Genomic DNA, 119,656 nt, shown 5'->3' on the forward strand with positions numbered 1-119,656 from the left:
AATAATTATTTTTGTTACTATTTAAAAAATACATTCTCAAACGTACTTATAGTCCTAACATGTGAAATCAGTTACTGCAGAATATTTCCTGTACAAATGTTTTTCAACTATATATTTATATAAAATATTTGTTCTCATCTGTTTATTTGTGGGAATAGAAGGTATACAGTTTATTTCACTGCTGTACTTAGATTCGCAAATTAATTTCAAATATGTGTATCTATCATATAAGCATGTAGCTCATTAGATTAGAACATAATTACATACTTACATAATAATCTGTCCATGCAATAACAAAACAGTAACTTTGTTAAAAGCTAAATTTCTTTTAATAAGTGTTGTTTCCCTTTACTGTCATAAGCCTTTTGTCATTAATGCAAAAAGTGAAAGGATGCTGTATCGAACCCAGATGGACCGAGGAAGACGAGCAAAAGAGAAGGGGGGAAGGAAGAGGAAGCTACTGACTGATTACTTCTCAGGGTTATTTTTGCTATGATTTGTCACAATATTCTGACACTAATCCAACTATAAATCAAATTCTTTGTGTGCGTTTTTGTGCGTGGATTTGTTTGTACTTCGCTCACCCGCCACTGGTGTGCGCTGTTTCACCCCGAGCCTTCAACAGAGTATCGAACAGGGAAAGAGTAACAGCTGTGACTTCACGAAGGGTGTTACACAGAATACAAATACACCTCAAACTTTGTGGTTAGTAACTTGACAGGTTTGTATTGAGTGTGAGCTCATGATGCAAATACGTTCTTTTCACTCTAGGTTCTGTTTTTCCTACTTAATCAAGATGTAGCAAATTATAAAGTACTGCTTACATATCAAAGTCTATGCTGTAGTTGACAAAAGAATATTATTACAATATTTTTTGGGATTAAACTATAGAAACATGTATCTAATTAAAGTCTCTATTTTAGAAATGTTCTATAATCTAAAATATGATGTATTGTCAACAACTATTATTGCAGTATTTAATTAGTAGTAGTAGTAATATCAGCAGCAGGAGTAGATTTAATTGTTATTATTTAACAATTTCATGTACGTCACAAATCAGTACACAACATATTCACATCTGTAAAATCAACCACAAAGTAAGTGAGCATTCTCATAATTAGATCCATTTACAGACTGACGGAGGCTACAGCCACACAGCCAAGGCCTTACTGACTCACCTTTTCAAATATGCTCATTCGCTCTCCGTTGCTGCATCATTATATTAGAGAGATTTTGAATGCTGAGAATATCTGCCCACACTTCCCTGATAATATTCCAGAACTGGTTTGGTGAATGAAATGCCAGAAATAGGTGTTTAGGGCTTTTTGCACACTTCCTCACATGCCAGGAGTGCAAAGATGCTTAGGAAATGTGATGCAGCATTAGGGGGAGAATAATAAGGATGTTTTTATAAGATGGTGTGAAAGTAATCAAGCTGGGCTACATGTGATGGATGGCTTAATGCTGAAAAGATGATGAGATGGAGAGCACCATTTAAAATCACAGGCTACTTAACACTAACAATCCAGAGATAAACATGATATTAGCGCTGTGTGTGTTTGTGTGTGTTCATATTGTTTATCTCGCTACCGCCTTCAGCTTCCATAAAATTACCCACCAGTTGGACCTATTATCGTGTGTGTGTCTGTGGGTCTGTGTGCCTGTGGTGTGTATGTGTGCACATGCTCATGATCATGTGGATTTCCAGGAACCGTGAAGCTGTGAACTGCGTCCAATCAAAGCTGTCAGTGTGGACAGTAATAAATTCTCCTGCTGACGGAGCAGTGAGAGAATGTGTTTATAATTTATTGTCAGCTGACGATGCCGGAGCACACAGTGAACAGGGGACACTGGATCTAAATCAAGACAAATATTAAAATGTGTGTGGGTGTGTGTGTGTGTGCATGCGTACTGGTTGCTTTCAGTTACTATATGTGTGTGTTTAGTTTCTGTGCTGATGTAAACATTTCAGAATGAAACTGAAAATACTATTGTATTTGCTTTTTTGCGTTGTGATTGGTCTCTAGGTTCCAGATAAGTCCAAGTGGAATATAAAATCTCTTCCTCAATGACAATTTGTGTATCTATTTTCTTTTTATAGAAGGCATAATGCATGCAGATCACCATGTCACCTTCTCTTCCTTATTGTGTGGGAAGAATGAGTATCATACACACACCACATACATCACATGTTACAGTGTATGCATTCTGCTCAACCTTATTCAATATAAAATGTCTTGAAAAGAGACACTTTTGCGTTGCCAGGTTGCGAAAACTCTATCTACCGTTACAGATGTTGGTAAGTTACTAATACAATAATGAAGTCTCTAGTTTTTAATGAATTTTGTTCCGTTTCTCAATAACATATGGTGGAGCTGTCCATTAAGCAGTTCAAGAATTAAAGAGCTATACACAAACCTAAATAGGTTTCTGATAGGTCAGCATTAATTAAAGCTTAAGTTAGAAGTTACTAACCGGCACTCCCCCTGTGCCAAACGAGAAAGAAGCAGACAGGACTTCCTGTGATTGATAATGACCTAATTGTTTCCAACACAATGCAAATGAGCAACAAAGTTAACAACATTTGTTTGTTTTGTAAATGAGCGGCAAGCTGACAATGCTAAAGTGACCGGTGTGTGCAGAGCGCTGCTGGCAGCTCTCTAATGAGCACAGAAGAAGAATTGATCAACATTTAATGACCAGATGTGGAGAGGGACATCGCTGATAATGATCGAGGAGGGGTTGCCCTTTCTATGCCATTAATCATTCACTGTCTCTCTGTGTGTATGTGTATGTGTGTGGTGCCTGCGTTTGACTGCTGAAGTGTTTCCCCCCTTCTGTTCTGAGATGATTTGGCCAGTAGGGGGCGATGTAAGCTGAGGAGCTGTAAACTGAGGCAAGAGGTAGATGAAGTTGGATAATTTCCCACGGCACACCTGATGATATCTCACACACTCCGGTTTTAAAACACTGAGATAGATAGATAGATAGCTTTTGTTATAATGGCTTATTGAGGGGTTTCTTGATATCCAAGTCGTTTCCATGGTCAAATGAATGGATCCTAGATGGAATGTCGTCAGTGAATTATTCACTCAGGTAACAAGACCCTGACGGCTCACACAGCACATCGGTGAGGGGCCGGTGTGGTAGGTCAATGGTCACCTTGCACAGGTAATTTGCCGGAGCACTTAACATGCTGTGAGGATTTGTCTTTCATGCCGAGTTGTCACATTACCACAGCAGCCGGTTTGTTTCGGTTAAAACTTTCTATTCAGAGTTTGTTTCGATTTGCTGCTTTGGATGTATACATGGACGAAATTAATAGGAAGTATTCAATATACTTTTATGGGTGAAATAAACTTAGCCTTGAGCACAAACAGGGTTCAGGGATCATTTCCCTCTGACCTTCATGCAGCGGTCGGCTGCAGGTTGCTTTGGGTAAGGAGCACTTATGTTCCACCATCGTATTTCACAGGCCTGCACACAAAGCTTCAGATGGACGACCTGTGGCCCCTCAAGGTCGTTCCCTGAGGAGCTTTGTAACACCAAGTGAATCCAATCTGACTGTGCGGCATCATTGCCGTCACTGAGAGGGAAATTCTAGCACGGTCCAAATTCAAGTCTCTTATCCTGAGCTTTAGTGTGACGCACACAGATACAGATTACAATACACACATTGCACGCACTCACACATGCTGAAAAGGCTTTATTCAGTGTAACATTGATTTCCCCACAGTCAGAACAAAGGGAAATAGACACAATAAGGCGATACAGAGACAGAAAGCAGAGCGACACGGAGGAGAAAAGGGCGGCGAAGAGAGAGAGCTGTTTCTACAGATGTCTGGGAGAGTGAAGGAATGCTGAGAGGGTGATAAAGGATTGAGAAGACAGTGGATAGCGGGTGGCATCAGAGAGTTAAAACTGTTACAGAGGAGACCCACAAACACAAACATGCACAAACACACAGGCGCCACAGGACAGAGAGCAAAAGCAACAGCTGCTCCCTCTGCTATTAAATTAGGATGAGCAAACTTGAGCCTGTGCGCCTCACGGTCAGCTTCTCCACCTGTAACCTGCTCAGATGATTGGATGAAGGCTGTCAAAGAAGAAGTAGCAGTGCAAACATGGTAACAAAACACTATCTATCTATCTATCTATCTATCTATCTATCTATCTATCTATCTATCTATCTATCTATCTATCTATCTATCTATCTATCTATCTATCTATCTATCTATCTATCTATCTATCTATCTATCTATCTATCTATCTATCTATCTATCTATCTATCTATCTATCTATCTATCTATCTATCGCCTTGTCAGCCCTCTGCTCCCTGGCACTACATGACAGGAAGTACAATCCCATCAACATTCAGCCCTTTGAAGAGCCGACAAACGACGATTGAAAGTGTCTCCTGGGTCCTTCTGCTCACTTTCATTAATAGCTTCCGCTGTTTGTGTGTCCTTCTCTTTGTGCAGTCATTCAAGAAATAAAGTTTACGCCGTGGCTGTGCCCAGAACCTTTCCCTGGAATAGAATTTATAGTGTGTGTGTGAAAGTCATCTGAAGAGAATCAATAAAGGCCTCTTGGGTGTTTGTGTATATCTGAATTTTGACCTTTCAACAGAGCAAACATGCGCAAACTGTAACTGTGAAACACAAAGCCCTGCATGCCTCTATACGTGCACCTAAAGCTCAAGTTTGTACACACACACCCTTTACATGCTGCGCAAGGCTGACGTGCTGTGATATGACAGCGTTTTCCTTAAAGGCTCCTTATAGGCTCCGATAATGTCTCAAATACGACAAAGGTTTATCCTCTCATTGCACTGCTCAAACACTTCTATGTGTACTATCACCAAATGGATTGCTGCCTGTGTGTGTGTTAGTGTGTGTGTGTGCAAAATGCAGGTTTCCAAATTGTAAGGCTCAGCTGAGGTGCAAATTATGTTTCTTCCATGCAAGCTCTGAATCTCACAATGCAAGGAATGGTGTTAAGATTCCAACATGATGATGTGGTTCATGTGTGTGTGTAAATATAGTTTTTACTGTTACTAGCTGTGAGGATAAAAGCAAACAAGGGTGCATGTGCTGTGTGTGTTAAGTATTGTTAATATCTAGGCCTGTGTGTTTATGCCATTTGTAATTTGTGTTATTTTAACGCAATGTATCATCTACTACACATGCGTTGGTTGTGTGAGTGTGTGTTTGTGTGTGTTTGTGTGTGTGCATTGTTGACACCCTGGCATGTTTGGCTCCCTCCTTTTAGGCCATGGCTGGCTGTGACGAGACAAGGAAACCAGGATCCAGTTTCAGGCTGGATGAGGCTATAAGAGAACACAGTGCAGAGGTAGAAAGACAGACAGACAGACAGACAGACAGAGAGAGAGGGAGACAGGAGCAGAGACAGACAGACAGAGAGAGACAGATACACAAAAAAAAGAGATAGAACTCAGATCAAAGAGAGGCACAGAAACAGGACTTGGAAAAACATAAAAGCAGAGAGCTGTAGTTCACAGTGTGGCTGCTGCAGAGAGCTGAACACACACCATGCGTCTCCGTCTGAAGCTGGACTCATCCTGAAGAATTTGCGGGACTCTGAAACACTTGGACAACTGACTCCGCCCTCTACTTTTTCTTCTGTGAACTTTGCCCTTGAGGGAAGGGGGCCCCCTCTGGGGCCATGCTCGCCGCCCGGAGCAGTGGAGGGGGTATCGGACACCACCCTCCTGGGCACCGCAGACAATCGGTTGCCTCCATCAGTGGGTCCAGAGGCCACCGGAGCAACTCCCAGGAGTCCAAGCGCAACTCCATCGCTGCCAAGCAGACGATACAACTCAGGCAAAAGGCGGCCCTGATTAGGGAGATGGAGACCACCTGGTACCTGAAAATGTTTGGGCTGGGCAAAGAGGAAACAGTTGCACATAAGACTGGTATGCCCTACAGGTCAGTTACACCCTGTGTGTGTGTGTGTGTGTGTGTATGGAGGAAGGGGGAGAGGGAGAGAGAGCTCACCATGTGGTCATAACTTGCGAAGTGCAAACAGACTGACTCAAGCAGCCTAAGGAGCTGCTTGTTCCTCTGTATCAGTCCTTAAGCACGCGCACACACACACACACACGCACTGCACAATATGAGGCAGTTCAAAGCACAAGTTTAAGTTTCAATGGCAATGTTTGCAGCTCTCCTACACTAAAAAGGCACTTCTAATATTTTGTCACACACACACACACACACACACACACACACACACACACACACACACACACACACACACACACACACACACACACACACACACACACACAATATCATACAATATCAATGGCCATCATTAACACTATGAACCTGGTGTGCAGCTTTGCTCTTATAGTCTTGTTTTCCACAGCCTGGTATTTGTACACATGGGCGCACATGCTCGCTGATAGATTATTCAAGTATTTTTGGGATCTGGCCGCGGGTGATATCTGATGACAAGTGGTCCGCCCTCCCGTACCCCCCTGCAGTCCTACCATTTCATTTGTAGGCATTGTGTGTCGTAGGAGTCACTCTGCCCGTAAGGACCTACAGCTTAGAGTTGTGTCACCTGATCTGACCATAATGCTAATAGCCAGCATCTGTCTTACTGCATTAGACTGTGTTGACATCTTATAACACCATGGTGACAAAACATATGGAGGCCGGAGAGAGAGAGAGAGCGAGAGAGAGAGGGAGAGAGAGAGAGAGAGAGAGAGAGAGAGAGAGAGAGAGAGAGAGAGAGAGAGAGAGAGAGAGAGAGAGAGAGAGAGTTTTGATTTGCAAAGCACCCTTGGTGTTGTTGCATTGGTTGCCAGGTGGTGACAGACATCACAATTTCCAATTTTGGAGTGACACTGCAGCGAGTACAAGTGACCTTTTCTCATGGATATTTTCAGTATTGTCTCCTGTCCCCTCTGTCTCTCAGTGTCATCCCGATTCTTCCTTCCTGTCTCCAGCCTACTCTCCTTTCTTTCACTATCTTACTGCCTTATCCAGCTGTGTCCCATTCCAATCATTCAGGCGCAGAGCTACAAATCCACAGATTTGCAGTCTCTCTCCCTTTATACTCTCGTCTCCCTGTTGGCCTCAACTTTTAGAAAAACAAAACAGAGAAGAGACAGAAACAAGGTGGAATAAGAACCAACGATGCTGTGTGATGACAAAATGTTGTGCTCTGCCAAATACCATTTTCTTTGAATGAAAAACTAAATAGATGAAGAATGAATTTCAAAGAAGTTATGTGATCTATTTGTCAATATTCACAGTCAATTCAGTACAGTACAGTGTTTAAGTACACCAGTGTGTGCAGTGTATTTCCTTTTTTATATGGGCTTTTATTTGGGCTATATCCCGTAGTTTGTTTTTAATAAATGTGCACACCAGAGAGGCGTGATTTTTAAACTCACTAAGTTTTGCACGGTGAAAAAGCTGAATAAATTCATTATTATATGTAAAATTTTGCATGGAATTCGTTGCTTTTTATGAGAAACTACTGAAGGAGAAATGCAACCTGACGAAGATTTTTTACCTCAAGTGACAAATACACCTAACAGGAAAGCACAACTGGCCATGAGACAAAGCCCACGTCATTGTAAATCAGACTGTTTGTTGTTGTTATTATTATTATTTTTGACCTACTTAATGATGGCAGATATTATATACTGTAACTGTGATGTGCCGGTTATGACTTTTGTGTAGTCTCGGCTGTGGGATGGTGGGCTTGGTGTGTATGTATGTGTGTGTGTGTGTGTGTGTGTGTGTGTGTGTGTGTGTGTGTGTGTGTGCAGTGAGTGAGTCTGTCCCTTATTTAACTGCTACAGATCGGCTTAGTCTATATATGTATAAACAGAATACGTTAAATATGTGAGGAATAAAACATAATAATAATATAACAATAATGAAGTCTACAGGGTGTCTAAATAATATATTATAGTTGGGTTATTATATATAATATATTATTGTTGTTGTGCATGTATCTGCAACACTACTCTGTTCATCACTGCTGAATGAAGTTAAGACTCAACAGATTCATCGGAGCAAACTTTTTAAAAAAGAACATTCCAAACAGTGTGAAATTGATTTGTACTGTTTTTCTCAAGATGTTTTGCTGTCTGCTTGTATAATAGCTGTGATGTATGTGGCTGCTTTATGGCTTTAATGTTGGTCTGAGTTTGTTTGTTTGGTTTAATGGAGACAGTTTGGTGCTTTTCTCTCTGATTGATTCTTGAGATTGAGACTGGATAAGATGTTTGTATTTAGAATGAGTAGTTTGTTGTTTCCATCAAGTGTCCCCTTATTAGACATTGAACAAGATTTTGTTTTTGCTTGTGTAAAACCTAAAACAACAATTTTGTATTGTCATAAAATATACTAAGACACCCTGGAATAACCAGTAATAACCAATAATTTCTGACTCTGTTATGTACACTGTTGACAAATGTTTTGCTTTGAACTAAAAGTCACTCCTCAGTTTAGAATGTGAGGTTGTAGTGTGTAAACATAAGGAAGAAACAATGTGTTATACTATACTGTATGTGATCTTTAGGCAGCTCCACAGCTTACACTCTGTCCATTTAGTGGAGGATAAGTATTGCTAAGTCCATGGTTGAGGCGAACTTAGTGTAGCAGCTTAACTGTCACTATTCATACAGCACTAAGTTCTCCTGTACTGCCTGACAGATTGAGAGGTGTATGTGGACTCTGAAGAGCATTTCAAAAGTCTAGGTTTGTTTTTCAAAATGATGAGCCCACTGAACCACTAATAAAACTACCAATTAAAAGTACTACACAGTGTGAATGATGTAAGCACACCCACAGACACATAAACAACACATTCACTGCCTCACTCCTACTTGAGGACCTGGACCTTAATTACTAAAATGTGGAGTCGCTCCTTTTACTTTAGTACTCACCAATCGCTCTGACCTAGAAAAGACTTGAGCATGAGCCAAACTACTCCAGAAGTATCCCTCCTGCCAATCAGCCAACACACACACACACACACACACACACACACACACACACACACACACACACACACACACCGCTGTCTGCCAGCTCTCCACTCTGAGCCCTGACATGGATGCCAGACACCCTGCCACGGCTGGATATCCTCTCTGTCATTTAAATCAGAACAATTGCAGCTATTTGTTCACTGCAAGAAAACTAGGGCATCCCCAGCTTTTTAGAAAAGCCAGAAATAGCATTTTCTCCATATAAATGTTAAAACATTGATCTAATTCTAATTTGTTCCAAAAATACCTGATCCTTTTCATTGAATCACATTTAATTTCGGATTCATTCTGAAAGCACTGAAACCCATTTGATGCATACTGCATCACTACATCTAGGCAGCTGGAATACATTTTGTGCAAATAAAAGACAAATAACTAGTCTAGCGCTTCAGTTTGTTTGTTGATATGTGATACAGACACAAACTTTATCAGTGCTGTATCTCGAGATTACACAGCTGAGGCCAATATATCTAATATATTGCTTTTTGCTCCTTACTTTACTGGGATTTCAATGTTGTTTGTTGGATGAATGAATGCTCTGCAGACTGCAACACAGAAGAAAAACACAATCACTCTGTTGAATTAAGCAGGGTAGTTTTTAATTTCAGCCAATATGAAATCATTTATGAAAACCGCTTTGAGCTATAGACTTGTGATAATTTTATGATGGAAGGAAGAAAGCTCATAGTAGCAAACTATGTAGGGAGGATTGTCTGGACGTGTCCCAACATCGTCACAGTGGAGCTGAAAACATAGTTTTAAATTTTAAAGAGAAACACATTGTCTTAAGTACTCAATAATATGACAAAAATCCTATTAGACCTGAAAAATGTACCTACACAAATCTTAAATTCCTTGTACAAATACACAATAATGTTACTACTGGTCACTAAAAAGAGAGAAGGGGGGGCTGTATTGACTTTCTAGCTCTTCATATTTGCAATCTTCAGCACCTTTATGTTGTCACAGGAGCCAGTGTTCCTGACCATGCACAGCTCCCTCATATGGACACAGCAGAGAGCAGGTCTTTGATTTAACAGCTAAAACGTAAAAATACTTGAACAGAATCACTGATCACCAGAACACCAAACAGTCCTTTTTATTTTTTTTCATTTTTTCATTTTATTTTACATCCAAGGCAGGCCAGTACGGGGTTGTGTGTTTGCATCGTTGGGTTTGGTCTCTGGGTGGGATGTCCTCTCTTTGTTTTTTTTGTTTCTCTCCTCTCTCCTTCTCTTTACCACAGCCTATGATGCGATTTGTACTAGCCTACATTGCTGTTTGACATCATCCTGTAAGAACTGTATTTACCCTATGAGGTCATTGTAATTTCAATCTACTTGTATTCTACCTCAGGGTCTACGCATAAAGTTTTACAACAACAAAAGTAATAATAATACAACCTTTCTTCTTTCTCTCTATATCTCTCTCTCTCCTCTCTCCACTCTTTCTGTATAAAAAATATCCTACAATTGTATGCGCAATGTCATGAAAAATGTTTCAATAAAAACAAATAGCAAAGAAAAAAAAATACTTGAACAGGATTATGTGTAAATGATGTTTAAGTATGATGGTTTCTAAGCCTTGGGATGTGGGTTGTCCATATAGTTTAACACGCTGTATATACTTGTGCTGTATTATAACTTCACTCTTCTCTAATTCGTCTGCATTAAGCTGGTTTTAATAGTCAATGATAAAGAACAATGGGATTTAGTACAAAATGTAGGCCAACACACTTTTGTTGAACAGGAGCAGGACAGTCCCTGAGGGCTACAGACTGATCACCAGCATCATCATTGCTGCCATAGAATCAGAGGCAATAGACTGAACGTTCCCATTCAAGTAAACAAGGCTTAGTTGTTTTATACACTGTAGATGGTGATTAATGATCATGAATGTGTGCAACAGAAGAAGAATTGTGTTGCACAGAAATGGGATGACATGAATGTAAACATTTGGTATTGTGCTGCTCCGTGCTGCTCTACTCAGTCTAGATCTATCATGCCTGGCTCACCGGATAATTATCAGACATATGCAATCATTGCATAGGGATCCACTGGCAGGAGGGAGTGTGTGGAGGTGGTGGGGGAAGAGAAAGAGCTTAATTAGTCTGAGGGAAAATGAAGTTAATGGAAAAAGAATGGAAATTGTCTAACTACTGACAGAAGAAATGGGGAAGAAATGTGGGAAAAGGAAGCTTGTGAGCGAGAGAAGATATGTGAAGACTGAGCGACACATGTGATCTGTTCCATCCCTTTGTTGCTCACGTGGCACCAGGTTGGATTTCAGCACTTATTGAAATAACCCCCCTCAAACTCTCCTCGCCTCTCGGTTTTCCTTTGCGGCCCCCTCGTTCCCCCTCTCTTTGTGTATTCTTGTCAGCGACTCACCTGTCCAGTCACGTGCTCGACGACTCAAAGGAGAATGTGAGGCTTCAGCACGTGTTGCAGACAGAAAAGCAACACAAATCTGTAATTGATGGTGAATGTAATTGCAGTACAGGGCATTGATTATTGTGGCAGTATGATGTTATGTGCAGGCTTCATGCATACTGATGTGTGTGTGTGTGTCTGGTGTCTATAAATACACAGAAAACACACTTTGCCGTTGCATAAGCCCGGCCGACATTCCTGCTGCCAGAGAGGATCAGTTTTTCCACCCATCCTGCCGGACAATCGAAACAGCTGCCCCGCTGTCCACCTCCAACGTGTGTGTGTGTGTGTGTGTGTGTGTGTGTGTGTGTGTCTGTTTCTGCCACAGTTTCATATCAAACCTGGCACAATGTTCATGCAGTTGCCAAATCAAAGAGAAACCAAACAATATAGAGAATACGTATCAGTTCTACTACACAGCTTTGACAAAACGTTCTCTTCTCACCCCAAAAGAAAAAGAAATCCAAGTCTGACACAGGAACTCCAGCTCATAAAATAAACAGTACCACTCTCCTCAGGTGGACACTCACCTGAAACAGGCCCACGTACGCTGTGTGTGTGTGGTTTGGCCCCTCAAACACAAAGACCTGCCAAGGGTTTGGTACTTGATATCTTTGCTGAAGCGAAGACAGGAACTTGATCAAGACAAACAAAACTTTACTTGGAGGCAAACTTACTATTTTCTTATATACATTGAATTTTTCCTTTATTAATTGTGGAGACATTCATGTTGTGTTACCTGTTTACTGTGCGGTTACATTTTTTAGTTTGTACATGTGCATATGTGTGTGTGTGTGTGTGTGTGTGTGTGTGTGTGTGTGTGTGTGTGCGCGCGCGTGTGTGTGTCTGTATTTTGTCCATCCCCACGCAGATTGGAATTTGGGGATTTATGCAGCATTTGTTCAGAATGCCAAGGCAAACAAAATGGCCACCCCTGTGTATGTGTGTGTGTGTGTGTACGTTTGCGGGAAGGGTGATGATGTGTGTGTGTCTAAATTCCGCTGGGATTTCCTGATATGGGAGAGTGGCATTCCTTTAGATTCCCACAATTCACTGGAGGACCAGACGTGATGTCATGACGCACTCCCAAGAGAGGGTGAGAGATGACATGCAGTGTGTGTGTGTGTACGTGTGTGTACATATGTGCGATGGAGGGTTTGTCCAAGATTTGTGGTCCACTTCATTATGAACTCGCTGCTTTCATATTGTGGTGAACGTGCCTTTGGGTTTGTGGGTGTGTGTGTGTGTGTGTGTGTGTGTGTGTGTGTGTGTGTGTGTGTGCGTGTGTGTGTGTGCTTCAGCGGACACTGTGTTTAGTGAATGGGGGGAGAAAGGGAGGCCAGAGAGTTTAATAAAAGCCACACAAGCTAAATTTCCTAATAATGAAATATAGGGGGCTATTAGGAATGAGGATGTCAGACTTTTAGCTCTGATACACACATTCAATAGGCACTAGACTAGATGATGGTGTAATGTGTCCATGTGCTGAAGGAAGATGGAGGTTATAAAAAAGGGCTGCCAGACAAAGGAGGGTGATGGGCAGAGAGTGAGAGAGGAAGAAAAGCAGTTGCAGAGAAAACGGGTAAAAGGAGGGAGAGAGAGAAACAGACAGGCTGACAGAGAGAGTGAGAGAGGGAGAGAGGGAGAGATAGAGAGAGAGAGAGAGAGAGAGAGAGAGAGAGAGAGAGAGAGAGAGAGAGAGAGAGAGAGAGAGAGAGAGGGAGAGAGGGAGTGTGTGTGAGGGCGGGAAAAAATGTCCCAGATTCCCATGCCATTTAATAGGGAGCAAAACCAAACTGAGCTTTAAATGTAGACGAGCTGAACAGGGGGCAAAGTGACTGTGTGTGTGTGTGTGTGTGTGAGAGAGAGAGAGAGAGAGAGGGCAGCAGAGAAGGAGAGAGACAGAGAGAGAGAAGAGCATCTCTGTCTTTACATGCGTGTGCATGTGTGCACAGAGAAAGAACATATGTGGCACAGCTCATGGAGGAGAACATGTATTTCCAGTGTTGAGGCTGGAATCTAAAGCAAATCTGTTAATTTTTCTTTAAGTTTTTGCAAGTTGGATAATAATTTTTTCCTTCTTTCTCTTCTAAATTAGGTGCTATACTTTTTTATGGAGCTTTGCCAGGATGTACACTTTGATTTTCCTTCAAACTGAGGTTTAACACTCACACATACACACACTCACACCCACAGTGTCCTCTGGTTTATGCGGTGCTGTGTGGGCGCTGGGCCCACCTGGATTACAGGGAGCGTTCATGTCTGTGGGACACACACACAGAAGACTGGAGAGACTGAAGGAGACCATCAAGTGAGGAGGAGGAGGAGGAGGAGGAGGAGACGCAGAGATGTATCTGTACAAGGCCACTTGCCCGGATATCCCCAACCCCAAGCTGAAGGGGTCGGCCAGGCCGGCCGACAGGGGTCAGGGCGGGGTCCAGGCCCAGGGCCCGGGGCGGTGCGTGGGACAGGTGTCCACAGGCCCGGACGCCTATCCGCCCGTGATGCTGTGGACGGGGATCAAACCAGACAGCAGGCTGGAGCTCAAACGACTGGAGGAGTTTCTCAACTTCCACTCACTGTCTCTGCATGATGCAGTGAAGAGCCAGGCAGGCATGGTCTACAGGTAACACAACCTGTGTGTGTGTGTGTGTGAGTGTGTGAGGCTTCTAGAAGTGCCATGATACTGATAGAGACACACCTAATTAGCAGTCACGGCAGATGATGACAAGGACGGACGTTGGATGTTGAGTATTGAGCTTGAAAGCTTAGGAGGTTCTAATATTTTGTGTGTGAGTGTGTGTGTGTGTGTATGTGTGTGTGTGTGTGTGGCATTTGTAGGTGCTTTTGGATGTGATGTTTGTTCAGTGAATGTTTGAGACTTCTATGACATGGAAATGAAATCTCTCTGCTGAAGAAACCTTGAACCTATGATGTAAAGAATGGAAAACAGCTGAATTCATCAACGGACCCTTGTTATATAACCTGATGCCCAAAGGGACAGATAGGGAGTATTGATCTCCACATGTAAGTAGCCAGCTGGTCGATAGTCATTGATAGTTAGTTAGTTTAAATTCACTTTCACAATTACTTTGTACAAACGTTGTTCCTCGTGCATTGAGTCGAGATCCGTCGCTGTCACATTTGTGTACTTTGCCGTTCGTCTAGTTTGTTGTTGTCGAAGGCTTGAGTGTGATTGGGACACTGTGGATCGCCGCTCAGCCCCCCCGGGCTCAGAACACAGCTCGGAGATGCTCTGCTGTTACTTTCATTGTGGTGTCGTCTCCAGCAGTGAACAAAGGAGAAAAAAGATGCGGAACAAAAGGATTTCACTCTCTGACAGGTTGCCTTCGCTGCCTTCAGCTTGTTTTTATTCTTAAATCTATGTTTATCCAGATGTACTTGAACTTCATGAATGTTCTTTTATAGCGACCCTGTTCTTCACACTTAAACAGTAACACACAATTTATTACACAGTATGGGTTTGAATTCACGGGTCCATATGGTTTATTTACTGGGCTTGGATTTCCCATGAACTGTACTTTGTCCTCATTCCCCAAACATTCAGCCATATGGATCGACATGAACTCTTTACCCATCATGCTCTTGGTGTCCACCAATGAGAGCCAGAGATGGCAGTTTGTGCCCCCAGAGGGTTAAACCTGACTGTGGGAGCTCATATGGCTGCTATGTGCCGTCTGCATTCCACTCTGGGACATTGGCATATGTGTGTGTTCACAGGCCCGTGTGTATTTGCATACGTGTGTGTGTGAGAGTGTTTGTGTTGTTTACTATGGTAACCGAATAAAACAGCTGGCAGTCCATGTCCTTTTCCAGGTCAGTGTGTATCAATGGTCAAGGCCTCTGATGGGCACCGAACACACACACACACACACACACACACACACACACACACACACACACACTCACACACACACACACACACACACGCATGTTTACTTCTAAAATTGGGAGCTCTTTCTCTTTAACCATTTAAAGACAATAATGGCTGCATTCAAACGTAATCAATACAATATTTTGCATTGTTCATTCTAAAATTACAGCCATACAAGTCACAGCTAAAACACAGAATAGAAGCCAATAAAGTCTGACTGTCCAATTACAAGCAGACATTAGCCTCCGCTCAAGGAGTGTCTGCACATGCCCCGCAGTGCATTATTCATGTGTATGTGTGCGAGCATGGGTGTGTGTTTTCAGTTGTAAAGTAGCATCTGTGTGTGTGTCTGAGCCGAGCGCTCGACTGTGGAGCTGCTGCTGCCTTTCATGTGTCTGTGTTCAACGCTTCATCGCTTCTTGACTCTTTACCACATTGCTCATGGCGACATCCTGCATCTTCTTCTGATTTCAGACCAATGTGTTGGAGATTTGTCGGGGGATTGATGTGGAAAATGATAATTCTTTTTATCTTGCTTGGGTTCATGTGGCTTTGTGACTGTCTGGGTGACTGAGACTTTAGTGAACCATGACATTGTGCACTTGCTTATAAGACAGACAGAGTTGATCAAATCTGTTATTGCACTGTTTAAAGAGGTTATATTTTTGAAACACCTTCACAGCCATGGATAGTTTTAAAAGAGTCTCGTTTGTGCTTAGCTGAGACACTTGTGTAAGCTCCTTTGAGGTTTGGCCGCTTCCAGTTTTGCCATTTGTGTAATCAAAGGAATAGTAAGTCAAAGGGGACTATTGTGGTCAGCCAGTTTTAAATAGCAACATTCCAGTATATCCCCTTCTAACCTAAATGCCAATGTAATGTAGTCAGTAGATTCACAATTACTTCACTTTGATTACACACACACACACACACACACACACACACACACACACACACACACAGAATTAAGGCGCACATCAATTCAATCAGCCCAATGGGGGAATACATGAATCACGATCCCAATGCTATTACTCTTTAATGTATGTAGGAACGTTTAGACCTCCAGGACCAGATTATGATGCGTTCAGTACAGTTTGCTCAATGTGCTCAGAGGTGTGTTTCCACAGCCTGGATGATAATCTGATAGAGTGTGAAGGTGACAGAGCTGCATCCATTGTTTCTCTACGCCCTACCTGTTTGACCCTTTCTCTCTCTTGCCACTGTGTGACTGACTGAAAGGTGGTAACATTTGAACAGATGAATCCATCTCCGCCTCAGCTCATGATGCAGTTTTAACATTGACATTTTCTTCATCTGTGACTCATTCATGTCTCATCCTGTCCTCGCTCGACAGTCAGAGATGCCATCTTTGCTCTTCTGTGAGCTTTCATTTTCTTCTGATTTTTATGGACTGCCCACAAAATGAAAAAGTACCCTCTGTGATCTCTGTGACCTTGGTGACCTTGGTGCTAAGTCTTACCCTCACGGCTCTCAGGTCAGTGTGAGCAATCTCTGTCTTTACGTTTGATTTAATGATTACAAAGCACAACTGTGAGTAGGTCGACGCACCCGTCCTTTAAATGAGTTCCCAGTATACAACGTTGGTTCAGTCTCTGCCCATTAAGCACTGATCAATACTGGCTGATTGATTTACAACATATGGGAGTAGCTTGTTATTCCAGCGCGAACGGATCAATGTTTAGAACAACATTCACAAGGTTTTACATCATCTTATTTGACATGAATTAGGCATCACATAGGAGACCCTTGAGCTGTGGATCACTCTATGTTATTGATTTGTTTTTCAAGTTCTGAGGTCTTCATTAAAACAAGGTGAGCCAGGTTTTTCTCATAGCAGAAATACACAGGCATGGTCATCCTTCAAAATATAATATTTATAATAAACACAAAACTTACCTCTTAAATCTGATTTTGCAAATGTAAGGCTATTGTAATTATCATTGGAACAGCAATTTTAGGCAATTTTTGTCAAATGCATCTCTCCAAGGTCTTAAAATGCCACAGACATAATAAACTACACAATGTTTTCTTGTATTGTAAAGTGAAATCTTATGCATTGAACAGAATTTGTATTTACTGTTTTGCATTTTAGTGTAATGAAGATGATCTTGATGTTTGTGTCATTTGTCAGAACCCTCAGTTCCAATAGATATTTGGATAAAACATAGTCACATACTTTTTGCCTGTTTGATAGTCTGAAATTTGATCAAAGTGGCCTTAAAATGGTCTTATAAAGTCTTACATTTTACTTCATGGCAGTTTGGAATGAATACAAATACTTTGCAAGGTTTGCAGAACATTATAATAACCTGATGTAACCTCCTGGTTTGTGTTGCTCAGGCCTCTCTCTCTCTCCTCTCTCTCTCTCCTCTCTCTCTTCTTCTCAGTACTCTTCCACCGCGTGATAATCAAGTCAAGTGCCTGTTATTTACAATATTGCAGCCAACTGCCATGTGCATTTTGCTAATGTGGCCTTATTTGGTAACTCTTGACACATTGCAGAACCAGCTGCACAGACCTTTCAGACAGAGATGTTGAAGTATGCTAACCTGGATGCATTTCCCCTGTGGGTGGGTGTGTGAAGACAGATTGTTTTGGTTTGCGGAACATTCTGATGATGTGGAAGATTTGAATTGAGCTAACCAACTTGACTGCTCTATTTTCCCTCTATATTGAGTTGTACTTGCCACAGAAGTCTGGCAGCAGGAGGGGCATTAAGTAAACTTTGGTGACTAAGTAACCATGGCATTAAGTAACCTTTGTGTAAAATTAGATGAATTTCAGTCTTCTAGCATTAAACTCAAAATCAACATATGTGCTGGGAATATCAAATAACTCAATAATAATAAACACAACTATTGAATGAAACAGTTAATGGCTGAAAGGTACTGTGACTGTTATTGCGCCACCAACTGGCTGTCTGATTAGTGTGCTACATATCTAAAGTTAAGTGATTCGTCTTCCTTTGGCCTTTTCAGCTCGACATGACAAAACAAGAGAAGAGAGGAAGAGACATCAGTGTGTTTACTGACTATAGCCAATCACTGGACACTCTGTTTCTGTTGTTCTAATATGTGTATGTAAGGAGAAGCTGTCCAGCAGGCACACACATGTTTATTTATTGTTGTTTATACAGACAGACAGAGGCAGGAAGAGTGAAGGATTGTTGAGGGTGAGATGAGGATGGAGCGGGAGACAAGGAGAAAATCTATCTGTCTGCAAGTGCATGTGTGTGTGTGTGTGTGAGTGTGTGTGTGCCAGTGAGGGTTCTTAGTCAGAGCTTACTCATGCCAGAACTTAAGAAGCAGAGAGATCATAGAACTCTCACACACGCGCGTTCACTCACACACAAATGCATGCAGATAAATGCGTCAAATACTCATCCTTTATTCATCTTGGAAAACAAGTGAATATTTAACATTGGAGCTGGTATCCTCACTAAATACTTTATTGGCCCAAGCACTCACAGACGTGTGTGTGTGAGTTTGTGTGTGTTGGCGTGCTTGTGTGTGTAGATATCCTCTCAAGCCTTTTTCTGACAGACGCCCTTCAAACTGGAGCACTTTATCCAGAGTTGTTCTCTATTATTAAGCCCAGTGTTAAACTGTCATGGGCTTTACACAACAGGTATCAGATCAGCCACGACCCCTGGCATAGAATCGCTCAGGTCATAAATCACCTTTGCTGTCATGTGGACAATGAATATGATGGCACGGGGTAACAGTATGTGTCTCTGTGTGTGTGTGTGTGTGTGTGTGTGTGTGTGTGTGTGTGTGTGTGTGTGTCTCTGTGTGTGCGTGTGTGTGTGAGAGAGTGACAGAGAGTTTTGTGGGTGGTGGTGATGGATTGCAGTAGGACATCTTTTATCCCAAATGATTGTGGGTGTTACAGAAATGGGAATAACAAACCAGCAGTACAGTTCTTTATGTCACTATTCATCACTGACTGACTACAGCGGCAGACAGTTACACATTATATTGCTCTGTTGTCAGTTTCAGACACATTCAGCCAGTGATAAATACATTTTATAGCAAATTTCTTCTACTCTGAATCTTAATAATTAGCAATTACAGTCGAATCTGAGATCTATAAACACATTCAAGGACAGACAGACTGGATAGCCTAGTATGACCTCATTACTGGTTTGTCAGTCTTCAAGATAATCCATATTGACCACGTTCTCACACACACACACACACACACACACGCACGCACACACACACACACACACACACACACACACACACACACACACACACACACACACACACACACACACACACACACACACACACACACACACACACACACACACACACACACACACACACACACACACACACACACATTGTTGCCCTGTGCCATCATATTCATTGTCCACATGACAGCATTTACTTAAATTCAACGTAAGTTCTACCCTAATGTACTAATTTAACCATAGCTTAATATCACTCAACTCCCAATAAATGCAGCTGCAGTGAGAGGAGACTGCCACCCAAATGGAATGGAGACAGGATTACTGTCATTAGTTACCAGAACGGATTACCGGACAGTACAAGAGCTTTGGGTCCCGATGATGCAGCTGCTGAAGTCACATTTATTTTGAATGTTTGGACAGAGGTAGCAGAGCAGTGGTTAAGCCCAGAGACCTGTTGTCCCTGCCTGTCTCTATTCACCCGTGCTTGTCCTGCTATCACAGTCATAATGTCTCACTCTGAGAGCCGCCTGTAGGTTGTGCACGACTGACTGGGGCTCTCTGCGGCCGATTGATTGCATCTTTTTGAATGCATGCTGTGGTACTTAAGTAGCTACCTGAACACCTTAGGAACCTGAACAAGTGACAGTGAGTGACACAAAAAATGGAGGGGATGGATGGATGGAGCCCCTGCAACACCACCACCCCACTCTGCTCCCCTGCCCCCTCCAGTGCCGCCCTGACCAAACCTCTTATTGCCACGCTGTGTTAAATTGGATCAATTTTCCACTAGACACCAATTCGTCATGCTGTTACTATTCCGGCCTGAAAAAAATAGGTCCCGGCCTCAGATGTTACACGCTGTAGCATCCCCACGCGTTCAGATTACATCTCCAGTCCATTAGTCAGCTATTGAGTGAGTTAATACCCTGTTCTTAACTGGATTCTCAATAAATCAAACCCTGTCGGCTTGAAGAGACCAACGGGTCTCTGACACACATCTGCCTAACTCTTTTATCTCCGGCCCCATCCAGGCCTCTCGGCTGTGCCACAGTCACACGTGCACACACATGGACCTCTGCTGTTTCACTTGTGTAAGCACGAGTCACACAGGGTGAATCAATAGGGCATCAGTTTGCCCTATTGACGCCATCATTTCGGAGCGTGCTAGACCGGGTTTGCCGCTGTCAGCTGTCAGGGTGAGCCACGCCGACACAGAGCATCAGCCTGTGCCGCTGAATGGCCCTTTGAACCCTCGCTGCTATAAAGAATGGTCGCCTTGTTCATGGCTACACCTGTTCTTCTTTTGGTTTCCTCTGTTTTTTTCACAAGGAACATCAGAAGCGATTTCTGCTTTATTTAATCTTTGCAAGACGTCATTATCTTGGAATTTCCATTTTGGCAGATATTATAGATTAAGACTCATTAATTATGGTATGATTGTTTTTCTATCTCTACGGTAACTTGGTATATGCAACTCAAAATTGCAGCTCAACTGCATACTTGGCAAAGGCGTAAATCATAACGATTGAAGATAAATAAATAAATATAAATATTGTAAACATAGATATAGTTTGCGCCTCAATGAATCAGCATCGTCTTGGCAGAATAATGGCTATAGTTGTATGTTTCTATCTCTATTTCATTCACAGTGATGATATACTTTATATGTGTCCCTTGTCTGTTCTGTCTTTTCCAGTAAACAAACAAATATAACCTTCCTGGCTTAGATAATAGGGCAGAGGGGTGCATGAACTCAAATCACCCCTCAGCCCACTGACTGATATTGTGAGTGTGTATAATAAGACTGTATGTGCCTTAGCCTGTCATCATTTTTTATTGATATTATTATTTTTACTCTTAGCTGTGTGTGTAGGCTGTAAGATATAAAGGTAATGCATCTTCTATGGGGACATAAATAATGTATCTCAGTCTTTGGTTCTTCATCTCTCCTCCTGGTGTTTAGGTATCGCAGTCACTTCTCTCCTCTCTCTCTGTTTGTCCATAATTGATGAGGGCTGATAAGCGGTTATTTAAGAGGCAGTGATCTCCCCCTGCCTAAGTTAGGTCACTTGAGGAGAATGAGCCAGAGAAGCTTCATCTTACTCTGCAGCAATGTTTGATGTAGAATGGTGCCAGCAACCATGTGGCACTCGCGCCCGGCCTTCTATTTCAAAGCCGTCACAAAGCGTTCATGTTCGCATTCAAGTACCACAACTCACACCAACAGACTCAAAGGGGTTTGTCAGCACTCGGCACCCTCAACTCCTCCAAATCAATCAGAAATATCCATGGGGACTCGTTAAAAGTTGTGTGTGTGTGTTTGTGTGTGTGTGTGTGTGTGTGTGTGTGTGTGTGTGTGTGTGTGTAAATCAAGCTCTTGGATGCCTTTTTGGAAGTCTTCAGAGATAGTAATGCTGATGCACGGGCGCAGCAGTGTGGCCCATCTGTTAAGTTGCAGGTTTGAACCCGGCAGCAGCAGTGACTGTCCAGCAAAGTCTTTTGGTTCACCTGCTGCAAGTCATCCTGGATGAGAGGGACAAGTAAATACCCAGTCTGTAATAATCATGCGTTGCCCTGAAGTGGGGGGGGGATATGTTGTGTGTGGGTGAGTGTGGGTGAGTGTATGTGTGTGGGTTGGTGGTGGGAGTGAAGGGATTTAGGGAAAGCGGTTTGAAAATGAGTGTTTGGAGAGAGAGAGGGAGTTTGGAGTGAGTGAGTGGGTAAGAGAGCATGAGATGAGACACGTGGACTATGGTAGTTGTAGTCCTTGTTGCTTGTTTTGTGGCTGTACCACAAGGGGGCGCCGTGGACCTGCTGTCCCCATGTCTCCATGATGTGATGGTGTGAGGCAGAGACAGAGACAGAGCGAGAGAGTACACACATAAGAAGTAACTACAATACATTGCAATTTATATAACAATCTCACAACTATGACCACAACAATAACCCTACAACACAACGTCAACATTATTAGCTTCACAAAGGTTACATTTATAGCAAGGAAGCTATATTAGATCGCATTAATGTATCTAATAAAGCGGCCACCAGAGTGTAGGAGCATATTGGGTTGGTCGTGGACACACAGTATTGCATTTGTCAGCCTGCGCTGCACCATTTCTCATGTATTGATTAGAAGCCACATACAAAAGCCTGAGCAGCAGTCACAGACACACATCAGAGGGAGTAAAATCAGAACCAAACTGTCTGCGCTTGCCAAGAAAAGAGGGAATATTTGACCAAAGTGAAATGCTGTGATGCAGTGTGATCAGGAGCAGTGCAGGGAGACCTTACAGACCACAGCTGAAGTCAAATAATATAACCGTAATATAACAATACCTTCATCTGTACAGCACATTTCGGGCAAAGATGCAGCCCAAAGTGATTTAACAAAACAAGATCAATATGATGTCCTTCTGTCTTTGTCGCCCTAATATCCCCTCACGCTGTCATTAGTTTAATGTTTCTACATCTACATTTCTGCCCAGTCATGCTTTAGATGGCTCCAGTTTCTCCTCATATTTCCCCTTTATAGCTCCGGTCAGATGTGATACACTGACTCAGGCAAAGTTGGTGCTTCTTCAAATCAGCACTTTTTTGGGGTCTTTTCTCTCTCTGTGTTTCTTCCCTGAAATATAAGAAAGCTTGAGTTGTTGCCAGGTTGAGTGTCGGTGTGTTGTGTGTGTGTGCGGCTTTGTGTTTTCTGGGCATGGCGCTATCATTTGTAAGGAAACGCAATACACTGTGATCTCCCTCTAGACCTATTACAGACACAGATGCGATGAAGAGCTGGAGATAACAATGAGAGATTACCATCATAATCATAGCTTAAGTGTAGAGGCGAGACGCACACACACACTGACACACACTCGCGCGTGTTTTGTTGGGACCTCTCTGCAGTATTTGCTGCTTCAGTGAAGCGTTGCAGTACAGATGCAGCGATCCATGTCCGCCCATTGCAGTCTCGCATTCCATCATAGAATTTCTCGCCCGACCAGGAGAGCGTTCCCACATCCCCCAAATACAATTGCATGACCTTTTATTGACTAAAAAACTAATAATGACCTTCATCCAAACGTGTCCATTAGTGTGACAATTCAATAAGCATTAAGGTCAACAAATGCTTTCACCACCAATGGGAACAATCGTGCCTGTTTTAGCGGTATCGTCCCCTGTGAGTTGTATGTGCTTAGACCATAAATGACACGTGATCAATTAAAAAACCTTGTCGATACGCGTGAGTGATGGGGAATCCCTTATGTGTGAACATCATGTCACACACACACCACCCTCTTTCACATCTGTCTATGGGTAAAGGCTTTTAAGGTTAACCTTTCAAAGAACAGGCTTTTTTTTCGCACTCTAGATTTTCCAGTACTGAGGCCGATCATCAGGACATCACAATCCAAAGTTATGCACCGAGTTATTCTGCTAATGATGCTTCAAAGAGAGATTTGTTTCAGCTGTTTGGGGATCAGAGGCCGAGCTGTGCCTTCAGAGAAGAGGTGGAGGCACTCCTGATGCACATTTGCTTCTATAGCTGAAGTTATAATGTATATATATATATATATATATATATATACATATGAGACTATTCCTCCCCTTGATGTGAAACATTTGCAGTAGAGCAAAAGTAACTTTCCAGCTGAGTCAGCACATTGAGCTCAAGTACTTTACGAACTGTGAGGCAATGAGCATTTACTTTTCCTTTCAAAACTTAACTACATTTATAATGAAATGATACTAAAATTCATGCTCAAGCCGTTCCCACACAGACGTGAAAAGGTGACAGAAAGTTGATTTCCTTTGTCGGCCAGTTCAACCGTCAGCTTTTCAGAGCATGAAATGGAGGCAGAGGGAGACACTCAACGCAGGTGTTTGGACATAATCCAATTAACAAACCAATGAACTGCTCTGAGCTGCTAGACGTTTTTAGCAGCTCACTCTCTCTCTCTCTGGCAGAACGGTGATGTAATGTGCTTGACTATGCACACAAATGATGCCACAAGCCCAAACACAGACGACTAGAGCAGACAGAAACCACCTGTTGTATTTCCTTGGTGCATTAACTCAGGTGAAAGAGGAAATCATTTGCAAACAACTGAATTAATCTCTAAGAGGATCCTGTTTCGTTCCACACAGGCTTTAAACGCTCGGCCAACCAGGGCGAGCCACATCTGTTCTGGCTTGTATTGACCCTGTAAAGAGGGCCGTGACCCCACTCTTGCGCTACACTGTCGCCCTGTGACTGACTGAGCAACATGAGACCTCGACGACTTTCTTGCAGTCATGGATGGACTGCTCTCCAGCTTGGGTTGTTCACGTCGGCCCCTCCTGCCCAGGTCACGCAGCGGCCTCGGTCAGGGATCCGCTGCCACCAAGTATCAAATACCAGCCGGGTATTGTGCTGATATGATACCGTCTAGACTTCACCCCCCCTGTAAATTTCCAGCTGGTTGATCAGTGTCAGAGACCGCAGAGCCTGGGAGGTTTTTTTTATCAAACTCCTTCGATCGTTGTTGTCCTCTGAGTCTCTGAATAGTTCATATTGAAAAAGTTTTATTATAAAGCAAAAGTGCAAAAGGAAATCAGATGAAAGAAACATGACACCTAAGAGACCTCATGAGTATTTATACGGTTCTATCTGCCCTCATAGATTTTGAGATACAGGGTTTTTCAATTTCGCTACTCCGTCGAGCTTAACTCTAAACCCTTTTTTAAAAACATGAAACCCATAATTTGAAAAATACAAAAATAAGAAGAACAAGATCATATAGCATCCTTCACTCATTTTTCCGACCAAAATGCCAAATAAAATCTTATAATACTCAGGCCATGTTAGGCATGTTGGTTAAAAATGGAATTCTAATGACCCTTTAAACTCACCCTTTGACCTTTCAGTCGCCATATTTCTCACAAGATAGAAATGTCAGGCTGCATTTCAGTGTCTAAAATGTAAAAACAAACAGGCACACACACACACGTGATCCACGGCTTACACACAATTTAAGTGAGTAAACATTACAAACTTGTTTTTTTAACGAATGTGCATACATGGACTCACTTTAACACTGGGTGAAATATTTAACGTAAGGTGGAAAATGACTCCTCTCAAAGTGTAACATCTTTCGTTGCATTGTAAGTTTTTCTCCAAGGTAACCGGTGTATCTCTCATTGCTCCAGATGCTGCCTGGTTGCCATCTGGTATCTTTATTCTTGCCTGGTGTTATTTTATTGCTGCTTTTTCCCACACACATAACGCCTCCATACTGTTTCCATAGCAATGCTATTACTGCGATGACGGTTTTCTCTTGTTGTTACCGCTCTTCACCATCAAGTGTCCACGTCTGGAGACTCTCGAAAGCAGGTGGAGGCCAGGATCGATGCTCTCTGCGTCAAATCCGACGGCTAATTGTGGGTACAGGTAGCGTAGGAGAATGTTATCACGTGGTGGAAAGTTAACAGAGAATGTGATATGATTTGTATTCAAAAGATCATGAAACCATTCCATCTTAAAGGTACAAAGGCACTGTTCCTTGTTCAATGGATCACTGAAGCTGCTTACTATCATGGGCTTTACTTCATAAAGTAAAACAGGGATGAACAGAAAAGGAAGCAGTACAGTGGCCAACACACACACACACACACACCCACACACACACACACACACACACACACACACACACACACACACACACACACACACACACACCCACACACACACACACACACACCCACACACACACACACCCACACACACACACAAAAGAAAAGATTCAATATTCAATAGGAGCCAGCCCTGCTAATGCTCCACAGGGATGCGTTGGAGCGCAGTGTTCCTCATGGACACTTTATAATGACGCCCTGTGTGATTCATGCACTCAGAGCTGCTCATTTTTAAACATATGGCACTACTCGGCAAATTATAATCATATGGCTCCCTGCACAGATATTTACTATACAGACCTTTCACGTGGCAAATCAATGAAAAATGCTATAAAAATCCAAAGGGTTACAAATATTCAATATATTCAGAAGCAACTGCAACCGTTGACTACCTGGTTTTGATATTAAAGGGGATCAAGTCTTCTCTGCTTTGTGTTGTTGTCCCTCATTTTGTATAGTTTTATCAGGCCTCATGCAGCTGGTAAGTCAGAATAGCAGCAGGCTTTCAGGGAGACCATAAAGAAAGAAGCCTGTTTTCACAAACGGGGAGTGCAGAAGTGGTTCAGTGTCTTTTTGTTTGCCCATTAAAGCACCATAAAGGTTTAAAAATAGACTCTGAATTGAAAGAGAAGTAAGAACGCGGAAATCCCTGCTTAACACCGTCGCTGGTCATCTCTCTTCATCAGTGAAGATGAAGAGAGGTGGCCGATGCGGAGGGTTAAGGTGATGACACTTTGACCCTCCCTTCTTATTTTCCCCAGCTGTCTCCAGTCTAATTATGAAGCGGTAATCTATTGCTCCTGTGAGGATATTAAAAGGACACAGACTAGTTTATAACCCAGTAGCGACCTGCTGTGTGTGTGTGTGTGTGGGTTGTGAATGTATTATTGGATTCCTCATAGAACCAAATCACTCTATAATTGCTTATTTATCTTATATTTACTGACGGGGTGTCACATTGACCCAGCTGATGTCCAAATGTGTGTATCTTTATATATACACCAGAATATCCTTAAGGCAGAATTATCGTTTTTAGAAGCTCTACTAAAGCCAGAGTGAAGTTGAGGTCCTAATCAATCAACACCCTCTTAGGTTAACCTCTTCTGGCTCCTAAGGAGATGTGGTTTCACTATTGGGGCAAATGTTGTTAGCGTGAGTGGCAGTGGGAGACGGGCGGGTACAGAGAGTCTGGCATCTCTCCACCCTGACACACTTCAGCGCTCAGCTGCTGCATAATGGAAAATTTGGCTTTGATGCAAAGCTGAGTGTGGATATTTTGTGCCGAATTGTTCTGCTGCTCATTTTCCACTTGAGCGAAGTAAACCGACACAGTTCTCCCATGATAGATTGACAATGCAAAATATCAGAAAGTTCTATTAAGGGCACTGACAGGGCACAGCCTTTTGACTTTGAACCTGTTTAGCTTCACATATGCAGTGAAACTAACTTCATTTGAATACGGTTGCAACTATATGATTTGTCTCTATATATGATTGACTACGGTATATTGACTCTATATATATATATGACTCAGTAACACTCAAAAGAATGTATTATTGTATCCTTATATTGTATTTTTAATAACTGTTTCATAATAAATGTTCAGGATGTGAATGTTTCCCTTTTCTGACGTGTCTACTGTGTTCTAGCTGAAGGACAGACATTTATTGCACTAATCAAAACCAATTATTTTCAAAGGAATCTAATAATCTGGTAGATATGATGCTTGGAAGGTTATTATATATTCTTATTGCTGAATGTAACAAAGTAAGCACAAACTCTCTGCCTGAGACTGCAGGGCTGAATGACTGATGGTTGAAACACAGGGATGACCTCTAAACTCACCCTCCTCACCCTAACACGCTTATGGCTGTTGTGTTCTTAACTCACTGTTAACTCTGGTGCGATGTGTAAAGGAATATGTTTACATGCACATTACCCCAGCAGGATGGCCTGACTAGTATCTAATCATTGCACAGGATCATACAGCATTACGCTCTCATTCCCAGGTTATTCCCATATGAGCTCTCGCCATGATTATATTAAACCCCAATAACTGTGAAGTGAATACCGAGCAGAAAATGAATGTGGACTATAAATCTTACCCGGCTCAGATTTTGTAACTTTTTTGTTGTTGTAATACTTGGTAAATTCGGTTGAATAATATATGTAGGATTATTGGTATGTGGGCTATGAGCCAGCATTTACTGGAGACGTGAGTAACTCTAAAATAGATATGAGCTGTTTTCCTTAAGAGCATTTCTCATATTAAATGAAAAGCGATGCCATATATAAATAAACAAATATATATACATATACACTATATATACACCCAGCTAAATCTGTGCTTGTAAGGAAAATGTATATGTGGAACAAGTGAATGAAAATAGGACAATATGCTTGAAGCGGTGTGGGTGTGACAGCATCACTGTGTTGCAATTTTTATGGAGCCTGATCAGCACTGTGACAGAGGTGAAGTTCATAGGGCAACATAATGGATTTTAATCCTTTTGATTGACAAACGGAGCGCTCACACCCACCCCTCCGTCTTTATTGCTTCTTCGACCTGTGACCTCGGTTATGGTTGACACGGCAGGGAAAGATTTAGTGTTGATGGAAGTGTGTATGTGTGTGTGTTGGTGTGTATTTTTGTTTGTAACTAACTGGGCTGGAGAAGCAGGCGTCACATACTTCTCAGGAACATCTCAGGAACAGAAGGAGTATTATTGTTTGAGATTCCTTAATAATATCTAGAATAGAATTGGAACATTCTTCTTAACAGTTCCATAAATAGCTCCTTAAATACCTCATGGACCTGTGGGGGTTCGCAATTCGGAAGCTGAGAACCACTGCTCCAGTACTGTGCCGTACACACACGATTCTGCAGCATACACATTTATCACCCAACTCAGCTACATTTTTAGGAAAGGTGAAGTCACCTTATCTTACCAGTTGGAGCTTCGCACAACTCGTTACTTTCTGCAAATGTAAGCGAAAAACAGTTTTCCAACCCAGTTTTCCAACACCTGGAGAAGGTTATTAAAGCCCCTGGCTCTCCGTAGGGGGCCACTAAAAAAGTTTGAAGATTAAAAAAGAGCTCTCGAGGAGTAAAAATGGTAAAGAAAACCTGACCCCGATAATGATCAAAACAACTGGAATGCATTTGTTTTGTCACAAAACTTCTGTGTGCCACATACAAAGTCGAGCTGACTTTTATGAAATGTGGAGGAAAGTTAGTTTTGCTGTGTAATTGTGTCCAATGTGGAACAACTCAGGCCTTTGGCCAACAGCCGAAGGGGTTACAGGCCCAAGGAGAGATTAGTGTCCCTGTCAGCTCATGTTAAGTGAATCTCAGCAGCAGAGACACAAGGGGGCACGATCCCACCCTTGTGTGTGTGTGTGTGTATGTGTGTGTGTGTGTGTGTGTGTGTGTGACCTATAAACAGCAGTTGGTTTGGCAACAGTCGACAGCAGCAGAAACTACACATTTGAAATTTCCTCATCTACAATGTTGTCTAATATTACTTCTTCCCTGTAAAGGACAAGCTCCAGTTGGCAGTGAAGTGGAAAAATAAACAAATATGTTATATTCCTCATAACACACACGTAACATTTAAGGGCACCGCTGGTCCCCCCTTTGTTTACACCGTCGAGCAAAGTTGGAAGTCGTTCTTTGCGATGTTCTGGCACCGGCCAGTGATGATTTGTGTTATGTTGTGGTCCTGACATTGTCTGCTGGTGAATATACTTTAGTATTTAATTCTCCTAACTGACATAAATTATGCAAGTGTGTACTGAGAGCAACAGTGCTTGCCTAGCAACTGTAGGAGTTCATTCTGAGTCTCTACCTCCAAGCCAAACTCCAAATTAGCCTTCACTGTTTTCTGCATCAGCAACAAAAACACACAAACCTCAAACATTTCTTATCAGGCTGTTCGTACTTCATCCAAATTGTGCTTTATTAATCAGCTCTCCTGTTGCGATCTCTCTCTCTCTCTCTCTTCCGCTCTCTCTCTCTCTCTCTCCCTCTCTCCCTCTTTGTGTTTCCCTTTGATCAATTCTAATAGGATTAATTGAATTTGCTGTGTAATTCTGCAGGAGTTCAATGCGTCCACCAGTCCTGTCGTATTATCCAGAGCGGAGAGTGAATAAAAAGCTGCTGCAGGTAGAAGCCACATGCCGACTCTACCTGTGGCCAGCGCACGTGAAAAGTGTTTCTAATATCAAAGGAATGAATTTAAAGGGGCAATTTGTGTTCTCAAGCGTATACACTGCTCTCACACAAATGTGCCCTCCACCAAAACAATGAAATGGAAATGCACTCAGCAGAAATGTTTTCTTTCCAACAGTAATAGGTTGATATTGGAAATTTCTTTGTAATATTGTGACTGTGTAAACCAGCAGAAGTGGAACTCAGAAGAAGAAGAACTCTGAGTGCTTCCTAGTTGAACGCTCACATTGTGTCTTCTGCTTATTTACTGTGAGGGCCTATATTGTGTGTGTGTGTGTGTGTGTGTGTGTGTGTGTGTGTGTGTGTGTGTGTGTGTGTGTGTGTGTGTGTGTGTGTGTGTGTGTGTGTGGTGCACCAAGTCTCCTTTGCTCAGCAAGAAAGATTGTGGATGTACGCAGTGTGAAGATCATGTGTATTATAGCAATTACATTCACATCAATGTTGAGTTATTGAGGTCACACACACACACATACACACACACACACACACACCGGACACACACACACACACACACACACACACACACACACACACACACACACACACACACACACAGACGTAATGTATATTTGGTGTCTCCTCAGGACCTCAGTGTATAGTGTATGGGCTTATGCTGACATGGCTCATAACCCAGCAGAAAGTGGAACAAACACACACACACACACACACACACACACACACACACGCACACAGGTCAAGAAGTAGGACACCGATACCACCTTACTCTGTTGTGAATATGTCATCACTTGCTGCTTACAAGGCAGTTGATCCAATAGAAAACAAAAACACAACAGAGAACATTGTGGAAAACGCTCCCAAAATTGAGCCAACAGCAGCAGTTCATTTGTCGTAGCAGAACGCTGCCGTAAAGACTCCACATCACTTTCAGTTTGCACAGTCAGCATAAAACAAGGGTCTGATCTCAAGTGAGACAAATGGCCCGAGGAAAAAACAGCATATACACACACTTAAGCGGCACGTAACGTTGTGTGAGAAGATGCAGGGCCGCGTAGGTGCGGTGGAAGGAAAGTTAGAAGATTTACGTTTAACACTGTTTAAAAGGCTGGCGCAGATATTTTCACAGACATTAAGATTCTCCTCTGCAAATACACTTTGACAGGGTGTGTACAGGCTTCCTCCCTCTCTGTGTTACAACCATTAGCTATAAAAGCTCTAAGACCTGCATTTATCCTCACTGCATTGTAAGATCCTTTATTGTGCCACAGGGAGGGACTGAGGAAGAAACACATCTGTGCTTAAAAACAGCTTTTATAGGTAACCCATATCTGTGATGTCCAGGTGAGCAGTCATTGCCTTATTTACTGTTTTTTAGTAGAAAAAAAAGAAGGTAATTTTGTAATGGATGCCAGATATGGAATCTTGACAGAACAGAGGGAAACTTGGGAGCACATGACTTCATTTTTCAGGATCCCTGCAAGTCACACATGAACTTTAATGTATTAGACGAGACATAGTTAGTATTCATTGTTATGTTATGTTGTTGTTTGGTAATGATCATGACTTTATTACACAGGTTTCTTTGGCTAAATTTAACTTAAGCTCCACGTGAGCTAATGTGTTGGTAACTTGAGCAAACACACACGCGGACACATGATCATAGTGTGTTTACTGCACACACTTCACAGTCCTAATCATCTTCTCCTCAGCACTTTTCCACACCTCATTACAGGCTCCAGCTCTGCGTGTAGAATAGGTGGAGAATCTGCTGCCGCCTTGAGGAGTTGCGTGTTGATCGATGTGGAATGGGCAGCTGAGGAATCCATTAGGCGTGAGATTGATCTGTCCACTGAGTGAAGTGGGGGGCATTGATCACTTAAAATGAGAATGAGTATCTTATTTCCAAAACACAACAGAGCACCAAATATGCAATCCGATACCGAATATCCATAACCTTAAAAAGTCCCTGTGCATTCCTCTCTTTCCATGTTTTCATCTTTGTGCTGGAATGCTGGGGTCGGATGAGGTCGCACAGACAAGCTGATTCTGACATTACTGATGAAGGAATGAACAAGTTTCTGTTCCGATGAAATGACATCAGTATAGCTCCTATATAGCCATATGCTCCTCTCTCCACCTTGTGAATGCATGCACCGTCCCTTTCTTTACACTTAGATTAACAGAATATATATAACTCATACTACAAATGTGATTATGAATCAATATTCCGCCTTGCAGACTCTCCTTATACTCCGAGAGTGAAGGAATCCTTTTAATTCTGTCTGACTTCACATCTTACTGGCCTTTCTCCCTCTTAATTGCAGTGGGGAACATTTGAGTGTCATGTCTATTTATTAAACACAGCGACTGTCGACTTCGCTCTGTGTCACCTCTTGGTTCCGCTGCTTTCCTTTTTGTAGTTTAAGTGCTGATTTCGCAGGAGCTGAAGTTACCGTGACATTTCCATGGAAGTGACATCGCCTCAGCTTGTAGTTTGGTGGAAAGTGCAACAAAAGGTTTCGCCTGGTAACACTGTTTACAGCGGCGGCAGTCTGAATTGTTCAGGCTTACATGTCTCAGACCCTCACAGACCCTATATTCTATGACTATTTAGATTTTCGCTTTGTTTATTGAGTCTTTTCGTGGTGAAATCAGCATGTAGAGGTATTGCAGTGTTACATATACCACACACACACACACACACACACACACACACACACACACACACACACACACACACACACAACTGTCACGAGCCCCTGCAGCTCAGTGCTCCATTTACCTTTGCTTGCCCCCATAGAATTACTAGAGAGCGAGCGACACACAGTAAACACACCTTTCCCTTTCAATATACTGTACACAACTACACAAGTCCTCCACATGCAGGCGCACACTCACACGTGCTGTAGATACACTCACACACACACGTCCATGCCTTGTCCTCCCGGCTCTATTGTGCTTTTGCTCGCCCTTTTTTCCCGTCTTTTCTCCCTTCTCATTCCAGTCCCTCCACTCCTCCCTCCTCCCCTCCTCCCCTCCCCCCCTCCTCCCCTCCCCCACACCCTTTATCCATCTTCTCTCCCTCTGTTTCTCTGGGATTTGTAGCTGCCAGCCAGGGTTGAATGTGCGGCCAGTGAAGGGATTTGGAGGAAAATGATCGCTTTCTCCCTGCAAGTGTGTTTCAGACGGCTATGCCCGCTGCAAATTGTTTTGTGCATGGGTGTGTGTGTGTGTGTGTGTGTGTGTGTGTGTGTGTGTGTGTGTGTGCAAAGAAAATCACAATGTAATTACACCAAATATTTGGCGAGTTAACCTTTAAAGCAAAAGTGTGGTCCTTGTGCTTGAGTAATGGCGAAAAGTGGGACAGAAAAGAAGCCGTTGAACAGAGAAATGACACTGAAAGAACTCATAATTGTTACTTGTGCGGAATAACAAGAGGAGAGAGAGAGAAAGAACAGGGAGAGACATGCTGTCGAGACAATGGGATAAAGAAAGGAACCATTTATGTTGCGTGACAGGTGTGAAAACTGAGATCTGAGAGAGAGAGGAAGAGAGACTGGGACTGTGTGTGTGTGTGTGTGTGAGAGAGAGAGAGAGAGAGAGAATGGGACTGTGTGTGTGTGTGTGTGAGAGAGAGAGAGAGAGAGAGAGAGAGAGAGGGAGGAAGTGTCCTGTGTTGCAGCACACATCCCTCTCAGTTTCTGAAGGTGTGTCGTCAGTGAAGGAGCTCCTGCTGAGAGAAACAAAAGGAGCATTGGAGCGAAAAATCCCAGGTGTGGCGAGGAAAGGCGAGAGGAAGGGAGATCTGGGAGCAGAGGTATTAGCACACAGTTACGCCGGGCGAAGTGGAGGAGAGACGTGCAGAGCAGAGAGGGGGGGGGGGGGAAGAGAAGGAACGGGGGGAGGAGAAGAAGTGACAAGACATGAAAAAGTGCTGATGGCAGAAGTGTCACGATGCATCCAGCCAGGACCTGAGGATGTCCTCCCCCTCTCCTCCCCCTCTCCTCCTCCTCCTCCTCCTCCTCTTGCTTGTCTACTTATCCATTCTCTGACCCTGCGCCCCTCCTCCTTCACCCTCCTCTCCTCTCTCTCTCTCTCTCTCTCTCTCTCACTCACTCCCTCCCCCTCGCTCGCTCCCTCTCCCCACAGTCAGACCAGGCAGAGCACTGTGCCTGGATCGCATCTCTGTCTCTCTCGCTCTCTCTTTCTCTCTCTCTCTCCCTCCCCTCTGGACTCTCTCCAGCTCCTCTGATTGCCATTCCGCAGCCGAAGCCCAGAGTCTCGACATCCGCGGCGGGACACAGAAGAAGGGAGGACGGGCCGGAGCGGATCGGAGCGTTCTTTGTTCTTGTCAGGCTTTTGATTCTTAGCTGTTCAGATGTAATATCATCCACAAGGAGAGACTCACCATGGCACCTCTGAAGTGAGCCCACAGAGAGAAAGGAGCACGAGAGAGCATTTACTTCAAGAGCTTCACAGAACAAAGTGATGCAGATGGAGACACAGTGTGTGGAACTTGGAAACTGAAGACCTTATCCATTCCCAAGGACAGACAGACGAACTTCTTAAAGAGCAGAACTCAAACACTTGATTCTTAAGAACTCGCTCTTTGAGACTCCAGAAGTCCTTCCGCAGTTACCTTTGTCTTTGTGGGTTCTGATCCCTCAACCGAAGCCATGCAGGTGTCCATAGCCTGTACGGACCACAACCTGAAGAGGGGGAACGGGGACCACGGCAAGCAGAGCGCCACCAGTCCCAATGTGGTGAACCAAGCCCGGGCCAAGTTCCGTACGGTGGCCATCATAGCCCGCAGCTTCGGCTCCTTCACCCCACGCCACATCTCGCTCAAGGAGTCGACGGGGAAACACACGGGAATGAAATACAGGTGTGTGTGTATGTGTACAGGTGTAGGCTGAATGTGTGTTATCAGAGCATGGATGGTTGTGTAGAGTATTATATATGATTCTGTTTGTTTTGGAGTTGTTTCCCTTATTTTTGCAATTCAAGCATTTTCCCTGTCTTCATCTTCTGTTTTTCATAACAATTTGCCTCCACATTCACGAGTTAGAGTCATGGTTCCCTGCAAGGACGCACAATCTACCCAGGAAATTGTTATTTTTGATTAAAAAAGAAAAACAAAATGTGCTTCATCTCTGTCACAGTCCCTCTTCATTCGTTGCCTTCACATTGTGACACATTATAAAGCCGCTCTTGCCAAAAACAATGGGAAGCATCTTGTGCCAAAACCTGCAGTCTGTTTACAGAGACACTCTTCAGTCTGCAGACGCATCACAAAGTCTGACAGAAGCTGCTCATTCAGACCCAATGTCGGCGGCAAAACCTGACAGGATTTATGAATAAAGGCCATCTGCTGTTTGAGTCTGCTGTCTAGTCAGAGGAACTTTGCCGACGGTTCCCACAGGTTCTTTATTCTGTTTGTCTCTTCACCTCCTCTCACCTCCTACACGTCTCACTCTTAGTTCCTCTTGCTTTCTCTTTCGATATCCGTAAACTCCCATTGCACGCAAACTGCAAAACGTCCCTGTTCGTCGTCACCGCGCCAAATTTCAAAAACTTTCAAATGGCACACAGACGGAAACGGACTCCACTCCTCTCCCACACACACACACACTCACACATGCCAAAGACCTCTCTACCTTTCTCTGTTCTCTCTCTCTCTCTCTCTCTCGCTCTCCCTCTCTGTTTTTTGCACTTTGATGAGACAGCTGTGCAGTGTGGGCAGAGTGTCTGAGTCGGAGCTGACCCGCTGCTCAGCTGACTTGGTGGGGTTTGACTCTCTTCAGCCTCGGGGATGTGAATCTTACATAAATATTGAATGTTGCAGTTGCTCTCTCACCAAGGCAGCACATCACAACTCGAATTAAGCCTGAGATGTGTGTGTGTGTGTGTGTGTGTGTGTGTGTGTGTGTGTGTGTGTGTGTGTGTGTGTGTGTGTGCGCGTGCAACTGCGAGCCAAGTGAAGTTAGATCTCACTATTCCATACAGCTGCTATATTTGAAAGTGTTCTCATTCACATAAACTGCCTGCAGAGTGGAGAAATGAGGCCCATTAGACTCTTATTCACTGAGAAAGAGCCCCGACTTACTGTTACTTTGCTGCTGTGAGTAACTTCACAGACATCCGACTAATTTTAACACTTAGGACGCTTTTGGATGAAAGCAGACTGCTCTGATAGTTCATAATTTGCTGAGAGGTTTCTCTTTTACTGCATCGTGTATTACACCAAAACAGAGCAGGATACTGGTTTTATTACAAGCACTCATGCTGTAAACACAAATGTAAGTGTTGCTGAGGACTTAATAGTTGAGCAGACAGCACATGAAACAGTAAATAAATCAGGATATCAACAGCTTCATGAGAAATCGATCAATGAGTGGGAGGAGCGGCACAACTGCAAGCATAAATCTCCCCTTTCCCCCCCACCCTTCTCTCTCCCACACACACACACACACACACACACCTATCTACATAGTCTCCTCTATATGATGGCAACCCATAGGCCTGTGCAGTCCTCTGGCTGTCAGTTTTTCATTGAAAGTTTAGTAGGCAGTGGAGAGTGAAAACGACTTTTGACAATAGACAAGGATGTCTAGAGTTTCTTCTCACCGCTCTGTCGGAACAAAGGGAGAGGGGATGGAGAGAGAGAGTGAAATGGAAAGGCAGATAGAGAGATGAAGAGAAGGGATACATGTGTATGCAGATCATTCACCGCCGCATTGTCTTGTGCTGACAGTAATGCTTTCAGATGGACTTTCAGGAAGTGAACCCAGACTTGTATGCACCATCTGCTCTGGCAGTGCAGTGTAGGTGAATGCACTGTATGTCTGTGTGTGTGTGTTTGTTTGTGTGTGTGTGTGTTACTAACGTGCACACTCACATGCACAAGCTACAGATCTCACAGGAGGGATAATCCGTTTAACTATTTATCTCCTTTAAACATAAATGTGTGTGTCAGGGGTCCTGAAAATAGGTATCGCCTGCTGATGCCCCAAAACACAACATGATGCTTGCATGTGTGTGAACTTGATAAAATGCTGTGTAACTCTGCAAAGCTGTGGAGGTGTGACGGATGAGCAGTTTTTGTCAAACTACCGAATGAATCCCAACCTCTGTTCTGGTGAATATTCAGCAGAGCCGTGCGGTGATGACGGTAATTTAAACGCTCTAGTGCTCCCCATCAAATCCTCCTCACCTCCTCTTCCTCGGGGACTCACTGATTGCCTCAATACTTACTCGTCGGCTTATTGATTGATTGATGTGTGTGTGTTACTTACTGGCACAATGTGTAAGCTTGATTGAGGAAAGATCGTTTGAGGTTTAATCCGGCCCTGACCGCAGCCGAGCGTTCATCAGGAGTGTGTGTGGCGTGATTCTCTGAGAGTGCGGTGGAGGTTGAATAGAGATGCATTGCACTACGTGTGAATGCAGTGATTAGATAGTGGATAAAAGCGCTCTCACCCTTTCAACAGTCCGGCAGGGATGCAGAAGCAGAAGGTGGAGTGCTCTATTTTGGAGTCTGTTACCAGAAACACATCAGGTCTCCTACCGGTGCTGATGCGATGTGGCTAAACTTCATTCGATTGATAATGATTTCCTACACTTTACGACCTCCGCTGCAGTATTTGCATTAGACGGTCGGTCGGGGAGGTGAAAGCAGATATACAGGAGAGAGGCAAAGTTGAGAGCCGAGGCCCGGTGGAGGGATTCAACCCCCCGCCTGTGGTGTGAGTCCTGTATGCAGAGGTATGGATCGAGCCGACGGGCTGCAGCTCGCTCCCCGCGTTGCTTTTCCACATCAGCTGTGTGGCGATAACAAGCTCTGAATCAGTGTGTGTTTCGGACTCGTCCGCATGTGCATGTTTGTGTGTGTGTGTGAGAAGGAGAGAGAGAGAGAAAGGGAGAGAGAGAGAGAGGGAGAGAGAGAGAGAGAGAGAAGGAGAGAGATGTGATGGTGTGATGCAAAACAGTGGTGAAAAGACTGGAGAAGGAGAGGGAGGGAGGTATAATTGATAGGAGGAGGCATGAGGAGTGATGAGACTATACTTAATTTGATAAAGATTCTATTAATAAATCAGTGCAGTGACTGTGTGTGAGTTTGTGTGTGTGTTGTGTGTCTGTATGTGTGTGTGTCTGTACAGGCTCAACCTAGGTTCACAGCACTCACAAATGTATGCAAGAACCTATGGGTTTATTCTTCTGCTTGTCTTCTGTGTGTTGCTGTATGATCCCATGGTTGTGTGTGTGTCACACAAATGAGAGCTAAACCTGCTGACCCTCTTGGATTTTGGTGGCCGAGGGAGAGGAGAGGGAGTCGGGCGTGCGAGCATGAGAGATGGGAGCTGTAACTGGGGGTTAAAGACGAGGTCCCCGCTCTCTGAAACACAAAGTGACGAGCCAGCAAAACACAATCGCCATCACACAAAACAACTGCATGTGCCCAAATGTTTGTTTAGCTTTGTCCTCTATTTCATATTTACCAGTTTGCTGGTGAACTACATACTCATGCAGTATACTGAGTTTATTATCTGTACCCAATCTGTACTGGGCCCCCTCCTCTTCATCATCTACTTCCTTTGCCTCGGTCATATTACAAGATGTCGCAACATCAACTGCTACGCTGATGATAGCTAGCTTTACATATCCACCAAAGCTCCTACCACTTTCACTCCTCCCACCCTGCTATCCTGCCGCTCAGACAACAATTACTGGATGATGATTCCAAGCTTACTCCAACTAAACAACATCAAAGAGGATAGGATCCACAAGTCCAACAGTCCACCGTCACCACGTCACAGAATCTCCATCGACCTACTCCTGGATCCTGCCACTCAGTAAAAAACTGTTTATCTAGATGCACAACCGCTGATCTGCTCAACTGACTCGTCAAACATTAAAAGCACAGCCACAAATCACAGCTGTTAACTGTGAGCTTGTGAATGCAGCACTGCGTACTCCACATTTTGACAACTTCCAGAACTTCCAGTGCTTATATACTGTTCTAGGCTGTGACACAAGCACACTGTCTGACCTTGCTGGCTGTGGAAGCTTTGTTGAAAAATGAAAACTTCTTCTGCACAGATTTCCCAGCAGAATCACCCTGGGCTTTCAAAAAGAGAGTTTCTGTCTCTGTGACAGTCGGGAAACATTTACAACTAGACAAAGCAGTTGAACAACCACACAGATCCTCGGCTATCAAAAATGTTTAGAGAAACACTGTCAGAGACCCCCAGCATATTCCAGATGCTGTGGAAATGTCCAGAACGCTGTGAAATCGGTTCACATGCCATAAAAAGAGATGCAAAACAGCCAGGAACAATCATGCCTTACATTTGTACTGCATGCGGGGACCAGGTGGTGCCCCCCTGTTGGCTTAGAGTCTGCTGGACCTATTGATTGGTGTAAGAACCACAGTTTAAATTAGCCTGTTCACACACTGCTTATTTTGCAGAAGCATGATGCAATCCTCAGCTGTGTGGCTTGAGAGATTGCAGAGCTGAAGATGCACAGACCAGATTAAGAATTAGGGTAAAAGTGTGTATGTGGGATCCTATAGAGGTAGACGGAGTGTATGTGCGCGAGACAGATGGAGAAAGAGGTTAAGTACCTGTAATTGTTTAAGATGCAATTGGACATTTGGACAAAAGCACAGATTGTTATGAAATCTGTAATGAATAAAGGGGAAAACTCTAGATTACTTGATCACACTCCAAACCACCTCACAGCAAACACTCAGTGGCCACAACCATTGAATTATCACTTGTTGCCATGGCAATTATGTTCTTAGCTCTGTCTAGTGTCATCATTCAATTTGGTCCATTTTAAAAGCGGACACACAATCTATTGACTTTTACTTTTGGGGTAAACTAAGAATATAAATCAACTAGACAGGAGAGAGAGAGAGAGAGAGAGAGAGAGAGAGAGAGAGAGAGATGGAGAGAGGGAGAGAGCGAGAGAGTTTTGATTTGCAAAGCATCCTTGGTGTGTTGCATTGGTTGCCAGGTGGTGACAGACATCACAATTTCCACTTTGTGACACTGCAGCGAGTACAAGAGAGAGAGATGGATTTTGCGTAGTCCAACACCCGTCCTTGTTGCTGAGTCTTTCTCCGGTCTTTTTGAGTGTAGTGAGGGACTGTCGTGTTGAGATGAAAGAGGCACTTTGAGTTCTGCAGCACATACATACTTTACACAGTAGTAACGTGTGTGTGTGTGCATTTGAGTGGGTGTTCAGTCACCCTTGTTCAGTCAGCAAAATATAGAACCAACCAATTCAATGAATGAAATATGGAATTTTATTGTATCGTAGGCGAATGAGGATTTGCCAATGATAAGATCAGGATGTGGATCAGATCATTCAGATAATTCATAAATCAGCTGATTCTAATTCTAATACTATGAATCACAGGAGGAGGAAGTTTTATTAGATGAAAAACAATTGAGTGCTGTAGTGTCTTGTGGGAGTTTGACCTAAGCTGTTCAAAGCCATAAGACGTACATGAGCAGGTACTACGGTCCCTCAGAGAGATGCAGGAGAACAAGGAGCGAGAGGAAGAACAGGGGAGAGGAAGACAGCAGAATGTGTCAAATCACGAAATGATTACACAGCAGTAAATCTCTATAACTTGGGGCCTGTCACATGGAACCGTCGGTAGAATAATTAACAGCGGTTGTCCCTGGTTTACTGTCAGTCTGTAAACTGTTTCTGTGCCCTTGGTTGTCCTTAACAGTATTATTAATTATTGTGACAGCTTTGCAGAGTTCAAGCGTTTTATCTATTTGGTGACAGGAATTGATGATCCTACCTGTGCAGAGCTGAATCAAATGATTTCAGCCTGTGACAGATAAATCAGATCAGATTGATGTGACTGTCTTTTATATATATTTATCAAGAATTGAGTTGTAGTTGTGAACGCTCCTCTGATGTGATCTCCATGTGGCTGTGTCGTGTTCCTCTCCAGTGTTAAAGGTAACGGGGGTCATTCCCTCCTGGGTGTGAAGCGATCTGTAATTCAATTCTTTTTTTAAACCGTTTTAATTAAAGGAAGTGTCAGGACGGCTGGTCAGGGTTGTCCTCTGAGCAGCGTGACCTGTCAACACATCATTGCCCCCCCCTGCCCGGGAGCCGATGCGTCAGTCAAAAGCCTGAGAGTGAGAGCTTAAATTGGTCTGAGAGTCCGACGGACAAAAACCAGAGGCGAGCATGAACGCAGAGAGACAGCCTCCTTTATGCCTCTTCAATGAATAACTCTCACAGAAAACTTCAGCCTCCATGTTGACGAGCTCTGTAGAATCAAATTAAGGGATTTAGAGGAGTAATAGCATAGATTAAAGGCTCAGCGCCACATCCTGTAAACCAAACTCCAGCTAAGTTATAAAGGACCCTGTCTTATGTCTAATGAACAAATGAAGGTCATTATTGGTGTAATATGCGTTTTTGTAATGTCTTTACTATTCGTGAGCTATGTGTTGATGGTGAAATGTACATAGAACAGTGGTAGAGCAACGTGGGGGTTTCAATTCCGAACATGAATTCATATAACTCATACTTACTGATGATTCTGCACTAGCAGCACACAATAATCAATTTGTCACTTTGCATAAATAAGGATTTGAGCAATTCAAACACATTGTGTGATTCAAAAAGATCAATACATCAACTGAGAATAGACAAAATGTACATTATAGGAGGGTTTAATAGATGAAATTAATCAATAAAAACAATTAATATTCGACCATAAATCCCTTTTGTCTAGTAAGCACTTCAATTTTGATTGATGTGCTAGATGAATTAAGAATATGTTTAACGCCATTGTTACGTCAAGATGTTCCAGCTCCACCTCTAGATGCGGGTAAACCAAATTCTCCCCCCACACCACACCACCTTTGATAAAAGCACCACATATGTGTTGAGTAATGAACACACCATCGAATCAGCTGGAGCAGAAAATACATTTTGGTGACTTGAGGACCAATAATGGACCCTTCAAATTCAGTCAAATGAGTGTGTGTGTGTGTTCAGTTCAAATCTGGTGTGATACAGCAAGAGGTCTTTGTAATACAAATGAATCAGAGTATAGAAGTAAAAGCAGAGCAGGTCATTAAAGTGGACAAGACAGTGATCACATGCTGCCTTTTCAAATTATACACCAACCAGCCCATTCAGCATCTAATACACTCAATGAATACATTTAAATGAACTTCAGGGAGCAAAATAATACATCTTCAAATATGCATTACATACATAAGCATTTGAAAAACTCGTATTTCCAGTGTCGATGTTATAAATTGTACAAATGCAGTTGGTCACCTGTGAAACGTTGCTGTGCTCTGAAGATTTATGAAGAAGGAAAGGAAGTGCAGCTGTAAATAACACATCTGCTTCAACAAGCTTCTAGCAGACATGAACCATAAGGAACAATAAGTAAGAACTGTATAGCTGCACTGCGGTGGATGCTGATATAAGGGCTACACACACACGCACACACACCCCCACACACACTTCAGAGCTGCTGCTCTTAATCCTATTCTGGCCAGGTGTTTTTTGCACATCGCCGTCTCGTGTGGGTTGAACTAATGCAAGCAATTACACCCTCTTTCCTCACTGTTAGCTGTAGTCAGAGGAAGAAGTACTATGTATGTATAGAGCGCTGTCTTGTTGATTGTGAATAGGTGTCAGGAGTGTGAACTGTGAGAAATACAGGCTTCTATCAATGTTTCTAAACCCTGGCTGTGTTGTAACTTACACTCTCCAGCTTACTTCTCTGGCATATGCAACCAAAACCTTGTCACATCTTGATGAAGATTGTATTCCTGTCAACCACTGAACCCTTTCACTTCTTATTCACTTCCCTTCTCGTCTCCACATTATTATATATGAGGTTCATAATCTGCAGAAAAGAAGCTGAGTTGCTGTCAGAATGAGCAGAGGGCATGGATACGACAGGAGAGACGTGAAATGAAGATCGACGTTGTTTATATTTTGAACAAATTGTTTCACTTTCAGTGCAGGTTCACTTCCCCAAACCGCTAGATGAGAATGTCAGTGTGTGCAGAGACATTATGTGTGGGCGGCTGGATCACCATGTGGAAGTTTGTACCTGTTCCTTTGTAGGAGAACATGCTGATTTCTCCGGAATTCATTCTGAAGCTACCTGGAGGGAATAACGCTTCATTAGAAATGATCAATAGACAAAAGTCACCAATGGTTTTGTCCAGTGTGAGCATCTATACAGTATGAATGGACCAACCGCAGGCTTTGGCCGTTGAGATCAGATGATTCAAACAGGCAGCGTGAGTTAACACACACATGCGGCATGAGATATTGTAGCTTTAACGTTCGATTTGAGCCTAATGCAGTAATACAAAGCTGTGTATCAGTGTGCATCAGTGTCTACTGTCAATTAGGGGCTTTCTAGTCTTAAACTGTGTGTGTGTGTGTGTGTGTGTATAGGGATAGATTGTGTGTGTGCTTTAGTGTGAATTGCTCTTCACTTGGTTTCTATGCTGTATGAAAATGGGGGGAGGCAGTGGCTCAGTGGGTAGTGCTTCCGCTTGGGAACCGGAGGGTCGCTGGTTCGAGCCCCTGCCGAGGTGCCCCTGAGCAAGGCACCGAACCCTCAATTGCTCCCTCCTCTGCGAAGGGTGGTAATGTAATGTAAGTCGCTTTGGATAAAAGCGTCAGCCAAATGATCGTAATGTAATGTAATGTAATGAAATATAGCACAACAAACACTGGTTGATGTGGGCCTCCAGCACTGACAGTGAGAGAAGATGAATCAGTTTTGCACACACACACACCTTCACACATGCACAGGTTCCCCTCAGCTTACTTGTTCCATTCTTCCGTTCTCTTAACCTTGCCTATCTGCTGAGCTTTGTTGCTTTGATCCGTGTCAAAGAAAATCACCTAATTGTGCCCTGAGGCAGGTGCCGTGTTCTCTGCGTGGTGGATTGACACATACTTACATTATGTACCCGTACGTGCAAAGACACACACGTGCACGCAATTCACGATGGTCTAACGCCCACGTTGCACTTCAGTCACATTCTATCCACTCGGCTTCAGCATGGCACATGAAGTCGTTCTTGATTTGGCTGAGCAGCGTGTGTGTGTGTGTGTGTGTGTGTGTGTCTGTGTGTCGGGCCGGGCTGTCACACTCCACTTCTCCCCCTCCTCTTGTGTAGGTGGAACAGCTGCACTGGCAACCCTGCTGGGTCACAAATCTGCTTCAATGAAGACTTTTTAGGCATTCATATGCATTTAAAATGGATAAAACACGGCCTGTTCTCTCCTTTTCTGAAGAAATGAAAGAAACAAGCACAATGGAGAAATTCTAATTATGTGCACATATGCTGTAGCTCTTTAACAGAGATGAAGATTTATGGTTGAATTTCCCTCTCTCAACTACTGTAGGAGTATAAGTGTTATTGCTATTAAATTAAAGATTTGTTCTAATTTATTGCCACCCTCCCCCCTTCATGTGGCTCAGGTATTCCTGAGATGAAGGCCAAATACTGTAATTGACTTCTGTCTCCATGGAGATGTGAATAACTGAGCTATACACACAAGAGCCTCCACTGTGTGGGCAGGTTGTATGTCTGTGTGTGTGCGCGCGCATGTGTGTGTGCTAGTTGTCGAAGTAGAGGTTTGGTGGCTGCGTTTGAAGGTACAGTTTGGGTTAGTTGGGGCATTTCATCCCTGTTTGTCGAGCTTTTGATCTCTTCTGTGCATCAAACTATTATACCAGCACATATGTGGACAGTTAACGGATCAGCTGCTGATGAGACTGCAGCATGTCGATACCTAATGATGCACTTTATTGAGCAAATTCTTGTTCTAGTGAGGATTAAGCTACAATTAAAACTAATCTTTGATGAATTGAAGGGCTAATTAATACGTGGGGACAAAACACTTAACAAGCTTATTCACTCGCTCTCATTCATCATGTACACACAGACAACCTCAATCATAAAAGCCCTCCATCAAAACTCATACAAACACATGCAGAACCATCGCCAAAGACCTAAGCACACAAATTCCTAAATACGGGCACTCTCTTTCACGACGCAAATCAATACAGGTCAGCTTTGAAGGAGGATTGAAAGGAGGGTTTGTGCCGGAGTGTGTCTATGTGTTGAAGGGTGAAGGGTGTTAAAGGATGAAGGAACAAGGCCAGAGTGTGATGAGTGAAACAGCTCTGACAGATGTTCAATCAAACGCTGTGCAAGAAACTCCCTGCAGCTAATTATCCTTCTCCTTTTTTTTTTGGCACTTGTGTGTTGTGAAGCCAACTCAATCAAAGCTGTATATTCATCAATATAGCAGCTTCTCATCTCATTTTTATGCTCGGCTCATTTGTTACCCTACAGCAATTCCCAGAGTTTAGACCACCAAATCATTTTCCTCTGATCCAGGCCGAATTGCTCATATTGACTGGATAGTTTGTCACAGGATTTTACGCCTGATTGATTGGTGTATTATTTCTGAAGAAAGGGAAAATGACTCAGAAATCCTGGATTGTGGTCGACAATAAAATCTCCTCAAAGCAATTTTTGGAGAAATCCTGCGACTAACAATTAAAACAAACATGGAGATTCAGGTCAAAGCTCAACCTCCACTGTGGATTTGACAAGAACTGAAGCACCTGAAGTTGTGCATAATTCCATATAAAGTTGTTGACCTGCACCTGACCTGAATAAGGCTCCTGCTTACATTTGCAAAGTCTTAACCTGAGGCTGCACAGACGGATTGCCGGGCATGTTAGCTGACACATCAAGGCCGAGTACCACGTTTGCCAATGTGGCCCCAAAGGCTCTGACGTAACATTTTAGTAGACAAATGGCTGTTCAGCTGTCTGGACCCTTTGAAAATCTCTCTTACCTCCCTGGTCTATTTCCCAGGCGGCGGCTCTGCATATTGCTGGAAGTTTGCCGTCTTGATTTCCAAGTAGCTATTAGTTCCGGCCGCATCTGTATGCCAACACCCTTGCACACTTTGCTAATTGTGGCTTAAGTAAATGACCCCCCTTCGTTCCTTACCCCTTCTCCTCCTCCTCTCTGGGGGATTTCCATTGCTTTTCCAGCTGTCCATCGAAGGAGTCGTACCGTAAAAGCTTACAGCACATTTTTGGATGACAGAGGCAGAAGGTGCAGGGGAAAGAGCAGCACAGAGCCCCACTAAAGCCGTCGCTAATGAGGTGGTTTTACTGCTTCAACTTCTTTTTGGTTCATTAGTGCTTAGCTGGTGTGTTTACTACTTGATCTGCATACATAAAACTTAGCAAGCACTTTTTAGCAGCAGCCTAATTTATCATATTCACTCATCGGGATGAGGTAAGTAACACACATATTGAGTAAATGCATGGCACAAACACACGTAGTCTACACTTGGGTCAGCGTGAGCGTTAATTTGTGAAAGAACGTCTACACTTACCAGCTGTCCTGCCTATGAGTCATTTATGTGTAATTAAGGTTTAGCACAATCCTGAGTTTACCGTTAATCCACATGTAAAATGTCTTTTGCCTGCTGCCTATAGACATTCTGTGAAACAATCCACATGACGGGATTACTGACGGCACAAGTCAAACACTCGGTTCAGTCTGACATATTGTGTTAAATTGAATGAATAAACATGAGAGAAGATGGTATAAGATTATACTTATTCAACATTCTCTTAAATCTGAGCATTGATATTAGCAATGTAAATGTACACAATCATATTCAGACATTAGGGCTAAAGAACAAGACAAAGAAGAAAGAACTTCCTCACTGCCTCAGGTCTGAAAGTCAAAAACAGACAGACACACACACACACACACACATACACACACACACACACACTCCTGTCCGCCTTACATAATGGCTTAGCAGTGAGGTGGAACAGGGAGAAACTTTGGACTGTACAGTTTGATTACAGTGCAAAGTGCTGAATTTGTGTAATCTAAAAAACGACTCTTGACTTTCTGGAATTTGATTTGCTGTGATGATGAAACCTGAGCAGGTGGCACAATGATGCAGCACATAAATCTTCTTGTTTGCTGCAGGTTTTTATTTTTTTAAGTTCAACCAGGGGCTATTTATTTGTGCACTGTACGGTAAACTGCACTTTTTAGCCTTTTATATTTTTTACTCATTACATAAATGTGGACTTTTATGCTTTCTTTTAGATTGCCTTTGATTTCTATCATTGAATTGGCTTTAAGTCTGAATAGTGTGACATAAATAAACTTGCTGTGCATTAAAAGCACACTTGAACATTAAAAGCAAATCTGTCCTCAGAGGCAGAGCAATGTTCAGCGTGGCCGTGTCTTCCATCCACAGCTTTACACAAACCTCTGCCAGAGCTACAGCTTCATTTGATCTCAGATTTGTCAGGTATGGGAGCAGAGTTGTAGTTCCATTTAGGCTGCTTATCAAGCCAACAACAACATGAGGAAGCTTCAGCATGTTTAAAAAAATGTCCATGAATGAACTTTGTCATATTGCCAGAGCTTGCAGGCCAGTAAAATGGTAATTTGGCTTGCATTCTAAATGTCAAACAGTCATGTTACTCTAAAATATAAGCATTATATTACTGTGTGTTTTAAATATAAAGATGAAGTTTGCTCTTTAACAGTGGCAGATAATCACTTCCTACACAAGTAGTTAATTATGCAAAATACAGCTTTGAGTCTGCTCTTGTGATGAATAGTTTTGAAAGGTTGATTGAATAACTACACCAAATGGGTGTTTATATTGTTATATATTTGCATTATACAACAATATAGCCGTACTGGCCTTTAAAGCAGTAGTGTGCTGGTGTCTAGGCAGGGGGTGTTTCACAGTGTAATACCTTTTATGGTTCACTGCAGATTTTTGGCTTACACTTATTAAAAGCTCCATTTCATCCATGTGTGTACAGTGTGTCTGTGAAAGCCTGCACAAGTATGTGTGTGTGTGTGTGTGTGTGTGCAGTTGAGTCTATAAGGCAGCAGTTTAGTGAAAATCTATCAGAGCGTTTCAGAACTGCTGCACTGAATGATTTATTGATTGTGTGCAGCTCACACACGAACGGCAGGAAAATCTGCTTATTCTGACTTTTCCCTGCATCAGACCAGTGGACTTCATAGAGAGTCTGTATCTCTAAGTGTTGCCATTAAGGTGTTAATGTACTTATGTGCTTGTGAAAGATGTATATACAGTATACAGTCGGGGTTGTTGTGTCAGTGTTTTCTGTATTTTACTTTGTTGTTCCTGCAGTAAATTACCCAGATGATATTATGATCATAGTTGCTATGGAATGGTGGAGATTTTCTACCCCTGTCTGAAATTAAGCCATAAAAGCTTCATAACCACCAATCACATCTCACTCTGGGGTCTCTTATATTTAGTCTAAGGAGTAATTCAGGGATGTTTGTAGAGCACTAAAGTGATCTAAACACAAATGTGAAAAACAGTAAAACCGCTGCATCTCAGACCAATAAAACCAAGTGGTGATCAGGACCGACGCTATGAAACGAACATTACAATGATGATTGTTTGACACCTGCAGCATTCACCTTCAACTCATTAACATAAATAAGTTCCGTTGATATTCACAGATGTCTGAGCCGTGTTTTGAGATATTCCTAGTGGATTCTAATTTGTTTGCATAAGGGTGCGATAATTTGGATTTCAACATGCGAGGCCATGACCCAGTAGATAATAGGAATTCTTATGTTTGAATAATGAATTACAAGTGCTAATTTATGTGGCGTAGAGCTGAATAAATTCAAATAGAAGGAAATGTCAGCTGGTCTTGATTGCATCGCTCTGCATTATTCTGAGCCTCTTAGAATATAAAGCGAACATCCCTGTGGAGCCGTCTGATAACAATCCAGTCAATGCAGCAAGCCACTCCTGATGGTGCTTTGTGACTGTGCTTACTTTTGTATTGCAACTAACCCTCATTCACACGTGTGTAAACGACTGTAATCAGGCGAGTTGGCAGGACAGATGTCTGGTGTTAATGAAGCTACAGGCTCGCAAAGTTGTGTGGTGTAAGATGCCAAAGAGCAGAGGGGACATCTGTGTTATTGTGTCTCTTACTTTGAACACAAATGCTGAAAATATTTTGTGATGCAGACTTTTTTTTTCTTTTTTTCTCGAGAGCAGGAAAACCTCACTATGTTGAGCGGGCAAACTAATTTCCTTATGATCCTTATGATGGGAAAGAACATAAGAATTACAATGAATATTTGCTACAAACTTGTTGCATTCATGTTTAGTAAACTGTGCTACCTCATATCACTGTGTGTGTGTGTGACTGAGTTTGTGTGTGTGTGTCTGTGCATTCTTACTGTGTATGTAATGATGTGTCAGACCTAGTAGAACATCATGATAATGGATGGAGACTTTAAGAGCACCGTAACACCTCTCACTTCCTTCTATTTATAGTCCACAAAGTGAATATAGTGTAGGGGAAATTATTTTTTTTTTATCAAATATCGCCAGGAAGGCTGACGAGTGAGTGAGTGTGTATGTGTGTGTTATCACCAACCGACACCTGCGGGGGTGCAGAAAACTTAAAGAACACAGTCATAGAAAACACAGTATCCTATACAATGTATCTCTCTAGATCTAGATCTGCCCAGATGCCAAGCCTGACTTAATAGAATCACTTCTGTTTTGTGATATGAATATCTGTGTACATTATTTTGTGTGATACATGATTGATGTATGTTTGTACTGTATTGTACAGTGGGCGTTGACTGAGGAATACATAACTTTTAACTCCTTCTGTCTCCGTTTATATGCTGTTTTTGTTATGTCCTCTGTGTGCGTTTCATCTCATCCAATCAGAATGAATCTTTTATGTTGCATAGACCTGCAAGCAAAAACACACATTAATCTCCATTAAAACTGGATTAGTGAGGCAACAGGTGCCATTCAGTGTACCGCACAAGTGTTTTTATCCAGTGTCAATCTGCTATGGCTGCAATTTTAAAAGCCCGGCAAGGACCAAATCCATAAAATATGGAAAGACATGTAAAGTAATACGACTTTATGGTTTTATCATCTAGCTGTGGAAGGTCATAAATGGACACATACTCACGTGTATGTAACAAGCCATTTTAATATAATCACCATTACTGTGCAAAACACTTAATTCAAGGTTGCATTACAAATACATAAGCACTTCAAGAGTTTTGTGTGTGTGTGTGTGTGTGTGTGCGTGCGAGTGCAGGAGAAAGCTCAAGGAGAATGCGGGACCTTCTGAGAATCCCATTTTGTCTTTGTGTCTTACTCTAAAACAAATTATGGGAATTTAAACCATATTAAACTGTTCTTACACACAATAAAGAAAGGCATAAAAAGTAACAGCCACCTACTGCTGGTCAAGGCTACTACCCAAGAGAAACTATTTATCACCTTTCATTTTTTCATCAGATACAAAACGAGGTCTATATCTACAGTTAATATACATTTCATTTCCTTTGCCCTTGCACAAGCCTGAGGGAAAGAGTTTCTTCCTCTTTGCCTTCGTCAGCATTTCCTCTGTCCTTATTTTGCTCTTTACATTGGTACTCATACCAACAGCAAAATCCTAATCTTCTACAGAAAGCTCTTTGGCTGTCGTTTAGAATGTTGAGGTTTCCCATTGGCATCTCTGGAAATTGCAGGGGAATTGCATTGTGGGTGTGTATGTGTGTGAGCAATTCCAGTTCGGTGGTATTGGAATTGCTATAGTAGAGCGTGTAAGGACAAGTAAAAAGACAAAGATGGCAGATTTGAGTGATTTTCTGCCAAGAGTAAAGATGTTGAAGTATTATATCTTGGCTGGTGAATAGAATCACTTATCTTCTTCCGGATTCACTGTGTTTACATGGCTTTGGAAACCAGCGCCTTTCCGCTGCTGAACACTAAGGCCACTTGACAACAATTCTGTGATGTTGGCAGAATGACTCAGGCCTGAAATGTAAGGATCTATTCGCCCACACACACAAACACACACACACACACACACACACACACACACACACACACACACACACACACACACACACACACTAACACACACACTAACACACACACACACACACACACACACACTGGTGAAAATGCATGCTGGGTCGTGCTCACTTGTGTTGGTTCAGTTGTACGTGTAGCAAGTACAAACAGTCAACCAGCGGCCTCAGGTGCACATGCGTCCAGGAGTGTGTATGAGTAATTTAAGAACCATTTGAGCAGCTTTCGTCTCTTAATGAGTTTCCTCATAATGAATGTATCATTTCTACAAGGACACTCATTGTGTGGAAATGCCTGCCTGCCTGAAAGCTAATTGCAGATTATTTGCATCTTGTATAGCAGATTTAAGGACATTTTAAAGCAATGGGGCCTCAGGAGGAATATAGGAAATATATGTATGTTTTCTCAAACTGGGGGAACAGCAATCTATTGTAACAGAACAGAAAGGCAGGACGTGGCTGTATAATGATCCATTATGGCTCCGGCTAGTGTGTTTTTGCTTTTAACATTGACTATAGCTTCCTGATTAGCATGGTATATACAGTATACCCTCCATACATCTTTACTCTCTACACTGCAATAGGTGTAATCAGAATTGGATATTACCATAATGGCCAATGCAATACATTTGGTTTTGTTGGTGAGCTAGACAGACAGGCATGGAAGTACAGTAGATGCTTTTACACTATGTGTGCAAGGGCAATGCAAGGCCAGGAACGGACAGTAAACTATCACTTTACAAGGGTGCTGTAGATGCAATTCAATTATAAATCTGCGAGGTGTGTTGGTGGAGCATTACTGTATGAGGTTTAGAATGAGATAATCCTATCCTCCACATCCTTCCATTTCTGCCAGGTCTATTTACAAAGCGGTAGCAGTCAATGTGAAACTGTCCTGCTCTTATGAAACAGATGTCATTGCCATTAACATATACAAACATAGACCCATTTATAGAGCGTCTGTACAACTACAACGATGCATCTTTGAACAATACAGAGTGCGTGAGCGCACACACACACACACACACACACACACACACACACACACACACACACACACACACACACACACACACACACAAATACACACACACACACATTCACACAATCACTGAACTTGACACAGTACATATTGCAGCTGCAACTATGAAGGTGCCAAAAGAGTGATTGGCTCCTATTGGTCCCATTGGTGGTGTTATCTCGCCTCACTTGCCGGATGACAGCGTTTATATTACTCCCATACACAGGCTGGTATTACTCTGCCTGGATGCAGGCTTTGAGAGCTGCCGCCCCCTCTCATACTCCTTCATAGACCCCCACCCACTCTGAGTTCAGGCTTTGACAGGCATGTAATAGTTTCCTCACTGAGATTGCTAAGTGGTTTCCCGCGACAGTTTACCACCTACAGATACACATGGACATGCATGTAGGTGAGCATATGACCATTATACACAAATATATTTACCCAAATATGACTGCATACACACATTCAAGCAGCCACACAAATACACACAGAGAATAGAAAAGAATGATTCTATTCATCATTTTGGTCCTAAATGGTTTTTCTGTGTGACTTTAATGACCACTTTCTTGGAAACATTCTTTTGGTTGTAATGTGGGGCTTAAAGCTGTGTGACATTAAAGCACTTCAACTGTGAGGAGGCTATAATTTCCCTCTGCATTGCTCATACCCTGATCACAGAACTTCAGTGGATAGAAAGGGCATTCCAATGTCGTTTCCTCTCCTTAGATTCACCAAACAGCCATGCAGCATTTCAGTATCTTATCAAGAAAGGAAGGACAGAGCAGCTGTAATGTTCATTACACAATGTTCATCCACATCACAGCATTGCCATGGTAACGCGTCATCTTTTCAGGGTCATACAACTGATCAATTTCCATAAAAACATGATTAGACATTTTATGAGCAGACAACTCTCTCAAGTGCCAAATTACTTTTCTAAGGAAGCTTTGAATGGTCATTTATAATACTGTAATATAGTAGTAGTATCTATCTATCTATCTATCTATCTATCTATCTATCTATCTATCTATCTATCTATCTATCTATCTATCTATCTATCTATCTATCTATCTATCTATCTATCTATCTATCTATCTTTCTATCTATTTATCTATCTGTCTGTCTGTCTGCCTTATTTGTGCTATTTAGTGGGTCCACCATTAATCACTTTGTACAAACTTGCCTTGGACACAAATGTTCTTCTTGATTTTTTTCATCACTGATTCAGCTTATCAACTTTTCTGCTCTTTTGGTTATTGCTGTTTTGTTCCCCTGCCATTCTTTCTTGGTTTTTTTAAACTTTAATATCTCCCCAATGTGCAGATGAAGCACATATTCATTCATTTGAGGAACACTGTGTTCTTTTTTATTTGACATTACAGTCTTCATTTCACCAACAAGATTTTACACATTTAAATGCTCATTACACACAGTTGATATTGCAGTAAATGTAGTTTTGCTTTTATTTCTTGAACTTGCTCGCTGCAATGGATCTCTCTTTTAATTACTTGTCAAACAAGTATGGAGAGATAATCAGTCTGTACAACATAGTTTCCAACAGATGGCTCCCTTTCCCTCTAACGTTACACCTTTTATAATGAAGTTAATGTGTCAGCTTCTGTCTGCACCAATTCTATGCATAGAATATAATCATCTGACTGAAAGATCAGCTCAATGATCTGTAGATTCTTTGGTTAAAGGAACTAAAAACATCAGGAAAGCAGTAGTGGTAGTGTTTGCACTAGTGGTGTTAGCGGGATCCTTTTCCTGCATTTAGATTATTGAATAAACCTGTGGAATGATCGATACAATCGGCAGAGATCAGGAAGGGTTGTGTGTGTGTGTGTGTGTGTGTGTGTGTGTGTGTGTGTGTGTGTGTGTGTGTGTGCGCGTGTGTGTGTGTGTGTGTCTGTGTGTGTGTGCAGCTATACAGTTGAGTGTATTTCATGATGATGGAGAATATGGCCAAGGGAAAGGAGGTCAATAATTAAAAAAAGTGGACCCAGCACTGACCCTTGTGGGACACCCTAGGTAACTGGGGCCAATTCTGACTGGACATTCTTTGAGCACCAGAGTAGAGTAGTGCTGCCAGTTAGACCTTTCAGCATTAGTGAATGTGAGATTAGTTATATGACCAACCATTAACCCCTTGTTGTGCAATTATTTAGAGGAGACAGACGCAAATTTATCATGATTATGATTATCTGACCACTTGTGTTTCATCCTGTATTATGCGCCATTCTCACAGTGATGCAGTGTCCTCAGATTTCCTCAGTTAATATCAATGGAAGGATGCCCAAAGCTACAAATGTACAGCTCTGGAAAGATGGTAACCTAGTATACTGTTACAGTAAAACTCCTTTAGTATTACTTGGAAAAACTACACATTTTCCCTCCAGTGACACATTACTTTGTTATTGGTAATGATGTACTTATGTGTGGTAAAGGATTTTAAAGTAGTCAGTTATTTCTGTAGTAGTTTCATAGTATAGATTGTTTAAATGGTTGGTTTTGACAGAAAAACAATTATCTATCTATCGTATCTATCTTTCCAATAAACAGTAATGAAAGTAGGATGATTAAATTGAATTGAAGTGAGGTGAGTGGGGAATGGAGGGAACCAGCCAGCCAGTCAGAAATAATTAGATTGACAGCAACATAATGACATAGGGAGAAACTGATATGAAGAGAAATTGAAGAATAGATCAATTTACAACATGAGATGGTTTCTATGTCTCCAGGTTGATTTGTTATGGAGTGCAGAGACAGTATCGGGTGTGATAGATAGAGTGCGATTTGAGCTCTGCGGTGTTTGTTTAGGAGCCTCCAACGTGAACTGATGGATGGTGAGTGGGAAAAGTGGAAGTGGAAGTGAGGAGGAAAGATAAAAAGGAAGGCACGAGAGGAGAAGGACGTGTTGGGGGGGGGGGGGGACAACACAAGACAACGCAAGACAAGATAGAGGTCTGTATTGCGAGAACTATATTGCGAGCAAGGCAACCGTTACAGAGCGAGAGTTTCGTGATTGGTTCCCTCGCTCCACCTGAAAGTATGAAAAAAGTACATAGACTTGAGATGGGAAATTGGAGGTACCATTCCCAGGAATGTCGATCCCTGCTCCCATTTACACATGATCCCTTGCATGAACCCCTGGAAATTTCAGGGAAAGACTGCATTTGTGAATGACGGCTTAGAATGAAGAGAAGAATTGGAGGAGGTAGAGAGACACACACAGTATATATGGAGAGAGAGGCGGGCAGAAAGAAACAGTGTATGGAATAATAATAATGATGATGATGATGATGATGATGATGATGATGATGATGTTTCCATCAACAAAGTGTGTGACTGAATTTTGGTTGATTAACATTGGTTGATTAACATTATCAGGTGGCCTTGGGCATACAACCCCACCTCCTCTTTCATCCGCGCTACCTCTCTCTCTCTCTCTCCCTACTCTGCCTCTCTGTACGTCCGGAGACTCATCTTAACTCATTTAAAAGTGCATAATTTCTTGATTTACTCTGTGTATTAATTGATGATTAAAACTTCAGCTCATTTTGAATTTTCACTCATTTATTTTAGAGTGTAATATATTAGGAAGCATGCATTGAATGTAGCTAAATGTGAGGCTAAAGTAACCGTAGAGCAAACCAAAATTCCCAAAACTCACCAATTCTACCACAGGGACACATCCATTATGTATGTGTACTTACTTAGCATTAACAGACCGAGCAATGGTGTCTGTATCAGTTTCTGCAGATCAGAAACTGCAGAGGGGCTGGCAGTCCTCTGTAGTCTCCACAGGTGCGTCTGTTCTGTCAGAGATCTGGCAGCAGGCCTATTCGGTGTCTGTCAAGTTGTTTGTGTGAAAAGTTAATGAGTTTACATGCAAGCCGAATTGGAAAGAGTCAAATTCTGTTCTTATTCTAAAAAAAAAAAAACTATTTTATTCATGAATAATTTGCCACAGTAACTTGACAGTAACAGATTTCTTTTTCCAGAAATGTCCAAAACCAATTGGCACGCTAATAGTGTGCTGCCAATGGTGTATACAGACAAACACTGCAGTAAGGCAAATAGAACTACCCTATTTCTAATACATGCAACCATTATTATATAATTGCTGTTATTAACGAATTCTTAGATGCCAAAGTGTGACTCTTTTTCTCTCATCTGTTTCACCATATTTGCACATACAAACCATCATCTCTGAAAAACTGAACCCTAAACTAATTCAGGCTATATGTCACAATAGCTCACAGTCTTGTCTATGAGCATTTTCGTCATTCATTTCACAATGATATTAGCACAAACTTGATCAGTTTACAGGCACAGGGCATTCTGCCACCTCCACTCTTAGAGCCCATTAACACGTTTCCAGCATTGACTCAGAACTTCTTGCTCAATTCCTGCCTACTGCATCATAATAATTCTTGTTCTTGTTTAAAATGCAGAGATGTAGAACAACCCCCTTTTTTTTGCTACATGAATACCGAACAGCCCTCTCCACCACTGCACTCACTCAGCGGAAGAGGGAAATGGGTGAATCAGTGATATATACTGTATCTGCAGTGCTGACTGGTGACATGAAGAAAGAGAGAGAGAGAGAGAGAGAGAGAGAGAGAGAGAGAGAGAGAGAGAGAGAGTGAGAGTGAGTGAGTGAGTGAGTGAGTGAGTGGGACAGAAAGTGTGTTTTGGAAGATGAAAAGAGAGGATAATGCAATAGTGCCAGAGGTATTCGAGAAAGTCGTTACTGTCCATCATCAGGCAAATGAAGACATGTTTAAGTGGAGATGAACTGCCTCATTGATGGTGAAGGCTTGTTATGGTAGATCTGTTTGGAAAGCAGCTCTGGGGGTGTTCATCTTTCAATAAATATTAGATGGGAGCGGGCGGCTGTATTAGCACTGGGGTGTGTGCGTGTGCTCACATTAAGTGGTGGGGGTTATTTATGCAGCATCTATACGAATTCTGCATAACTATGAGGAAGGAACATTTTGAATGGTGTTTTAATGAAGATCACTTCCTCACTCGTTCACTCTCCCTGGATAGAAAATCTTATTTTCTTCTTATTTGCATCATTCTCTCTGTCTCTTCTTTTGTCACTTTCACTGCCACCCTTCCATCCATCACACAGTCTCTCCTTAAAGACTTTATGGCCCAAATAGGCACAGCCAACCAAGCTCATCTGAAAATTGTAAAATGTATATATCCAATAATAACCTCACTCCAATCCAATTTGACCAGAAGTGTATTTCCTAGTATTCTGGGTTAAGTTGTTGAGTAGCTGTGGGTCGACAAAGCCAGAAAACGGTGTCACAACAGTTTAAGGTTGAATGAATAATTCTAGTAACAAGATTCATGACAATATTGAAATATTTCAAAATGTAGATTTGGTTGTTAAAACAGTCACTAAGGGTTCCTTTTTTCTCATTAAAACAGGAATTAGCATTTTCAAGGCACAACCACATTCTGTACTACAATACTGTATGTTCTCCGGGTATTTTACCAAAATTAACTCTGTTAATTTGTCAAGTCCATGGCTGAGTCAAAGAACTCAGTGTAGCAGCTAAATTGTTGCTGTTCATTCTGTGCATTTTAATGAAAAAGCTGTGAAGAGTCCTTGAAGCAATGATGACGACTGAATCTGCTACATAAAGTTCACTAGAGAGAGATTTAAACATGATGTCTGGTTCAGTAGATTAGAGTAGAAGCATTGTGGTTTTCTAGGGCGTGCTGATAGGAGCTGATGTGTGTGATACAGTTAGGATGACAGTTTTGACACATAAATCACATTTTCAACCTCATCCATTTACAATAAGCACAATCAATCAGGATGGATGAATGTTTGCCAGATGACTCACAACACACTGTGTATGTGTTCTGGCTTTGCTAGATGACCTGCCTCTCCATTGGCTCTGGCCCAGCCAGGCTTGTTTTTTTCAGACCGGAAATAGAGTGCACCTGTACCACCATCCATTACGGTCGTGACTTGGGGAACAGCGACATCATCATTAATTGCCAGTGGCTGAATCAGCAACTTCCTGCTCCAAATTGTTAAATATTGCCCTGAGTGCAGACAAGGCGTGGCTCTCTGACTGATCTCTATTCATCTTTGTCTAGGTGGAGAAGAGAGTACATTACTTTTCATTTCCAGCTTTTGGTGTTCACCTCATTGCTTTCCACAGTCACTGGGTAGCTGGGACAGGCTGCCAGTCCATCACCAGCCCGGCTCAGGCTGTCAGTTACACTCACAGTAATTCACACGGGCAGCTTACGGTCTCTAGTTTACTTCTGTACAATCAAAACTCTCATAGAACTTTGACTGTTGGAGGAAATGGAAACACCCAATGGAAACTGGGAAATTAAATTCAAACTCCAAACCATTTTTCAACCGCACTGAAATGAACTTACAAATATAATCCTCTCAGCCGCCCTTTTCAAAAAAACTGTTTCTTGATCAAGAGCACCTTGTCGAAGGTGTCCTATGTCCTCTGTAGGTATTTGATAAGTGACGGTGGATCTAATGAATCATCCAAGATTGATTGCTGAAGGCGCTGTGGTCATTACACGCCATTAGTCACTCTGATAGTCAGAGGATACAGAGGTCACATGTCAGCAATGAGTAACGTAAATGTTTTTGACAGGTGAGCTAAAATGAAAGACTGATGACAGCTGTCAATCATGCACTGTTGAATGAATGGACAGGGCCAAGGGGTGTAAATCTAATGCTGGTAATGATTTGCAAAACTGAAGATGCCTTTCTGCAGAAGAACATCAAAACATTTTCAATCTAAAAAAGTTTTGCTTAAATGATTTTCTATTTAATTTTGGGTTAGGGTTAGATGAACTTTCATAACACAAATCTATCCATATCTTTCAATACAAAGTCATCTCTGCTTTCACAATTTTAATGGGCAAAAAGTAAATAGAATAATTCAATATGTCTTTATTTTAGATTTGCTAATATCCACTGCTTTATAATGGATTTGCTAAACAAAGCAGAGAACAACAAGCTGCAAGTTTGTGGTTATGTGCATTTCAAAAGTCCTGGAAAAGATAAATTGTTCATACCCTGCGCTTCCACTTTTAGCAGTTTTATGAGTCTGCAAGTTATAAATTGAGATACAAGTACATCATCACCTGCTTCATATATTCACAGTGACAAAAGGACTGAGTGATCCACAGAATTGCTTTTGCTCTCAAATTCAAATGGATAAAGTTGGGTCAGGATCGCAAGTTTTAAAATAAAAATGATGACAAGAATTTGTACCGATGTAGAAGATCAATTTAGAAGCAACCTCTGAAAATAAGGCCCCAGTGTGAGCAGGAAAGTGCCGACCTAACATATAACAAAACTCTCCAAAAGGAAAACTGTGCCACTTCTACTACCAGCTAATGAAGTAGAGCAGCAGGTTTGGGTTTGCACCTGCACAGAACTCTGAACTCTTATATATTAAGTATGTGAACGTCCGTGTGTGCTTGTGTGTGCATGTGTGTCCAGTACTGGAATAGACAGGAAGGATCAAATCTGTGTGTGGTGTTGCTGTAATGTGACAGTGAAAATCTGCCTTTGCCATGGACACATTGGGTAATAATTTTTATTATTTGACAATATCATTTCACTCTCTCTCTCTCACATGAACACATGTAAACACATGCACATACAGAAAAAAAGAACACATTTCCTTTGAGGTACAGTGACAAACTGTCAGAAAGATGTTTCAAGGAATTTCAAATATCATTTTCAGAAACAAACAATTCATTTTTGTCCAAGTTCCAAGTTGCACAGTGAAACAGCACAGATGAATCTGATGTTTGAACTGCATAGTGATGCAAATACAACATATAGAGGTGACAAAGGTGAATATGATCATTATGATGAATGACCTAAATCAAACATTCATGCCAATTTGATCCATAAATCTGAAATAAAGGCAGGAAACACACATTCACTCTTATTTATTCTTTGATGAATGTTTGGATTGAGAAAAACCTGTTTTAGTAAACGAGCCAATACATCTACAGGTGATTCCAATTATTGAGCCTGATTAGCCCTCCTCCCTGGGTTGTTAAGGTGATGAGCAACACCTTGACTCTGCTGGTTTGGTGCAATGCAAACATCAGTGCAACCATCAGCTCACACCGCCTTCCAAAGACCAGGCAGATGAGGCAGAACAGCAAAAAGCAGCCGTGTAGGTGTGTATGTCACCCCTGTATAGCATACACTCATCCTGTGCGGTGCAAAACGAGGAGTTTATGCTGTTTGACACTTATTCAGCCTGTTTGTTCAGAGGACAAAATGTACTGCAGGATGAAGACAACAGATGCCCCAAATGTTGCTGCATTTGGACATTTTAAGCATTTTTGTTTCCATGGAAAGGAGTAAAAGAGAGCAACACAGCAGCTTTGAAGGTTCATTGTCAAGTGACAACGTTGCCAACAGGCTCGCAGAGGAATCCTGACACAATGACAGACAGCATTACATTAGAGAGTAACAGAATGTAAAAACAATACACAAAGCGTTCATGCAATTCTTAAATAAGCTTAAACACAGTGCTGTGTGTGTGTGTGTGTGTGTGTGTGTGTGTGTGTGTGTGTGTGTGTGTGTGTGTGTGTGTGTGTGTGTGTGTGTGTGTGTGTGTGTGTGTGTGTGTGTGTGTGTGACATACTGTACATCAATGTCTGCACCAACAGGCAAAAGTTGCATTCTTACCAGAGAATGTGTGATGATACAGCCTAATGAGATCATTAGCAAGCCAACAAAAGTGTTGAAAGTTTTGTATTTATAACACACACACACACACACACACACACACACACACACACACACACACACACACACACACACACCAATTTCACACTTCAGCAGAATTGTGTGGGGTAAACTTTGAACAATCTTTGTCTTTTTGTACGGATATTTCTTACTATTGATAACACTTTAATACTTTGTCTCTCTCTGTTATTGACCTACTATTTACCCGTCTTCTACTAACTGAGTCAGGACATTTACTTCATTCACACACACTCGCACCTGCTTCAGCATGGTGGGGGGTTGACAGTGTCGCGGCGCCTACCTGGAGCTCTGGGAAAGTGAAATTGAATTTCCTGTTGTGGAGAAATCAGGCAGACAGAACAGCCGTCAAGCTGTCATGCGATTATCCAAAGCAAATCCAGATCCTTGAGAAAATGAAAGATCTGCTCATTACTTGCTTGACTGTTTGAGTCCTCGTTGCCATGCTAGAGTCACTGTGTTCACTTTAATTGCAGTAAAGTGTGTGTCATTGCGTGTGTTGTGTTGATCTAATCTTATTCCGTTTTCTGTTTTTGCAGGAACCTTGGGAAGTCAGGACTCAGAGTATCTTGCTTAGGACTAGGTGAGTCACGATCCATCAACCTGTATGAAGATTGTATTCCGTTACGTCATTAGTCTTAACTAGAGACTGAGTCTCTGTGTGTGTGTGCATGTGTGTGTGTGTGTGTGTGTGTGTGTGTGTGTTTGTCTCCATAGCTGTGTGCATGCTGGTAAATATTAGACCTATTTTTTTGCATCATCTTCTCAAAACTTAGAAGTTAGGAGGGGAAATGTACATGACAAAAGATGTACAGACTAGGCTGAACAATTTGGTCATTGCAATGCTCAGCTGTAACATAACATGTATGAATTACACCTTTAATTTCATCATTTCTTATGTGCAACAAGAACATTACATTTCCTCGAGAGGCCAATTTAGAAATGAAATGCTTTTGTTAGATGCAATATTTCATCTGGAACCTGTTGGACTTCAACAAAGTTAAAATGTTGCTGTGATAAAGACTTCAGACCATTTATCTTAAACCTGCAAACCCACCAGTTGTGCTGCAGATGAACAACATCATTACAATAGGTGATTACACCCAAAGAGCTGTGTTGGTGCTGCACAGTGTTAATCATCCACCCAGGCCTGCTCTCGTACCCCGGGACGCCCGTGGTTCACTGGTTGGGCTGCACAGAGCAGGAAAGGTCAGTCTAATGCCAGCTGCCTGCCACAGGCTGTGCCCAGGGAGGAGGAAGGGCGGACGGGGGGAGATGAGGAAGAGCGAAGGCAGGGAGGAAGTGTGAGGGCAAAGAGGAAGACGTTACACAACATTTCACTGTGGAATCAAGGGGTGCCAGGACAGAGAGCAGAATATGTGGAAAACGTAAAAAAAACAAGACCCATCTCACTCTGTATATTCAATCATGTGTAAATGTGATTCACTCGCTTGTTCCATTTGTTTGTATCCGTCACACAAGTCACACTTTTTAAAGAGCCAATCTGCAGCTGCATGATGATGCCCCCCAGAGAAACACGCCTCCGCAGCACTGCCTTCATTTAACTAATGGCTTAATGAGTCCATTTCTCACCAAAATTCATCATTTCCCACTGCTCAGAATTCCTGCAACCCATCTCCTTGCTCGGTGGTGTCATCACTCCTCATACTGTATATAGAACAGATGTTTGATCTGTAAATTGCACAAACTAGAGTAATTAAGAAAAAGAAGAATTCTAAAACTCTGAATCCCAGTGATTTTATCTTTCAACATACTTGGTGTGAGGCCAAACTGGTTAGGAAGCAGCTGTATTTATCAAACAAATAGAAGAAGAAGAGGAAGAAGAACACCTTTCTTGAACTCAGGATTGAGAAATTACCTTTTTCAGTCACATGCATTTATTACATCACATGCACAACATACAACGCAGTCCACACACACATCTAAAAATTGCGCCCCCCCCACCTACACACACATGCACCGGAGGGGGCACCCGGCAGACGGCACCCGGCAGACGGCAGCCAGCGCCCGTGGAGCAGGTTGGGGTTCGTGCCTTGCTCAAGGGCACCTGTACTCCTGTACTCGCAAGGAGTAAAGTAACCAGAATGTCAGATTGTCCTTGAAGTGGCCATCTGTAGCATTGTGGATATGTAGAGATGTAAGCAAAAAAGGTTATTAAGTCGTGTCAGGTTATATCGGAGGCAGTAGTCGAGTGGGTAGAGCTTCCGCTTAAGAACCGGAGGGTTGCCGGTTCGAGTCCCTGTCGAGGTGCCCCTGAGCAAGGCACCGAACCCTCAAGTGCTCCCCCCTCTGCGAAGGGTGGTAATGTAATGTGATGTAAGTCCCTTTGGATAAAAAACAAATGATTGTAATGTAATGTTTATCATATTCATCTTACTCTCTGGCCATATTTTCCATCAGAATGTTAACTTGTGTTATAGTAAAAATGCTTGTAGAGTAAAATAGTTTTTTGAGCTAGTTTGTATCCATGATCTGTTTATTTGATCTATTTAACTGGCTAAAGATTATAAAATCACTCACCTGTTAAGGTAACAATGAACACTACGAACATAACAAACCTACTTTATTGGCATTATTGCGAAGTTAAATTGTCAACTGGAACATGTGAAGGAAGGAAGCAGATCACATCAGGCACGTCTCTCACAGCAAGCCCGTATTTATTCATTACCGGCTGTTTGATGGGATTGACGAGTGTGATTGAAACATTTGTTTAATTCATTTTACTGATTAGAGGTGAAATGGAGTTGAGATAATATTTTCAAGACATTTGCACGATTATTTCCGCTAATCTTCCCAGCAATGATTTAAAACTTAAAATTGAGTTTGAGCACAAATCATCAGTTAGGTTTCATCCTGTTCTAATGTGCGACACAGCGTCTGCGTTCATGCTTCACTCTTTCACAAGCAAGAAAAGAAACACATGCACACAGTATTAAAGCAGAATTCTGTGCCATTATCCATGCATGGTGTGCTGATGGTGGAGAGAGGCTGCACGGGCAAATGAATTATCATGCCACACACACACACTCACGCCTTCACACACCCCATCATTATCCCCGGGTGTGGGACAGAGGGAAGGGTGATGAGATGGGAGCTGGAAAAATGAAGAGGCTGACAAACGACGGCTGTATTCTCATTCCGGCACACACCCCTGTTGTTGGCCTCTCTACACTCTACACTCTCTCTCTCTCTCTCTCGTCCCGTTGCTTGTGTTTAGCTCCACCATACCTCCTTTTTCACTTCATGTCGCGAGAAGGAATGGACTGATGGAAACCAGAAACAAGGGAACAAAGGGAAACGATTCTATTCCATTTCTTTGTTTTATTGTCCTTCCACTCCCCCCCACCCCCCTCACTGTTATTTCCTACAACACATTCCCATGATCCTCTCCTTTTTCCTCTGTCCTCCCTCTGTCTTTACTGTATGTGTAATTGTTGTCTCCCAGGGCCCAGCTGCTGGTAGGAGCAGCTTGTTATTGGGTTAAAGGAGGTTGGATGGAGGTTGGCTCTGTGCTGAGGCAAGATAGAGACGGTTTGAAAGCGCGCGCACACACACACACACACACACACACACACACACACACACACACACACACACACACGTACACACAGTGTCACGCACACCCCTCTTTGAAGTGTGATGATGGCAGCTTTGACCTGAACACTTCTTCAGTCCCACACAAAAAAGCACATACTCTCACAATATCAAATACATTCTGTTTTCATACAGTGTGCACAATGGTGAGAAAAGCAGAGATTGATCAGTGTTTTTTTTGTATGTGGTTTACTTTAACACTTCAATAATGACAGTTATCAGGATTTTCAAAACTCACTGTGAAAACACTTTGTATCTCTAATTTTGCTGAGATTCCTCTTGATGCTTGAACTGATCAAGGTGCAAAGGTTTTGTCTAACCACAGCAATATTTTACAAGAGCTCCGTGCATTGAATTCAGGTTTTAAATGTACAAAGTGGCTACAAATATCAGACAAATGTGAGGTATAAAGTATATAATAAACGTAAATGCACTCAGTTTTTTTTCCACCTCTGATTCTTATTTGTTGATCTAATTCCTTCTATAAATGAATCCGTAGGTGTCCAAATTGACTCTATTGTTTGTGAGTGTTGAAGTCACGCCTGAGAGCCACGTCAAGTCTTTCTCGTCTTCACACCAGGACTTTATTTGATATCAGTGTTGTTTATTTGCAATTGTCACACTTAATGTGTAAAAACTTTGCCTGTTGGTAATGTAAAAATCCTCTGTGCAGTTAATTGAAATGGAATTGATTCAAGAAGTCTAATTATCCCTACAGAGGAGCGTGAAGCCACAGTGGACTAATAGATGAGTGTATGAATTTGTGAGCTCGACATGATCTGCAGTACTGCAGATAACTCACTATCAGCACTGCATTCACTATCGGCGCCTAACAGACTGAATGCTGGGAATTTTTGCCCTGCATTCACTATGCTGTCAGCTCACACACTGGGTGTAACAATGCTAATTGGAAAAAAAACTGGGGAAGTGTGTTTGTGTGCATGTGTTTGTACATGTAACCTGTTTAAGTGAGCTGACAACACAAAAACACTGTGAAGGCAGAAATTCACAATCAGCATCTGCAGCTTTATCTGAGTCATCAGCGCTTCATTTATCGCGCATCCCCCCTCCTCACACACACGCCACCAATTAACCAGAGAGTGTCTACCTGCTGCTGATGCCACAATCTTAAAAAATGTCTTCTGCATCTGCATCTTCCTTCCTGTCTTCCTGGGACATTGCCTGTTCTCTCTGCAGTGAGGCGTTTGAGAGCCTTCACCACATCTCTTCTATCTCAGTACAATACACCAAACATTTCCAAACATCAAAGCTGCGTCAGATGGATGAGTTCTACTTCATTGGATTTGTTTGATGATTACTGTGGATGATTTTAGAGGAAATTGAGCAGAACCAAACAACAATAATTGCAAGTTATGATGCAACTACATGAAAATAAAGCTCATAATATAATTTTTTTTGCTGTCAGCGTGTTAGAAACATGGCGATTAAACTGTAGTGTTGAGGCATATGGGTGTAAAGAAAAACCAGAGCAAGAATGATATTGAGTTTATTGTGTTGTGTTCCATTGTAGATCAGTGTGTTGTGCATCCATCGACTGCGGCGAAGCAGTAACAAGACCAAAGCGGATATAAATACAGATACCTTTCACCTGTGGATAAAGGAGGTTCAGGAAGGATTTGATGTAGAAATCAATACAAATTGAAGAGGCAGTGCTAGAGACTATACCAAACAACCTGGAAATAGGCGCTGTGTGTGTGTGTGTGAGAGAGAGAGAGAGGGGGGGGGGGGGGCGGGAATTGAAATCATGTGCGGGTGTTAGTGTGCATCCACAGCCGAACACCTGCTGTGAAACTGAGGGTTTAGTTGCTGAGATGTAGGTAAACAAAACATTAACAAAACGTCAATGCCACTTCCTGATCAACTTGAACAACAATTTAACCTCATCCTTCTCATCCCCTTTCCTTCTGCCTCTGGTCTCAACTTGTTTTTAGTTGTACTGTTGTGTTCATGTTAGTTTTGCTTTGCCTCATTCCTTCTGTTTGTTCTTTGGCCATTGTATGGGCCTGGCATTTGTGGTGTGGTGAAGAAATATCACCATAGATGGTGTAATAAAATGTGAGGATGAGAGGATGAAAGAGTGGCCGCTCTCCAGACATTCCTGAACCAGGTCTTATTGGTGATTTTTACAGTAAGAAGTATTTTAACTTACCATTGTTACTTTGCATCACTGTATAAGGCATGCTAGAAGTTACACACAGAACAAACTGTGCAAGCTTCACATATTTACTAATGTTGCATAGCAACACCAAGTGGCACGATGCACTTTCCACAAGATGCTGCTGTGAAAAAGAGGTGCTTGTTGCTCACAAGGCCTTCATTTCCATCAGGCAGAAAGCTGGGCAGACACTGAAACTCTGCAGGGCTTTCATCTCAGCCTGGCCCCTCCAGTGAGACACAAGCCTGGACAACAGCATCTATGATTACAGTTCCACCTCACTGCACAGTGCTTAAAGGACTGATTACTCACACATGCTCATGCACACACAGGCATTCAGTGGACACAAACAGATGCACACTGCAAACACACACGCACACACGCACACACATATACACTCATACGGTTCACATTTACACAAAACCTCATCATAGCCACACATTCAGTCAAACACAAATTTAAATTGAAGTCATGTGTTAAGAGTGAAATTGTTAAAGTGAGGGTTGCCATGGTTACTTGTACAACGGCATCTTTTCCGCCTGTGATTACCATTATTTCATGTCAGTTCATCACAAAAACCTCCAAAGGATGCATTTCTGCTGATGTTGCATATTGAGAAATACTTATTGAGTTAAAGTAATATAATTATACAGATATATGCAGATTTATCATTAAGTTGTCACCTGTGAGGCAAACCTCCTGGAGTAAGTGCTATTGCAATATATGGAGTAATGAGCTCTATTGTGCAGTTTTGGCATGAGCAGATAGTAAATTGCCTTCTCAGTGTGCCTTATCTTTAGTCTGTATTTTGACAGCCAAGTAATGGAGGTCAACAAAGAAGACTTACCTCTTCATTTAGCATATCATTATATTTTTATTATATATATTTTTGGTTTTACGCTAGGAGCTTCCACACATGCACACACAAACACACGGACCAGACGCTTTCAGCTATTAGAGAACTTCTTCCTCTTGGTACTTCTACTTATTGGACAGGTAAAGCAAAGTACAGTATGTACCAAGGTTGATCATTATTTTACATTTAACTTTACCTCAAAAGATTAAAACATCTATTTCCCCGGGGAAATTTCAGTAAAAAGTCAACAGACTGCATCTTATCTTATCATGCGGTCCAGATTTCCAGCGCGTCCTCCTGCAGGTTTTGCTGTCTGTCTGGCAGACTGGGGCACGTTTAGATGCTGAAGCTATTCCAGTCCAGACATAATCAGAATAGGAAGAGCATTCTGCCATAACAACATTACATGCATAATTCAGTGAGAGTGTTCAGTGAGAGGATTTAGTGCCTTCTCTTGGATCAGGTGATTTACATACTTAGTCTCCTTAACCAACATTGTTTACACAGCATTTGGGAACATGTCAGATTAACACACAGGCACAGTGGTGACACACATACTTGGTACGTCAATAGATTGATGCCATTTAATGTAAAAAAAACAATTTAGCCCTATACATGGAGAGTGTTGTGTCATCACTGTATGAGTTCAGTCTGTCCATTGATGAAAACTACAATTAAGACCAAACAGTTCCTTTTTATTTGTTCATTTTATTTTACATCCCAGGCGGGCCAGGACGGGGTTGTATGGATGCAGGGTTGTGTGTTTGCGGGGTTGGGTTGGGTTTCTGGGTGGAATGTCCTCTCTTTGTATTGTTTTTTTTTGTTTCTCTCCTCTCTCCTTCTTTTCGCCACAGCCTATGATGTAATTTGTACTAGCATACATTGCTGTTTGACATCATCCTGTCAAAACTGTATTTACCCTATGAGATCATTGCAATTTCAAATTTACTTGTATTCTACCTCAGGGTCTACGTATAAAGTTTAACAACAACAATAGTAATAATAATACTAACCTAATAATAACCTTCCTTCTTTCTCTCTCTCTCTCTCTATCTCTCTCTCTCCTCTTCTCCCTCTTTCTGTATAAAAAATGATCTCCAAAATATCCTACAATTGTATGCACAATGTCATGTAAAATGTCTGCTTCAATAAATACAAAAAGCAAAAGGAAAAGAAAACTACAATTAAACTCAGATTAAACTCTTGATTTGTGCCAAAGTGTTCACATATTGCTGTAATTGCGGTACAATTGAAGTAACACATACTGACTAAAGGCACTGACCTTTGCAAAAGGAGCCACAGCTCTGACTGGGACAGAATCTTCCTCCTGGGAACCCGACAACGCCCCCTTTGCCTGGCGTCCCAGCCAGGGGATTAGCATTGTTGACCCTGGGGGACAACACAATCAAAGACACACGTTTCAGCATATTTGAAATGTATTTGCTCACTCATTCTCTTTCTCTCTCTCTCTCCCTCTCCAGGGACATGGGTCACATTTGGAGGACAGATAACAGACGAGGTAAGAAACCGTTCCTCCTGTCGTGCAAATTTATTTAATGTTAATGGGATCTGCTAATTGATTCATTTCATGTGATCTGGGGTACAAAGTAGCTTGACCTTCAACGGATATATATAAGTAATACATATTGCTGCTGTAGACTGTAGAAAAACAGGCTGGATATTCAAATATTCATTCAGAAATCCAGACAAATACTGACAAATCTTTAAAATGATACTCAAGGCCAGGACTCACTTTGCTTCTTCTCAGACTGCTTACACATGAGCAGCGGTAAAGTTGTGCTGCGGTAAGTGATTGGCACATAACTCACCTTGCTGTCTGAGGCTTACTCAGCGCAGGGAGCATCCTGTAGACAGGCTCCAGTAGCTCTGCCGGCTGCTGACATTTCACAACACACTGGCTGTTTGGCCCCTGTCATGGTATTGCTTTACTCTGGTGTTGTGTTAGGACCTCAGTATGCTTCATTTGAACGAGCCTGTCTGACTTGGCTGGACACCACATTGGAAATGAACCATGTGCAAAGGTGTTTTCTGATTTCTCACTCTGATTCACTATAGATGTATTGTAAACTTCACAGTCATAAACAGAGAAATTCAACTTTATCACATGTAAACAATTTCAGATAGATAACAGCACCAGTACAATGAAGAACAAGAACTGTATCCACTATGAATTCAAGGCTTTGCCCTTTACACCCTGAATATTTGGTCAGGAGAGAGTGAAACATTAATAACATGTACAGTGTGACAGTGGGGTCCCTGTTGTGTGTCAGCACAGTGTGTGTCTGTGTGTGTATACTCAATTTGATGAACTCTAATATGCACTGATGTTGCTGTTGGGGGTCTGCCCATGGTCATCACACACATACACACACACACAGACACACACATACACAAGGAGAATAGAAGAGAGTTCACCCTCGGGCACATAGAGGCACTAAGCTTATATAACTGTATTATTCTTCTGACCATAAGGCTTATCATACCACTTTACTGCCATCAACTCATATGGCGCGCTGTAAGCTTAACAACCCTCTCCTCTCCTTTACACTAAAATGTATCATCTGCACACTTTTATCAACTAATATTGTTGTGGAGAAAACCACAGCCACAGACAGTCTGTTTCACATCCGTTCCACTGAAGAAGCCAGACAGAGAGGTTCCCTGTGGACCTTCCACCTTAAGCCATTCCAGAACAGGTAACTTCTGCTTGTTGTGCCGTTGGGTTAAAAATCCCCGGCTGTCCTGAATGCCCCCTGTTCAATGTCACAGCTATCAAATGCACCCTAAATATACTGCATGTCCTCAGTAGACTTCAGTGTTCCTGTCCTCATTAAGAAAAGCACAACTGTTCTGGCACACCTTTTAGATTCTACAGCAGACCTGTGTGACTGCGTGTACGCATCAAATGACACAAACACACACGCCTAAAGAGAACAATGACTATGATCCCCTCTGCATGGTGACAGATTCCCAGACAGGGAAAGTTCAACGCAATCACAGTGGATGCAAAACCAAAAGTGGATCCATAACTTGCGAAGTGAATCTGAATTAAGTGCCTCTCATAGCTGAGGTGAGTGTGAAGGAGAGGCAGTACAGTCATTTCATCATTTCAGGGTTGCGTGGGGAGTGTGGAGGGGGTTATTACTGCGGCTTTGTTTTTGTGGGTGTGAGATGGAACACATAATTCACTTTATATCTGTCCAGTGCCACAGCATGGGAATGCTTCCTCCAGTACCCAAACAAACAAACAAACAAACAAACAAACTGTATCTAAAACATGAGTCAGTGTCCTCCTATAGGAGAGGGACGGGTGCATATGTGTGTGTGTGAGAATGTGTGTGTCTGTGTATCTTACAAGTTATTACAGCAATTTGTTTCAACCCTACCAAACTGACCCCAACTACTCGTATGGCAGATGTAGCGGTAGAGGAGTACACACACAAACTCATTACTTAAGTTCTCATGTTTCTCTGGAATAAACTATAGTATAATGGAGGTGCAAGTCTGCAGTTCATTGTACCCAAATATGAAAAAGCAGTACTCATTTGAGAATGTTCCCTCAGTGATGCATTATTGATTCAATAACATGAACCTGTCTCATGATAAAGAATTTTATTAAAGATAATGAAAATCTGTGACATTATAGATACAATGTCCCTATAGTTGAGTTTTTCATGGTGAATGTGAAGTCTGAACTAGAAGTTACAGCAGAATTATGGTGGATTAGATGTTGAAGGTACCACAAGTGAAATAAAGTGCCGTACTTGACCAAACATACTTTCCATGACCTGATCGGTGGTCAGCAATCCAAGGAAGCTGCACTGATTGGTCACTATCACAGACTTTCTGACCTTGTGAGTTTAAATATAAGCAGCCCCTGACACTGATTGACCTTTTGGCAATTTAATGAGACTGAATGAATGAATCACCAATCACCAAAGGCCAGAGAGTTGGCCATTAAAAGCTGATGATTGTCCTTCTCTGTGTCCTCTTTCATGTCTCTCTCTCTCTCTCTCTCTCTCTCTCTCTCTCTGCCTTGAACACGTCTCCCTTTACTTATCCTTACTGGCACTGAGTTCAGCTCTTTCATCAATCCATCACTCTCTCTCTCTCTCTCTCTCTCTCTCTCTCTCTCTCTCTCTCTCTCTCTCTCTCTCTCTCTCTCTCTCTCTCTCTCGTCTCATCACTTTCTATTTCTCCCTGCAGCTTCTTACCTCAGCACTAACTCCTAGTCCATCATTCTTTGACTTTCTGTAAAATCACCCTCGGGTGCCCTAACATTTGTGACATGGCTTGTCTCCTGTCTGCACTCTTCCTAGAACAATCAGACAAAGAGCGCCTCTCCTTAAGTGACCCTTCTTACCAGCCTGACCTCCTTTATCTGAACTCCATCTCTTGATTCCGCTCTGTTTGCCCCTGATGGCAGCCCAGGGCTCAGAGTTTGAATGAGGCTTGTGGGCCATAATGAAATGTAGCTCTGTGTTCTCTCTTTCCTTTCTGTTCAGCCTTTGCTAAAATCACTGGATTTGCATTTCATATCTGAGTTTACATCAAACAAATTCATGTTGGAGGCCTTATATTGCTGAAACTGCGATAAAGTCACAGTGCTGAGGCTTGTCTCCTGTCATTCACAGCCTTTGTCAAACCATTAGTGTCAAGTTCATTGGATTTATGAGTTGTGCTTTACTTGAATTACATTAAAAACATGTTTCCTTGAACTCTGTGTTTAAATCAGGATGTTAAGTGAGGTTTGATGTGTGGCATTGTAGCGCCTTTTGCTAGCTGGGGTTGTCGGGTCTGTAAGTTGACCATTTTTATTCATCTTAACATGCACGTACATCATAAAAAGCCTTGTCCCATTTCTACAACACTGCTTGAGGAGTAGTTGCAGGCAACATTTGTCGCATTTCCAGGCACACACAAACAGATTAGGCCTATAAAGGGATGACATAAACTAAATTATTGTTATTATTGTTGTTATTCTCACACATGTGTTTCCTGTGGTTGCATAGATGAGGTTGAGTAAGCTTGACACTAATTCTCAAAGGGGGACATTTTCTTAATTCTCTTGATGCAGCACTTCCTCTCTCTGGCAGCTCTGCACATGGAGGAAAGCAGGAAAACACACAGGAATTATGTGCACAAACTTTATTAAACTCGCCATTGTCGTGTCCCACACACACACACACACACACACACACACACACACACACACACACACACACACACACACACACACACACACACACACTCTGCAGGGAATTGATGGTAAATTCACTTACTGCCCACGTGCAATAAAAGTTGCCACTAGGAAATTGGATACAGGTCGCATGATTTATGGTGTCAATGTGGTGAATATACAGTATGCACACATGCACACACTAACACATGCACACTAACACATGCACAGTGACATGAATCCTTTTGACAGTAGAATGAGTTGACACTAAATTGCAGAGATAGAATTTTCTTACACTGTATTTTACTCGTTCAGTTTGTATATCAGGATACTGGTGAATACACACACACACACACACACACACACACTGAAAATGCAATGCACTATTTGTGTGTGATGTTATTTCTATTCTTGAGAATGTTTTGATGAAACACATTAAAAATGTATTTCAAACACTGACCTTTCTGTATCCTGTGTGTGTGTGTGTGTGTGTGTGTTTCTGTGTCTGTGTGTGTGATCGAACTTCCTGCCAGGTTGCAGAGCAGCTAATGACAATAGCCTACGAGAGTGGAGTCAACCTGTTCGACACAGCTGAGGTCTACGCGGGTGGCAGGTGGGTGTCACATGAACCTCTCAGAATTGTGCACATTGCACCAGAGCTCAGTGTGCCTCACGCAAACATGCCATCTTTGTATGACCACATGCAGAGATTTGGACTCACTGTGGCTGCAGGAAACAATTTTGAGCCTGTATTTATGCAGTGAAACCAACCCGTCAGCCTGAAGCGTCACCCACCTGCTAACGTTCTCTCCACCGCCACCTGACATGATAATCATCATTCCTACTTAGTTTTTCTTAAAAGGCAATTATGGCTGTAATTTCAGTCTACACACCTGGATTCACTTAAACTAAGAGGACATTGCTGCATTCTAGTTACTCTGGCTTGCAGCTGTGCCTGAGATAAGATCAACCTTTTATGTTTACAATTAACACTATCTCTGCTATGTGACATTTATCAGCAGTAAATTGAAACCTTGTGGATTTCTGTGTCCAAAATGCATTAGAGCTGCTGCTGACCAGCATTGCAATGAGCTAATCGGCAGTATCAGAGTCCGTTTGGGGGCGGGGGGGGCGGGGGGCTGCTGCACAGCACATTGTCAGACTGAGACAGCTTTATTCCAGCAAGATGGGGAATTTTCATTATTGCCTCAGAGCTCAACCAGTTTAAATGTCTGCAGCATTATGGCAGAGTGGGTATATAAGTTTCATCAGGCCAAAGAAATGAAATGTCATGAATGCTGGTAAGGGACATTTCTAGTGTCTGTCTCTAAAAATAGTAACAAATGCTGAATCAGTCAAACAGCTACAGAAAGGAAGTGCTTGTGGCCTTACATCAAGCCCTTAAATGCAGCGTAAGTACCCATTCATGAACTAACCGTTTCAGCGCCTTTTAATATGCCAGGAGCTGTTTGGATTAGTGACAGTGAATTAGGAATAGGATTTTGTGGACGGGGTGTTTATGAATTCAAAGTGCAATTTAATAACACCATCTCATTTACGTTGCCTTGCAGGGCGGAAGTTATTCTTGGAAACATTATCAAGAAGAAATGCTGGAGGTATGTGCCAGTGTGTGTGTGTGTGTGTGTGTGTGTGTGTATGTGTGTGTGTGTGTGTGTATGTGTGTGTGTGTGTTTGTTTGTGTGTTTCGTCACCTCTATGAGCAACGAGGGACATATGTGTGTATCTTGCACAAATAATGAGAATCACTACACATACACACGCCCGCAGCCACACACACACACACACACACACACACACACACACACACACACACACACTGAGTGATGCCCTGCTCAGTACAGCACGTCCACAGGCTTATCTGCTGGGTATTGATAAGCCACACTGCTGCAGCTGGGGCTTATAGGCGCCTTGCTCAAGGGCACCCTGGAAAAGGGCCCATTAGCCTTCCTCACCAAACTTTTTTAGCCTCTCGATGCTTCATTTTTTACTTTTATTACATGTTTCTGTTACTGTTGCCTCTTTGTTAGGAGAGAGAGAGAGGAGGATACTTTGTAGCTGGAAACCATTGCTGCCTGGGCCTAATCTCTCTGGAACATGACACAAACATTTCACACCGTTACGTATTCATATAAGTGTGGAAAGTGGAATAGAACGTTTGAAAAAAATCTAAATATGACAAAGAATCTATAAGTAATACTGTATTAGCTAAGTGGAATACATTTCTTTCATAACTAATCGTCTATACATTTATCGTGTTTTATTCTGACTGCATGTACAACTGCACATGAGCTCCTCTGTGCCAGTGTGACTGCGACACAGTTCTACTTTCCTCTGCGTTGTGGCTCATTCGTCTGCCATTATGCGGCACAGTGACGCTCACTGAGCCGACTCCATTAGACCAGCCGGTGTCTCATACCAGAGCGGCGGTGACACTGAACCAGACACCTCAGTCTCTGAGTCTCATTGTTACTTTGACAAGGAGAACGAGCTATACTGAGGGGCGATGAGCCGCTTTTACTTTTAATTCAGATTTGGTGTGAAATATTCTGTGTAATGAACAATTCCCTCTGCTGATTGCTTGTTTATAATGGGACGTTACGGATGTCTTCGGCTTGTCAGAGCGTAAACAAAAGCATAAAGAAAGCAAGTGAAATTCCACACATCAAGGTGTTTTGAAAGCTTTTTTGCTGTGAAAATGAGTCATTGTTAGCTTCCATTGTAAGCATGATTAATTCAAATTGATCGTATTCACTTTTCACTGTAACATTCCACTGCACACAGGTTGTTATTTTGGCATGAAGTATCACAGATGTAGTACAATAGCAAAAATTGGGTTAAGAATATGACAAGAAATTCATTCGAATGATTTCACTGTCAACATAGCAAACAACAAAGCACCGGCCCTGCCTGCAGTAATGACAGGGTGTCACCAAAATGTCTTCCATAACATGTGGGTGGCATCTTTCAAATGTGCCAGTTATTAGATCAACATTTTGAGGAGAGGTCTCATTAAAACCCACTGAACTCCAAATCAGCTTCGTAACAGCAATGGTTGGGATAGAGTAATGGGTAAAGGTCATAAAGTCCATGCCAGGTCAACCAATCACCATCAGGCTGTTCACTTTCACTGAATCCTGCTGAGCTGACTTACACCCACAGCTCAGCGTTTGTTAAATATTTGTTTATTTCTTTGGGCTCTGTGGTCTTTCAATTCTTTTACATGAGGTTGAATGAATATCCATAATGGTGAGATCGTTCTGGAGAAATGTGTGTGTCTCAGCTGAAGAACCGACTGACTAATGCGTATTTCTGTGTCTTTCTCCTTTCCGACTCAGGCGATCCAGTTTGGTCATAACAACTAAACTCTACTGGGGAGGAAAGTAAGTAAACAAATGGTTTTCAAGGAGGAATCACCACAATCACCTCTGCATGACCTTCTTTCTGACCAAATGTGACTGATAAAGGCAACTTGCTTTGCCACGTTACTAAGGGATTTCTGCTTGAAAGGGCTCTATTAACATGCAGTCTGTGTTTGGATACATTATCATGCATGTTTACTGGAAGGTTTAAAACGCTCACACATTGTAATTTGAATGCAATCTGATCTGACCACATATGGAAGTGGTGTCGCTCGCATTGTGATCCAATCTCATTTACAACTAAGCCAGGTGTGAGTGCCCTCCATACAGCTGGGACATGTTCCACAGATCAAATCCACCCTCATGTTGAAAACTCCACCACGTCCTCCCACGTCTCCTCAGTCACCAAGTTGAGAGAGATCTCACTTAAGCTGTTTAATAAGCAAAAGAGGTTAAAGTTGTGATATAGAGCAAAACTCAGCTGAGGTCTCACTGAGTTTCAGTGGTCCACAGACTGCAACCAAGTCCTGTGTGAACCTCAGCTCAATGAGCCCCGAACTCAAGATCTTCATAGAATTTAAAGTGTTCCATTGTGGGTGTGTTTCTTCCTTTGTGTTGGTTGGAGGTCGGTGGTCCCCTCCTCTTGGCACATCCCTCTTCATGCATCCTGTGCATTGTAGATGACATGATAGTGGCGTCTTCTCCATCTTGATTCAATCACCACTTCTTCAAGTGATCCCCTTCCAATGATCACATCATGTAATATCCCTGATGTACCACATGTGATGCATTCAGTCTCTTGATTCATCATTGATCCTGAAAACCTCCGGACTTGATATCACTGTCCTTTGATAGATGTTCCACTCAACAACACAGTGCTCTGTATTGTCTTGCATTGTCCACTCATACTAACTGACTCAACATATGAACTTCATACCTCCCCGCTGTGGATAGAAGAAGAATCTGATCTTGTCAGTTACAGATCACCTTAGTTGAAGCTTCCTGTCCATCTGAATCTCTATCTCTGTGTCAGCAGACTTCTCTGTATCAAAGTTAACCCTTAGACATAGATCACACAATTCTTAATGACAAGCACAGTTGGAAGTTGGATGGAAATGAATATGATCAAACTCATCAAGATACAGAGATCCTAATTAAAGTGGAGGTATTTGGTGTAAAAGGAGCTCTGAAACTCACTGACACTGCATTCATCTGGTCCGCCACAGATTTGCTGCATACCCGAAAACCACTCACAAAATAAATTAGTGACTTCAATAATTGGAATTAGAGAAAACACAAACTAGAGTCCCTTTGAAGTAAGTCTCATGAAAAACTCATGATAAATAAAAACAATGGAACAGACAATAACAGTTCTGAGTAGAAGAGAGGAATGCAATTCATTACACACAGGGACAAATATGGACACACGCACACACACACACACACACACACACCCACACACACACACACACACACACACACACACACACACACACACACACACACACACACACAGGGAATGTTAGTAGAAACTGTCCAACTGTGTCTGATAATACCTGTGGGGAATCTGGAGGCCTCCAACCACCTCCTACAGCGTGCAGATTAATCAATATGCTGGAATGAATTCTGCACACACACACACACACACACACAGTGATCTGTATTTACATAAAACGGCCTGATGCGCTTGTGGTGATGTGATGGTTTGTGTCACCCAGCTGGGGTCAGAAAGCACTCTGCAATTACTTCACACCTTCCATGTGACATTTGGAGAAGAAAGTTGTGTCAGAGAGTTCAGGAAAATTTTAATTTAATACAGGAGACTGGCGAAGAGCAAGGGTGAGGACTCAAACGCAGGGTGACAAGGATAACGGAAAGCTGGTTTTAATTACAGACACGCAGGGAAACGCACAAAGAGAACTAGAAATCCAGACACACATGAAACATGACTAAACAAAGACCTTATTGACAAAACCAGAGAAGTATAGAAATAACTGAAACAGAGGTGAGGGAAAGACTGATGATGACGGGGGGACAGGTGAGGACGATTGCAACAGATGAGAACGATCAGCTAACACCAGACAGGAAACATGAGGGCAGAGAAGTAAAGCAACAGAAACAACAGGAACATACTACAAAATAAAACAGGAAATGAACACAGGATCATAACAGAGATATATGAGAGGCCTGTGTTTGTATGTTTGTATGTGAGGTGTGATGGTGAAGTCACACACACACACACATTACAGCCTGTTGATGGTTTATCGGTTTGTGTCTGTGTCATCAGAGCAGAGACGGAGAGGGGACTGTCACGGAAACACATTATAGAAGGTAAGAGAGGCAAACACACAGGCAACAAATTATAGGAAAAAAAGTTAATTACAACAGTGCGAACAAATAGTGTAATTCCAGAAGAGATAGAGATTAAATAAATTTGTTTTTCTCTCTCGCTCTCTCTCTCTCTCTCTCTCTCCCTCTCTCTCTCTCTCCCATCCTCAGGTTTAAAGGGCTCTCTACAGCGGATGCAGTTGGAGTATGTAGATGTGGTGTTTGCCAACCGTCCAGACAGCAATACTCCAATGGAGGGTGAGTCAGCAACCAAACTGTGTGTCGCTGACGATACCAAAAACAAGCAGTAGTGAAAGCTTCTTGAACATCAGACGTGTTCTAGTATCTATCTAACATGGTGATCTGCTTGTTTTCCGGTGCTGGTGTGTACGTTGTTGCTTTCATTGGCAATAGAGAGAGTTTACAGTTGGGAATAAGGTCAAAATCTAATTAGGAACTACTTTACCCAGAACATTATAGAAACACAAACACAACATACTTCCTAGTACATCCTCAATTTATGGTTTTATTTCTGTAGGGGAATTATTAGGGGGAATATTCTTGAGGGAAATTCATAGTTTTTACATTTTTTCAACATGTGAATCAACTGTGTATGTATCTCATATACTGTGAAACATGTCATAAATAAATAGCAGTAACAAAATGACATCATCTTAAAGCAATCAGGTTGCTTTTTTAGAAAACATTGAATCAAGTCCTTGAGAGTTCTGCACCTTTTTATTAGATCCAACATCAGCAACTGAATTGAACTGAAGTGAACTGAAGCACCACTTTGGATTGATGGGCTGGTGTTTTGGAGAGGGGGGGGGGGGGGGGGGGGGGGGCAAGGCATTCAGAGGCTTCAGGGCAAATATGTTCCTCCAAGACAAGTCAGAGAGTAAATAACAAAATAGTACAGTGTATTTTAAAACACGGTGATGTGAATGTTTCGGTTTATTCTTGAACACTTTCATGCTCAAACCCCCCATTTGTTGCTCTGACATGTAAACGTGATATTTCCCATTAAATCATTACTAATGACTTCTGTACTCTGCTACTCTACAATTCAATGAACTACAGGTTTTATATTTTTTGGCTTTCTCACTCATTTCAATTTTGGCTTGTAGAGTGAGTTGATTTGGGAATATAAGCCAAGTAACGCTGTGTGTTTCTTTCTAAATAATGCGTGTTAGCTCAGCTACACATAAAATAATGTCATCAAACACCTAAAAGTTGTGTTTTTTTTTACACTTTTCTCTCATTTCTCACTTACATTCTTCCACATGGATGTACCTCTCCTACCATCTGCACGCCCGTCCTCTTACTCGCTCATTCCTTCTGTTAGACTCTCTCTCTCTCTCTCTCTCTCTCTGCTCTCTCTCTGCTCTCTTGTTGTGCTCTCCGGAAATTGAGCCGAGCAGCATAATTGGAAATTCAGTGCACAATCACAGCGTGTTGCTGACACGGAGCCGGAAGGCAAGAGGGCAGGAAAAGGAAGACGGGAGCAGGAAGAGACAGGAAAGAGACAGAGGGATTGTTTACTTGTCTAATACTGTATTATTTACCATAGTGGGATGTTACACAGTAAGACAGTTGTGATGAAGCTTGATAATTATCACTTTCCAAGTTGTTCTGTTTTAAAGCAGGAGGAGAGAAAAGGAAAAACTCGTCTCTTTTTAGCTCGACTTGATGAAACAGCTTTATGCAGAAGTATTCCTTAACTTCTCCTCGCTGTCTGCTTGCACTTCCTTGTAATCCTTTAGCAAAAGCTTTTCTGTCAACATTTTCTTTAAAAGTTGAAACTTCATTCTGTTGCATGCCAAGAAGCTGCGAGACAGCCTGAAGTACAACATTCCCGCCACGGAGGAAGACAACAATATAATTAATGCGAGTGGAGGCCGATGACGAGTGACCTTAATAACAGTGGTAATGTGAGTTTTTGTTGGCCCAGACGGCTGTTGGCTCACGCAGTCAGCAGTGTTGCAGCTAATTGCTTAATTAAAAATGCAGTGGCTTGAATGTGATCAGAGGGCTTCAGTGGGCGAGCTTGTTAGATCGTTCCAGGAGCTGTTAAGGATTGGTGATGAGCTGACAGCAGGTGAAAAAGGATTTGAGGAGGTGTGAACAATCGTTACATTAATGCATCGTGAACTTGAAACAGAATCAAATGCAAAGCTGTTTAATGGCTGTTATTTGGGTTAAATGCTTATCTTTTTCTGATTCGGGTTGAAAATGTCGCCCACTTTTCAACCAGTCAAACTGTGTCAACCTGGTGCCTGATGACCTGTCTCCTTTTCATTCATTGGTCATCATTCTCTCTGGACTAGCGTCTCTCTTTCTTTCCGCTGCTTCTCGTTTTCTGATCACCTCTGGTGTGCAATGGTTCAGCTCATGATCATGCTTTGAATACATAAACATTTGTGTCTCCTTGGACTCATTTAGATGCAGCAGACAGTCCCTAAAACAATACTCCCAAGCACTTTGCTGGGTTTCAGGCTGATCCATGAGGTATAACAGAGCTAAATGTGCAGTCAAACTGCTTCACACTCAGGATAAATGCTGTTGCTTTTGGAAAGGACACTTGAATGGAGTGTGTCTGGGTGTGTGTGCTGAGGTGGTTTGAATCAACAATAAATGTACCTTTCTTGTTTATTTTCACTGACTTCATACAGCCATTTTTAATCAATCAACTAATATGTGATCAGTGTCATGGTGGATCAGACCATGAGAGATCTGAGCAGGAGTCAGAAAATCAAGATCTAGAGCATATAGATTCATTCCTGAAGATAGAAGTGGGACTGATAGGCAGCCATCATATGTACACGTGTTTCTGTCTTCACAGAGATCGTGCGGGCTATGACCTACGTGATCAACCAAGGCATGGCAATGTACTGGGGAACATCCCGGTGGACGGCCATGGAGATTATGGTAAGCAGGCAACTTTTACTGTTGTCGTTATAGCGCCACCATCAGGTCGACTGAAGTTTGTTTAGACACGACTGCTGAACTTTGGCAGCAAATTGTGACAAAAACAGTGAGGACTAAAACACTGGACCAGACAGTCTACATGCAAAATATTGTGATGATGCGTTCAAATTGTAGGAGGAGGTGCAGAAATATTCAGAAAGGCAGAAAGTTGAGTGATTGGCAAATGTGCCTGGCCTGTATGAATGGATGCCAATAGATCCAAGGGAACCAGGTCTACCATTACAGATGAATTACAGGTTTGAAAAGGCCCTGAAACGTGGCTGAAATTACTAACCACTGTGTGTTACTGTGCAAAATGTGAGTCATTCCAAACAATATGCGAGAATAATCCACAGTGGATTCTGGAGGAGGCTTCCTGCTGTTAGATTGCATTTCCCACTGACCACACAGCAGAAAGTGGCCACATTCTTTTATTAGTCCATAGAGGAGTTTTTCCCCAGCGATCCATCAACGAAGGAGCCTGAATCTAACCTGAAAGACTAGGAGCAGAGCCGCAATCTCCGGAGAAATGAGAAGAAATGGAGCCAGGAGTGGTGTTTGGAAGTGCAGGTCCTTCTAGGAAAGGATCCTCACAGCAGCACAGTGGTGTCCTCTGGCTTTGTGTCTTCTCACTGTCACTAACAATATCCCTGCTGTCCTCCTGCTGCAGCTGCCTCTGAAATTAGAATGCAGGCGTATGAAGCCACAGCAGGAATTATGAAACAAACACATCATATAATGTGACTTTCAAGGACCTAACAACCATCCATTCTCTCTCCCTCTCTGTCTCTGGCTCTCACGTCTTTATCGCCCTCCTTTGCCTCTAACCACAGCGACATGTGTTGACATCTTGGCTCTGTGATCTCTGTGAAAGGGAGCAGATATCTTTGAAGAACACGAGCGCAGACGAAAGCCGTGTAATTTAGATAGCATCAATAATGAAGGGGGGGGTAAACATGGATTCGCAGTGTGCGTGACAGAGCAATGGTACAGTACACAGACACACTTGCTGCACACGCACACGAGAGCTGTAGGCGTGTGACACCAGTGCGGCACGGAAGGGCATCTTGTAATTTGCCAGATGAGCGATGGCACCAACATTATCCCTGCGTTACACTCAAAAGCTTCCCCTCCTACCATTCTCTCTTCCTGACATGTGCGCCACAGCAGGAGATCTACAAAATAAAAGAGGCAGCCAGAGTGCGTGTGTGCGTGTGTGTGTGTGTGTGTGTGTGAGCATGTCCTCTGGCATCCCGATGAAAGACAGGTGGAAATCCAGATAAGCAGGCATATGTGGAAATTTTAATATGATTTTGTGGAGAGCTGTGACATGGAATACTGATTGACACCTTGCATTCACTGTGCATTCACACTAAATGCATTTTCATCCTGCCAACATCCTCCTTTCCCTCTTTTCGCTCGCTCTTTTTCTTTCCTACTCTCATTCTACACTGCATATGGAATGAGAGTTGGAAGGTACAAGAAAGGTGAGGAGAACTGATTTGTGATGATGTAAAGAAACCCCCTCTCCTCCTCCTCCTCCTCCTCCCCCTCCTCCTCCCTCTCTCCTCTGGTCTACAGGAGGCGTATTCAGTGGCCAGACAGTTTAACTTGGTCCCTCCCGTGTGTGAGCAGGCAGAGTATCACCTTTTCCAGAGGGAGAAAGTAGAAGTTCAACTACCTGAGCTTTACCATAAAATAGGTAAGCGTTCTGTGTGAGTGTGTGTGTGTGTGTGTGTGGCCTGTAATGATAACCGGGTCATTTTCGCAAACCAAGGAGTCCAGGGAGACGTTTGTACAAGAGGTCGACCGCATCTTTGACTGTGCACAGAAGCATTTATGACAAAGCTCATTAAGTACCAGCCTCTCTTGTAGGCTATTAGTCTTTGGTAGTCTGGGACGTGTGCACCGGCTGGAGCTAAGTGGTCTAAAGTGTCTACACGCAACCTCAGCCACCACTGAGAGTCGTCACATCACATACGCTGCTGCTATTTATACCCATAGAACAAAGCTGTGCCAGGCCCTGTAAATGTGTGTATTTGTGCGTGGTGGCAGCTGTCCAAGATATGCGGCTGTAGTGTTGTTCTTGTTTATGTCCTGCTCCGTTTGCTCTTTATGTAGATGTACTGTAAATAAATGATTCAAATGTGTGTGCGTGTGTGATATTCTTCACGTCTACTAAACAGGCAGATTAGTCCATAGCAGCCGTGCCTGATGATGAAATGTGAGCTTGTGTAGGTGCAAACAGAATCCAGTGGTACATTCTTCACACTCACATGTAAGCAAGAAAGTAAATAAGTCATTAAACGCATCGTTTCTAGTATTCTCTGTTACTTATCTACCACCGGGATCATCTTATTAACATTTTTACTTTGTGTGGAACTGGTTCTCACACGTTTCTTCACACATCTCTTCCTTCTTCTCACGGTGTTGGCACTCGCAGGTGTCGGAGCGATGACATGGTCGCCGTTGGCGTGCGGCATCATCACGGGGAAGTATGAAAACGGTATTCCGGAATCCTCCAGGGCCTCCATGAAGGTGAGCGAATCCAGATATTCATCACACCTGCATGTGTCATTACACTTGTTCATGAGTGACTTACTGAATCTCCTTCAATCAGGCCAGCACATATCACACATGCTGGTTTGAGTACTTCAGCAGTAGCTTGTTGATAAAGAGGTTAAAGGTCATCTACATGTAGCCACTCGAGACATCTTGTTGAGTTTATGCCCCAAACTGAGACTGTCCGAAGGGTCAAACTCAGGAAGATAGCGGTACTACAGAAGACCAGTGGTGCTGTGGCTTAGTTGGTTAAAGCGCCTGTCTAGTAAACAGGAGATCCTGGGTTCAAATCCCAGCAGTGCCTTTTGAGCGCGGCATTAGCTCAGTCCAAAGGTGCCTCAGGTCAGGAACCGTAGGGTCGCAGGTTGGAGTCCCTGAAGACTGGAACAGCTGCCAGTTTGCCTACAAAGCACTGCCGTGGTGCCCCTTGAGCAAGACCCCCAAACTGCTCCAGGGGCACCGAATCATGGCTGCCCTGCACTCCCTCTGTATAAAGCATGTCTATGTTGTGTTACATATGTAAGAGAGGTGCAACATGCAATTCAAATCTGTGTGAATTTATTGAATTGCAATGAATTGACAAATAAAAGTATCTTATCTAGATAATAAGAAGCATCTCAAGTTTCATACATCCAAACCTGCTGGGACACTGGGGCCTTCATGCCCCAGATATGTGTAGAAAAAAGGAACATGTGAAGACACAGTGTACCATTAAAGTTACGCCTCTCTCTCTCTCTCTCTCTCTCTCTCTCTCTCTCTCTCTCTCTTCCCCCATCAGTCGTACCAGTGGCTGAAGGAGAAGATAGTGAGCGAGGACGGGAGGAAGCAGCAGGCCAAGCTGAAAGAGCTCAACCACATCGCAGAGAAGGTGGGCTGCACGCTGCCTCAGCTTGCCGTGGGTAAGACTCGACTCTCCTCACCCCTCGCCTCTCCTCTCCTGTTGCTGTTGCAGTTACCGTAGAAACTGCCTGAAAAAGAGCACAAACCTACAAAAACTATTCGCAGGTGCACAAATGGCAACGCTTACAGATACTATTAAACGGCCGTAATTGTTTCATCACATCAGCGGTTATTGTTTATTTTAGTGGCTTGTGTCTCTGCAAATAGCAGATTCATAGAGGGACACAGGTTGCTACAAACTAATGAGCAAAAAGTTATGTTCCCTGTGGTCATTGCTGTCAGTAGTTGAGGCAGTAATGATGGTAGCGCGCCATCTAGTGGAAACTCTTTGAATTTCAGTGGCACAGATAAACTGTCTGTCTCCTTCCTCTGCTTTCGTTCCATCATTTATACAGGGATCGAACTCTGCGCTATTAAATATGCATGTTTTCACCCTCCCCCACCCCGCAGCATGGTGTCTAAGAAACGAAGGAGTGAGCTCAGTCCTCCTGGGAACCTCCAATCCTGAACAGCTGACAGAGAACCTGGGGGCCATTCAGGTAGGAACATGCAGGAACACACACACATTTGGCGACTAATTTGGCGTTCTGTGCCTGTTCTATCACCTCACTTCTCCTCCTTCAATCAGGTCCTTCCTAAGATGACGTCTCACGTGGTGTCAGAGATCGACCACATCCTGGGCAACAGGCCGTACAGCAAGAAGGACTACCGCTCTTAGACCAGGCAGGCGCAGGAGCACCCAGAGGTCAGCCGCGCCCATCTGCTTTACCATTACCACCACCACGGACCCCCACCGTTCCAATGTTAACGCTTGTGGCTCCCTCCTCGTGGGGGGGCCGCCCTGCTCCAGCTCAGCTCCAGCCCCATGTCAGCCTGGAACAGAACAGCCTTGCTACCTGCCCACAGCATCGCATCTTTCCCTGTTTAAAGAAATCTCTACCAGGTTCATCTCAGGTCCGGTCCAGCTCAGCCAAGAAACGCTTCTCAAACTCAGCCTATTGCAGCCTGTAAACACATCCTAGTCCACTCCCCAGCTAAGGTAGTTGCTCGCCAATTTAGCCCAGTAAACTCTAACTATGCATAGCTTAAGCTAGTTTGCATTCACTAAGACCATCTCAGCTCTCCTGCCCTGTAGAGCACCACATCCCATGTTTGAGCATCTTTTATTTAAACTTTCAAATAGCTGACAGGGCTTTAACAGCACTTTGTACAAGGGCACACACCCACAACCACACATTCCTATCACGCTGACCCTGAAGCCACAACCTCACTTCTTTAGAGTCCTGACTAACACACACAAGAAAAACGCGTTAGTATTTTGTCCAGTGTATCAAGTATTATCCGTATCTGATCTCAGTGCTCTCTTGTGTACTCCAGTCGTGACATTTGAGGTTTAGCAATAACGAGACGTCCTGCTCTCACTTGTGATAGATGTTTTCATTCTGAGCGAGGCCCTTTAATTTCAAACAGTGTAACCCTGAGGCCAGAGCATATTGAATTGGCTTGAATGAAGATAATAAATAATACCAGGTTTATTCAGTCCCGATCTCCTAATATGGACTCACTCTCAGTAGTTCTCTCATAGGCTGCAAATCCAGAGCATAATAACCAACAGATGCATGCGTTTCCTTTACTATAGCGAGCCTCACGTTTCTCTTTAAAAGCACAGAAATAAGCAGAAAGATATCCTGCAGAGCTTTCAAGCAAGTTATGAAGCAACTTCTCTACAGTTAATCGACTGTCAGACGCCCTCAGCTCCCTGTGAAACAAAGGATTTGAGGACAGTGTCTACGTGGTCTGGGATGGGACTGGGGGGGACTTGATGCCGAGAGTGACGCATGTTGCCCCCCTGTGGTCCTCTTGAAGAACTGCTGCTCCGCTTCAAAAAGCGAGAATTCTTGTATGCTTTGCAAAAGTGGACTGCTGTACTTTCAGTTTGCATCCATTACGGGGACGTAATCGTCTGCTTTCTTGCCTGTAAACTGAACCTGCATTGTTGATTACCTAAATGAACCATGCAGATATGGACATAGCATATAATAAATGTAATGAAATACTGACCTTATGCCTGACCACGGTCATGATTACTGCTGTAATTGCTTGTGAATGGCATTAAAATGATTAGGCGAGGTAATGGGTTATGGGGAAGATTACAGTATTTATTCTAGAATAGATAATGAATATGACATTTATTTTGACATTTAATGAATATTGTTTTTGTGTTAAACTACCGGCGGGAGTTATGCAGTATGTACTGTACATAATGTTAAGGTATTACTTGTAAACACAAGCAAAATGGCCTCTCTTGCATACCAGAACTACACTGTACTGTAACAGATAAATAAGATGTAAATACAGTTGATTTGTTGCTCCTTTGCAGTATGGCTGCATCCACTGCAGGGTTCCATCCACACGCCATCTCATTCCGCTCCAGCACGGCTTTACAGCGTCACTCCCACCGGTCACACAACTGATTTCTGACCCCATAAAACACTGACTAGGAGCTGTACGGTTCAGTTTGGTTTGTCGCTTTTGCATTTGTAAAGTGGGAGAACAGAAAGTATATCAACAATGACCTACATCTTATTCCACAATAATCACCTCTCCGAATTCCTGGTTGTCACCTTCCCTCCATTGCCGTTGTACTCTTCGTTTGGAAAACAAGCCATTACAGAGGGGCCGCAGATATGCTGGCCAGGTTCCAACTGAGTATCTTTCTTGTCCTTGGTGCTCATTTGATGAAGCGTAATTCCCTCCATTCTTTAATCAAAGGGAGTTTGAGTCAGTTACGACTGTGGAGGCCTTTGCCAAAAATGCTGTTACACATATTGGAGCCAGTTAGCAGCCGTGGGTCCAGGGGCCTATTTTAGACAGCTTGTCCTTGGATAGTGGGTGCAATTACATATGACTATTGGCAGACATCTAAAGGAAATAAAACATTGAATGACCCGACCTCCACTTTATCATCATCATCATCATTAAGTTAATGACTCCTCTATTAACAAAACTAAATCCAGTCAAGCTTTTATGTTCTCACGTCAAAATACAGTTTAGCATACAAATTGGATTCTACACACGAGGATTACAGTGTCAACGTTTATTCTACTTAAGAAACTGTAAACAGGCAGCAAAGACCAGTTCAGTGTAAATGTCCTGCACACCCACACAGGTATATGCATTCATGTTGACTGGTGGTGTTCTCAGGTCTGTGTGGGTGTCACACCTGGGCTGGTAGGGCAGGACTATTAACACTGTTATGATGCTTTGAAGTAGACAATAGTAGTAATGAGAAAGGGTCCAATTATTCAGGAGAGCCAAAACACCTGTGTGGGCATGCAGTCTTTAAACGAACTAAACGAATATGGAATTAAATATGATGTGATTGGATTTATTCTTGCCAAGAGTTTAAGTCAACGAGTGGCCCAAGGGATTTGAGTCAGTGATCCTGTTGGAATGTGGCCTGCTGGTGTGTGTGTGTGTGGAGACATCCACCTGACAGAGTGCCTTCACTTGTGTCCCACTAACAGAAAACTTCAGGGATGTCTTTCATTACAAGTTAAGTGTTTAGAGAGCTGATAGAAGTCTGTCCATCCTCTGCTGTTTCAATTGGACATTTACAAACAGTTTGAGCTGAATGACGCCAAGAGTTAACGCGTCTTGAATCCTAATGCTTCTGAATAGAGTCCTACGCTCTTTACAGCAAGGAAGAGTTTAGGAGTTCCTTCTTGGCTTTTATTTGGACTGTTTCCCAAAAATACTTGTGTGGAAGTTGAGTCAAAATGAGTGTAAATCTGATTTCATTCTCCTGTTTTACTGAGGCTGCTGCTTTGTTCCCATGTCTCCAAAGTCAAACAAATATCCTATTGATATGAATAAAATATCATTTATCACCATTAATGAAACTGTATCAAATATCATCAAAGTGGAAAATTGTCTATAGGCATTAGTTTAATGGCCAAAATGGAACAAAGCTACAAATCTGCTTAGGACCATAATGACAAAGCACATAAAGACCTGCAATGGATGACAAGCTTCCTCCCTCACTTTGCTACTCATATGAATCTGATCCGTATCACCTGTTGTGGTGGAAATGTAAAGCAGTGTCATGTAGTCTGCAGGACGCCGTGTCCAGGTACAGGAGTGTGAGACTCCGCTCACTTAGGTTCTCGTTTCAAAGTGACATGCAAATCATCAGTGTTTTATTTCCTCTCCTGACCAGTGGCTTTCCTGTAAATACGATGTGTGAATAAATAAAAACATTGCCAATGGACACGTTTGTGGATCGTTCCTGGTCACTTTTAATCGTTACAAAAACAGAGAGGGACACAGACCTGGAGAAAAACAATCCAGACATTTGATCATGAATTTCATGAAGCTGAAATGTGATATTTCGGTCCATAACCTTTCCCTTATCTTAATGAAAATATAAACACTAGTTGATCCCCGTTCCTCTGCCTAGCCCCCGTGTTTCCATCCCTCCAGTGTTTCCTTTCCGTGCTTTATTTGGAGCCGGTGGACAGCAATGCGATCAGACCCGAAGAAGCGCTGATGGACAGGATGTAGTTGCTGGAGAACAGTGAGTTAAGGCAAAACGTACACAGTAATAAAGAAACAAAAAGATCTAAACTACTATTTAAAGATTGAAATTAAAGCAGCAGGTGAAAGGATACACAGTGGGGTTGAAGTTCTTGAGGAGGAAGAAGGAGGCGACGATGACGAGCACCAGGAAGAGCGTGTTGTTGTAGAAGATGGAGAAGGTGGTGGCCTCGTAGTCGGCGACCTCGTTCTTCTTCCACAGGATCCTGAACAGTTACAGACACGGACGACATTTAAATTCATCTGCCAAAAGGACCTGAGGCCCTCGTGGTGTTCATCGCTTGTTCTAATATTGATAAAGTGGCGTTCAACGTTTACTTTACCTCTCATCTTTCTCCTTGCGGGACATCTTGCGGTTGTCAGCCTCAGACAGCTTCCTGGTTACCTCCTTGGAAACAGCGTCTTCGCGCTTCTGGGCGACTCTGCACCATAACAGAATTACAACAACACGTTAGCTGAGGTTTTTGCCAAAATGTGTGAATGAGAACGCAGGGAAACAACACGGTTACAGCCAATTCATCTGCTGGAAAGATGATGAAAAGACTGTTCATTTGAATGTTACTGTAATAATAGAATGCCCGAGTCTATCAAGCAAGTCAGTGACATCATACAGTTAATGAAACAAACAGGGTCAAAGGGAGAAACGGTCCATATGTTTGTGTCTGTATGAACTGATTACTGATGTTATAAACAATTATGAATGAATTAATAGTGTATATATGGAGTATATATGGACATACATTTGAGGCATTAGTTGTTATACAGTATATATTCGTTATTTGATGTGGAAACCAAAGTTCCAATATGTTGCTGCTGATTCAGGTCTGTTATGATGAAATAAAGAAAAATAATCTTTATCAGATGAGTCCAGTCTGGGTATGGAACTCTAATAAAGGTTCATTTTCTTTAGGAGGGTGGTAAACATGTGTGTGTGTGTGTGTGTGTGTGTGTGTGTGTGTGTGTGTATTCTGAAACTATCTGCCACTTACTTGTGTTTGAGTACAAACTTGACGTTCTTATAGGCGAAGGCCACCAGGTACGTGCTGACCAGAGTCATCACACCGTACAGAACCGCAGACTGGACCAGGTCCATATGCCAGATCCTCCAGAAGAGCCCTGGAGACAGACAGAGACAGAGGCAGAGCGACAGACAGACAGACAGAAAAACAAACACGCAGATCAGGACGGCGGTTGTAAGTTTGCAGTGTGAGGTATACACTTTCTTATTTATAGACTCTTTGGTTAATTATGCTAAACTTGCAGTAAGACGCTCACAACGCTCTGATTGAGTCAGTTTGTCTTCATTCAGTCAGTGCTAGCTGTTAGCATTAGCTTGTGTGTTACTCACAGATAGGAATGGCAGAAACGATGAGAGCGTTGCCGTAGAAAAGGGCGGTGGACTTGGCGGAGAGGTTCCTGCTGAAGTCCTGCAGGAGAAGGTCCTCCTCAGACTGCTGCTTGCTGTTGCCTTTGGGTGCCATGGCTGCGGGCTGACCGGTCTGTGTGCTACTGCTCGGATGCGGACACAAGAAGACTGACACGTAGGAGCAGCAGAGCTTCAGAGCCGCTAACGACGCGTCAGCATAAACCCGGAAACACCGCGCGGCTTCTTCCTCCACTTGTGTTTTGTGTGCGGTCAACTCTTTTGTACTGCCCTCTACAGGACGCCAATGGTACTGCTGGAGATACAAGATAGATAGATAGATAGATAGATAGATAGATAGATAGATAGATAGATAGATAGATAGATAGATAGATAGATAGATAGACAGACAGAGAGACAGACAGACAGATAGATAGATAGATAGATAGATAGATAGATAGATAGACAGACAGACAGACAGACAGACAGACAGACAGACAGATAGATAGATAGATAGATAGATAGATAGATAGATAGATAGATAGATAGATAGATAGATAGATAGATAGATAGATAGATAGATAGAAATTGGATAAAAGTGTAAGAAAAGAAAGAAAAGGTTTAGGTGTGTTTTAGGTGAGCTATGAGAGATACTATTATAGATTCTACCTGCCACACCCTCATTCAATCCATTTCTACTTCTCTGGTCCATCTTCATACATTGAAACATAAAATACTCCCATTGGAGCACATGTTTGCAAAGCAAATACACATGAACAGACTGTGAGATGGTTGAAAGAGAAGCAGAGGTGAAAGTTGTTCTCATACTGGTGCAGCTAGTTGCAACGTTGCTCGTTCCACATCATGACCACTAGAGGTCAGTACCCACAAATATATGTACACAGTATACTGCGTGCTCACATGAGGCGCATTTCAATCAGATTGCAGTTAGAATTAGTCAAAACAGTCTTACATCAAACTTAAAAGCATTAAATCTGAAAAATGAAATCGGAACATTTAATTATCTAATTAAAAAGCTGATACCATGAACTGCTTCAATTGACTGAGCCAACATCCTTTCTTCTCACGATCATGACAATGTCTATGGTGTGTGTAAAAGTGTGTAACCTCAGAGTAGAGGATGAGCACATCTGCAAAAGTCTGTCTTCTCTCCTATCTTGTCATATCATACGCCACTGGAGACGTTTAGACAGTGGAAAAGCATGCAGACACTCCACAACTGCTGCCAGCACAGTGCATGACCCCCTGCTGAGACCTTTTTTTCCTCTTTCTCAGTGTTCGCATGCGTATGTGTGGTATGACGCAATGCAGACAGGCAGGTTTGCGTGATGTTCCTGTTTTCGAATGGGGGTAGAATTTCAGGATTAAGCAAGCACTTCAGTGGTTAAGGTAGGAAGTAAAAAGGAGGACAAAAGGAGACGGAGAGAGAGAGAGAGAGAGAGAGAGAGAGAGAGAGAGAGAGAGAGAGAGAGAGAGAGAGAGAGAGAGAGAGGCTGGTGTTCTTTTTATCTCTCTCGCTCATCTGACATGTGATGTTGTACTGTGTAAGGCTTTATCAGATTGCTTCGGTGACACCACAGATATGACCTCAGGGACAACAGGGACAAACACACATTGAACAACGATCCTACACACACATGTACTCACACGCACTGGGCCTGGCAGTGCTGTCGTGTTTTGGCTGTCATCATACCCTGAGGAGTGTGTGCCAGATCACCTATCGTAATGACAAATTCTTTTTGAGTTATCTTCTTCTCACACCCACCCCAGGCCAAGCTCGAGGAGTGCAGCATCTGTGTGTGTGTGTGTGTGTGTGTGTGCCAGTGATACAGTGTAAAAATAGCACTAACTGATTGGATTGTATGGATAGATTAGTTTGACAGTGTGACATTAATTTACACGGGCATGTGCCCACTTTAAGAGGATTCTAAACACAAGTGGTCACAGAATCAAAGTATTTTCCACAGTGTGACAGTTAATAAGTCCTCTGCCACTGCAACATTCTTCCACAAATTAACAAATGAGGTGAAGTAAATCTGAGTGAGCAGGCACAAGCTAAAAAAAGGACAGCTGTATAAATCCATTATTACTTACAAGTGGTGTGGATTAGATCTAAGATTCTGAGAGGGAGGTGGGTTTGAAACCATCTCTTTCTTTCCTCTTCAAACTGTTTGAAAGAGCAAACTCCACAAAATTGTCTCCTATCCTAACTAGAGCGCAGCAGAGAGTAGATCAATGTTCCTGCAGTGATGGATGAATGGATGGAGACAATGAAATGAAATGCTGCCTTTCACTCACTCAGTAGATCCCCTCACCTCTCGGGGGGCTCAGATTCCGACGCCATGACCTTCCGTGTGTGCGGCTGACAGAGGGATGGAGGCCGGGAGATGAATGGTTAGACAGAGAGAAACACCTGCATGATGGCACCCCAGGCACTGCGCTACAGTTACAGGATCTGATGACACCTCTCCTGCCACTCGTGACTTTCCTCTGGAATTCTAATCACTCTCCAACCCACATGAATTACAATCAACCCCCCGACCCAACCCAGCATCTCTTCCTTCCGCACGCAGACATTTTCTCAAAGGCTTGCATGTGGTTTGCCTCTCCTATTGCCTTTGTGTTCTCTGATTTATTTCCCCCCCTTTGGCCTGACAGCACGGAGGGGCAATGTGATAGCACAGGTGTGTGTGTGTGTGTGTGTGTGTGTGTGTGTGTGTGTGTGTGTGTGTGTGTGTGTGTGTGTGTGTGTGTGTGTGTGTGTGTGTGTGTGTGCGCGTGTGTGCGCGTGTGTGCGCGTGTGTGCGTGTGTGTGCGTGTGTGCGTGTGTGTGTGTGTATGTGTGTCGTGGGGGATGGAGATGAGGGGTGGGGATCCCTCAGAGAGACGAGGGAGGAAAAGGAGTCAAATATTTGTCTTTGCAAAGCATGCCAGACATGTGTTTACACTTTCTGCCCACTTTCTCCATAAATACTTTGTTCACCCTCAGGGTTGTGCGCTTCCAAGAGAACATGCATGCAAACATATGTTTGTGTATGTGTGTGTGTGTGTCTGTGTGTGTGTGTGTGAGAGAGAGAGAGTGAGAGAGATACAGTAGATAGAATGAACTTTGTGTGTTATATCTGTTTTCTTGGACCATTTTTCTCATGAAATAAGTTAGTGTGAGACCTTCTCACTCTCACACACACACACACACACACACACACACACACACACACACACACACACACACACACACACACACACACACAAACATCATCATCATTATCATCATTATCTTCATCATCATGGTCAACATGCTTAAAATTTGGATTTGAATCTATCTAACCTAATCATACACCTGCTATACTTTACCAAGCTTGCATTTCAGAAAAAGTCCAAGAAGACATTTTATAATATATTATCAATTTTTTTAACTTTACATCTGCCAGAAGAGAGTTAACTGTGTCACTAGTTTCCAATACAAATCCATCATCTATAGATACTGTTCTTTTTCTCAGGAAAATTCCAGTGAAGTCAGACTGCCCTGGAAACAAGCGGAATTACCTCAGTCCAGACAAATATTATAATTCTTAAACCAAACATTGCACTCAATAACTCACAACGGCAGATAAGTTTTGTTGCAAAGCGTTTCCCAACTTGCTGCTGCCGGTGTGTGACTCATAGGTGTGGAGGCTTTGCTGTGGTCAGATAGACTCTGTTTATCAGGTCAGCCAGACCCGGGCACTGAGGTTCATAGCTATGAACCTCAGTGCCCCGCCCCCCCTTCCCGGCAGAGTTATGGTGACCCTCCCGCTGCTGCCGCTCTGTCCTAAAGCAAACGTGGTTTCATTCATTCCCTCCAAACCCACAATTTCACAGTGTGCTGACACAGAAACAAAGAGATAAGACTAGGCCGTCCTGTTTCACTTCAAAGCAGGCGGACTGTTCACTTTATTTCAGAGTGTACACACGTGTACATTGTGCATATGTTGTATTTAGTATTCTCTGGAGGAGAAACATCCAGCTGGACATTGAGCTCCATGACTGTTGACTGTGCTGCATTTATAGATGTTGCCGTTCTTCTCAACTCATCCTGAAACCTCAATGTTGTCGCCTACTTTAGCCGGATGTTGACCTCAGAATTGGTCTTCTCATCAGATCTGTGATTGGAGGAGGAGGCTCGATCTCCTTGGACACAGTCGCCGCCACCGCCTCCAGCTGGACTAGCAAACCATCAAAACCCAGCTGGGCGATGATAACAGCAAAAATCCTGTTTCCTGTTCTTCCTCCTCTGGAGCTGATCCAGGACCGCAGTCATCATCATCATCATCATCATCAGCTTGACTGTGTGCTGCAGAGTCTGGAGGTGGGATTTGACCACACATTGTTTCTCCTTCAGTACAGATGAAGCAGTAGACTTGGTTTGACTTAGTGAGGTGTCCATCATAGTATCACTGAATCCGCTGACAGATCTGATTATCCACAAACTAAATTGTGGATGTAAAAGTGTGGAGATTATATACAATTAGACTAAACTGCATTTGTTTTCCACTGCAGCGCACAGTTATTATAATTCTTCTTTATCTTATGGAAACACACACACACGTACGCTCACAAACTGCTCCCAAAGCCGTTGTGACCTTTCAGATGTAGATATAACAGAAAGGTTCACTCTGCTGCCAAAATGTCAACATCTTCTGCTCTCTCTGCTTCCACCAGTGGCCAAGTTGGCAGCAGGTTGGCCTTCATGTCTCAGCACATTGGCCAAACAGTCATAAACACACACATACCCCATAGCAGCAGTGTTTCATGTTGTGTGTGTGTGTGTGTGTGTGTGTGTGTGTGTGTGTGTGTGTGTGTGTGTGTGTGTGTGTGTGTGTGTGTGTGTGTGTGTGTGTGTGTCCTCCTCATCATTTTTGGGTGAAAGCAGCAGAGAGGAGCTATAAACAGAGATGCAGGGAGTGTTTGGCAAAGCACAAGCAGAAGACGAATGCACTTTTTTCTTTGGACTCAGCATCTGATGATCACCAATGCACATTTGCACTGTGAAGGCAGCAACTATTCCTGTTCTTCTGTTGATACTGAGCTTCAACTAACGGCCGTGTGGAGGATTAGATAAGTTATTATCCGCTGCTTTAATCTTCGGCCTCTCTGCAGATGAGTCAAGCTTTTCCTCCGTTAACACTGTTCTCATTTTGTTGTGCTCAGCCAGTTTCTGTGCCACAAATACATTCGGTTCTGACCTTCCTCAAGACTTCTGCTTCGTTGTTTCATCTCAGCGTTCTCGTTTCACCTCAAGTGTTTATAAATGTCGCCTGGCCGGGAAAGTTTATGTTTGCGTCTGCAATATTCATTCCTGCGAGTTCCAGTCAACCGCCACTGAAATGTCTCTGATTTACCTGCTGTCTGCTGTCAAATGTCTCTCTTAACAGAAATGTTCCAATGTGAATTCATGTTGTAAATTGTATCCTACTTTATTCTATTTCTGTACAGTCTTAACATGCAGTACCTTGTCTGCTTCTCTGTCAAACTGTTGCTGCTGTAACAAAGCAAATTTCCTGTCACAAGTTTTAATATAGTCTCATCTCATCTTATATTATCTCTTGTCTAACACTACACTGGTGTGAAAGGGGCTTCAGACAGAGACACAGAGAGCATAGAATGGTGCCACGATGCCAGACACCGGAAAGAACCCCACAGCTCACACAGCTGAGTTATGGTGATCAGGACTTAGCCGTCCCATAGAAGAGGCCTTCAGCTTGACCTTATTCAGAGGTAACAAATGTCAAGCATTAAGATTCCATCATGGTCACGTCATAGTGGACCAACTTTGTACCATGTCAGAGATAACACAAGAGTTAGGAGAGCTTAGCCAATCCTGTCAACATATTCTGTGAATGTGAAAACACTGTTTGTGTTCCCTGTGGCATCCTGAAGGTGGTGCGGGGTGCTGAGCTTGCATTCTTGGCTTTGAATCAAGCACTTTCAAGCTGGGTGTCAGATGTGCCTTTGCTGTTTATGATGCTTGTAAATGAGATATCAAGATGCCTGCAAGGTCTGGAAAATGTCATTGCAGTGGCATCTCTGTTATTTGCCGATGACGAAATCCCTTTGGTCTTATTGGACTGTGCACTGTGTGTGAGTGAGATATGGACAGAGTGAGGGGAATATGAAACCATGGTTCTACCTGGAAATTAGTGTGTGAATTAGTGTGTGCATGTGTGCGTCTGCAGCTGTGCAGCAGACTGCCTGCACATGTGCACTTGGTGTGTTTCTTTGAGTGGTTAGAAATGTGCACGAAACACCATATGGGGAGCACCGGTGATCAGATGGTGTGGTCGGAAAACATGTGCAAGATATTGGGAATTCTTCTTAGATGCACTGTATGTCTGACCTACTCCATATATAAACCAAGATCAAAGGCAGCAGAGCTGCTAGTGCAACCAGACGCTCTGTCTGCTCCTGCTGAGGAAGACGATCATTTTAGTCTTTTACTGAAAATTTGTTTTCTTTATATTACAATTATATAAAAGTCATAAGATAAATAGCAAAGTAACAGCGATACAAATGTTATATTTAAATCTGACATGACAAGACTAAGACTAACTTAAAATGTCATCTTTGATTAATTAATTGAACCTTCATAATGATCTGCTGCACCTGCTGCAGCTTAATCGTTTTGCAGTGACAGTAACACATTTTTTGTATTCACGCAAATGCCTGTTTGTTACAGGGATCATTAGCCCGGCTTGTCACTAATAAACACACTGAGTCATGGCCACTCTGTCTCTCACTGAGTGGATAGAGTATTGTGGCGAAACCAAGCAAAGCTGCGACAGTGACAACCTGCCATAGGGCACCCACAGAATGTGTCACCCTATCAGACGGCTTCTCTCAAAGAAACATTCACAACATGCAGTAGATACATGATACAGGTAAGTCCTATAAAAAGCACCTTTCACACATACGTGTTCTCCATAAATCTGCCATTTTTGCACGTCAGCGCCGTGTTTCAAGAGGGCGGACACTTTTCTGTCATAGTGTTATTAATATATGCAAATTGTACAAACTATAAGGGCAGAAGGAGGATCTTGTGGCTGTTAAAATGGATAACCCTGCTGTACTTAAAAGTTTATATTTGAATTTGACATTTAGACACTCACTTTGATGATAAGCATGTGTGTGAGGGGTTTTGATTTATTTATGTATTTATTTTTGTCCTTTTTGACTTTGCATTCCACTCTGTCATTTACCGTGATCCCTGCCATCATGGTTAGCACAACATTCTGTATACTCATGTGTCATATGTTAAAAAAAGACGTGAGGAAGAATTGTTCTGAATGGGAAACAGAACTGTGAAAGCCAAAAACCACAGTTTTACAGTGGAGCCTCGTATTAAAAGTCATTTCAAGCATTGCGTGAAGACGGGTTATATAGTGCTGTAATTTCAACTGGGAAACTAAGTGAAGTGCGAGATTGGGAGGAGGGTTCCCACCCATAAATTCTGAAGGCAAATATCCATCATGTCTTTTAATGGTACATCCACAACTACCACAAAAGAGCCAGTGATACATAATGTGTCAACTTTTACTAGCATTGGCTCTGCATGAAAATGTTGCTAAAAGCAGAACAAAACATATCTGTATGCCGCTTCAACGCAGAACAAAACAGATTGCTTTACGGCACAAACAAAGTCATGATGCACGTATATTCTTTAGCTATTTTGTATTTATCCCAATGAATTGAGGAAGCCCAGACTGGTAATGATTAGTAACATTAGTGCTAAATCAAGATTCTATATAAGGTATATATACACACCAGTACTTATCATGATGCTTAAAACTTGAAAAAAAACAACACTATTAGATCAAAAAAAGTTTTGAACTTATTTAAATACAAACAAACTCTTCTTTTCTTTTCATTTTTTCCGATCAAAGGCATTCCCTGTGAATATCATCCTGATCCTCTGACATGCGACTGACATGCCCCTGTGTGTACGTGTGTGTGTTGCATGTGAAACACCACCTATAGCGTATGGAATGTCAGCAGTGTGTGCCGAGCCCGCCGATGGCATGCTAATAAAAAACATATTTGCCGGGCATGCATGTATGCATGTAAGAATGTGAATATGGAAGTAGTTTGTTTGCTGGTGTGCGTGCCGCTTTGATCGTGAGTTCAAGGTGCACGTGTGAGTCGGAGCTACTTGATGTCCAATTCCATGCGAGAGAGTCGCAGATTTGCATGAGAGCGTGAATGTGTTTGTTCGATGGTGCCGGTCGAGGCGAACCAAGGAGGGGAGTTGTGTGGAGAGTACTGTGCCTGGTTGCATGTGAGCTTGTAGGAATACGTGTTAGTGAATCGGATGCTAAGTGAGGAGGGGTCGCGGTGGGCAGGAAGTGTGTGTGTGTGTGTGTATGTGTGTGTGTGTGTGTGTGTGTTTGGGTGTGTACCCCGTGTGTGAACTGCAGTCCTAATGAAATGTGAAAGCCCTTCAAGTCACCTCTGCCCTCCCCCCTGCTGTTCTCAATCCTCCAATGCCTGTTTCCCCCCACCTCTCACACACGCACACACATCCAGGCCCATTCTCTCTCTTTCTTCTCTCTTTCACACACACACATGCAGACATGCGTGCACGGCCCGTGTTAACATGAAAGCGTTAGCGTGGAAAGCAGTGGGTCGTGGCCCCTCTCTGTCTTCCCTATCCTGCAAGGCGAGGCTCTCCCTAGGCATGTTGATAGTACAGCTGGCAGTGCGGGAGCCTCCAGACACACACTCTCTCACACATACAAACATGCGCACACACGCACATGCATGCAGACAGAGGCACGCTAGGCAGTAGGTCATGAAGCCACTGGCATGAAAGATAGACGGCTCTGACACCAGAAAAGCAGACACTCACACAGCCTGACATGCACTGGGGAGCATTAACAGGATAACAATGGCGTGTTTCGCTTTGAGCGTGTGTGTGTGTGTGTGTGTGTTTGTGAGTGTGTGTGTGTGTGTGTGGATGTGTGTGTGTGCGTCTGGGGATCATTTTAGGCAATATTATCAGGATAACAACAGCATTCTCAAGATTGTGCGTGTGTAGAAATGCAAAAATGTGAACTGCGATGGCGTTTATGCAAGTCAACAACAACCATAAGAGTGACATCAACACTTTTCATAGTTTATGAGATGTTTCTACAGGGACACATTAGGTCGGCGTGAGAGCTGAGACAAAATAATTGTCACACAAGAGAGGAAGAAATGCAACTTTAAAAGTGAATGTTTGTGCGTTTGTGTCTGTTTCAGCCAGCAGGATTTATGTGTGTGTGTGTGTGTGTGTGTGTGTACGTGTGTGTGTGTGTGTTCAAGGAAGTACTGCCAGGCATGAGAGAGCTGTTAAGAGTGGAATGATAGAGGCACTGATGGAGAGATGAGGGGGAAGGTATGTGTGTTCCAGGGAGTGTGAAGAGGAGTGGAAAGTTAAGAGAGATTGACAGAGAGATGAGGAAGAGGAGCGAGTAAACTGTCATTCACGCATTTTTGAGAAGAGGGTTTCCTGGTGCCACCCTGGACATTCCAGGACATTCTGAGACGGAAATTCCGGGGAAGACAGAGAGATCCAATACTGATTCAAAAGTATGTGTGTGTGTTCATGTGTCTTTCTGGATTAATGTACTTATGTGGAGAGGTAGGTTGGTAAACTCTTAGTTCTACTCTTAACACATGGTGGCTTCATCTTCCACATGCACGTAATACTGACACTGATAGACACACACACACACACACACACACACACACACACACACACACACACACACACACACACACACACACACACACACACACATGCAGCTGTGTTCCAGATGGGTCAGCAGTTCCCCAGTGAATCATGCAATCTCTATGACTTAGGCGTTGCACAGAGCCGGTAGCAAACAAGACATTTTCCATATTACCGCCTCCCTCCTGCTCCATCACCTCCCACTCCTCTCTGTGTTTTAGTTGTCCTCACTCTCCTTCATTCCCTCTCCATCTGCTTGTCTCCTTCACACTTTCTGAGCTTCCGTGCGCGACACCAGTGTTTTACTCCGTCTCATCGTCAGTACGGTCCATTTTTCTGTATGTACCTCTGTGTGTATGTGTGTGTGGGTGTGTGTGTGTGTGTTTGTATATGTGTGTGAAAATCAAGCAGTGGTTCTGCCACATGTGTGAAAGATCTAACAGTCAGACACAAGCCAACTGGTCTGGATTAGTACTGTATATAATATCTGGGAAGACCGAATAGGAACATGCCCATATGTTTCAGCTACAGCAAGCACGGCAGAGATCTGTGGTGTGTGGTGTGTGCGTGTGTGTGCCTTTGACTGAACAGGAACTGAGTCACTGAAATTTTTCTGATAAGTTTTGACACAACAGCTTCCTTCTCTCTATCTCCTCCCCTGCAGTGGCTGTTATGACCAGTAGGTGGAACTAAAGGCTGCTGCAAATGATTTCTCAATTAGGAGCATGACTCACTTCAAGCTCTATTAGTAAGATTAATTGGTAATAAAAATGAATGTGATGCCAACAGGGAAACTGTCTTTTTTCTTGCAAAGAGGTCAGAGACCAAGGTGAGCTGGTTAGACTTCAGAGTCTTGCTCAAGGACACTTTAGCAGGGAGCTTGTTTGTCCACAGTGGCTATTGAGGGACAACTTTCTGTTCAATGTACCACCCAGCTGCCTACCCTTCCTGTCCCCTCTCCGTCCTATTGCCAGGAAACGAGGTGATTGACTCCGTGTCAAACCCTTTCCCAACACAAAGGCGACTCTTGTACACCACACGCTTCCCGTGGAGGATAAAGTTCACCCTCTGCGTGAGTCAGTTGTCCAACAACCCACAAACATATCTCTGTTACTACACAAACACACATACACATAAACACACCAGGGACACAGAACTCCAACGTGTGTAGATCCACATATTCCCACATCCTGAAACACATACAGACTTTTTCACTTTTTCCCCTTTACTAATAGTTCAGCTCTGGCACTTATTACCCCCTTTATTGCACAACTGTGCGGTTGCCATGTAAGCATACACATACAGCACAATGTACAGAACAATGCTTTGTTTGTGTGTGTGTGTGTGTGTGTGTGTATGTGTGTGTGTGTGTGTGTGTGTGTGTGTGTGTGTGTGTGTGTGTGTGTGTGTGTGTGTGTGTGTGTGTGTGTGTCAGTACCCTATGGTCCACACATAGAGACAGAGGGGAAGCAATAAATGAATACTCTGTCCTGGCAACAAGATGTTTTCCTGTCAACATTGCTGTATCTCCATGTGGTGTGTGTGTGTGTGTGTGTGTGTGTGTGTGTGTGTGTGTGTGTGTTCTACAAAACGGTTTTCCAGTCAGGAAATGGTCTCAACTGTCTTTCTCTCTTTTATCCTCCTCCTTTCCTTTAGTTGACGTATACCTTAACCCTTAACAGTAGCCAAATGCCTTTCGATTCGTCTCATGTCTTTGTGTGCATTTGGACTGATTTATGCGCAGGAGAGCAAAAGGAAAACCTAATATGAAAGGATAAGCGGAAGAAAGGAATATCGCACATCGAAAGGAGGGACAGTGAAAAGATGGACACAAGAGAAGAAAAACAGATAGACAGGTGTGGTTATGAATTGAAAGAAGAGAGCAGTAAAATCAGGAGAAATAAAGCAACACAGCCAGCTTTATGGAACACCTTTCGAAGTGGTAAGCGAGTGGGCATGAGACTGTTATATTGTGTGCCAAAGGTTTAGGGAGTCTGAAATTACATGGTGTAATAATCATGCAATCAGCTGATAACCAAACTGGTACTATGATCTCCTGTTGTCAAAACAAGAAGTAGGTCTGTAACCCTGCCAGTGGCCCCTAGAGGCATAAATGTTGATTACGTCCGTGTCCTAAATTTGAGACAGATCAAACAACCTCCTGACAAATTTGCTAGTCATAGAACCTCAGGGTGGGACGAAAATAATCCTAGTGTCAGTAGAAATGAAATCAAGGTAACAGCAGAATAACCCTACATTTATTAAAAGGGAGGTCAGTCTTATTGTCCTAAACTCATGATACATGCTGTTTATAAGCTTCATTTTATGCATTGAGCTGATTCGGTCATGCAGAAGGACTGTGTGCAACACTGGAATAAGCTTTAATTCCAAGATCCCCAAATTCAAAGCAACTACTCACACGAAAGGACCAATATAATGATACTGTTTGTATTCACGTCACCTCGAAAATGGAATAAACTCAGAGCTGTGGGGAATAATAGAGGAGAATGAACTCAGCTTGTACTTAGCTCAACAGCGTGATGATGACTTTCATTAGCACACCCTGTGCTCCAGCTCATTCCACCACCAAAACAAGGACAGAGAATGGAAACCAAAACTAGCCCCCACCTCACCTCAATCTACTCCCTTTCCCAGCCACGCAAGTCAAGAGTCCTGCACGCAGCACTGCCAGTAAAACTGCAGTCAAACAGGAAGTCAGGTGCTACTAAGCTGATTGGAGAACGAGAGAGAGAGGGAGAGAGAGAGACAGAGAGAGAGAGAAGGAGAGAGAGAGAGAGAGAGAGAGAGAGAGAGAGAGAGAGAGAGAGAGAGAGAGTGAAACAGTGTGTGAGTGCATGATCTAACTGAGAAAGGAAAATAGCAAGTCACTGCACTCTTCCAGTGTGATGGGCATACACACACACACACACACACACACACACACACACACACACACACACACACACACAGTTTTCATGGTTCCACAAAAAACAGAAAGAACAACAAATAGCTCCATAGTACACTCACTCACAGTAAACAGAAACTTGATTGGCCAACTAATGATTAACTTACTGGAAATGAGCCGAAGGGAGTATTGGAATTGGTATAAGTTTTGGCATAATGACGCATGTGGAAATATAATGACACTGAAAACAGGTGATGTGTTGAGGGGGGTTCTTCACTCTGATTCTTCCAGAGAGAAGGACGAGTGAGGTATCTGTGGCATTCCACTCCTTCAGACCTGCTGGGCTGGTTTCTGCAGGGTCATTAAAATTCCTGCTCTCCTCCTCTCCAAAGCCAGAGTTTGTGTTCTCCTAAGCGACATGTTGGCTCATGTCCACCTGCCTGGCCTCTCCCCCACTCCTCCTCCACTCTCTCTCCGCTGTAATCTCCACAGAGCACACACTCTGTCTGTGAAGAAGACAAATTTCTCTGCAAGTCTTCACTCGGTGCCTCTCTGGCTGTGTTGTGTTTCTGTCTTCTTCTTTTTTTTATCTCTATAAAGAAGAAAGGAGGCCATTTTCTCTCTTTTATGTGTCCAGGTGTGATCACAATAAATTGTTTTTGCACAGATCTAGAAAATCATCTCTCATCATTGTCTTTTTTCGTTCCCTTCCTGCTTTTGTTTTGAAGTTCGCCTCTCTCTCCTTGTTGATTGTGCTCTTTATCTTCACTGAAGCATGAAGGGTGGCATTCTATTAAAGTGTGAGATGCCGGTACAAAGTAAAAGTCAAACCTCCCTTTCACTTGTTTTCCTATCCACTGCCAACAAGGCCTAAAGGTCAGAATCAAATTAGGAAGTACTTAACTCTGAACTCTGTGGAATAGGAACTATGTTGTTCCTTCAATGATTGATTTGCTTACCAAGCTTCAAGCACTGTGACGATTATGGAAGTTACAGGAGACAGATAGATTCCACATGCGCCAAAACCAATATACGTAACATCAACAACAGATGTAATGGAGGAAATCAAGGCGTTTGCTTCCTCTACCGTAGTTTTTCATCTCCATCAAAGGTCTAATGTGGAACAATACATGTTCCTCCCAGCATTGATGCCAAACAACCTAGAAATTTATCTATATATGATTCTTTTGCCAGTACTTTTCCTCCATAGCGTCGCTGGTGCCGGTACACATGTATGCTACTTCAGACGCAGTCCATCCAACACTGTCTGAGACCCATTTGGACGTCATAACATATTTTTCTTTATTGTAAATCAACAGTTGCATAAACTAAATCACAACTTCATCCAACAAAAACCCTCAATGTCCATAAAGAATTCAAGTACAGCAGCAAAAAACCGAATGAGACGAATGGTAACTGACTGATATCGATGATATCTAAAACAACAAAATGAGATAAGATCAAAGGAATGAACAACAATCATATGACACTCACGGTGACGTCAATGAGCTTCAGCTTGTGCCTTAGCCAAATGACTGCACTGAATTCACCTCTGTATCACAGGTAGATACTTCTGTCTTTTGCGTCCTCTAAGTATGTAAATTAATGTTATCCCAAAACTATGTAGATGCTATGGAAAGCTAATTTTGTACTGAATCTTTATCAATCCAACACAAAAGCCTGATAACCCTTAAAACCATCCATTCATTACTACTACAACAATCTACTAAGGATGTACATTTTACCAAATACCAACGTTTTTCAAATACAAACAACAAGTTTAGCGATACAACAGCATTGGCTAATTGCTAGCTACCTCACTAGCTAGCTAAAAGTTACATTACATATGGTATGTAAGAAACGGCAGATATTAATGTTTGCGGTGGACATTGTCGCCAAATGTAAGGTTTCAGCAAGTGCTGCTAATTAGATGTATGCGATTTATGCATTTTATACATCCATGAACCCTTATTTCAGCTGTACTAAGCTTAGTCTGGTGAAGATCTTAGTCAGGCTATTGCAGGGATTTAAGTAATCATATTTTGGTCTGACTTATGGTCTTAACCAGACTAATATTCTACATAAGACAAGGTCAAACTTCCCTAAAAACCTCAACATGCAGAGAAACACCTTAAATACTCCACATCAACAGAAAAACTACCGTAAAGTCTGCACAAACAATAGCAGCTGAGAGATAAATGGTTTGCTTTGGGGAAACCAAACAAGACTCGATGACCCACAACATACATGAACTCTCACACACACACAAGCACACTGCTTTGGGTCCCGCGTTAATCTCCTAACCCCCCCTCCATCCCCAGAGGTTGCCTTTGATCAGCATACATTGTCAAGGCCCACTGGGTGACTTGTGTGTGTGTGGGGGAGAGAGGCAGAGAGCTGCGGTGGGGGTTGGGGGGTCCTAACCTGAAGTGCCGGATATTGTCGGGCTACTTCCTGCCCTGTAAGCCCTGACCCAGGGAAGTACGGCCAAAGAGCCTTTTGTTTGGGTGACCCTCAACCTCTCCTGTGCCCCTCCCTTTCCCTTCTCCTTTCTTTCTTTTTCTCCTCTCTCCTTGAACCTCAAACATGCGCTAATGCCAAACTCTTGGAATTGATCATCAAAGAGACCAGCAGTGCACACGCTCACACATGTTCACACACACACATTCCTGTTATTCCAGTGGCTCTCAGTTTGTTTCCTCTGCACAGTGAATGTGCCACTTGCTGGAATAAGTCCAGCAAACAGCGGTTGCCACGTGAACGACAAGACAAGATAACTTTCCTTTAAATGTTTGATTTGAAAACAACAGTGCCGTCACCAAAACACACAAAGTTACAATACTGACATCACAGTTAAGCACTAAATTAGATACTGATCTAGATTTTAGTCTAATAAGTCCAAATAGTCTAATAAGAACCTTTGGAAATTTTATGAAATCATCTGTACCAATGTTAAATTGTTTTTATTTCTCATCATCTAGTGCATATTTGGCTCTTACAGTTGCCACAGCAGCAGAGATTTCTGATACAGTACTTTGACACTGTGTGAGAGCCATTGGCACCTTTAGGGGTCAACTCAGACGGATTGGATGTGACATTGAGATGGTTCCTTCTAAAGGTTAATACACAGGTATACGGCCCGGCAGATAATTGCAGTTTACATAAAGCTAAAGATGTTTAGTGAAATCAATCCTAAATTTGACCAAGAGTGTAGGCACAATGTCAAATGTCAAAGATCTCCTACTTTATTCCTCTGCTGGATCCTTGGTTTCACATCTGCATTCCATCAGATTATGAAGGAACAATACACAGAGACACATACAGCAGCTATAGCAAGTGAGCAGAAAGGAAAATGCAAGCAATCTGAGGCATGTGTATGTATGTCTCACATGTCTCACATACACACGCAGGCACGCACGCATGCAGATGGAGACTCTGCTCGTTGTTTTAAGTTACATATTGTATCAGAAGGGAGTAACAGGTAACTTGTCTAGAGAGATCACAATGAGAATGCAGACTGCACACTTGCCTATCTCTTCCGTATTTGAAATGGAGACAGACAGACAAGGAAAGGACAGAGATGGTGACAGAAAATGAGACAGGTGTATTGAACAGATATGGGAAATTCCTAGTGCCATGTTGTAATATACTAAAGCAAGAAGAGGGAACCTTATAATGGGTCGATGTTAGGACAGAAAGCCCCTTCTAGCACTTTGGCCCATCAACATCCCAGTCAACCAGTTTGGTGACATCACCTCAAATACCCTCAGGCTGGTGACTTCATCTCAGTGCCTGCAAAAAACTTTATTTTGTCAATATAGCCTTAGTGCTTCCTGTCTCTCAACAGAAGAACAAGTATGTTATATATACTTCTACTTCAGAGTTTCCCCGTTTCTATTTTATTGTGTGAGAATGTGCAGTGACCCATACACAAAACCATTTCAGCTATTTTAGTTACAGACTACCTCACATACCTCTGGGTGTGTAACCATATCATTGGTGGGTTGCACACTACAAATGTGTTTTGCTTTGTTCTTGTTCTTTATTGTTGTAGTGTTTTCGCCAAATTTGCACAATTTGAACAATTTTGGATGAGAAAATCACTCAGTGTGCCATTGCTGATTCTGCATGATGCATTTCTAAGGAGCTCTGAACTGTGCCGGTAGTAATCTAGTGGTGCTACCTGGCGCTGTTTTAACAGCTGTTTGCAAAGGAAAGTCATTAATTCAGATTATTTGACAGCCTGTTGACAGTGACGATGCAAACGTGATTAGCCTTGCAAAAAAAATGCAAAGTGGGTATTTAGATGGTTTGAATGAGAAGCGAGCATCGTGTGAAGTGTTTTTTACTTTTCTGATTTAGCCTAATTTATATAACTGCTATCATAAGACTCAAAGAAGTTTATATGTCTTCAGTCATTTTTAAACGTGCACAGAATAAATCTCTGTCTTAACAAGTAACTTAGTCTTTAATTCATTCCTAAATTTGCTATTTTCTCAAAACAAATAGAAAATCCCACCAATTTAGTGAGTATGTTTTTTTCTGCTTTGTAAATCTGCGCATTTTTGTTATTGCGTTTTTGTCATTTTAGGACTGGATCAGAAACCCCTGATGAGAGAATCAATCAGTGTCTCATTACTAATTCTGCATGAAGTATTTTTAAGGTGGCCTAAACTGTAATCGCTGATAAGGTCATTGAGGACATCAGGGCTATGTGGGTAGAAGGCAGCTACCTGGCTCTCTCTTAACAGCTGTTGGCTTTGAAAAGCCATTAAATCTGATCATTTGGCAGCATGGTGACTGGGGCGATGCAAACGTGGTTAGCCTTGCAAAAAAATACAAAGTAGGCATTTGGATGGTTTGGATGAGGAGCGAGCATCTCGTGAAGTGTATACCAGCATGTTTTGTTTTTGCTTCTCTGATTTAGCCTACCTTATATCACTGCGGCTACATGACCCAGAGTAGTTCAAATGTGCTCAGATCGATGTGTATCTCTTTTACACATACAGTTACAAAACAAGTATAAAACACACTAGTTCAGTAAGATTGTTTGCAGGTGCTCTCAAAACAAATCACCTCGTAAAATGGATTAACGATCAAGGGTTACTTTCTCACTACCATAATGTGATAATGGCTTGTACATTTAAATGAATAACTACAATTAGTAACCAGTCGTAAAAACCAGTTATGAAAACCAAAGTCGCACAGCTCAAAGGTAGAACACAAATAGAACCAGTTTTGATCAGAATAGCACCAGCACAATGCGTCTCGCTGACTCATGAGATAAGGCAGCCAACATATGCACCTGCCATGGGCGTTGGAAGGTAAACATATCTGGAACTTAAGCCACATAAAGCAAACAGTCTCAGGTCACTCACACCGCCTGTCACCCAACAGTCCAAACCGCACATACCACGTAGTTGTGTAAAACACAGAGATTTGCCGATTATTGTTCACACGAAAGAGACTAATTTTCTGGCCATAATGACAATAATTACACAGCCAGGGTTTCATCTTTATTTATGGTACCCACGACTTCCATTGCCAATCCAACGGCAATTAAGTCAATAAAATTTATTTTTATGCTTTCATGCCGTGGAATGGTTTCGTGAGTAAAACAGGCGTGTCAGGGCCAGAGGCCTGTCACCACTGTGAGCTGATCTGCCTCCTGTAATTGTGCTGTGAACAGATAGGATTCAAAGGGGGAATGAAGTACAGCACCTTTACCTAAAAAAAAACAGACCTGATACCCTCTCGTGTATTTTTGGTGTCATTTGGAAATAAGTACATTATATCAAATCAACCAAAGCAGACTCCTCGTTCCTGCAAGCATCCACCCTGTTGAAATGTATTTGAAGAGTGACCTCTGGCTTTCTTCATGGGAGGAAATACAATACATCCAATTGACTGATATAAACAATATAAAAAATATGTCTAATTTACACTTACTCTACTATATTTATCTGATGTTGTTGCTATCTAAGTGAAATGAATTTATTGAAATTCAACACAACATAATATCATTGTCAAGTAAAAACCTTATTTGTCCCTTATTGTAGCATAAAGGGAACACACGGGATCATGTATTCTTTGAACTGACCCCAATTTTTTGAATGATCTCTAATGGAGTCACTATATTATTTAGGGAACATTTCTTGAAGTTATTTTATAACAGCACTGTGAAGTATCTTTCTCACGTTCATTAAAAGATCATCATACTACTCATTGTGTTGTGTGTTAGATCACTTGGGTAAGACAACAAGCAAACCAGAGTTGGCAGGCAGGTATCTCTTTTATAAGGCGTCCTCTGAGACAAGTCAGAACTTGAACAATAGGACATCGTTATGCATGTCAGCCAAAGAGGAATGCTGGAGAGCCGTCAGTATGCAACCAGGCAATTATTCTGATATACGTCAGCTCTCCCATGTCTTCAGCCCTGAGCCTGTAATTTTGCAATTACTAACCCTCACTGCAACTCCTTGGATGGAATCACTTTGTTTGTCTGGGGGTCTGATTTACACACTTTTCTTAATTGTTGACCTCTTAAACTCTGGTCTGTGGTCTAAATTGAAAAATACATAAATAAGGACAGTAAAACATGTTTTGTTCGTCTGAGGGTAGGATTAGGTAAACAACCTTGCATGTAAATGACTGTGGCACACAGTGGCTGGGGGCTTACACTTTTGAACCTTATCTTCAAAGTTCAGGCAGTAACAGTGCCACTAGGCGAGTTGGATAATACACGCGTTGAAGTAGAGTTAAGGGTATTAATAGAAGTTTAATTGTGTGAATGACCGGTGCATTTTAGGTTTCTTCCACAACAGTTTTTACATGAACTTAGACTCTCTTAGTGCAGACTTGTCTTAAATTGTCTGATGGCACATTGGTGCTGTATGTGTGCAATGGATTGCGTAAAATGACAAGGCTGGCAACACCACATGTGGATCAAATGTCACAATTGCTTTGTTCCATTATAATCTGAGAAAGAGCTACAGAACCAGTCTGCTTTTTGTGCATTTAGACAAGCCCCTTTCAAGACATGTTCTGAAACTCGAAGCTGTTATCCGAGCAGGCTTCTCTGCAAACAGTGAAACTGATGCCGGAAGGCAGTGCAGTAAGGCAGGTTCCTAAAACACCACTTCTGGTAAAGCAGGGAGGAGAGGGGAGCTGACTTGACTCATAGTCAGTAAACATTATGTCACACGTAATGTGACAGGTCAGCCACATCAGATGCTACGTGCTTCCCAAATCCTGTCAGTGTCAAACCAGTAGATACACATGAGTTAAGTGGCGTCTACTTTTCCCATAGAATTTCATATTAAAAGTTGGCCATTCCACTGTCAAACCTAAAACCGTAGTATTTTGATCCAATTTAATACCTTCTGGCCCTCATACACACATATACTGTATATAAATATATATATATATATAGCTACACGGATGAAAACAAGAAAAGCAGATATTCTAAAAACAAGGTGTGGGAGGATTGCTGGGAGTTCAGCGGCCTGATTGAAGTGGGGAAGAAGCTTTTTGCAGAATCTGGCTGCTCTGCACTGTAGACTCCAGTACCTGCTGAGAGAGCAGAGAGTAGAGAGAGAAAGCAGGAGGGTAAACAGACTGTGACAGGGCTCTTTGGCTATGTTGTTGGCTTGCCTTGGTCAGCCAGCGTTTATGTGTCAGCACACACCACCAGTCTCAGTCTCGCTCTCTCTTTCTCTCTCCCTCTCTCTCTCTCTCTCCTTTGATACTAAGCCCCGCCCCATAGCAGGTTACGGGGGGCGGAGCCAGGCAGGGCTGAGGAGAGTCGGGAGAGGAGTCTACAGCTGTGCTCCGGTTCGTCTCGGTCTGTTCCTGCTCCGGCTCCTCCGCTCCCTCTGTCTGTCCGGTACGAGAATACAAAGAGGGGGACAGGAAAGACCGACTGGCAGACAAAGCATGAGACAGACGAAAGCGGAAGGAGGACACAGCCAACCTCGCCGACGCTGGACTACAGCCTAGTCCAGACACGGACATACTGTCTCTCCAGACTGGATACAGCACTCCACCGATGTGCGCACTGGATTTTACCCAGCAAAGAGTGTCGAGACTGGCGGGAGAGGGGTCGACTTTGTCGCGCAGGTACGGCTTTTGAAGAAATGGAGTGTGTGAGAAACATAGAGACGGTGTGTGTGTGTGTGTGTCTTGTTTGTCTTTCCTGAATGTTCTCCGGGAAAGCTGCGCTATAAATCATCGACTGCCTGTTTGCTGCAGTGTGTTAGTGGCAGCTCAAGCGCAGTGTGTGTGTATGACTGTGTGTTTTAAAGCTGTCCACAGTTCGGGACTCGGGCTCAGGGTTAACCAGAGGACAGTTACGAAGAAGAGGGGGACCGACATGGTGCTTGTGTGAGGGGAATAAAAGCTCCGGAGTGGCCCGTTTAGCTTTCAGTCCTGCGTCGCTCCTCCGCCGCAGCGTGTATGTGTGTGTGTGTATGAGAGAGAGAGGGAGGGGGCGAGAGAAAGAGTGAATGTGTGTGTGTGTGTGTGTGTGTGTGTGTGTGTGTTCTTCAGACTGTAGCCTACGTGCAAAGTTGCTCGGGCAGTGAAATGTAAGCGGCACGTAGACGGCGTGGACCGCGTATCGGGCTCCCGTTATCAAAATACACCGTCCCGGGAGAGAGAGGGGGGTGTTACAGCCACAGAGATGCTATCGCCGCGGCTAGGAGACGCAGCTGTAATTGCGGCCATGTGACGTTAATAGGGTGACTAAAGAATAAAATGATTTACTTGTATAAAAGAAGAATGTGTTGTATTTGAAAAAAAAAGAAGATGATTTAAGCGGAACTAGGTCACTTAATTAAATACGTGTGCGCGATTCGACTACAGGTTAGATTGAATATGAGTGTGTGTCTTGATTTCGAGCAGCGTAGCCTGTAGTTCTTTGTCTCAAGGGTTAAACATCCTTTCGTTTCAGCAAACAGGCGGACGAACCCTTTTCCAGGAAAGGAAAGATGAGTTTTCAGTTATTTTAATAGCATGAAGCGCTGCCCGAATAACCTATTAATCACTATCTTTATGAGCCAAGATGACTTCACCTTGGAAAGTATAGGATTATATGATTATAGGTGTTATCTTTCATGACTCCGTCTATCTGTTTCTATTTTCCTTTCTACCAGGACTGCTGGGATTTAGGAGGGGATCATGGATAAAAGTTTGCTCATTCTCCAGAAACCTGCAGCCGTTGTGCCGTCCAGTATCCCCCTGGACATGAGTTTAAATATGGACAGTCGGGAAGATTTCACAGAGCAACGGATCGTGGGACTCCCGGATAAAATCCCCCTAGTGAAACCGTATTTCAAAAAGAAACAAAGGAAATTGGACTCTAAATGTCTCCACCGAGCCCTGGAGGATCCTATACTGACCACTTTGCTCAGCACGGATACGCTGGTCTCAGGGGATGGAGTGTTTGTACCCCGGAGCCAACCGGGCCGGACCCCGGGAAATTTGTGTGCTGCGGCTGTAGTGAAGCAGAATTGTATTGGTCAAGTGCGATTAAAAGACTCTGCAGCCACCGGGGATACCACAGCTAGCACCAGGGTACCGGGGCTGATGACCCGGGACGGAGATGTGGAAATGGCTGATACCACCGCAGAGCTGGAGGAGACAGAGCGTCGGGTGGAGAGGCCCCAAATCCCCGACCCGACCCCTGATAGCCGCTGTTTCCAAATGAAACCTGGCCTCAGGGAAGCTGGGAGCTCAGAGACAATAACACCCCCTGCAGGGGATATACCTCCAATTGTTGCACCCCAGGCCCCTCACCAGGAGGGGACTATCAAAAGCAGTGACCTCTTCACCTCTGGAGCCAAAAACCTTCCAGTCAAAGACAGCACTAGCGCCCAGGGGCCCCATCCCCTCCTCCTTCAGGCGCCGCAGCCCGCCAAAGAGGAGCTATTTCAGGATAAAAGCGAAGAGGCCTCCCTGGACCTGGTTTTCGAGCTGATCACACAGCTCCAGTATCACACACACCAGTCAGATTCTGTTCCCATTTGCGTGGAGTTCCTTCAAGGGCAGTGTGTTTACGGCAGCGACTGTGCCAACCACCACACCGTGCTGCCCTTCCACTGGCAGGTCCGCAGGAGCAGCAGTCAGACCTGGCAGAGCATAGCGGACGACTCCCAGGAGCAGCTGGAGAGACTATACTGCAACCCCGACAATGAGCAAGTCAGGCTCAAATTTCAGTAAGTACATAACTATGGTGATTACCGCACCTGCAGGCTACAACATCCTATATGACACATAAGTCCTTCATGGTTACAGGATCCTACTGTGTGTGTGTGAGGCAAACACTAACAGAATCCAATCAATTTACACATGAACTGAAACCACAACATCATCTTACACCCTTTTATGCAACCTGAATAAACGTAGGGATCGCTTATTGTATACAAAAACAAAAAGAATCCCCTCCCTGGATTAATGGAGTCTGGAAGTAGAGTAGAGTGTATCCACCTGTACTCTGTGTTGTCGAGGGCAGTTTATGCTGAAGTGAAAGGTGCTTGTGACACGGCAACAATGGCGCAGTAAGACGACAGGCTGCCTATAGTTTGGTGTGTGTCGGTGTGACAGTCATCCCAGACACGGCTTCTTCCTCTTTGGTTTCACCACCTGTGACAAACTGAAAGCTTTCCACACCACAGCTGTTCTTAAACACGTGTGACTGATGAGCTGCAGCCAAGCTCGATGTGCCTGTGCGGGTTTATCACTAGTTAGTACCTGTAGTCTCTTTATGACTGTACAGGCGTGTGTATATATGAGTCATTTAGCCCCCTTGTATGTATGTATGTATGTATGTGTGTGTGTGACAGGAGTGCACTTTATGTCCAGTAATCATTCTGTTGTTTGATCAATCATGTCAGTTCTGTGTGCGTATGTGTGTCCTTATCTAGTTTGTGGTTCCCCTCCCAGCCATTAGATTTGTCATCTAATGCAGTTAAATTAAAAGTCAGGCCCTCTCAGCTCCCACATCCAACCCTTGTGATTGGCCGGAGCTCAGTCCAAACCAAAATCTGCCGTAGTCATGGTGAAAAGCCGTGAACTTCCGTGACCCTCAGCTGCCTGGTGCAGTCACTGACACAGACGCCCTTGGCAGCTTTTCTCTGTCTCTCTCTCTCTCTCTCTCTCTCTGTCCCGCCTTCTCTCTCTTTCTCTCTCTCTGTCGCTCCTTCCCTCGCTCATAAACTCACACACACTTGCTTATCTTCCCACACATGCACACTTTGGCACGCAGGCCTTCACACGAATGTGCTGCACAGAGGAGTTCAGTGGCTTGCAAAGCTCACACGCACGCCTTTTAGCAGACAGAGATAAACCCCCCTCTTTCACTATCACACACACACTCGCATAGACACACACACACGCACGCACACAAGTACTTGGCCAGCCCTAGTGGGGTGACATAGTAAAGCATGCATAGTTTCCTGAAGCTGTATCACCCCAACAAATAACAAAAGAATGCACATTATTAACATTTTCCCAAATAAGCACGGGTGTACTTGGGTTACTTGATTGATCTAGTCAAGCCCTATATCTGCTTACATATTAATGAGTATCGTCTGATCGTCTCCTTCACGCCGAAGTATGCGTCACTTACTTACTGCCGAAACTCAGACAGTCATTGATTGTGGTGTATATAGTTACGGTGTTTTTCTAACATCCGATGCAAATACCGTCGGAGAGTACACACCTAATTTGCATATCTGATTTGCATCTAAAGTGGAAAAATACACATCTTAATTTATTTTGATTGTTCCGAGTCCGACCCCAGTTTGATCGTCATTGGAAAATTTCCGCAATTTTTTTTTCTCCATTTGCATAAGTGTCCAAATTGGATTAATTTTCATGACGTCGTTCAGTCATTACCTGCTGTCAGCCACACACACGCACACACCAAACTCTCTCTTCAGTTACTGCAGCTACTGGTCTGGTCTATGTGTGTGTGTGTGTGTGTGTGTGTGTGTGTGTGTGTGTGTGTGTATATAAAGCATACAGAAGGGCGTGTGTATGTGTTCGCAAAAGATTTGTATGCCCCCGTGTTTGTGCAGTTGACTCATGTTTTAACTGAAAAACTATGCAAAGCGTGTATTGCGCCACAAACAGGATATGCACCTGGTGGTGTCAACCCAGATTCTTCAGAGGCCTTTTGAATGTGTTACACTCTCACGTTCAGACAGGAACATCTGGTCCCTCAGAAAACAGCAACGGAAACTAGAACAACAAGTGATTCTGACGATTAGTTAACATCATTTCAGAATAATTGATTGGTTTCAGCAGAAGCGCTCTCGTATGTCTTTCAGTTTGTAATATGGGACAAACATTTTGTACGGCACTAATGATTCATTTGTTCACACGTATGATTTGAATTGCAATAAGTTTGGAGGGATTGCGGCTGTTCTAGTGAGTTATTATTGAATCCAGGACAAACTGTGTACTCGCACTCATTTTCACATAATTACAGGTGAAAATATGATTAGCCTTCCTACATTCAAGCCTTTTGAATCTCAAATTCGGTCTCATAATAGCTGCCAGGGCTCCTAGAGTTCTTATAAGTTCTTCTGATTTCTACCCTTTTCCAGAACTGATGATGTAAAACTCCAAAAGTTTTCTCATTAACTGCGTTGTTGCCTTCTGTCAATCCGGAGTTTCTTTATACTAGAGGTCAGGGGTGGAAATGAGAAGTCGGACTCTGAATGATAGGAGTGTTTGACTACGCCGACACTACTTCTAGACATACTAAGGTACTGGATGTCCACTGCTGAGGGAGACAGAGACGGACGCTTGGCGGCGTCTCTGTCTGCTGTCTCTCAGCTCGGTGGTGGCTTTGTGCTCTCCAGGGTGTGTCAGAACTCTTTGGTGCTTTTCTATAGAGACGCATAGTACGCAGGACGGGCGCAGGCATCACCGTGGCAACATAGCAAATGATAACATCGTTAGCGATCTAAAGTGCAGCAGATGACTTAACAAGCCCTATTGTCGGTATGGCAACGGTACTGCTGTGTTTTGTGTGTGTGTGTCCAAGGAGGTGTTGACAGAAAAGAAAATATTTTAGCACTTGTGTGAGTCTGCGTCTGATTATATGATGCACAGCCTATTGTGTGTGTGTGCCCCAGGCTGAAGTGTTCCCATGTGCGTATGATCCATAGCACAGGTTAATCCCATCCATATGATAAGCAGGAGTGGAAGTCTGTCTAATCCGCCTCAGTCCTGAACTCAGCAGTAAGAAGGAATGTCCCAGTCATCGCCTGGAAAAGTTATGCCGTAATAATCCTCCAGCCCTACAGTTGCTTGTGAACAGATTTATGTTTCTATTGTGTGTGTGTGTGCGTGTGTGTGTGAGAGAGAGAGAGAAGGGGGAATGAGCGCTATAAGTCTGAAGAATTTGCTTGTTTTAGAGAGTTTTTGTTATGTATGAAAGTGGACGTTCTCGACTTAATCTCCTACAATGAGGCCTATTTCCTGTAATATCAGGATGAAGGCGGATTTCAGAGGCTCTCGCTCAACCATAACGAAGCACACAGTGTTCTTCGTGTGTGTGTGTGTGTGTGTGTGTGTGTGTGTGTGTGTGTGTGTGTGTGTGTGTGTGTGTGTGTGTGTGTGTGTGTGTGTGTGTGTGTGTGTGTGTGTGTGTGTGTGTGTGTGTGTGTGTGTGTGTGTGTGTGTGTGTGTGTGTGTGTGTGTGTGTGTGTGTGTGTGTGTGTGTGTGTGTGTGTGTGACTCTTTTGTTGGCCAGGCAATAAAAGCCTTGCTTGTCATCAACTGACATAAAGAGTCACCGAGCACCAAGGGCATAGTGACCTGACAACAAGGTGTGTGTGTGTGTGTGTTGGGGGATTCCGCGCTAACTCGCGGTCGGTGTTATTAACTGCAATTTTCCGGGAGATGGTGGGAACGCGAAAGCAAATCAAGGCCGGTTGTGTCTAAGGAGGCTTGTTTGCGTGTGTTGGTTGTGTGTGAACGGATAGGGTGTCAGATAATGAGACTGTGTGTCCACGGTGTGTGTGTGTGTGGCTGTAACGTGTCAGACAGCCCATGCAATGAATCAGTGGGGCGAGGTCTGGGTCACTCTGCCTCTTATTACTCAGTGCCTGCTTTAACCCTCTCTTCTTCTCCACTCATCCCTCCATCTTCATATTCCTCTTGCCCCTCACTTCTCTCTGTCGCTCTCTCTCTCCCCATAATTGTTTATCATTATATCTCTCTCTCTCTATCCCCCCGTCTGTTTTGTCCACTTTAATCACTTCTCTCTCTCTCTCTCTCTCTCTCTCTCTCTCTCTCTCTCTCTCTCTCTCTCTCTCTCTCTCTCTCTCTCTCTCTCTCTCTCTCTCTCTTTCCTGTTTTCTCTGTGTGTGTGAGAGAGAATTTGGCTTCATGGTTTCTGGTAAAGGCAGCTAGCATGGAGAAATGACACTCACATGACATCAGATTGGTTGTGTGTGTGTTTTTTAAAGAAGACTTTGTCAGCAGATTTGGTTGACTGGTTGGCTTATCTAGGCGTGACTGGATGAATCTTGCGTGTGTGTACATGAATCTTTTGAAAGAATGCCCGTTTGTGTGTGTGAGAGAGAGAGAGAGAGAGAGAGAAAAGTTTTTTTTACCAGTGTGTGACGTTCGTTATGGCATGACCGATGCTGGTATGTGGGCTTCTGTGTGTGTGTGCGTGTGTACGTGTGTCCCCGTGAGAACGTTTCAAGGTGTGTGTGTGTGTGTGGGCTGAAGGCAGTATGGGGGATTAACAGCCATTTTGATAGTGCGGGCGTTTTCTTCACCTTTATTTATCCAGGGGAAGATTCTGCTGAAGGTGCAACACCCTGCTTTACATTCGTTACTCATCCACACAGTCACACCCCGTAGTTGTTCCTTTTCACTTCACGGCCAGGGGCCTTGCTCATAGGGGTCTGTGTGTGTGTGTGTGTGTGTGTGTCTCTCTCTCTCTCTCTCTCTCTGTCTCTCTCTCTCTCTCTCTCTTTCTTTTCCTCCCCCCCCCCCCCCCCCTCTGGCAGACTGTTAAAATATCTGTATTTAAATGAGACTTATCGCTTCAGGAAATCTGTAATGGAAGGATCATTGAGGAGAGAACAGGATGGACACACACACGCGCACACACATTCAGCTTTGCATGAATTCAAAGAATACACACATAATGCTGCGTTTCACAGCCTTTTCTCACCACAGCAACTTAATTTGATGTAATTAGATGAAACAGGTTTTTCAAACGCTCCTTCTTAGAGCCAAATTCCCATTCAAGCCCGCTACATTTCACCTCGGTGTGTGTTTAAATTATCCTGCTGAATCGTAGTCCGGAAATAACCTAAACTGGCACGGGAGAGCTATTAAAAAGGAGACGTTTGGGGGGGGGTGACGGAGGAGTGAGAGAGATAAGTTTGTCAGTGGCGGAACACATTATCGCCGTCCGTGAATGGAATTTGCACGACAGAGTTGACGTTAAACACGCCCTATAAATGTGACAAAGCGCACTTCACTTCATCATAATAAAGCTGTGTGAGTGCGCGTGGAGATCATCACGAGTCAGTCTTCAGTTCACACACACACACACACACACACACACACACACACACACACACACACACACACACACACACACACACACACACCCGCGGCGCACACAAACACAATGTCTTGCCATGGCATACCATTGCGGGCAGAAACTGTTCTGTTCAAGGGAGAGAGACGTGCAGGTGCAGCCAGTGTTTTCATTTCCAGTGCGAAAATACGGCGAGAGGAGATACGTGAGAGG

General features: G+C 42.9%; 3 protein-coding genes and 1 non-coding gene across 5 annotated transcripts in view; 3 read left to right on the forward strand and 1 right to left on the reverse strand.

Annotated features, from left to right (window-relative positions):
- Window positions 1-34,629: 34,629 nt before the first annotated feature.
- On the forward strand, window positions 34,630-89,366 carry kcnab1a (potassium voltage-gated channel subfamily A regulatory beta subunit 1a). Its single transcript, XM_076145473.1, has 14 exons — window positions 34,630-35,314; window positions 61,795-61,838; window positions 69,384-69,421; window positions 73,636-73,715; window positions 74,674-74,718; window positions 76,459-76,503; window positions 78,770-78,813; window positions 78,982-79,068; window positions 81,653-81,738; window positions 83,359-83,479; window positions 84,221-84,315; window positions 85,118-85,238; window positions 85,690-85,778; window positions 85,868-89,366. Exons 1-14 carry the CDS (start codon window positions 35,106-35,108, stop codon window positions 85,955-85,957), a joined length of 1,194 nt encoding a protein of 397 aa, XP_076001588.1. The 5' UTR covers window positions 34,630-35,105; the 3' UTR covers window positions 85,958-89,366.
- trnat-agu (transfer RNA threonine (anticodon AGU)) lies at window positions 84,570-84,643 on the forward strand. Its single transcript has one exon. It is a non-coding gene; the product is annotated as a tRNA-Thr (tRNA).
- A 147-nt stretch (window positions 89,367-89,513) lies between the features above and the next one.
- Window positions 89,514-91,412, reverse strand: ssr3 (signal sequence receptor, gamma). Its single transcript, XM_076145486.1, has 5 exons — window positions 91,184-91,412; window positions 90,825-90,951; window positions 90,159-90,257; window positions 89,910-90,041; window positions 89,514-89,805 (listed from the first exon to the last, which is right to left on the reverse strand). Exons 1-5 carry the CDS (start codon window positions 91,314-91,316, stop codon window positions 89,739-89,741), a joined length of 558 nt encoding a protein of 185 aa, XP_076001601.1. The 5' UTR covers window positions 91,317-91,412; the 3' UTR covers window positions 89,514-89,738.
- A 20,237-nt stretch (window positions 91,413-111,649) lies between these two features.
- Window positions 111,650-119,656, forward strand: part of tiparp (TCDD-inducible poly(ADP-ribose) polymerase) — a 17,457-nt gene continuing 9,450 nt past the window's right edge. The window contains exons 1-2 of one of the 2 annotated variants that reach the window (XM_076145493.1): window positions 111,650-111,987; window positions 113,022-114,083. In XM_076145493.1, coding sequence (XP_076001608.1) covers window positions 113,047-114,083 — 1,037 coding nt within the window. In that variant the 5' untranslated portion in view covers window positions 111,650-111,987; window positions 113,022-113,046. Of the gene's footprint in view, window positions 111,988-112,419; window positions 112,608-113,021; window positions 114,084-119,656 lie in introns of those variants that run through there. The other variant, XM_076145498.1, reaches the window with a different exon arrangement.

Source organism: Genypterus blacodes, unplaced genomic scaffold, assembly GCF_046128005.1.
Source record: "Genypterus blacodes isolate CSIRO-AG114 ecotype Tasmania unplaced genomic scaffold, CSIRO-AGI_Gbla_v1 ptg000003l_1, whole genome shotgun sequence".
NCBI classification, from domain to species: Eukaryota; Metazoa; Chordata; class Actinopteri; order Ophidiiformes; family Ophidiidae; genus Genypterus; species Genypterus blacodes.

What these genes read in the sequence shown, in the direction of transcription:
- kcnab1a (XM_076145473.1), top strand. Translation starts at nt 35,106, where the DNA reads ATGCAGGTGTCCATAGCCTGTACGGACCACAACCTGAAGAGGGGGAAC. An exon ending in GGACGGCCATGGAGATTATG is followed by an intron (nt 81,739 to 83,358) that starts GTAAGCAGGCAA and finishes TCTGGTCTACAG; the next exon opens with GAGGCGTATTCAGTGGCCAG. An exon ending in TGAGCTTTACCATAAAATAG is followed by an intron (nt 83,480 to 84,220) that starts GTAAGCGTTCTG and finishes TGGCACTCGCAG; the next exon opens with GTGTCGGAGCGATGACATGG.
- ssr3 (XM_076145486.1), bottom strand. Translation starts at nt 91,316, where the DNA reads ATGGCACCCAAAGGCAACAGCAAGCAGCAGTCTGAGGAGGACCTTCTC. An exon ending in AAGTTTGTACTCAAACACAA is followed by an intron (nt 90,258 to 90,824) that starts GTAAGTGGCAGA and finishes GTTATGGTGCAG; the next exon opens with AGTCGCCCAGAAGCGCGAAG. An exon ending in CGCAAGGAGAAAGATGAGAG is followed by an intron (nt 90,042 to 90,158) that starts GTAAAGTAAACG and finishes GTAACTGTTCAG; the next exon opens with GATCCTGTGGAAGAAGAACG.